The following is a 144,179-nucleotide window of genomic DNA, read 5'->3' as shown; positions in this document are numbered from 1 at the left end:
TCATTACGTGCCAAAATTTCAACTTTGTCTGGCGCTTAATTGAGGTGTAAAATACAAAGTTTTTGTGGCACTGGCGCCTAATTGAAGGTGGCGCTTAACTGAAGACAAATACGGTAATACTGAATCATTGGTCATTTAATTCAGGTAGAATGGGCGTGGCTCTGCTAGCCTTCAGTAAAAGTCATTGAAAAATTGACCAGGTATTTCAAAGATTATGACACGTACCTTCAACTTCATAAATTGCTCATCTTGAAGGTTTTTAGTCACCTAGCCTGGCAAATTGCCAGAATATGAAGTCTGTATACCTAATAATATAATAGAAATACGGTAGCCATTGAAACTAATGTTAATAATAATCATGTGCATATTGTTTTCATGAAGTCGTGTAGCCTCATTTCAAAGTATGGCAAGCTCATTTCTAGAGGCCTATTAGCACACATTAATTCATTCCAGAGTAAACCACATTACTGTAATCAAGAATTAGTAGAAAAGATAGGATAATAAATCTCCCATAATGCCTTGCTTTGTTTATTAGACAAAACTGCATTTGAAATGTTCTAATATGAATGGGGGGGGGGGACATGCAGTGTTGGTGTGAACTGTATTTGCTCTATTAGTAGTGCATATGTAAAATGCAACAGTGTATCTATGGTAGAGTCTTTTAATGACCCAAAAGAAAAATGACTTGTTTCATTTAAGGTGTGCTTCAGATGGAACAAATAGGTAAATGACCCCGTCTTTTTGCTCAACTGAGTAACAACTGTTAATACATACATTGTGTACTTTTAATATTAATTGCATTATTCGGTTATAAAACTATGGGTAGTTTCTAGATGTTTTTCGGTTTCTAGCATGTTAGAACTCGCTACATTGCAACAACTAATGTCGCTCAGAAATGAGCAAGCACTAATGGCCTATTTCAACTTGAGGTAATTACTTGTTAGATTAAAAGTAGATTGCTTGCTATGATAATGGGGTAAATAAAATGGTTTTATGGATCATTGAAATTGTGTCAAGGATGGAATTTATACGACTCGTGTTATTGTACTTGTCACACCACCTTGTTCTAGTTTCAGGAGGCAATTTCTTTGTTTTTCAGCAATAAATTAATGGACTGTACTGCACTTTCTTGACTAAAGAGGGTGCTCTCAAAATTAGTTAAAAACAAGTAATGTGGTTTTAGTTGCATTGCCAAATGTTCAAATCTTTTTTTATGCTCAATCAACAGGACCCTTTCCATGCAAGGCAATTACCAAAGTTCTATGGCAATCTACCAAGGGGTAAGTATTTTTGCTCTTTTTTTCTTGTATTATCCAATATTTCTGGAAATGAACCCTAGTTTTGGAGCAAACAGACCAAATAGACCAAATAAGAGTGAATTTTCAGTTTTTACTCAAAAATGTTTGCTATTTTTGTCCCAATCTTCTGTGAAGTGCAAAGTATAAACATGACTATTTCAAGAGTTTGGTATGGAAAGTGGGAACTTGTAGTGATTTTGATTTCCGGTGTTCAAGACTTTCCAGCAACATGATTTGGATGCAATACTTTACACATTTATTTATCAATTTTTTTTTTCACCAAATGTACGCAATGACAAATGTTTATTTATGAGTTGAAGGTTTCAAAGATGACTCATCTATTGGACACCTGCATTAGAACCTTGCAGGGTATATACTTCTGGTACCACTTGCTGTTAATCAGTTTTGTACTTACAATTTTAAAATGTTCACTCTTACAGAGAGCCATTCATAATGTTATCTGGAGGTATGCCCCGTGCTAGCTATGGTGATCGCAACTGTATCACCGTAATGCAAGGAAAGACACAGGTAGCCTTTGATTTCACATCTCGTGTGCTGGATTTCTTCACCGTTTCCGACACAGACGAAGAGTGCGAGTATGATGATCCACATTCTTTGGTTGTTTTGGTGGAAGAGGAACTAGTGGTCATTGACCTACAGAGTGAAGGGTAGGTACTAGCTAACCTCTAATGTGAAACATGAAAATTTCTCCTTTACTTTACATCATAACAGAATATTGCTCATGAAACTAATGATTCTTTGTTTTCCTATAGATGGCCTACTTTCAATAAGCCCTACCTGGCTTCTTTGCATGCATCTGCTATAACTACCACCACACATTGCAGTAATGTACCCAATGATGTCTGGGAGAAAATACAGAAAGCAGGAGAAACTCAAATGGCGCAAACATTCTCACAGAGGGTAAATATTAGTTACATTTCAATAAATCTTGGATGCCAAAGTTCCTGTTCAGATCGATGTGCCCACTGTTACAAATACCTTCCACAGAACTGTGGATAGCAATAATGCACGAGTATGGAACAGTATTCAAGGGGGGAGTAGTCTTAGTCTGTTGAGCAATCAAATTGCAGACTAAACTTGATTTTGGAGATTCAAATTTCAGATTGTTACAAAATCATTTGTTAGAAAGCACAATGACCCTGATTTAGATATGTATAAGGGAAAGTTTTCGCATTCATAGGTGAATGACTAATTTCTTATTATAGGAATGGCCAATCAATGGTGGTAAGAATTTGTCTGAAGAACCAATGTCTAAAGATCTGCTGTTGACAGGACACGAAGATGGTACTGTTAGATTCTGGGATGCTTCCACTGTTGCCTTGAAATTGATCTACAAATTAAACACCTCCAATGTATTCATGTCTGAATCGGAACATGCTGAAGGTAATGCTGGTGGCGAGGGAGATGACGACTGGCCTAGATTCCGCAAGGTGAGTATTCTGATTGCTGGCAGAAAAAAAAGCTTGAAACAGTGTTGTGCAGTAAATTGTGGTGAAAATGAGTTCACCAATTTTTGTCAATCGTATAACGATAACTTTTATTTTTTTAGGTTGGTAGTTTTGATCCATACAGTGATGATCCTCGTTTAGGAATCCAGAAAATCATCCTCTGTTCAGTGACTGGAAAGTTGGTTGTTGCTGGAACAGCTGGACAGGTTATATGTTTGAACTTGGGTGAAGAAGAAATTGAACAGAGTATTGAGGTAAGTTGAATGTCTTATGGTGATTCAGAACAATACTTGTTCGCTGGAATTGTACTTGCTCATTGATTGCATGCATTTGTGTCATTGATCTAGAGACGTGTAATGTTGAATCTAATTTTGTTCTTGCCTGTAGACACATGCTGTGAATATAGTTAGTGATCGTGATGAGTTTGTATGGAAAGGACATGACCAACTTAATGTGAAGACTGATGATGTGAAGATGGCACCAGGCTTCCAAGCTAATTTTGTAGTTCAGTGTACCCCTCCAGCTGCGATTACAGCTTTGGCCACTTCTGTTGACAAAGGTCTTTTAGCTGTAGGTACCAGTCATGGTTACGCACTGTTTGACGCAAATCAGAAGAAGATGGTGATCACCAAGTGTACCCTGAATCCCAGTGACTTGTCAGCAAGTGGAGAAACTCCCATGTCCCGTCGCAAGTCATTCAAGAAGTCTCTGCGTGAATCATTCCGCCGTCTTCGTAGGCGCCGTTCGCGTAAAGAGAAGGAAGACAAACCACGTGTTGAGGCTGTTCCAACAACAGATCTTGATGCCCCTACACCAGAGAAAGAGGACACCCCAGCAGCTGAAGCCACCGAAGAAAAAGCAGAGGAGCCCAAAGAGGAAGAAGAGAAAGAAGTGAAAGTTGAAGAAACAGAGAAAATGCCTGTTGAAAGAAAAGTTGAAGCTCGTAGTAAAGATGATGCTATGACCAGTATGGTGAGATCACTGTATTTTGCAAGCACATTCATCCGTGATGCTAACACAATGACCACTACATTCTGGGCTGGTACAAATGCTGGAACAATCTACGTTTACACAATATCTGTTCCAGATGATGAAAAACGTGATGAAGTAGATGTCAAAGCTGAACTTGGTGAGTTTAGATCTACTGAAAATATTCTCATCTAGTTTTTGTATGGTGTACCATTTTATGAAAGAATTTCACTGTTTAATTTCTGATGACAGGCAAGGAGATACGTTTGAAGCATCATGCACCAGTGGTAGCCATGTCTGTGATAGACCACGATGGATATCCATTGCCAGATCCTATTGATGTTACTAATGAAAGATGTAAAGCACCAAATATGTCTGGTGGACATTCTATTGTCATCTGTTCTGAAGAACAGTTCAAGGTATGACTTCAATTTCTATAGAGATCAAGATTCTTTTGACTGTAATTATATTTGAAGCTGAAACTAGTTTTATGAAAGTAAATTTGTATGTGACTTGTGTTTTGTCATTTTGTAGGTGTTCTCTCTCCCTAATCTGAAACCTAAACACAAGCATAAGTTGACTGCTCATGATGGATCCCGTGTCCGTAAAGTCTCATTCATCAATTTCAGGAGTAGAAGTGGTAAGTAGTTTGTTAATCACTTTAATTTCTTTACCTGGAGGTGTTTTCTTGTTCAGAAATCTTATGAATTGCATAAGATGCGTGAATTGACTACGAGCTCGAATGCAGTTTTCATCAAATTTGACTTGTCAAATGTCTATAGCATTTTAAACATGGAAATATGCCAAAATACTAGTTTGTTGAATCACGTGTGATTTTTCTCAACACTATGACCTTTCATATATAATGCCTGATCTTGCATTGAATGAGAAATGGCCCATTTCAAAATACAAATTTCTTTAGTTTGAAAATCATGTTATTAAATTGTGAAATGATAACATTTATAGCATCAATAAAATACTGGTTATTTTTCTACCTCTCGCTGTATTAGTTAAAATCACACTGAATGAAAATTTATCTGAGATGCTGAAGAAACCTAGCCACTTCTGTAAAATGTTACTAACAATTTTTGTTCTCTCCATCTCAGATGACAATTATTCAGAGAACTGCGTTACTTGTTTGTCCAATCTGGGAGATTTGCATATCTTTAGCATTCCACATCTGAAATCACAATTAAAAAAATCAGCAATTCGTAAAGAAGATATCACCGGAATCAGTTCATGCATTTTCACGTGTCGTGGGGAAGGATTCTACCTGCTATCGCCATCAGAATTTGAGAGGTAAGCCTCTTATAGACATTATTTTGAATAAGAAAATAGACTAGTCTTGATTCAGTATCTGCAAGGTATCTTTTACATATCCAGTTTATCAGAGCCACTATATTTAGTTTGACACTATATAGTTTAACAACTAATGTCTATTTCAGGTTCTCATTGTCTGCTCGGTACATCAAAGAACCGATGTGTATGCTAGAATTGAAAGAAGGAATGAGGCCAACACCACCTGAGCCTGAACCAGAGCCAGAGCAAACAGAGGAGAAAGAAAAAGATGAGGGAGAAGAAAAGACTGATGCTGAAACTGCAGAGGGGGAGAAAGATAAAGAGGAAGAAGAAACAAAAGATGGTGGTGAAGAGGAAGAAACACCTGCAGCGACTGAACAAAAAACTGATGATCCAGAAGCCACTGCCCAAGAACCAGATGGTAAAACTTTAGCTCAACTCTTGTGATATAAAACAGATCTGATCTGAATTATCAGTTGTGGCTAACCAAATTGTCATAGCCCGGTTAGATCTGTTGGTACTTGAAGAATGTGAATGTCTGAGAATGCTGATTGCCATGGTATCTTGTGTTTAGTATTGTGTGCACTGGACTTGTGAATAATAAATTGAATAGCACTGGGTGATTTTTTTTTAGGTGGTGTTATGGGTAATATTTGCATGGCATGTTACAACACTGACAATTCACAAATGCTGGCACTTCCAAGGCAAAAGCCCCCATGTTGTCATAGCAACAAGGTGGTATGGTTGTATAAGTCAACAATAGTTGATAATGTGGTTTGGTCTAGCACTGTCTATTCCCTTTCATACTGTCTGTTTAGAGCACTGTATTCTCTGTATCACAGTAAAAAAAACATCACTAAGAAACTATGAATTGCACATCTTGTTTCTTTCTAATCTTTATTTGCTCTTTGCCAATTATTTATTTTATTGTGTACTAATTTGAAATTTCCTTTCATTTTATATTTACTTTACTCACCTTTGCTGCTAGAGCGCATACTATTTGAATCCACTCCCTATTCCACCACGTCAATTGCACCGAGACTGAATACCTATCGGTATGTCACGGTAGAAACGACTACAAGTAGTGGACGCATTCAGAGAACACAGGTTGTTGACTCCCAGTTTGATACTTTATTTGAAAAGCAATCACAGCGAAATAGTGGTACCTACCAACACGGCATGACGTGGGATATTGTCCAGTCGGTTCTCCCAGATGAGAACGTTGGAAGTAAGAAACCCCTTGATGCATGATTTGCGTTGCCCAGTATTGTAATGTGCAATGCACTTGTGTGAATCCGGTTTAACATGGTGTAGCAGGTAACAGCTGGGTCACTCATCCTCGCTTCAAATGAGATTCTTCTATGTCATTAATAAGTCCATTGTTTTTGTCCATCAAGACTGCATGAATTCGTACGTCTCCTAGTAATTCATGCCCAAGTCTTCCATTGTCACATGTAGTGGTGTCTTTACTCTGTAGTTTGGTTTGACCATGGGGTCTATGCCTTGGAATGTGTACATGCACACACTTTGATACATGCTAAAACAGCAGCTTGCATTTGGGTGGCTTACTGATAGATAAGATTGTATGGCTCTTTTACAACTTCTGCTCGAGGTGCAGTATTTTGCTTTATTTTATTGGTGTTTTTTTAAGGGAAGACAAATCTGTGTTTGCATTATAGAATTAGTCGAGGAAGTTGATGTGATATTGGCTAAGGCTGGTATCTCTGATGCTAATGATACAGTAGAAGAAGAAACACAACAAGACATCACAGTAGATGAAGTAAAAGATTATCAGAAGTAAGTATGTTTGTGTGCTTGCAGCTTGAACAAGCATTGTCTTAATAGCCATCTACTAGGTTGCTGAAGAACACCAGCTTCATAAATTGTTCAAATATATACCAAACTATTTCCTGGACATGGCTAAACCAACATTCAATACTAAACTTCAAACTGGAGAAATAATTTAATAAAATCCCTGATCAAGCATAGGGTCTCGGGATACACAAGCGTTGACACTACTCAAACTTGATTTCTGTACATTGTTGATTTACCAATCTAAGTTTTATTGATCTAACTGTAATTTCAATTTATTTTTCAACAGTGAAGATGAAGGTGAAACCAAAGCAGGAGAAGGTAAGATGGAAGGCGAAGAAGAGTGATTATTTGATTTCATCCTGGTCAGTTTTCTCGTATTGCCAAATTACATCATTGTATTTCATCTGATTACATTGTTTTGTTGAATGTCATCATTGAACGCTGCATTTTGCATGCTGTGATAGAATTTGACCAGGTGACAGTTTTAACTCGCTGCCTATTGGTTAAAATGTTGTGACATGGCTTAAGCTGATGCTGTGAATAACTGAATATCAGCAGTAAGCAAAAGTTGCACATTTGTCAAGGTTTAGTTCTTAGATTGCTTGTAAAAAAAGCTTAAATGTCACTCAATTTAACAATCATATTTAACCCTTGAACACCAAGTCAATGTCCAGAATAGAAGTGTAATTTTTTTTATACATTTTAAAAACTTGTGATCTATGGACATGGAAATTGTCAATTCATCCAAAATTAACCAAAAAATGAAAGTGCGTAAAATTGTTGGCACTAAAATTGTGGCAAAGATTTGTGGTATTGAAAGGGTTAAAGAATCATCATTTGTACAAGTGTGTGTGTGTAAGATTTGTGGGCATGCTGCATGGTTGCCTTGGCAATGGATAATAACATTCAACTAAGTTGCAAACATTAATATCACTGTTACTTCATATGAAAATATACCTTGCATGATACCATGGCAATCGGTCAACATGTTCTGTTCTATGTATCGATTTCTGGTAAATTGGCGCCGTCAGTAATCTGGTCCGTCTACTGTAATATTTTCCTTAGCATGTTACCATGACAAAGTTTGTCTAGCTGACAGTTATCTCATCATTAGTGTCACTTTTTCAATCTCCCCCCAAAACGTGGCTTTTTTCATCTGCATGTTGGCTTTCCTTTCTTTGTCTGTCTGTCCTACTTACATAACCTTTCTAAGTGATTTACTGCTTGCAATACTTCACTAAACTGCAAGAAATCAAGAATTCGCTAACTGGATGAAATTTACCAGCCATTTTTAGTGGTGTGCACGATGACGAGTTCTTTTCTTTTTTCTCTCTCTGGTTGCGGTTTATGTTTTATTTCCACCAATCTGAACATCCATGTATGCTATGTATAGCAGGCGGCTTATCAAGTGAAGCTGAAAGCGCACAGAACCCAACAACTGAAGAGGTTAGGATTCCTTAGAATATTGCTCCTACGCTAGATCTGTAGTTGGATATCAACTCGGCTGCAAACACTTTTACATATATATGTTTTTTTTGTATAAAATAAAATGTAGCTCTAGATGATAGCATTCAATTTCTGACACTAAAAAAAATTTGCTCTCACACTGTCAACTGAGAAAAACGTGCAAAACCCAGTGAGTACTTGCATGTGCACGTAACAAGGCAGCAAGAACAGTGTAATCAAACTTGATGAATTTCCAGCCAAGTTCTTCCACTAATCACTCCATCCATCTCATCAAACCATATCATTTCACTCCGGCTTAAAACTATACCTTCTTTAGACCTTTCTAAATAATATCAAAGTTTATCGTGATAAAATCTTTTTAAAAGCTTGGGTTAAAAGCTAAATTATATTTCAGTTTACTTTTTTTTTTTCATTCTGAACCTGCTTTGTTTTAGATTCTAAACAAATGTTCCTGGTGCTCATGTCTGACCACATCTGACAGGCTCAAAGTATTGGGCTACTGTCTCCTCATTATCATTTTTTATATCTTTTCCCTTCTCATGCTTGCATATTTATGTTGGATGAAGTAAGTCACTGGTCTACTTGTAGCCTCTCATAAATGTTATCTTTCTGCTGTACTTGCTGTGACTGAGTGCCCCGCCCACTTTAGTTAGCCATGATCCTCCACTGCTTCTGTGGAATTAGTCATGTATTGTAGTGAGTCGCTTGTCTAAGTTTCTCTTTCTGCTCTTGTCATCCAATGCACCCATTCATAGTCTTTTTTTCAAAAATGCTTTGTTATATGGTATAAGTTGTCATCCCATGCGTTTATGTCGTACGTTTGCCGCATCTCATCAGTTCACCTGGCCAGACATCCTTGGTGTTTGGAAATTCAAAGTTGAAGTTCGGTTAGTCATCCCATTGAACACTATTCTAACAAATCCCATTGAGTGTTTATACAAGAATCTACACTGCTTTCTAGTAGACTAGAGAGATGTAATGTTTTATAATCTCTAGCAGTTCTGATTCCATTGTATGGAATTATTAGATAATTAGATGTTCCTATTTTTACCAGATGGTGGTTATTATGTCAATATTTGACGTGTAACTGCCGTTTTAACACTACATCTGGTCAGGTGAGCTGCAGGGCTATTTTCTCCCTCCGTCTCTTTCTTGCAAAGCATGACTTCCATTCAACGTATGTTAAATCAATGTGAAAGATGTAAAGATCTGCTTGTTGGCATGTCAAACTTGATTCATGTAGTTGTCATGGTAACATGTAAAGGAATAATGTTGACAATCAATTCTCTAGAATAATCTGACTTTTCAACTCTATTCAGCATAAGCAACATATTTCAGCTTGCTGAATTAGTAAAATACTGCTGTGATAGATACATGTGTTGACCTTGTTTGTATTGTTGATTTCAGAGTAGTGAACTCAGAGGTGAAGAGCTAGTTGAGCTTCAAATTAAAGAAGATGCAGACTGAAATCGAGGAAAACCTCCGTATTTAGAAAAATTGCTACCAGGATCACTTTTAGTCATTTTGAATCTAGTATTTGATAAACACTGCAAATAATTGTGTGATAGTATATATAGTAAACTCGTTATTGATTGCTATTTGATAATATTTAGAATTCATTCCCAGAGACATTTTTCAGAAATTTTTGGGGCTTAGCACAGATGTACCGTAGTATTGTTAAATTGTGAGAGGCTGACTTGGTAACTACACCGTAGTACAGTGCATTTGGGGAAAAGAGTGTTATATAATTATGCATTATGCAGCTCTCCCATTTGACACCCCTTACCCTTTTAATGTTTTTGAAGGCCAAGTTGGCTTTATTTTGAAAAGTGACATTTTCCCCTCCTTTATACCTTATTGACAAGCAATTCTCGCGGTTCCATGTATATTTGATCTAGGTGTGTGTATATCTTGCGTCAACTCATTCATGTACTCAATATTTCCTTTCTTTAAATAATACCAAGAAGTAATGTTAGAGGTTTTGTCAACTTATTGTAATTATAACTGGTCATTAAATAGTAGTTAATTTCTTTTTTTTTTGGCGCGGCGAGTTGTTTGTTGTTGCTTTGACAATGATCTTTGGCACCTTTTTTGAGTATATATGTTCTGTTGTACTTAAATCTTTGAAAGCCATTGTTTTTGTGGAGGCTAGATATATATTTTGAGGCAGGGTATTGTTATTTGAATGTATTCTGTCACAATTTTACCATCTTGTAGTTAGACCTGTCTCCAAGTAACTTGGCATGTCAGTTGGTTTTGGGTAATTCAATAAATGTAGCTTTTGAAATGTCCCCAGCTCAGAAGTTTTATGATGTTGATATATTTGGTAGTCTTGGCGTATTTGACTGCTTGATTAGTTTAAACACATCGTTATTTTGTAGCAATATTACTGCATTGTACTCTACTATATACTCTGGTTTAGGTAGTTGCACTCGCTTTTGACGATCCATTTTTCACTTGTTTTTCCTGCTTAATGTCCCCTAATCTAGTTAGGTTCTCAGCACCATCTTTATCACTGCCTTCCCCCCATTAGTTTTAATAAATGCTGTACGAAAAAAAATACTTGCTATTGTGGGTGTAATGTGCTGGATCTGCATACAATAAATTTTTATTCCCTTGGAGTTCTGTTGTGTTATTTGTGTATGAGAATGTAGTTTTCTTGTATTTATTTATTCATAGAAGCTGGTTAACCCTTTGACCACTAATTTAAATTTTGTCACGACTAGGGCACCATTCACAAAATAACCCCCCCCCCCCCCAGCCCTTGGTGGCGGAGCTATGTAACAAGACGTTGCTAAGGCGTTTCTACGGGCTCTGCACGTGCTGCTAGAGAAGAGCTGGTGAAAACAGGAACGCTACTTTGAAGTAATCCTGAACTCAGAGGGGTAATCTTGTTACATTGTTCAGGGAGTCAAAATTTCAAAGTACCGTTTTCGGCCTTTGTTTTCAGTGATGGTTGCCATGTTGTGATGTCTGCCCAGAGAATAGGAAATTTTGTTCATAGTCTAAAATTACCCAAAAAGAAATGTTGCACCAAGATCTGTGCAGGAGAAAGTTGAAGGGTTAAATGGCACAAGTGCCAAGTTCAAAAATGAGACTTGTGTCGCAGTTATTTTTGTCTGCCTGGGCTGATTTAGTTCAAATTTGGCGCATGTCCTTTAGTTTTGTACTTCAGACTGGATCTTTTTACTCCAGAGATCATCAGTTTGACATCGCTTAAACTTGCATTAAATATGCACCTACTTTTTTTGTGTGGAGACTCAAATCACTGGTGGCCTTTAGTTTTTACCATGCCCGTACCATCAAAGATGGAAGGGAAAGGTATATTAAGGGAAAATTTTTGTCCGGTGTCGTCGTCAATAATTGTTATTGTGTGCATAATAACTTTACTAATTCTATTCCAAACTTTATCAAACTTGGTCACCTTATTCATCAGTATAAAGTCTTCCCAGAGTTTGAACAACAGATGTCCTGTATGAAAATATGCAAAAATTGAGAAAATCTGATAAAATATTTTAACTGTTTCTACTTGACTGATCACTGGTGACACATCAAAGGTCACTGATCTCAGTGGAAATGTGCATTGTTGTATGTGTTCAATGAAGCAAATGATTCATCTTGTAATAATATCCTTGGTAATGTATCTCAGAATCCCATACTGGGTTTCAAAACCAACTCATGGAGAGATTGCACAGTCTGATACACATTTGCAAACCTACCAATAAAATCTTTACAGAAAACATGTCAGAAAATCAATATAAGCACTCCTATGAACTGGGTGCCTAACTTTGATCAAGATCTGAAGCTAATAGAAAATCTGTTTAGTTCAAAGTTATCAAATCAAAAACAATTAAAAGCAAAACATTTCATCCACATTTTAAAAAGAAAATTATTCTAAAATATATGTATTCTGTATTTGACAAACAGTTCATTCGACAAATGAAAACTCACAGGAATGTTTCAGCTATTAGAACAGAATGATAGAGTATGTTTCAGTTTGTTCTGACATGATCCACAAATGAGAATTGTAATTTAATCTGTGTGCAGCCACATTATTAGACTTGCCAACCACATTTAAACTTCACATGTTTGTCTTGCCTTGAAAAGTTTGTTCTACAAGCCAATTGAAAATGGTGGCCATGTGCTAAAAAAATTAGAATCTAGCGAGGGCGCCATAGACTAGTTATTCCAGGTTGTAAAGACTCCCTACAACATCCTCTAATATAACCCATGGGATGGGTGCCAGGAATTTGAATAAAAGTGAATACATTTGTATTGCATCTGTCGGCTCGCATACTCTTTTTTTTTTAAATTGAAATTAGTCTCAAATTCAAGGCAATTTTGGTACATCACTTTGTTTACGCCATCTTATTAATGTTAAAGCGAGAGAGTCGTCATCTGCGCACGCATGGGAATAGTCCCAAGTGACGATAACGCGCACTAAAAATGCAAAGGTTCATGGGTAGACGCTTGTGAGCTTCTGGCGCAGGTGACTCCCCCCCCCCCTTAAAACTGTATAGTATCAGAAATGTGTTGTACGAAAGAACTACTCGTATTCTAGATACGGCAAATACAAACCAGAAAAAAATCTTTGGGTAAAGTTGTTATTGATATTTCTACAGTATCTCTAATAAAGCAATACAAGACATCTTGCACTTGGCAACACCTTCAGATGTGATAACGAATATTATATCATCTGTCAAATTTTGTTTGTTCATCAATTTATTCCACGATAGATTAGTTGTGTTTTAGTACTTTTTTGCCATTAACATAATTATGTAAATGCATTTGCTCCGTCCCTACTTCAAAGGGTGACTGGTGGTTGCGCTGTGCATGTGCGACATTTGTGTTGATAAACATATTCTCCCACAATCCAATGCACTCTTCTAATTGAAGTATGAGGTTTGACCTGGGCGCGACTTGCACTAATTACTGCCGGTGACTCCTTCGATACCTTCCAATCGCCTAAAAAATACCTAATTAAAGCTTGGTAGCCTCTCAGTTTGTACTCGTTCATCTGCGCAACTACTACCTTTGTTTATACAAGACCCATATTTTGCTTGGTGTGATGACTTCTGCACTTTAAATAGAACCTGGATAATTGTTTCAATTCTGTTGTTATTTAACTGCTTTTATTACAAGCAAGGAATAAGACTCAACACGGTACAGTCCCAGTTTATAAATGCAAGACTATATTTACTTGTGTGAAGTTTGGTCAGAACTGCATTCTTAATGCAAAATGGCCGCCAATCGGCCATTTTGTGCCTGATCCGAAAAACAAATGTATCAAGATCAGATTGTATTCAATGTCATGGGTATGTAATAAGTTCAGAGATCTAACGTGTGGAATGGTGAAAATAGGTAATTTTTTTCTGTGCACTTTTGGCCTTAAAATGTCTGCCATTGAATCTGGTCATGCAGAAAAATGTATGCACACAAGTTTGAAAAAATGTCAATAACATAAGTCCTCGTCATGCCAAATTTAATCTAATGCTATTAAACATACTTTGGTAATAAACTCAGAACTTATTTGTACAAATACAAGTTTATTCTTTCAGCAAGGACAAAATGAATTACAGAAAACTTGGCAGATGTACAAGCATGGAATTTCAACATTGAACTACAACATTAACATGGTTTATGGTTTGATTCAGTCAAAACTATCCTACAATGCACTGAAATTTGAATTGTGATTAGGTAACAAAACTATAACAAGGGAAATTTGTACCCACTGTAAACAAAGACTAGCAGTATGAATCAGTGTAATGAATTCATATTTATTAGCTCCGATGTCGACAAAGTTGACAACTTTACAATTTCAACTTCTTCGAAACCACAATTCAGAATGTTGTCAAATTTTATATTCAAGTACCTTGGATGGTTCTTTTTCAGGTTTGTTCATTTCGTGTCAAAATCTCAAATTCTCTATTTTTGGTGAATGTTTTTGTCATTTTTGGTAAAAATTGATATTTTCGACTTTTTTTAAAAAACGCAAGTCCAATTGCTTTGATATTACATATATAGGTATTACAGGTATATCTCTCTGATTTGTTCATTTGATGATATCTTCAATTATCTAATTTTAAAGATTATTTTTGTTCTCTTTGGTTAAATTTTTAAAGTCTGATTGCTTTAATACCTATTGTTCATTTTCTAATGATATCTTCAGTTCTTTATTTGACAAGTGCCTTGCTTACAGCGGAGCTATCTCAGCTGACAGGCTGCTAGTTATGAACCAACATGACTAATTTACACTGTAAGGTTGACAGAAAATATTTGCAGTTTTTACCAGAAATAGTCAACAATTGTCTTAAAACAGAATGACAGTTCATTAATCTTGATACCTTCTCTATATGACTGTATGCAACATTCTAGAACCAGGCACAACTCTTTAGCTCATCTTTCTGAAACTCATTGAGACTGCTGGCTTTCCCATGGATACGAAATTGAGGTGACCAAACATGATTTGCTGTGACCACTAAATTACCTGATAAGCTGTTAATCAACAACCTTACTACTTTTAGATTGCTTGTACTTGACCATGTGATGAAATGATGAAACTTGGCACATGGATGCTCTGAACTAATGCGCAGATTTGATCAGTTTTAGGTAAAAATCTGTTCATATTAATTACCCAATTTGCATGATAATTAGCTGATTTTTAGCTATTCCATGACTGTTCCACTGATATTTGAAGAACCACTCATTGGATTTTGATAAAACTTGGCACATGGATGCTCTGAACTAATGTGCAGATTTGATTAGTTTTGGGTAAAAATCTGTTTATATTAATTACCTAATTTGCATAATGATTATCGGCTTTTCTACTGATATCTCAAGTACTAATCATAACCTTTCATTAAAACTTGGTACATGGATGTCATATGACACTGCACAGACCTGATAGTTTTTAGGGTAATATCAGTACATATTAATTACCTAATTTGCATAATTAATTAATTTTCAGCTTTTGATATTTCAAGCAGTAATTATCATATTTCAATGAAACCTGGTACATAGTTACTTGAGGACTATGCAGAGACCTAATTAGTTTTTGGGTAAATATTTGTGCATATTAATCACCTTATTAGCATAATTAGTTAATTTTCAGCTTTTCACCTGATATCTCAAGTACTAATCATCACATTTCAATGAGACTTGCAACATAGATCTTCTAGGACTACGCAGAGACCTGATTAATTTTGGGGTAAATAATTAGTTAATTTTTTGCTGTTCCATGGCTGTTGCACTGATGTCTAAAGAACCACTTTTACATTGTGCAGACCTTATTAGTTTTACACTTGAATCTGTTCATATTAGTTACCTTATTTGCATAAGTTTTTTCATCAATATCTCAAGTTCAAGTAATTTTGATACTCTCAGCACATGGGTGTTCTTTCTAAGCTTTCTTTGATTTACAACATTTGACTGACTGACCCAGCGTGTATATGTAAACATCTTTGGCAAAAGCTTTTGGGAATTACAGCTTTTTTAGATAGACGTGTACTGAGTAACTATGTTGATACATCATCATGAAATGTTCCAACACATAATAGAATATGCCCAAAATACTTAGCTCTACAAAATGTATAAATCCAAATAAATACAATATACAAACAAGATAGAAATAAAATCACATTTTTTTACACTTTTCATACAAGACACTCAGTTTGTATGATACATCTGCCTATTGTTACAAAAGGAACGAGGATTGATCTATCCATGCTGTAAATTAAAAATATAGCTTAATTTCATAATATCAAACTACCATTAACTATTAGACCTTGAGTAATATGTTTTGAGGTTGTCTTTATTAGTACTACCTGTGAATAATACATAGATTAAAGATATGTGTATGTCTATTTTAATAAACAAAAAATACTGGTTACATAATAAATGTTACTTCATTTCTAGCAGAATATCAACAGGTCTGTTGCCATAGCTATATATCAATGTCCAATGTTTCTTGTTTGATTTCTCTGATTGTCTTGGAAACTGCATCAGCAAGTGGATTTTTATCATAGTCTCCTGAAAACAGACAATTTATATGAATGTTAATAAGTAGTGTAATAATATTGTACATCTTCAATATGGTAGTTTTAATTACTAGTGTTCACAGAAATGTTATTTTCCTAAATAATATCTCAGTTAAAACACTATAAAATGTTTGAACTAGTGTACAAGAATTTGAACAAACACCTTAAATTGAAATTAACACCTGATTGAACACAGACCTTAAATTACCTGTTTGAATACACATCTGATATTGATAGTAGCTAACACATGTCTAAACACCTATCTGATATTGATAGTAGCTAACACATGTCTAAACACCTATCTGATATTGATAGTAGCTAATACATGTCTAAACACCTATCTGATATTGATAGTAGCTAACACATGTCTAAACACCTATCTGATATTGATAGTAGCTAACACATGTCTAAACACCTATCTGATATTGATAGTAGCTAACACATGTCTAAACACCTATCTGATATTGATAGTAGCTAACACATGTCTAAACACCTATCTGATATTGATAGTAGCTAACACATGTCTAAACACCTATCTGATATTGATAGTAGCTAACACATGTCTAAACACCTATCTGATATTGATAGTAGCTAACACATGTCTAAACACCTATCTGATATTGATAGTAGCTAACACATGTCTAAACACCTATCTGATATTGATAGTAGCTAACACATGTCTAAACACCTATCTGATATTGATAGTAGCTAACACATGTCTAAACACCTATCTGATATTGATAGTAGCTAACACATGTCTAAACACCTATCTGATATTGATAGTAGCTAACACTTACCTGATATAGGTACTAATTGACATCGTTTTTTACATTCCTTCGCAGTATTTAGAATATGCTGCAATGTTTTCAGAAATATACGGACCTGTTGTCGTCTATCATTTGCATTCAATCCCGCCTCAGGGTGCTCAGACATCTTATTCAGTGAATCAATAGGTGTTGCAAACTCCATAATGCAATAATGCAACTGAAATTATACAGACATATTACTAGCATTACATGCAATATACATGACTATGTAATACAAATCACTATATTTCCTGTATTTCTTTAGAACATCCTATCAATCCTTAAATTTACTTTACCAGACTCCTAGAGTCTATGAGAACTTACCACTCCTAGAGTCTATGAGAACTTACCACTCCTAGAGTCTATGAGAACTTACCACTCCTAGAGTCTGTGAGAACTTACCACTCCTAGAGTCTGTGAGAACTTACCACTCCTAGAGTCTGTGAGAACTTACCACTCCTAGAGTCTATGACAACTTACCACTCCTAGAGTCTGTGACAACTTACCACTCCTAGAGTCTGTGAGAACTTACCACTCCTAGAGTCTATGAGAACTTACCACTCCTAGAGTCTATGAGAACTTACCACTCCTAGAGTCTGTAACAACTTACCACTCCTAGAGTGTGTGACAACTTACCACTCCTAGAGTCTATGAGAACTTACCACTCCTAGAGTCTATGAGAACTTACCACTCCTAGAGTCTATGAGAACTTACCACTCCTAGAGTCTGTGACAACTTACCACTCCTAGAGTCTATGAGAACTTACCACTCCTAGAGTCTGTGACAACTTACCACTCCTAGAGTCTGTGAGAACTTACCACTCCTAGAGTCTATGAGAACTTACCACTCCTAGAGTCTGTGACAACTTACCACTCCTAGAGTCTGTAACAACTTACCACTCCTAGAGTCTATGAGAACTTACCACTCCTAGAGTCTATGAGAACTTACCACTCCTAGAGTCTGTAACAACTTACCACTCCTAGAGTCTATGAGAACTTACCACTCCTAGAGTCTATGAGAACTTACCACTCCTAGAGTCTGTAACAACTTACCACTCCTAGAGTCTATGAGAACTTACCACTCCTAGAGTCTGTGAGAACTTACCACTCCTAGAGTCTGTAACAACTTACCACTCCTAGAGTCTATGAGAACTTACCACTCCTAGAGTCTGTGAGAACTTACCACTCCTAGAGTCTATGAGAACTTACCACTCCTAGAGTCTGAGAACTTACCACTCCTAGAGTCTGTGACAACTTACCACTCTTAGCGTGAGAACCTACCACTCCTAGAGTCTGTGACAACTTACCACTCCTAGAGTCTGTGACAACTTACCACTCCTAGAGTCTGTGACAACTTACCACTCCTAGCGTGAGAACCTACCACTCCTAGAGTCTGTGACAACTTACCACTCCTAGAGTCTGTGACAACTTACCACTCCTAGAGTCTGTGACAACTTACCACTCCTAGAGTCTGTGACAACTTACCACTCCTAGAGTCTATGAGAACTTACCACTCCTAGAGTCTGTAACAACTTACCACTCCTAGCGTGAGAACCTACCACTCCTAGAGTCTGTGACAACTTACCACTCCTAGAGTCTGTGACAACTTACCACTCCTAGAGTCTGTGACAACTTACCACTCCTAGAGTCTGTGACAACTTACCACTCCTAGAGTCTGTGACAACTTACCACTCCTAGAGTCTGTGACAACTTACCACTCCTAGAGTCTGTGACAACTTACCACTCCTAGAGTCTATGAGAACTTACCACTCCTAGAGTCTGTGACAACTTACCACTCCTAGAGTCTGTGACAACTTACCACTCCTAGAGTCTGTGACAACTTACCACTCCTAGAGTCTGTAACAACTTACTACTCCTAGCGTATGTGACAACTTACCACTCCTAGAGTCTGTGAGAACTTTCCACTCCTAGAGTGTGTGACAACTTACTACTCCTAGAGTCTGTGAGAGCTTACCACTCCTAGCGTGAGAACTTACCACTCCTAGAGTCTATGAGAACTTACCACTCCTAGAGTCTGTAACAACTTACCACTCCTAGCGTGAGAACCTACCACTCCTAGAGTCTGTGACAACTTACCACTCCTAGAGTCTATGAGAACTTACCACTCCTAGAGTCTGAGAACTTACCACTCCTAGAGTCTGTGACAACTTACCACTCCTAGAGTCTATGAGAACTTACCACTCCTAGAGTCTGTGACAACTTACCACTCCTAGAGTCTGTGAGAACTTACCACTCCTAGAGTCTGTGACAACTTACCACTCCTAGAGTCTATGAGAACTTACCACTCCTAGAGTCTGAGAACTTACCACTCCTAGAGTCTGTGACAACTTACCACTCTTAGCGTGAGAACCTACCACTCCTAGCGTATGTGACAACTTACCACTCCTAGAGTCTGTGACAACTTACCACTCCTAGAGTCTATGAGAACTTACCACTCCTAGAGTGTGTGACAACTTACTACTCCTAGAGTCTGTGAGAACTTACCACTCCTAGAGTGTGTGACAACTTACCACTCCTAGAGTCTGTGAGAACTTACCACTCCTAGAGTCTGTGAGAACTTACCACTCCTAGAGTGTGTGACAACTTACTACTCCTAGAGTCTGTGATAACTTACCACTTCTAGAGTCTGTGAGAACATACCAGACTCCTAGAGTTCGTGACAACTTATCAGTCCCCTAGATTCTGCAAAAAACTTACCAGACTCCTAGTCTTTGACAACTTATTAGACCACTAGAGTCTGTGACAACTTACCAGGCCCCAAGAGTCTGTGACAACTTACCAGACTCCTAGTCTGTGACAACTTACCAGACTCCTAGTCTGTGACAACTTACCAGACTCCTAGTCTGTGACAACTTACCAGACTCCTAGTCTGTGACAACTTACCAGACTCCTAGTCTGTGACAACTTACCAGACTTCTAGAGCATGTGACAACTTACCAGACCCTTAGTCAGTTACAACTTACCAGGCCCCAAGAGACTGTGACAACTTACAAGACCCCTTAGAGGGGTGGCATACCCATAGTATAATCAATGAATGCTTACAATTCCTTTAGAGTCCTCAACTTGGTAAACAGAATTAACATAAGGTCTTCCCTTTACTCCAGCTCTATCAACATACAATGGCGGTAACTGGTTTTCAAACTTCATTCTTCCGTGATCTTCAATTGCTACATTTGCAGGTATGATGCAATTCTCTGGTATGATTATAAATAACTTGGGTAAAAGTTCCCCTGCCTTCATTGAATCATTATATTGGGATTTTGCAATGGTATTTTCTAATTCTGTTGAAAAGAAAATCACATCATTTATTCTTACTGATTCCGTTCTATTCAAATGAAATCAAATCAATGTTAGTTTCTGATTGGTGGCTGCCAGTTGGTCACATGACATTTCCGTGCAAATAATACATTATGGGGCAGGGATCCAGAAGGAGTACCTACACTTTATGCAAATTTTTAAAATTATGCTAATTTATTCATGACGTAGCAGTTTCTGTGCTCATGAATATTCATTAATATGTGGGTCAATACATTTTAAAATGGGCGATATATTATTTTGGGGGGAAGAGTTAGAAAGGGGGATTAGTAATCCTTAGGGGGTCAATACAAAAGAAGGGACCCATTTGGAGAGCAGCCATGCTCCTCGTGTCTGTTGTTGCATGTGACCTACAGCTGTCAACTGTGTTCGTTCTTCGACGACTTCGACTGGCTTCCATGTGGGGTAGTATTCTTGTGTTCTGTTTTTCTGACTTGAGTTTTTGAATCCGATGTTTATGTTTTTAACGTCTTTCATGTCTTTTGTAGGAGTGTCCAATCTGTGATTCGAACTTGCGATCTTTGAGTTCCCAGCGCACTGTCTTGTCCACTGTACCACGAGTGTCTTCACACAAGAGATAGGATTTAAGTCCTATTCATAGGAGCATTGTCTTCACTAGCATTCAAAAATCTAACTAAACATACTGGATTCGAACCAGCGATCACTCACATTGCTGACATAGTACAAATCAACTGAGCTATGTGGGTAGTCATGCAAATTGAATAATTTGTTGTCATATTTAGCTTTATTGCCAAATGGTGTTTGCAAGAAAAAGATGGGCAGGCATGGGAATTGAACCCGGGTCCTCCTGATCACTGTGTAGACAACTGAACCAAAAGACCACAATTGATTGACTGGATGTGTTTGCATTTGATAAAACTATACAGTGTGTATATATATAGAAATACAACATATTTCTATTATTGAGTTACAATTGTCCAAAAAATTGCCAATTTTGTGTTTTTACTTGTGTAAACTATATACTAAGTGCTCAATAATGATACTCTGTTGTGCACTGTCTGCGGGTAAGTTGCAATGATGTCAACTGATTAAACAATTCGCGTTTAAGTAATTTCCACTATTAACAAGCGGTTAAATTGTGACAATAAATGTGTGGACAAATATTTGAGATTAATTTTGGTGTAGACAACTCTCGTTTAATTAATTCCCACAATTACAAGTTGTTAAATTGAGAGAATAAATGTGCGGACAAATATTTTAGACTTATTTTGGTGTAGACAGTTCTCGTTTAATTATTTTACACCATTACAAGTTGTTAAATTGAGAGAATAAATGTGTGGACAAATATTTGAGATTAATTTTGGTGTAGACAACTCTCGTTTAATTAATTCCCACAATTACAAGTTGTTAAATTGAGAGAATAAATGTGCAGACAAATATTTTAGACTTATTTTGGTGTAGACAGCTCTCGTTTAATTATTTTACACCATTACAAGTTGTTAAATTGAGAGAATAAATGTGCGGACAAATATTTTAGACTTATTTTGGTGTAGACAGCTCTCGTTTAATTATTTTACACCATTACAAGTTGTTAAATTGGGAGAATAAATTTGCGGACAAATATTTTAGACTTATTTTGATGTAGACAGCTCTCGTTTAATTATTTTACACCATTACAAGTTGTTAAATTGAGAGAATAAATGTATGGACTAATATTTGAGACTTATTTTGGTGTAAACAACTCGCGTTTGATTAATTCCCACAATTACAAGTTGTTAAATTGAGAGACTAAATGTGTGGACAAATATTTTAGACTTATTTTGGTGTAGACAGTTCTCGTTTAATTATTTTACACCATTACAAGTTGTTAAATTGAGAGAATAAATGTATGGACTAATATTTGAGACTTATTTTGGTGTAAACAACTCGCGTTTAATTAATTCTCACAATTACAAGTTGTTAAATTGAGAGACTAAATGTGTGGACAAATATTTTAGACTTATTTTGGTTTAGAAAAGTCACATTTAATTTACTTCCACAAATTACAAATTGTTAAAGTGGGAGAATAAATGTGTGGACAAGTATTTGAAACTTATTTTGGTGTAGACAACTCTCATTTGATTAATTCCAACAATTACCGGTACAAGTACTTAAATTGGACAAATATTGACCATTATATTTGTGAGTAAATACCTGTTGTTTCATTAATTTCCACCTCTACAAGGTTGTTAAATTGAGAGAATAAATGTGTCGACAAATATTTGATACTTATTTAGGTGTAAGAACTCGTGTTTGACCAACTTCCACCATTGCAAGTTGTTAAAATAATGAAATAAATATACTGGTATCATTGGATTTTTGATTTAATTGTGAAACTTTCTAACAAAATGTTAACTGCTGGCTTCGAACCCTCAATCAACAATTCCGCAGACACAGTATAAATTCCACAACACCACGGAAGATATTCGTCTGTTGCCTGATGTTTTCGTAATATAGGGAACGCCATCAACACTTTAACAAAACTTACCTTGACTTGAGTCTTGTTTATCTCTTGTCACAATCTGGAAACTGTTGAACAAATTGCGCGTCGTCCAGTTTAAGACGTAAGTTATTTTATTATTTATTCTTTCAGTTTTGTATGGTGGAGTTTTGTGAGGTTTATTATTTTTTTTGCGACGTTCTTTGCTTACTTGTTACGGTTTGAGAGATTTCAGTTCATTTGATTTACGTTTTTACGGTAGCTCTGTGCGGGACTCGAACCCACTGTCTTTTCAAGCTAATTTTGTTTTATTTTGATGGCACGCTTGTGTACCACGCCACGACGTTGGTCGTTAAGTGGTATTCATTTTTCTAACTACTCCAGTGTTCCGATGAGTTGAACGGAAAAGCCAAAACGATTGCTGGTTTCTGATTGCTTTGGTTCTGGTGAGTGTGTATCTAGTGTGATTCGAACCCATGTCGTTTGTATTGGGCGTTTTTTTATTTCCCATGTTGGCTACACCGTAATATGCAACCACTTCCCCGTTTTATTGTGATTTTGAAAATGTGTTTAATGATGTCTTCCTCACCTGCCACGTCATGACCCAGTTTCAACAACACAGCCATTTTGGAACAGAGTGCGTGACCCTCGGCGTGACCCGACTGACTATATGAGCGTTCTGTTCAACTGTTAAGCTAGGATTTATTACCGTTATTATCATTATATTGTCACGTGATTTGTTTTACCTTATGTGTAATGTCTTAAGTATCTTTATTGTAATCTGTATATACCAATTCGTATATACCGAGGAAACGAACCCGATTGAAGGTCATGTATTTTGTGACGTCACCAATTCGTGTGTAGGTACGGCTTCTAGATCCGTGCCCATTATGGTTTAATTTTTGCATAACTATTCCCGAGCCAAGTATTGAATATTGCATTATGGGTACTCACCAGGCAGGATAATCTTCAGATATCCAAAGTAATAAGACCAGGCCAACCCATGTGCTACATTCAAGTGATCTTGTTCACTAAACTCACTAATTTCAACTTCAGAGTGTGCCTGAAATGAAAGCAGAAAACACAGAACTTGATAGTGTTATAGTTATTGTGACAAAATCATTAATTAGTACATAATATTAGTGATGTGTTATGATTTGTATTTTGAATTCAGTTGTCACCACTCTACCACAGACATCAGGCATCCCAGGGTCCATGATTTATACCACATAGCACGTAGTGTATATACCATACATCATTCACAATACTAATATGGTACATAGATCAATGTATCAATAATAGTATATATCCCATACATCATATGTCATCAAATATACCAATAGGGTACTGATTCCACATATCAATAGTGGTGTATATCTCATACATCACATTCATCAAATATACCAATAGGGTACTGATTCCACATATCAATAGTAGTGTATATCTCATACATCACATTCATCAAATATACCAATAGGGTACTGATTCCACGTACCAATAGTAGTGTATATCTCATACATCACATTCATCAAATATACCAATAGGGTACTGATTCCACATATCAATAGTAGTGTATATCTCATACATCACATTCATCAAATATACCAATAGGGTACTGATTCCACATATCAATAGTAGTGTATATCTCATACATCACATTCATCAAATATACCAATAGGGTACTGATTCCACATATAAACAGTAGTGTATATCCCATACATCACATTCATCAAATATACCAATAGGGTACTGATTCCACATATCAACAGTAGTGTATATCCCATACATCACACTCATCAAATATACCAATAGGGTACTGATTCCACATATCAATAGTAGTGTATATCCCATACATCACATTCATCAAACATACCAATAGGGTACTGATTCCACATATCAATAGTAGTGTATATCTCATACATCACATTCATCAAATATACCAATAGGGTACTGATTCCACATATCAATAGTAGTGTATATCTCATACATCACATTCATCAAATATACCAATAGGGTACTGATTCCACATATCAATAGTAGTGTATATCTCATACATCACACTCATCAAATATACCAATAGGGTACTGATTCCACATATCAACAGTAGTGTATATCCCATACATCACACTCATCAAATATACCAATAGGGTACTGATTCCACATATCAACAGTAGTGTATATCCCATACATCACACTCATCAAATATACCAATAGGGTACTGATTCCACATATCAATAGTAGTGTATATCTCATACATCACATTCATCAAATATACCAATAGGGTACTGATTCCACATATCAACAGTAGTGTATATCCCATACATCACACTCATCAAATATACCAATAGGGTACTGATTCCACATATCAATAGTAGTGTATATCTCATACATCACATTCATCAAATATACCAATAGGGTACTGATTCCACATATCAACAGTAGTGTATATCCCATACATCACACTCATCAAATATACCAATAGGGTACTGATTCCACATATCAACAGTAGTGTATATCCCATACATCACACTCATCAAATATACCAATAGGGTACTGATTCCACATATCAATAGTAGTGTATATCCCATACATCACATTCATCAAACATACCAATAGGGTACTGATTCCACATATCAATAGTAGTGTATATCTCATACATCACATTCATCAAATATACCAATAGGGTACTGATTCCACATATCAATAGTAGTGTATATCTCATACATCACATTCATCAAATATACCAATAGGGTACTGATTCCACATATCAACAGTAGTGTATATCCCATACATCACACTCATCAAATATACCAATAGGGTACTGATTCCACATATCAATAGTAGTGTATATCTCATACATCACATTCATCAAATATACCAATAGGGTACTGATTCCACATATCAATAGTAGTGTATATCCCATACATCACACTCATCAAATATACCAATAGGGTACTGATTCCACATATCAACAGTAGTGTATATCCCATACATCACATTCATCAAATATACCAATAGGGTACTGATTCCACATATCAACAGTAGTGTATATCCATACATCACACTCATCAAATATACCAATAGGGTACTGATTCCACGTATCAATAGTAGTGTATATCTCATACATCACATTCATCAAATATACCAATAGGGTACTGATTCCACATATCAATAGTAGTGTATATCTCATACATCACATTCATCAAATATACCAATAGGGTACTGATTCCACGTATCAATAGTAGTGTATATCTCATACATCACATTCATCAAATATACCAATAGGGTACTGATTCCACATATAAACAGTAGTGTATATCCATACATCACACTCATCAAATATACCAATAGGGTACTGATTCCACATATAAACAGTAGTGTATATCCATACATCACATTCATCAAATATACCAATAGGGTACTGATTCCACATATCAACAGTAGTGTATATCCATACATCACATTCATCAAATATACCAATAGGGTACTGATTCCACATATCAACAGTAGTGTATATCCCATACATCACATTCATCAAATATACCAATAGGGTACTGATTCCACATATAAACAGTAGTGTATATCCATACATCACACTCATCAAATATACCAATAGGGTACTGATTCCACATATAAACAGTAGTGTATATCCATACATCACACTCATCAAATATACCAATAGGGTACTGATTCCACATATCAACAGTAGTGTATATCCATACATCACATTCATCAAATATACCAATAGGGTACTGATTCCACATATCAATAGTAGTGTATATCCCATACATCACATTCATCAAATATACCAATAGGGTACTGATTCCACATATCAATAGTAGTGTATATCTCATACATCACATTCATCAAATATACCAATAGGGTACTGATTCCACATATCAATAGTAGTGTATATCTCATACATCACATTCATCAAATATACCAATAGGGTACTGATTCCACATATCAACAGTAGTGTATATCCCATACATCACATTCATCAAATATACCAATAGGGTACTGATTCCACATATCAATAGTAGTGTATATCTCATACATCACATTCATCAAATATACCAATAGGGTACTGATTCCACGTATCAATAGTAGTGTATATCCATACATCACACTCATCAAATATACCAATAGGGTACTGATTCCACATATCAATAGTAGTGTATATCCCATACATCACATTCATCAAATATACCAATAGGGTACTGATTCCACATATCAATAGTAGTGTATATCCCATACATCACATTCATCAAATATACCAATAGGGTACTGATTCCACATATCAATAGTAGTGTATATCTCATACATAACATTCATCAAATATACCAATAGGGTACTGATTCCACATATAAACAGTAGTGTATATCCCATACATAACATTCATCAAATATACCAATAGGGTACTGATTCCACATATCAATAGTAGTGTATATCCATACATCACATTCATCAAATATACCAATAGGGTACTGATTCCACATATAAACAGTAGTGTATATCCCATACATAACATTCATCAAATATACCAATAGGGTACTGATTCCACATATCAATAGTAGTGTATATCCATACATCACATTCATCAAATATACCAATAGGGTACTGATTCCACATATCAACAGTAGTGTATATCCCATACATCACATTCATCAAATATACCAATAGGGTACTGATTCCACATATCAATAGTAGTGTATATCCCATACATCACATTCATCAAATATACCAATAGGGTACTGATTCCACATATAAACAGTAGTGTATATCCCATACATCACATTCATCAAATATACCAATAGGGTACTGATTCCACATATCAATAGTAGTGTATATCCCATACATCACATTCATCAAACATACCAATAGGGTACTGATTCCACATATCAATAGTAGTGTATATCCCATACATCACATTCATCAAATATACCAATAGGGTACTGATTCCACATATCAATAGTAGTGTATATCCCATACATCACATTCATCAAATATACCAATAGGGTACTGATTCCACATATCAATAGTAGTGTATATCTCATACATAACATTCATCAAATATACCAATAGGGTACTGATTCCACATATAAACAGTAGTGTATATCCCATACATAACATTCATCAAATATACCAATAGGGTACTGATTCCACATATCAATAGTAGTGTATATCCATACATCATATTCATCAAATATACCAATAGGGTACTGATTCCACATATAAACAGTAGTGTATATCCCATACATAACATTCATCAAATATACCAATAGGGTACTGATTCCACGTATCAATAGTAGTGTATATCCATACATCACATTCATCAAATATACCAATAGGGTACTGATTCCACATATAAACAGTAGTGTATATCCCATACATAACATTCATCAAATATACCAATAGGGTACTGATTCCACGTATCAACAGTAGTGTATATCTCATACATCACATTCATCAAATATACCAATAGGGTACTGATTCCACATATCAACAGTAGTGTATATCCCATACATCACACTCATCAAATATACCAATAGGGTACTGATTCCACATATCAATAGTAGTGTATATCTCATACATCACATTCATCAAATATACCAATAGGGTACTGATTCCACATATCAATAGTAGTGTATATCTCATACATCACATTCATCAAATATACCAATAGGGTACTGATTCTACATATCAATAGTAGTGTATATCTCATACATCACACTCATCAAATATACCAATAGGGTACTGATTCCACATATCAATAGTAGTGTATATCCATACATCACATTCATCAAATATACCAATAGGGTACTGATTCCACATATAAACAGTAGTGTATATCCCATACATAACATTCATCAAATATACCAATAGGGTACTGATTCCACATATCAATAGTAGTGTATATCCCATACATCACATTCATCAAATATACCAATAGGGTACTGATTCCACATATCGACAGTAGTGTATATCTCATACATCACACTCATCAAATATACCAATAGGGTACTGATTCCACGTATCAATAGTAGTGTATATTCCATACATCACATTCATCAAATATACCAATAGGGTACTGATTCCACATATCAATAGTAGTGTATATCTCATACATCACATTCATCAAATATACCAATAGGGTACTGATTCCACGTATCAATAGTAGTGTATATCCCATACATCACATTCATCAAATATACCAATAGGTTACTGATTCCACATATCAATAGTAGTGTATATCTCATACATCACATTCATCAAATATACCAATAGGGTACTGATTCCACATATCAATAGTAGTGTATATCTCATACATCACATTCATCAAATATACCAATAGGGTACTGATTCCACATATCAACAGTAGTGTATATCCCATACATCACATTCATCAAATATACCAATAGGGTACTGATTCCACATATCAATAGTAGTGTATATCTCATACATCACATTCGTCAAATATACCAATAGGGTACTGATTCCACGTATCAATAGTAGTGTATATCCATACATCACACTCATCAAATATACCAATAGGGTACTGATTCCACATATCAATAGTAGTGTATATCCCATACATCACATTCATCAAATATACCAATAGGGTACTGATTCCACATATCAATAGTAGTGTATATCCCATACATCACATTCATCAAATATACCAATAGGGTACTGATTCCACATATCAATAGTAGTGTATATCTCATACATAACATTCATCAAATATACCAATAGGGTACTGATTCCACATATAAACAGTAGTGTATATCCCATACATAACATTCATCAAATATACCAATAGGGTACTGATTCCACATATCAATAGTAGTGTATATCCATACATCACATTCATCAAATATACCAATAGGGTACTGATTCCACATATAAACAGTAGTGTATATCCCATACATAACATTCATCAAATATACCAATAGGGTACTGATTCCACATATCAATAGTAGTGTATATCCATACATCACATTCATCAAATATACCAATAGGGTACTGATTCCACATATCAACAGTAGTGTATATCCCATACATCACATTCATCAAATATACCAATAGGGTACTGATTCCACATATCAATAGTAGTGTATATCCCATACATCACATTCATCAAATATACCAATAGGGTACTGATTCCACATATCAACAGTAGTGTATATCCCATACATCACACTCATCAAATATACCAATAGGGTACTGATTCCACATATCAATAGTAGTGTATATCCCATACATCACATTCATCAAACATACCAATAGGGTACTGATTCCACATATCAATAGTAGTGTATATCCCATACATCACATTCATCAAATATACCAATAGGGTACTGATTCCACATATCAATAGTAGTGTATATCCCATACATCACATTCATCAAATATACCAATAGGGTACTGATTCCACATATCAATAGTAGTGTATATCTCATACATAACATTCATCAAATATACCAATAGGGTACTGATTCCACATATAAACAGTAGTGTATATCCCATACATAACATTCATCAAATATACCAATAGGGTACTGATTCCACATATCAATAGTAGTGTATATCCATACATCATATTCATCAAATATACCAATAGGGTACTGATTCCACATATAAACAGTAGTGTATATCCCATACATAACATTCATCAAATATACCAATAGGGTACTGATTCCACGTATCAATAGTAGTGTATATCCATACATCACATTCATCAAATATACCAATAGGGTACTGATTCCACATATAAACAGTAGTGTATATCCCATACATAACATTCATCAAATATACCAATAGGGTACTGATTCCACGTATCAACAGTAGTGTATATCTCATACATCACATTCATCAAATATACCAATAGGGTACTGATTCCACATATCAACAGTAGTGTATATCCCATACATCACACTCATCAAATATACCAATAGGGTACTGATTCCACATATCAATAGTAGTGTATATCTCATACATCACATTCATCAAATATACCAATAGGGTACTGATTCCACATATCAATAGTAGTGTATATCTCATACATCACATTCATCAAATATACCAATAGGGTACTGATTCTACATATCAATAGTAGTGTATATCTCATACATCACACTCATCAAATATACCAATAGGGTACTGATTCCACATATCAATAGTAGTGTATATCCATACATCACATTCATCAAATATACCAATAGGGTACTGATTCCACATATAAACAGTAGTGTATATCCCATACATAACATTCATCAAATATACCAATAGGGTACTGATTCCACATATCAATAGTAGTGTATATCCCATACATCACATTCATCAAATATACCAATAGGGTACTGATTCCACATATCGACAGTAGTGTATATCTCATACATCACACTCATCAAATATACCAATAGGGTACTGATTCCACGTATCAATAGTAGTGTATATTCCATACATCACATTCATCAAATATACCAATAGGGTACTGATTCCACATATCAATAGTAGTGTATATCTCATACATCACATTCATCAAATATACCAATAGGGTACTGATTCCACGTATCAATAGTAGTGTATATCCCATACATCACATTCATCAAATATACCAATAGGGTACTGATTCCACATATCAATAGTAGTGTATATCCATACATCACATTCATCAAATATACCAATAGGGTACTGATTCCACATATAAACAGTAGTGTATATCCCATACATAACATTCATCAAATATACCAATAGGGTACTGATTCCACATATCAATAGTAGTGTATATCTCATACATCACATTCATCAAATATACCAATAGGGTACTGATTCCACATATAAACAGTAGTGTATATCCCATACATCACATTCATCAAATATACCAATAGGGTACTGATTCCACATATCAATAGTAGTGTATATCCCATACATCACATTCATCAAATATACCAATAGGGTACTGATTCCACATATAAACAGTAGTGTATATCCCATACATCACATTCATCAAATATACCAATAGGGTACTGATTCCACATATAAACAGTAGTGTATATCCCATACAACACATTCATCAAATATACCAATAGGGTACTGATTCCACATATCAATAGTAGTGTATATCTCATACATCACATTCATCAAATATACCAATAGGGTACTGATTCCACATATCAACAGTAGTGTATATCCCATACATCACATTCATCAAATATACCAATAGGGTACTGATTCCACATATCAATAGTAGTGTATATCTCATACATCACATTCATCAAATATACCAATAGGGTACTGATTCCACATATAAACAGTAGTGTATATCCCATACATCACATTCATCAAATATACCAATAGGGTATTGATTCCACATATCAATAGTAGTGTATATCCCATACATCACATTCATCAAATATACCAATAGGGTACTGATTCCACATATAAACAGTAGTGTATATCCCATACATCACATTCATCAAATATACCAATAGGGTACTGATTCCACATATAAACAGTAGTGTATATCCCATACATCACATTCATCAAATATACCAATAGGGTACTGATTCCACATATCAACAGTAGTGTATATCCCATACATCACATTCATCAAATATACCAATAGGGTACTGATTCCACATATCAATAGTAGTGTATATCTCATACATCACATTCATCAAATATACCAATAGGGTACTGATTCCACATATAAACAGTAGTGTATATCTCATACATCACATTCATCAAATATACCAATAGGGTACTGATTCCACGTATCAACAGTAGTGTATATCTCATACATCACATTCATCAAATATACCAATAGGGTACTGATTCCACATATCAACAGTAGTGTATATCCCATACATCACATTCATCAAATATACCAATAGGGTACTGATTCCACATATCAATAGTAGTGTATATCCCATACATCACACTCATCAAATATACCAATAGGGTACTGATTCCACATATCAACAGTAGTGTATATCCCATACATCACATTCATCAAATATACCAATAGGGTACTGATTCCACATATCAACAGTAGTGTATATCTCATACATCACATTCATCAAATATACCAATAGGGTACTGATTCCACGTATCAACAGTAGTGTATATCTCATACATCACATTCATCAAATATACCAATAGGGTACTGATTCCACATATCAACAGTAGTGTATATCTCATACATCACATTCATCAAATATACCAATAGGGTACTGATTCCACATATCAATAGTAGTGTATATCTCATACATCACATTCATCAAATATACCAATAGGGTACTGATTCCACGTATCAATAGTAGTGTATATCTCATACATCACATTCATCAAATATACCAATAGGGTACTGATTCCACATATCAACAGTAGTGTATATCCCATACATCACATTCATCAAATATACCAATAGGGTACTGATTCCACATATCAATAGTAGTGTATATCCCATACATCACATTCATCAAATATACCAATAGGGTACTGATTCCACATATCAACAGTAGTGTATATCCCATACATCACATTCATCAAATATACCAATAGGGTACTGATTCCACATATCAACAGTAGTGTATATCTCATACATCACATTCATCAAATATACCAATAGGGTACTGATTCCACATATCAATAGTAGTGTATATCTCATACATCACATTCATCAAATATACCAATAGGGTACTGATTCCACATATCAATAGTAGTGTATATCCATACATCACATTCATCAAATATACCAATAGAATACTGATTCCACATATCAATAGTAGTGTATATCCCATACATCACATCACATTCATCAAATATACCAATAGGGTACTGATTCCACATATCAATAGTAGTGTATATCCATACATCACATTCATCAAATATACCAATAGGGTACTGATTCCACATATAAACAGTAGTGTATATCCCATACATCACATTCATCAAATATACCAATAGGGTACTGATTCCACATATCAATAGTAGTGTATATCCCATACATCACATTCATCAAATATACCAATAGGGTACTGATTCCACATATAAACAGTAGTGTATATCCCATACATCACATTCATCAAATATACCAATAGGGTACTGATTCCACATATCAATAGTAGTGTATATCCCATACATCACATTCATCAAATATACCAATAGGGTACTGATTCCACATATCAACAGTAGTGTATATCCCATACATCACATTCATCAAATATACCAATAGAATACTGATTCCACATATCAATAGTAGTGTATATCTCATACATCATATGTCATCAAATATACCAATAGGGTACTGATTCCACATATCAACAGTAGTGTATATCTCATACATCACATTCATCAAATATACCAATAGAATACTGATTCCACATATCAATAGTAGTGTATATCCATACATCACATTCATCAAATATACCAATAGGGTACTGATTCCACATATCAACAGTAGTGTATATCTCATACATCACATTCATCAAATATACCAATAGAATACTGATTCCACATATCAATAGTAGTGTATATCTCATACATCATATGTCATCAAATATACCAATAGGGTACTGATTCCACATATCAATAGTAGTGTATATTCCATATATCACATTCACCAAATATACATTTATTAAAACAAAATGGCCGCCATTCGGCCATCTTGAATCAGATCGTGAAACAAATTGATGTGCATATGTATAATATCATGTATGATGTATGTGTTTGATTGTGATTGGTCCAGGCATTTCTAAGATACAGGTCCGGACGCACGCACGCACGGACCGACGAAAGCACGGAGGTCTAAAAATAAGTCCCCGTTTTTAGACTGCATCCGAACAGGGACTAAAAAGTCGTAAAGAAATTACAAGGAAATTACATTTTCCAAACTGTAAAACGACTAGATGACACAATTCACTGCAAAATTAAATATAAAAATAGATACATTTCCCGGGGGGGGGGGTTCTCTGAATATTATCTGGTACGCAAGCTGCAGTAAAAACACCTGAAAAGGGGTGTTATTCAGTTATTTGACACGTATATGCATGTACCGTGTTTAAGGTCGATATATAAAATAAAGTGTGAAAAAAGGAATCCCATGAATTCATGTTACCTCAACCTAGCAACAGTATGATTTTAGTATGTATATAGGGTATCTATTTTACGTTTCTGCACTTGAAAAGGAGTATAATTTCACAAAAATAAGTACGTTTTTAGAAGCTTTTTTGAAAAGCTATACCTCAGCATGGGTACCTGGTCCCTCTGACTTGGAGTATCCCCCCCCCCGATACATTTGCACATGTTCACATTTAATTTTAGCAAAGGGAATTATGTAGTCATTTATGAACATATTTATCTCGTTTCACTCACCTTCAAGCCAACAAGTACATTAGAAAAGATATGTACTGCCATGAACGTCAATACTATATCCCCATACACGTGGAAATAGGATGAAAACAGCGATATCTCTGTCGATATCATTAATATAAAGAATAAACCCATTACTGAGAACAGCACCGCTACGGGCATGAAGTCTTGAACTCTGTACGTGGTTTTAAAGGCTTTCCAGACGCTACCGTCATACCGGTCATTTATGTGGCGTATTTCTTCCACAAACAGACATAGTCTCCTCAGGAATTCTGACCCAACATGGGTGAGGAAAACAACACTGATGACGAAAGCGATTTGATAAATAACGACAAATGTACCAATTGTTTGCTGGGCAGAGCTGGATTTGTCACTTCCATCGGTGAGCAACCCGGATTCTTCCAGTATACACTTTGGCGTTTCAAAAGCTATAGCAATTCCTATGCACACTAGTACAAGCACCACCGATGTTATGTTCACGTAAGCCCGACCACGCTTTCGCGGAATAGGCCCGAAGCCGTTATTTACTTCTTGGCGCATCGTCAAAAACCGTCAACTAACGTTCGGAGCGTGGACGACAGCACTTGTAGGGAAGTGTGTGAAAACAAAGATGACTGTATCGCCTATTTCAACCCTCGGACTGAAAAAACACGCGTAATTAATTCCGAAAATTACGCTGACCGTATCATCAATTCTTACTTCACTTCCGTATTATGCTAATTGTTTTCGTTTCGACGATCATGTCGTGGTGTTCGGGGGATACTCACCACAACATAGTCTGATGTGTCACCAATACCGAGACAGCATAAACCGGGAATCAAAATCTATGCATAATAAACATGAACTTCCAGGCCGAATATTAGAAATAAGACCTTCGTCTTGCAATGCCACGATGTGACCTTAGAATGTCACGTGTACTAATGGGGAAACCCCAGTTGAGTGCGCATTCTGTGACGTCATGGTTACCAGTAAACTACGGTTACCTTGCCTTTTGTTATTATCCCTGAAAGTTTGACATATTTAGTAACTTAATTTTGTAATTTCATTTTTTATAAAAAAAAAAAAAAAGACCAACGCATTTACTAACATGCGACCTGGCGGTCAAAAGTATTCCGTCATATAATAGGAACTTTGTGACAATGTTTGGCCAAATGGGACATAATTTGGCAACAAATCGACATGTGGGTTTTTATTTTGCAAAATATAACAAAAATTGACTTTTGGCGCTCAAAATGTTAATTATGAAGTACTAGTACTAATAATGAATTATCTTCGTGTTACAGCGGGCGCACGATATTTACAAACACCTTACCGGGGAACTATGCAACATTTCCAGACACAAAACACCGGGCGCGGTATGCCTTTGATATGTGGCCACGAGGGCCGGGGTGGAGGCAATGCATAGAACTTGACTAATTGGGACGTGCCTCTGAAATGGGTCTCGTTTTTTGGATTTTAGCTATAAGTATCGGTCTTATTTCTGGTCAAGATAGGTATAAATATCCTTAAGATTTTTCCGATTTCCGAGATCAAAGAGAATAAGAACTGCTGTTTCTCATTTAACAACCTAAATAACCTGAACATAGTGTTAATAATATGCTCCTATGTAAGTAACAGAGATGTTTCTATGGTCAAAATACATATAATAAATCAACATACAATGCAACTGTTGACTTACATGTTCTTCTGTTGGAGATGCTCTTCTAATAGAGCAAATACGGTAACTGTTTTCATTTGGACAGCGATGACAGAAATGATACTTTGGTATAAATATGGGTATAGATTTTGCCACTATCCAGGTATAAAAATGTTCACACTTTGAGCACTCGGCACCTCCCTACCCAGCTATGTATCAACTGCCCCCCCCCCGATGAATATTAACAAGAAATGATAAATTTAAATTCCGTTGGTAGTTTGTTGAGATGTCGTCAATGAGCTTATATTAATAATATTACCCTTGTGAGTGTATCTTTCTACACTTCTCATTATTGGCGGATTTAGATGGGGCCAAGGGGGAAGCGCAGGAAGCGCTGTTCCAGCACAGACGGCTTCGCGCCATCGGCGCTCGCGAACTTGGCCTTAGGCCAACTTATCGCCCCCCCCTATTTCAGAATCCTAGATCTGCCCCTGCTCATTATGATAGGATGTCTCATTGTCAGTTTACCAGAACACTCATCGTCCAGTCATTCTTTCCTGGAACCTTCTACTTTTAGTTTCCCTTCCACACCGTCACCATATAACAGTTTCAAATATCCTCCAGATCTGTCAGAACGTATCCAACCAGTTTAACGGACATGCTACACAATCCCTTGAACACTCGCTAATCCACCTCCTTGGTGATCGTTCGCAAACTATTTCCACATAAAAGGCGAATAATCGTCTTCCGAGTCTCTTCGTCTACTCGTACACACTTTGACATAATGGCAATAATTGTATAGTCAACGATGAGTTCTAAATCAGAAACTACATTCAAAAACTAATTTAGGATATTGCATTTTATTGGTTTTTTAATCAAATAATTGTATCAACGAGGTTTATTAATTTCGTGAAACGTTCAAAATAAAATTTATTAATGATCGAGCATATGCATGCATGATATAATAAAGTGTCCGTTAACAACAATGAATAAAACATTATTTTACTGAATGTCCATCTGAAACCCTGGTCTATAGTGTCGATTAACTGTCAAGTAGGCTGGTTTGTAACGTTATTGCGTCTACAACGGTCACTGGAGTGTTTAGGAAAGTTTCCGGGGATGTTGCAAAGTCCCTCGACAACTGCTTTCCATGTGCGGGTGTTAGGCGTATGTAAATATCTTGCACCCGCTGTGAAGATGCAATGTGTACCAATGTGTTGATATATATTGATTTATTACACAGACGGTAACATATATCCGCTCTACCCAGTGAAGCATTTCAAGGATAATATACAGTTTCTGCCTGAGCTGCTAAGCATACATAAATAAAGATTTTGAGATTTAGAGCACAATTTATCATAGTATTTTTACGCTAGACACTGTACAAGCAAATGTAGGCGCAAGATTTTCGCCTTGCAAAAATAAAAATTAGAACTTTGCTGACTGCTTTTGTTGACCTTTCAGGCATTTTTTTCACTTTCCAAATTACAGATCATAAGTCGCTTTGGAAAGTGGAAAACTTGTCTGAAAAGTTACAAAATCAGTCAGCACAATTGACAAAAAATGTTGCAAGACGAAAAAGTCACAAAAGCAGTCTTACAAGTTTGAGAATCGCCATGAAAGAGTGATGTTGTACGATAAGCCTGTCTGCAGCAAAGTTCAGAAATTCACTTTGAAAGGTAAGAGTGCTGCCTGAATGTTGTCTGCAACGTTAAAAAGTGAGAAACACTACTGTTTGCTAATAATGGATAATTCAGTTATCACGGAAAATATGTATGAACAGCTTGGAGAGTCGCTTTGCAACCTGTAACAATCAGGGAGCCACTTCAGAAGAGAGAGTTACCTTAAATATCACAAAAGCAGTCTGTAACATCTAAAAAAACATTTTGGAAGGCAGAACAGTTGCTTGGAAAATCAGGAGAAGCATTTGTAAAGTTTGAAAAACTGCGTTTGAAAGCGGAAAAATTGCCTGAAAAGTCATTGTTGTGGGAAAGGTTTCGAATGTTGTTTTGGAAATCGCAAAAGCAAAGCAAAGTTCGAAAAATATCTTTGTAAGGCAGAGGAGTTGCCTGAAATGACGAAAGCTGTATTAAAAGTTCAAGAGCTGCATTTGAATAAAGTTGCCTGAAAAGTATTTAAAACCGTCTGCAAAGTTTGGAGAGTTACCTCGGTAGATGGGAAAGTTGCTCGAAAGGCGAAACAGTTGCTTGGAAAGTCCTGGAAACAATTTCAAACTTCGGAAAGATTGCCTCTAAGGTCATTAGAATTGCTTTGAAAGGTGAGAAACGTGTCTAAAAAGTCATAAAAGCTCTGCAAAAAATTCAGGAAAGGCTTTTCAAAAATAATGCCCACAATTTTGCGGGCTTTACACATAACTTCGCCAACATTGCATGTATCGTCACGGACTTTCCCACTCTCCCTTGCAGAGTCTTCGAGCTTATGACCTGGCCTAGGGAGCCATAGAGAGCCGCAACTGGAGTGGACGTTTCCTGGCGACTACCTAGCTTAATGATAAAAGACCCATAGTCTCTGCACTCATTGTCACAGACTTTCCACGCAGCTTTAACAACACTTAACTTTGCAGACTTACCACATAGACTTACCATGTAAATTTACCAACTTTACCTCAAAGTGTGCAGACATTCAAAATAACTCTACCAACTATGCACACAGCATTACAGGTTCGCCACATTGCCTCATCAACAAATTTGCAGACTCACCACATGAACTTTCGATGTGCCTTTAACAATCTAAAGCTTGCATCGTCACAGACCATGTCACTTTTACAACATTGTCCCTCATACTTGCAGGCTTTCCACATACATTTACCAACTTTACACACAACTATACAGGCTTTCTACGTAACCTCATCAACGAAATTTGCAAACTTTCTGGAAAACAGAAATTTCACGTAACTTTAACAACTTTGCACGCATCATCACAGATTTTAAGTGAAGCTTTAACAACATGTCGTGCAAGATTGCAGGCTTTTCGTGTAACTTGACTAACCTTGCTCAGAACTTTAACTTTAACCAACTATGCACATAATTGTGTATGCTTCCCTGTAACTTTAACAATAACTTATACACAATTTTGTAGATTGTTTTTGTAATTTTACCGAATTTGCACACAACTTTTCTACGTAAAAAAATACACTTTCCACGTTATTTTAAAGACATCCTTAGTCAAATACCAAATTTCGTGCACCTGTGCACCATGCAATTTAACCAACTTTGAAAGCAATTTTCAAGTAACATTACTATGTACGAACATTTGCTTCACATCCGTTAGGATCAACAACTTGCATGGTTAAAAGACATTATAAACATGTATTACAGGCATTGCATTAATAGATTGTTTACTAATCTAAATGCTTTAACCGTGATCTTACCAGTGACTGCAGTGATTGGCTGATTGCATGTTTACTCTGCAATGGCTTAGCGCTTTATATTGGAATTCACAAGATTTTGTGAGAAGAGAAGGAGCGAAGTGAACAGCGAGGCGTGAGCTCAGCTGACGATTTGGATGAATAAAGCTAGACTATCTGTAATAAACTATTGTGTATTCATTTGGGTGGGAAACGGTATTTCTAAAATGTAAGTAATTTGCACGCTCGCCGGAGTCCAGCCCACCAACAACTTTGCATGTAACTTTACAGGCTTCACATATCACACGTTATTTTGCTGACTTTTCATGTTTTGTTTAAACTTTTTCATGTAGTTTTAACAACATTACCTCTAATGGTGTTGGCTTCCCACGTAACTTTACCAACTTTGTATGCAACTTTGCAGATTTTCTTCATAACGACACAGATGTCCAACATAACGTCAGCAAATTTGCACGAAACCTTGTAGGCCATGCACATATAGTTACCAACATTTGCAGACTTTTTCATAGCAACCTTAAATGTAACTTTACCTACATTTCCCTGCATCTACGTTGGCTTCCCACATAACTTTAAGAACTTCTCACTTAAAATACATGTCATAATCAATGGTTTGCAATTTGAGAAAGTCAGTCGCAAATTTTCTATGATTTTTTATTAGTTTTATTGAAATAAAAATAAATGATAGTTGAATAATGGTGCAGAGTCTGAAACCAGCATGCAAAGTGTGAAACGAGAGTGCAAAACATTGGAAAAGTGCTGCAAAGTGTGCAACTAGTGTGCAAAATTTTGGAAAAGTGCTACAAAGTGTTAAACGAGTGTGCAATGCAGTGCATTAGAGGTGCAAAGTGTGAAACTATAGTGTAAAGTAGTGGAATAGTGGTGCAAAGTATGAAACTATAGTGTAAAGTAGTGGAATAGTGGTGCAAAGTGTGAAACTATAGTGTAAAGTAGTGGAAAAGTGGTGCAAAATGTGAAACTATAGAGTAAAGTAGTGGAATAGTGGTGCAAAGTGTGAAACTACAGTGTAAAGTAGTGGAATAGTGGTGCAAAATGTGAAACTATAGTGTAAAGTAGTGGAATGGTGGTGCAAAGTGTGAAACTATAGTGTAAAGTAGTGGAACAGTGGTGCAAAGTGTGAAACTATAGTGTAAAGTAGTGGAACAGTGGTGCAAAGTGTGAAACTATAGTGTAAAGTAGTGGAATAGTGGTGCAAAATGTGAAACTATAGTGTAAAGTAGTGGAATAGTGGTGCAAAGTGTGAAACTATAGTGTAAAGTAGTGGAACAGTGGTGCAAAGTGTGAAACTATAGTGTAAAGTAGTGGAACAGTGGTGCAAAGTGTGAAACTATAGTGTAAAGTAGTGGAATAGTGGTGCAAAATGTGAAACTATAGTGTAAAGTAGTGGAATAGTGGTGCAAAGTGTGAAACTATAGTGTAAAGTAGTGGAAAAGTGGTGCAAAATGTGAAACTATAGTGTAAAGTAGTGGAATAGTGGTGCAAAGTGTGAAACTATAGTGTAAAGTAGTGGAATAGTGGTGCAAAATGTGAAACTATAGTGTAAAGTAGTGGAAAAGTGGTGCAAAATGTGAAACTATAGTGTAAAGTAGTGGAATAGTGGTAAAGAGTGAAACTATAGTGTAAAGTAGTGGAATAGTGGTGCAAAATGTAAAACTATAGTGTAAAGTAGTGGAATAGTGGTGCAAAATCTGAAACTATAGTGTAAAGTAGTGGAACAGTGGTGCAAAATGTGAAATTAAAGTGTAAAGTAGTGGAATAGTGGTGCAAAGTGTGAAACCATAGTGTAAAGTAGTGGAATAGTGGTGCAAAGTATGAAACTATAGTGTAAAGTAGTGAAATAGTGGTGCAAAGTGTGAAACTATAGTGTAAAGTAGTGGAATAGTGGTGCAAAGTGTGAAACTATAGTGTAAAGTAGTGGAATAGTGGTGCAAAGTGTGAAACTATAGTGTAAAGTAGTGGAATAGTGGAGGAAAGTATGAAACTAGAGTGTAAAGTAGTGGAATAGTGGAGCAAAGTGTGAAACTATAGTGTAAAGTAGTGGAACAGTGGTGCAAAGTGTGAAACTATAGTGTAAAGTAGTGGAATAGTGGTGCAAAATGTGAAACTATAGTGTAAAGTAGTGGAATAGTGGTGCAAAGTGTGAAACTATAGTGTAAAGTAGTGGAATAGTGGAGCAAAGTGTGAAACTATAGTGTAAAGTAGTGGAACAGTGGTGCAAAGTGTTAAACTATAGTGTAAAGTAGTGGAATAGTGGTGCAAAGTGTGAAACTATAGTGTAAAGTAGTGGAATAGTGGTGCAAAGTATGAAACTATAGGGTAAAGTAGTGGAATAGTGGTGCAAAGTGTGAAACTATAGTGCAAAGTAGTGGAACAGTGGTGCAAAGTGTGAAACTATAGTGTAAAGTAGTGGAATAGTGGTGCAAAGTGTGAAACTATAGTGTAAAGTAGTAGAATAGTGGTGCAAAATGTGAAACTATAGTGTAAAGTAGTGGAATAGTGGTGCAAAGTGTGAAACTATAGTGTAAAGTAGTGGAATAGTGGTGCAAAGTGTGAAACTATAGTGTAAAGTAGTGAAATAGTGGTGCAAAATGTGAAACTATAGTGTAAAGTAGTGGAAAAGTGGTGCAAAATGTGAAACTATAGTGTAAAGTAGTGGAATAGTGGTAAAGTGTGAAACTATAGTGTAAAGTAGTGGAATAGTGGTGCAAAATGTGAAACTATAGTGTAAAGTAGTGGAATAGTGGTGCAAAATGTGAAACTACAGTGTAAAGTAGTGGAACAGTGGTGCAAAATGTGAAACTATAGTGTAAAGTAGTGGAATAGTGGTGCAAAGTGTGAAACTATAGTGTAAAGTAGTGGAAAAGTGGTGCAAAATGTGAAACTATAGTGTAAAGTAGTGGAATAGTGGTGCAAAGTGTGAAACTATAGTGTAAAGTAGTGGAATAGTGGTGCAAAATGTGAAACTATAGTGTAAAGTAGTGGAAAAGTGGTGCAAAATGTGAAACTATAGAGTAAAGTAGTGGAATAGTGGTAAAGTGTGAAACTATAGTGTAAAGTAGTGGAATAGTGGTGCAAAATGTGAAACTATAGTGTAAAGTAGTGGAATAGTGATGCAAAATGTGAAACTATAGTGTAAAGTAGTGGAATAGTGGTGCAAAATGTGAAACTATAGTGTAAAGTAGTGGAAAAGTGGTGCAAAATGTGAAACTATAGTGTAAAGTAGTGGAATAGTGGTAAAGTGTGAAACTATAGTGTAAAGTAGTGGAATAGTGGTGCAAAATGTAAAACTATAGTGTAAAGTAGTGGAATAGTGGTGCAAAATGTGAAACTATAGTGTAAAGTAGTGGAACAGTGGTGCAAAGTGTGAAACTATAGTGTAAAGTAGTGGAACAGTGGTGCAAAGTGTGAAACTATAGTGTAAAGTAGTGGAATAGTGGTAAAGTGTGAAACTATAGTGTAAAGTAGTGGAATAGTGGTGCAAAATGTAAAACTATAGTGTAAAGTAGTGGAATAGTGGTGCAAAATGTGAAACTATAGTGTAAAGTAGTGGAATAGTGGTGCAAAGTATGAAACTATAGTGTAAAGTAGTGAAATAGTGGTGCAAAGTGTGAAACTATAGTGTAAAGTAGTGGAACAGTGGTGCAAAGTGTGAAACTATAGTGTAAAGTAGTGGAATAGTGGTGCAAAATGTGAAACTATAGTGTAAAGTAGTGGAATAGTGGTGCAAAGTATGAAACTATAGTGTAAAGTAGTGAAATAGTGGTGCAAAGTGTGAAACTATAGTGTAAAGTAGTGGAACAGTGGTGCAAAGTGTGAAACTATAGTGTAAAGTAGTGGAATAGTGGTGCAAAATGTGAAACTATAGTGTAAAGTAGTGGAATAGTGGTGCAAAGTGTGAAACTATAGTGTAAAGTAGTGGAATAGTGGAGCAAAGTGTGAAACTATAGTGTAAAGTAGTGGAACAGTGGTGCAAAGTGTTAAACTATAGTGTAAAGTAGTGGAATAGTGGTGCAAAGTGTGAAACTATAGTGTAAAGTAGTGGAATAGTGGTGCAAAATGTGAAACTATAGTGTAAAGTAGTGGAATAGTGGTGCAAAGTGTGAAACTATAGTGTAAAGTAGTGGAATAGTGGTGCAAAATGTGAAACTATAGTGTAAAGTAGTGGAATAGTGGTGCAAAGTGTGAAACTATAGTGTAAAGTAGTGGAATAGTGGTGCAAAATGTGAAACTATAGTGTAAAGTAGTGGAATAGTGGTGCAAAATGTGAAACTATAGTGTAAAGTAGTGGAATAGTGGTGCAAAATGTGAAACTATAGTGTAAAGTAGTGGAATAATGGTGCAAAGTGTGAAACTATAGTGTAAAGTAGTGGAATAGTGGTGCAAAAAGTGAAACTATAGTGTAAAGTAGTGGAATAGTGGTGCAAAGTGTGAAACTATGGTGTAAAGTAGTGGAATAGTGGCACAAAGTGTGAAACTATAGTGTAACGTAGTGGAATAGTGGTGCAAAATGTGAAACTATAGTGTAAAGTAGTGGAATAGTGGTAAAGTGTGAAACTATAGTGTAAAGTAGTGGAATAGTGGTGCAAAGTGTGAAACTATAGTGTAAAGTAGTGGAATAGTGGTGCAAAGTGTGAAACTATAGTGTAAAGTAGTGGAATAGTGGTGCAAAATGTGAAACTATAGTGTAAAGTAGTGGAATAGTGGTGCAAAGTGTGAAACTATAGTGTAAAGTAGTGGAAAAGCGGTGCAAAATGTGAAACTATAGTGTAAAGTAGTGGAATAGTGGTACAAAGTGTGAAACTATAGTGTAAAATAGTGGAATAGTGGTGCAAAATGTGAAACTATAGTGTAAAGTAGTGGAACAGTGGTGCAAAGTGTTAAAATATAGTGTAAAGTAGTGGAATAGTGGTGCAAAGTGTGAAACTATAGTGTAAAGTAGTGGAATAGTGGTGCAAAGTATGAAACTATAGGGTAAAGTAGTGGAATAGTGGTGCAAAGTGTGAAACTATAGTGTAAAGTAGTGGAACAGTGGTGCAAAGTGTGAAACTATAGTGTAAAGTAGTGGAATAGTGGTGCAAAGTGTGAAACTATAGTGTAAAGTAGTAGAATAGTGGTGCAAAATGTGAAACTATAGTGTAAAGTAGTGGAATAGTGGTGCAAAGTGTGAAACTATAGTGTAAAGTAGTGGAATAGTGGTGCAAAGTGTGAAACTATAGTGTAAAGTAGTGGAATAGTGGTGCAAAATGTGAAACTATAGTGTAAAGTAGTGGAAAAGTGGTGCAAAATGTGAAACTATAGTGTAAAGTAGTGGAATAGTGGTAAAGTGTGAAACGATAGTGTAAAGTAGTGGAATAGTGGTGCAAAATGTGAAACTATAGTGTAAAGTAGTGGAATAGTGGTGCAAAATGTGAAACTACAGTGTAAAGTAGTGGAACAGTGGTGCAAAATGTGAAACTATAGTGTAAAGTAGTGGAATAGTGGTGCAAAGTGTGAAACTATAGTGTAAAGTAGTGGAAAAGTGGTGCAAAATGTGAAACTATAGTGTAAAGTAGTGGAATAGTGGTGCAAAGTGTGAAACTATAGTGTAAAGTAGTGGAATAGTGGTGCAAAATGTGAAACTATAGTGTAAAGTAGTGGAATAGTGATGCAAAATGTGAAACTATAGTGTAAAGTAGTGGAATAGTGGTGCAAAATGTGAAACTATAGTGTAAAGTAGTGGAAAAGTGGTGCAAAATGTGAAACTATAGTGTAAAGTAGTGGAATAGTGGTAAAGTGTGAAACTATAGTGTAAAGTAGTGGAATAGTGGTGCAAAATGTAAAACTATAGTGTAAAGTAGTGGAATAGTGGTGCAAAATGTGAAACTATAGTGTAAAGTAGTGGAACAGTGGTGCAAAGTGTGAAACTATAGTGTAAAGTAGCGGAACAGTGGTGCAAAGTGTGAAACTATAGTGTAAAGTAGTGGAACAGTGGTGCAAAGTGTGAAACTATAGTGTAAAGTAGTGGAACAGTGGTGCAAAGTGTGAAACTATAGTGTAAAGTAGTGGAATAGTGGTGCAAAGTGTGAAACTATAGTGTAAAGTAGTGGAACAGTGGTGCAAAGTGTGAAACTATAGTGTAAAGTAGTGGAATAGTGGTGCAAAGTGTGAAACTATAGTGTAAAGTAGTGGAATAGTGGTGCAAAATGTGAAACTATAGTGTAAAGTAGTGGAATAGTGGTGCAAAGTGTGAAACTATAGTGTAAAGTAGTGGAAAAGTGGTGCAAAATGTGAAACTATAGTGTAAAGTAGTGGAATAGTGGTGCAAAGTGTGAAACTATAGTGTAAAGTAGTGGAATAGTGGTGCAAAATGTGAAACTATAGTGTAATGTAGTGGAAAAGTGGTGCAAAATGTGAAACTATAGTGTAAAGTAGTGGAATAGTGGTAAAGTGTGAAACTATAGTGTAAAGTAGTGGAATAGTGGTGCAAAATGTGAAACTATAGTGTAAAGTAGTGGAATAGTGGTGCAAAGTATGAAACTATAGTGTAAAGTAGTGAAATAGTGGTGCAAAATGTGAAACTATAGTGTAAAGTAGTGGAATAGTGGTGCAAAGTGTGAAACTATAGTGTAAAGTAGTGGAATAGTGGTGCAAAATGTGAAACTATAGTGTAAAGTAGTGGAATAGTGGTGCAAAGTATGAAACTATAGTGTAAAGTAGTGAAATAGTGGTGCAAAGTGTGAAACTATAGTGTAAAGTAGTGGAACAGTGGTGCAAAGTGTGAAACTATAGTGTAAAGTAGTGGAATAGTGGTGCAAAATGTGAAACTATAGTGTAAAGTAGTGGAATAGTGGTGCAAAGTATGAAACTATAGTGTAAAGTAGTGAAATAGTGGTGCAAAGTGTGAAACTATAGTGTAAAGTAGTGGAACAGTGGTGCAAAGTGTGAAACTATAGTGTAAAGTAGTGGAATAGTGGTGCAAAATGTGAAACTATAGTGTAAAGTAGTGGAATAGTGGTGCAAAGTGTGAAACTATAGTGTAAAGTAGTGGAATAGTGGAGCAAAGTGTGAAACTATAGTGTAAAGTAGTGGAACAGTGGTGCAAAGTGTTAAACTATAGTGTAAAGTAGTGGAATAGTGGTGCAAAGTGTGAAACTATAGTGTAAAGTAGTGGAACAGTGGTGCAAAGTATGAAACTATAGGGTAAAGTAGTGAAATAGTGGTGCAAAATGTGAAACTATAGTGTAAAGTAGTGGAACAGTGGTGCAAAGTGTGAAACTATAGTGTAAAGTAGTGGAATAGTGGTGCAAAGTGTGAAACTATAGTGTAAAGTAGTGGAATAGTGGTGCAAAGTGTGAAACTATAGTGTAAAGTAGTGGAAAAGTGGTGCAAAATGTGAAACTATAGTGTAAAGTAGTGGAATAGTGGTGCAAAGTGTGAAACTATAGTGTAAAGTAGTGGAATAGTGGTGCAAAATGTGAAACTATAGTGTAAAGTAGTGGAAAAGTGGTGCAAAATGTGAAACTATAGTGTAAAGTAGTGGAATAGTGGAGGAAAGTATGAAACTATAGTGCAAAGTAGTGGAATAGTGGAGCAAAGTGTGAAACTATAGTGTAAAGTAGTGGAATAGTGGTGCAAAGTGTGAAACTATAGTGTAAAGTAGTGGAAAAGTGGTGCAAAATGTGAAACTATAGTGTAAAGTAGTGGAATAGTGGTGCAAAGTGTGAAACTATAGTGTAAAGTAGTGGAATAGTGGTGCAAAATGTGAAACTATAGTGTAAAGTAGTGGAAAAGTGGTGCAAAATGTGAAAGTATAGTGTAAAGTAGTGGAATAGTGGAGGAAAGTATGAAACTATAGTGCAAAGTAGTGGAATAGTGGAGCAAAGTGTGAAACTATAGTGTAAAGTAGTGGAATAGTGGTGCAAAGTGTGAAACTATAGTGTAAAGTAGTGGAATAGTGGTGCAAAATGTGAAACTATAGTGTAAAGTAGTGGAATAGTGGTGCAAAGTGTGAAACTATAGTGTAAAGTAGTGGAATAGTGGAGCAAAGTGTGAAACTATAGTGTAAAGTAGTGGAACAGTGGTGCGAAGTGTGAAACTATAGTGTAAAGTAGTGGAATAGTGGTGCAAAATGTGAAACTATAGTGTAAAGTAGTGGAATAGTGGTGCAAAGTGTGAAACTATAGTGTAAAGTAGTGGAATAGTGGTGCAAAATGTGAAACTATAGTGTAAAGTAGTGGAATAGTGGTGCAAAGTGTGAAACTATAGTGTAAAGTAGTGGAATAGTGGTGCAAAATGTGAAACTATAGTGTAAAGTAGTGGAATAGTGGTGCAAAATGTGAAACTATAGTGTAAAGTAGTGGAAAAGTGGTGCAAAATGTGAAAGTATAGTGTAAAGTAGTGGAATAGTGGAGGAAAGTATGAAACTATAGTGCAAAGTAGTGGAATAGTGGAGCAAAGTGTGAAACTATAGTGTAAAGTAGTGGAATAGTGGTGCAAAGTGTGAAACTATAGTGTAAAGTAGTGGAATAGTGGTGCAAAATGTGAAACTATAGTGTAAAGTAGTGGAATAGTGGTGCAAAGTGTGAAACTATAGTGTAAAGTAGTGGAATAGTGGAGCAAAGTGTGAAACTATAGTGTAAAGTAGTGGAACAGTGGTGCGAAGTGTGAAACTATAGTGTAAAGTAGTGGAATAGTGGTGCAAAATGTGAAACTATAGTGTAAAGTAGTGGAATAGTGGTGCAAAGTGTGAAACTATAGTGTAAAGTAGTGGAATAGTGGTGCAAAATGTGAAACTATAGTGTAAAGTAGTGGAATAGTGGTGCAAAGTGTGAAACTATAGTGTAAAGTAGTGGAATAGTGGTGCAGTGTGAAACCATAGTGTAAAGTAGTGGAATAGTGGTGCAAAATGTGAAACTATAGTGTAAAGTAGTGGAATAGTGGTGCAAAGTATGAAACTATAGTGTAAAGTAGTGAAATAGTGGTGCAAAGTGTGAAACTATAGTGTACAGTAGTGGAATAGTGGTGCAAAGTGTGAAACTATAGTGTAAAGTAGTGGAATAGTGGTGCAAAGTGTGAAACTATTGTGTAAAGTAGTGGAATAGTGGAGGAAAGTATGAAAATAGAGTGTAAAGTAGTGGAATAGTGGAGCAAAGTGTGAAACTATAGTGTAAAGTAGTGGAACAGTGGTGCAAAGTGTGAAACTATAGTGTAAAAGTAGTGGAATAGTGGTGCAAAATGTGAAACTATAGTGTAAAGTAGTGGAATAGTGGTGCAAAGTGTGAAACTATAGTGTAAAGTAGTGGAATAGTGGAGCAAAGTGTGAAACTATAGTGTAAAGTAGTGGAATAGTGGTGCAAAGTGTGAAACTATAGTGTTAAGTAGTAGAATAGTGGTGCAAAATGTGAAACTATAGTGTAAAGTAGTGGAATAGTGGTGCAAAGTGTGAAACTATAGTGTAAAGTAGTGGAATAGTGGTGCAAAGTGTGAAACTATAGTGTAAAGTAGTGGAATAGTGGTGCAAAATGTGAAACTATAGTGTAAAGTAGTGGAAAAGTGGTGCAAAATGTGAAACTATAGTGTAAAGTAGTGGAATAGTGGTGCAAAATGTGAAACTATAGTGTAAAGTAGTGGAATAAAGGTGAAAAGTGTGAAACTATAGTGTAAAGTAGTGGAATAGTGGTGCAAAAAGTGAAACTATAGTGTAAAGTAGTGGAATAGTGGTGCAAAGTGTGAAACTATGGTGTAAAGTAGTGGAATAGTGGCACAAAGTGTGAAACTATAGTGTAACGTAGTGGAATAGTGGTGCAAAATGTGAAACTATAGTGTAAAGTAGTGGAATAGTGGTGCAAAGTGTGAAACTATAGTGTAAAGTAGTGGAATAGTGGTGCAAAATGTGAAACTATAGTGTAAAGTAGTGGAATAGTGGTGCAAAGTATGAAACTATAGTGTAAAGTAGTGAAATAGTGGTGCAAAGTGTGAAACTATAGTGTAAAGTAGTGGAATAGTGGTGCAAAATGTGAAACTATAGTGTAAAGTAGTGGAATAGTGGTGCAAAATGTGAAACTACAGTGTAAAGTAGTGGAACAGTGGTGCAAAATGTGAAACTATAGTGTAAAGTAGTGGAATAGTGGTGCAAAGTGTGAAACTATAGTGTAAAGTAGTGGAAAAGTGGTGCAAAATGTGAAACTATAGTGTAAAGTAGTGGAATAGTGGTGCAAAGTGTGAAACTATAGGGTAAAGTAGTGGAATAGTGGTGCAAAATGTGAAACTATAGTGTAAAGTAGTGGAAAAGTGGTGCAAAATGTGGAACTATAGTGTAAAGTGTGAAATAGTGGTAAAGTGTGAAACTATAGTGTAAAGTAGTGGAATAGTGGTGCAAAATGTGAAACTATAGTGTAAAGTAGTGGAATAGTGGTGCAAAGTGTGAAACTATAGTGTAAAGTAGTGGAATAGTGGAGCAAAGTGTGAAACTATAGTGTAAAGTAGTGGAACAGTGGTGCGAAGTGTGAAACTATAGTGTAAAGTAGTGGAATAGTGGTGCAAAATGTGAAACTATAGTGTAAAGTAGTGGAATAGTGGTGCAAAGTGTGAAACTATAGTGTAAAGTAGTGGAATAGTAGTGCAAAATGTGAAACTATAGTGTAAAGTAGTGGAATAGTGGTGCAAAGTGTGAAACTATAGTGTAAAGTAGTGGAATAGTGGTGCAAAATGTGAAACTATAGTGTAAAGTAGTGGAATAGTGGTGCAAAATGTGAAACTATAGTGTAAAGTAGTGGAATAGTGGTGCAAAGTGTGAAACTATAGTGTAAAGTAGTGGAATAGTGGTGCAAAATGTGAAACTATAGTGTAAAGTAGTGGAATAGTGGTGCAAAGTGTGAAACTATAGTGTAAAGTAGTGGAATAGTGGTGCAAAATGTGAAACTATAGTGTAAAGTAGTGGAAAAGTGGTGCAAAATGTGAAACTATAGTGTAAAGTAGTGGAATAGTGGTGCAAAGTGTGAAACTATAGTGTAAAGTAGTGGAATAGTGGTGCAAAATGTGAAACTATAGTGTAAAGTAGTGGAAAAGTGGTGCAAAATGTGAAACTATAGTGCAAAGTAGTGGAATAGTGGTAAAGAGTGAAACTATAGTGTAAAGTAGTGGAATAGTGGTGCAAAATGTAAAACTATAGTGTAAAGTAGTGGAATAGTGGTGCAAAATGTGAAACTATAGTGTAAAGTAGTGGAACAGTGGTGCAAAATGTGAAATTAAAGTGTAAAGTAGTGGAATAGTGGTGCAAAGTGTGAAACCATAGTGTAAAGTAGTGGAATAGTGGTGCAAAATGTGAAACTATAGTGTAAAGTAGTGGAATAGTGGTGCAAAGTATGAAACTATAGTGTAAAGTAGTGAAATAGTGGTGCAAAGTGTGAAACTATAGTGTACAGTAGTGGAATAGTGGTGCAAAGTGTGAAACTATAGTGTAAAGTAGTGGAATAGTGGTGCAAAGTGTGAAACTATTGTGTAAAGTAGTGGAATAGTGGAGGAAAGTATGAAAATAGAGTGTAAAGTAGTGGAATAGTGGAGCAAAGTGTGAAACTATAGTGTAAAGTAGTGGAACAGTGGTGCAAAGTGTGAAACTATAGTGTAAAAGTAGTGGAATAGTGGTGCAAAATGTGAAACTATAGTGTAAAGTAGTGGAATAGTGGTGCAAAGTGTGAAACTATAGTGTAAAGTAGTGGAATAGTGGAGCAAAGTGTGAAACTATAGTGTAAAGTAGTGGAATAGTGGTGCAAAGTGTGAAACTATAGTGTTAAGTAGTAGAATAGTGGTGCAAAATGTGAAACTATAGTGTAAAGTAGTGGAATAGTGGTGCAAAGTGTGAAACTATAGTGTAAAGTAGTGGAATAGTGGTGCAAAGTGTGAAACTATAGTGTAAAGTAGTGGAATAGTGGTGCAAAATGTGAAACTATAGTGTAAAGTAGTGGAAAAGTGGTGCAAAATGTGAAACTATAGTGTAAAGTAGTGGAATAGTGGTAAAGTGTGAAACTATAGTGTAAAGTAGTGGAATAGTGGTGCAAAATGTGAAACTATAGTGTAAAGTAGTGGAATAGTGGTGCAAAATGTGAAACTACAGTGTAAAGTAGTGGAACAGTGGTGCAAAATGTGAAACTATAGTGTAAAGTAGTGGAATAGTGGTGCAAAGTGTGAAACTATAGTGTAAGTAGTGGAAAAGTGGTGCAAAATGTGAAACTATAGTGTAAAGTAGTGGAATAGTGGTGCAAAGTGTGAAACTATAGTGTAAAGTAGTGGAATAGTGGTGCAAAATGTGAAACTATAGTGTAAAGTAGTGAAAAGTGGTGCAAAATGTGGAACTATAGTGTAAAGTGTGAAATAGTGGTAAAGTGTGAAACTATAGTGTAAAGTAGTGGAATAGTGGTGCAAAATGTGAAACTATAGTGTAAAGTAGTGGAATAGTGATGCAAAATGTGAAACTATAGTGTAAAGTAGTGGAATAGTGGTGCAAAATGTGAAACTATAGTGTAAAGTAGTGGAAAAGTGGTGCAAAATGTGAAACTATAGTGTAAAGTAGTGGAATAGTGGTAAAGTGTGAAACTATAGTGTAAAGTAGTGGAATAGTGGTGCAAAATGTAAAACTATAGTGTAAAGTAGTGGAATAGTGGTGCAAAATGTGAAACTATAGTGTAAAGTAGTGGAACAGTGGTGCAAAGTGTGAAACTATAGTGTAAAGTAGTGGAACAGTGGTGCAAAGTGTGAAACTATAGTGTAAAGTAGTGGAACAGTGGTGCAAAGTGTGAAACTATAGTGTAAAGTAGTGGAACAGTGGTGCAAAGTGTGAAACTATAGTGTAAAGTAGTGGAACAGTGGTGCAAAGTGTGAAACATATTGAAAGTAGTGGAATAGTGGTGCAAAGTGTGAAACTATAGTGTAAAGTAGTGGAACAGTGGTGCAAAGAGTGACACTATAGTGTAAAGTAGTGGAATAGTGGTGCAAAGTGTGAAACTATAGTGTAAAGTAGTGGAATAGTGGTGCAAAATGTGAAACTATAGGTGTAAAGTAGTGGAATAGTGGTGCAAAGTGTGAAACTATAGTGAAAAGTAGTGGAAAAGTGGTGCAAAATGTGAAACTATAGTGTAAAGTAGTGGAATAGTGGTGCAAAGTGTGAAACTATAGTGTAAAGTAGTGGAATAGTGGTGCAAAATGTGAAACTATAGTGTAATGTAGTGGAAAAGTGGTGCAAAATGTGAAACTATAGTGTAAAGTAGTGGAATAGTGGTAAAGTGTGAAACTATAGTGTAAAGTAGTGGAATAGTGGTGCAAAATGTGAAACTATAGTGTAAAGTAGTGGAATAGTGGTGCAAAATGTGAAACTATAGTGTAAAGTAGTGGAATAGTGGTGCAAAGTATGAAACTATAGTGTAAAGTAGTGAAATAGTGGTGCAAAGTGTGAAACTATAGTGTAAAGTAGTGGAACAGTGGTGCAAAATGTGAAACTATAGAGTAAAGTAGTGGAATAGTGGTGCAAAATGTGAAACTATAGTGTAAAGTAGTGGAATAGTGGTGCAAAGTGTGAAACTATAGTGTTAAGTAGTGGAAAAGTGGTGCAAAATGTGAAACTATAGTGTAAAGTAGTGGAATAGTGGTGCAAAGTGTGAAACTATAGTGTAAAGTAGTGGAATAGTGGTGCAAAATGTGAAACTATAGTGTAAAGTAGTGGAAAAGTGGTGCAAAATGTGAAACTATAGTGTAAAGTAGTGGAATAATGGTAAAGAGTGAAACTATAGTGTAAAGTAGTGGAATAGTGGTGCAAAATGTGAAACTATAGTGTAAAGTAGTGGAATAGTCGTGCAAAGTGTGAAACTATAGTGTAAAGTAGTGGAATAGTGGTGCAAAGTGTGAAACTATAGTGTAAAGTAGTGGAATAGTGGAGGAAAGTATGAAACTATAGTGTAAAGTAGTGGAATAGTGGAGCAAAGTGTGAAACTATAGTGTAAAGTAGTGGAACAGTGGTGCAAAGTGTGAAACTATAGTGTAAAGTAGTGGAATAGTGGTGCAAAATGTGAAACTATAGTGTAAAGTAGTGGAATAGTGGTGCAAAGTGTGAAACTATAGTGTAAAGTAGTGGAATAGTGGAGCAAAGTGTGAAACTATAGTGTAAAGTAGTGGAATAGTGGTAAAGTGTGAAACTATAGTGTAAAGTAGTGGAATAGTGGTGCAAAATGTGAAACTATGGTGTAAAGTAGTGGAATAGTGATGCAAAATGTGAAACTATAGTGTAAAGTAGTGGAATAGTGGTGCAAAATGTGAAACTATAGTGTAAAGTAGTGGAAAAGTGGTGCAAAATGTGAAACTATAGTGTAAAGTAGTGGAACAGTGGTAAAGTGTGAAACTATAGTGTAAAGTAGTGGAATAGTGGTGCAAAATGTAAAACTATAGTGTAAAGTAGTGGAATAGTGGTGCAAAATGTGAAACTATAGTGTAAAGTAGTGGAACAGTGGTGCAAAGTGTGAAACTATAGTGTAAAGTAGTGGAACAGTGGTGCAAAGTGTGAAACTATAGTGTAAAGTAGTGGAACAGTGGTGCAAAGTGTGAAACTATAGTGTAAAGTAGTGGAACAGTGGTGCAAAGTGTGAAACTATAGTGTAAAGTAGTGGAATAGTGGTGCAAAGTGTGAAACTATAGTGTAAAGTAGTGGAACAGTGGTGCAAAGTGTGAAACTATAGTGTAAAGTAGTGGAATAGTGGTGCAAAGTGTGAAACTATAGTGTAAAGTAGTGGAATAGTGGTGCAAAATGTGAAACTATAGTGTAAAGTAGTGGAATAGTGGTGCAAAGTGTGAAACTATAGTGTAAAGTAGTGGAAAAGTGGTGCAAAATGTGAAACTATAGTGTAAAGTAATGGAATAGTGGTGCAAAGTGTGAAACTATAGTGTAAAGTAGTGGAATAGTGGTGCAAAATGTGAAACTATAGTGTAATGTAGTGGAAAAGTGGTGCAAAATGTGAAACTATAGTGTAAAGTAGTGGAATAGTGGTAAAGTGTGAAACTATAGTGTAAAGTAGTGGAATAGTGGTGCAAAAAGTGAAACTATAGTGTAAAGTAGTGGAATAGTGGTGCAAAGTGTGAAACTATGGTGTAAAGTAGTGGAATAGTGGCACAAAGTGTGAAACAATAGTGTAACGTAGTGGAATAGTGGTGCAAAATGTGAAACTATAGTGTAAAGTAGTGGAATAGTGGTGCAAAGTGTGAAACTATAGTGTAAAGTAGTGGAACAGTGGTGCAAAGTGTGAAACTATAGTGTAAAGTAGTGGAACAGTGGTGCAAAGTGTGAAACTATAGTGTAAAGTAGTGGAATAGTGGTGCAAAGTGTGAAACTATAGTGTAAAGTAGTGGAACAGTGGTGCAAAGTGTGAAACTATAGTATAAAGTAGTGGAATAGTGGTGCAAAGTGTGAAACTATAGTGTAAAGTAGTGGAATAGTGGTGCAAAATGTGAAACTATAGTGTAAAGTAGTGGAATAGTGGTGCAAAGTGTGAAACTATAGTGTAAAGTAGTGGAAAAGTGGTGCAAAATGTGAAACTATAGTGTAAAGTAGTGGAATAGTGGTGCAAAGTGTGAAACTATAGTGTAAAGTAGTGGAATAGTGGTGCAAAATGTGAAACTATAGTGTAATGTAGTGGAAAAGTGGTGCAAAATGTGAAACTATAGTGTAAAGTAGTGGAATAGTGGTAAAGTGTGAAACTATAGTGTAAAGTAGTGGAATAGTGGTGCAAAAAGTGAAACTATAGTGTAAAGTAGTGGAATAGTGGTGCAAAGTGTGAAACTATGGTGTAAAGTAGTGGAATAGTGGCACAAAGTGTGAAACAATAGTGTAACGTAGTGGAATAGTGGTGCAAAATGTGAAACTATAGTGTAAAGTAGTGGAATAGTGGTGCAAAGTGTGAAACTATAGTGTAAAGTAGTGGAACAGTGGTGCAAAGTGTGAAACTATAGTGTAAAGTAGTGGAACAGTGGTGCAAAGTGTGAAACTATAGTGTAAAGTAGTGGAACAGTGGTGCAAAGTGTGAAACTATAGTGTAAAGTAGTGGAATAGTGGTGCAAAGTGTCAAACTATAGTGTAAAGTAGTGGAACAGTGGTGCAAAGTGTGAAACTATAGTGTAAAGTAGTGGAATAGTGGTGCAAAGTGTGAAACTATAGTGTAAAGTAGTGGAACAGTGGTGCAAAGTGTGAAACTATAGTGTAAAGTAGTGGAACAGTGGTGCAAAGTGTGAAACTATAGTGTAAAGTAGTGGAATAGTGGTGCAAAGTGTGAAACTATAGTGTAAAGTAGTGGAATAGTGGTGCAAAATGTGAAACTATAGTGTAATGTAGTGGAAAAGTGGTGCAAAATGTGAAACTATAGTGTAAAGTAGTGGAATAGTGGTAAAGTGTGAAACTATAGTGTAAAGTAGTGGAATAGTGGTGCAAAAAGTGAAACTATAGTGTAAAGTAGTGGAATAGTGGTGCAAAGTGTGAAACTATGGTGTAAAGTAGTGGAATAGTGGCACAAAGTGTGAAACTATAGTGTAATGTAGTGGAAAAGTGGTGCAAAATGTGAAACTATAGTGTAAAGTAGTGGAATAGTGGTAAAGTGTGAAACTATAGTGTAAAGTAGTGGAATAGTGGTGCAAAAAGTGAAACTATAGTGTAAAGTAGTGGAATAGTGGTGCAAAGTGTGAAACTATGGTGTAAAGTAGTGGAAAAGTGGTGCAAAATGTGAAACTATAGTGTAAAGTAGTGGAATAGTGGTAAAGAGTGAAACTATAGTGTAAAGTAGTGGAATAGTGGTGCAAAATGTAAAACTATAGTGTAAAGTAGTGGAATAGTGGTGCAAAATGTGAAACTATAGTGTAAAGTAGTGGAACAGTGGTGCAAAATGTGAAATTAAAGTGTAAAGTAGTGGAATAGTGGTGCAAAGTGTGAAACCATAGTGTAAAGTAGTGGAATAGTGGTGCAAATTGTGAAACTATAGTGTAAAGTAGTGGAATAGTGGTGCAAAGTATGAAACTATAGTGTAAAGTAGTGAAATAGTGGTGCAAAGTGTGAAACTATAGTGTACAGTAGTGGAATAGTGGTGCAAAGTGTGAAACTATAGTGTAAAGTAGTGGAATAGTGGTGCAAAGTGTGAAACTATAGTGTAAAGTAGTGGAATAGTGGAGGAAAGTATGAAAATAGAGTGTAAAGTAGTGGAATAGTGGAGCAAAGTGTGAAACTATAGTGTAAAGTAGTGGAACAGTGGTGCAAAGTGTGAAACTATAGTGTAAAGTAGTGGAATAGTGGTGCAAAATGTGAAACTATAGTGTAAAGTAGTGGAATAGTGGTGCAAAGTGTGAAACTATAGTGTAAAGTAGTGGAATAGTGGAGCAAAGTGTGAAACTATAGTGTAAAGTAGTGGAATAGTGGAGCAAAGTGTGAAACTATAGTGTAAAGTAGTGGAACAGTGGTGCAAAGTGTTAAACTATAGTGTAAAGTAGTGGAACAGTGGTGCAAAGTGTGAAACTATAGTGTAAAGTAGTGGAATAGTGGTGCAAAGTGTGAAACTATAGTGTTAAGTAGTAGAATAGTGGTGCAAATTGTGAAACTATAGTGTAAAGTAGTGGAATAGTGGTGCAAAGTGTGAAACTATAGTGTAAAGTAGTGGAATAGTGGTGCAAAGTGTGAAACTATAGTGTAAAGTAGTGGAATAGTGGTGCAAAATGTGAAACTATAGTGTAAAGTAGTGGAAAAGTGGTGCAAAATGTGAAACTATAGTGTAAAGTAGTGGAATAGTGGTAAAGTGTGAAACTATAGTGTAAAGTAGTGGAATAGTGGTGCAAAATGTGAAACTATAGTGTAAAGTAGTGGAATAGTGGTGCAAAATGTGAAACTACAGTGTAAAGTAGTGGAACAGTGGTGCAAAATGTGAAACTATAGTGTAAAGTAGTGGAATAGTGGTGCAAAGTGTGAAACTATAGTGTAAAGTAGTGGAAAAGTGGTGCAAAATGTGAAACTATAGTGTAAAGTAGTGGAATAGTGGTGCAAAGTGTGAAACTATAGTGTAAAGTAGTGGAATAGTGGTGCAAAATGTGAAACTATAGTGTAAAGTAGTGGAAAAGTGGTGCAAAATGTGAAACTATAGTGTAAAGTAGTGGAATAGTGGTAAAGTGTGAAACTATAGTGTAAAGTAGTGGAATAGTGGTGCAAAATGTGAAACTATAGTGTAAAGTAGTGGAATAGTGATGCAAAATGTGAAACTATAGTGTAAAGTAGTGGAATAGTGGTGCAAAATGTGAAACTATAGTGTAAAGTAGTGGAAAAGTGGTGCAAAATGTGAAACTATAGTGTAAAGTAGTGGAATAGTGGTAAAGTGTGAAACTATAGTGTAAAGTAGTGGAATAGTGGTGCAAAATGTAAAACTATAGTGTAAAGTAGTGGAATAGTGGTGCAAAATGTGAAACTATAGTGTAAAGTAGTGGAACAGTGGTGCAAAGTGTGAAACTATAGTGTAAAGTAGTGGAACAGTGGTGCAAAGTGTGAAACTATAGTGTAAAATAGTGGAACAGTGGTGCAAAGTGTGAAACTATAGTGTAAAGTAGTGGAACAGTGGTGCAAAGTGTGAAACTATAGTGTAAAGTAGTGGAACAGTGGTGCAAAGTGTGAAACTATAGTGTAAAGTAGTGGAATAGTGGTGCAAAGTGTGAAACTATAGTGTAAAGTAGTGGAACAGTGGTGCAAAGTGTGAAACTATAGTGTAAAGTAGTGGAATAGTGGTGCAAAGTGTGAAACTATAGTGTAAAGTAGTGGAATAGTGGTGCAAAATGTGAAACTATAGTGTAAAGTAGTGGAATAGTGGTGCAAAGTGTGAAACTATAGTGTAAAGTAGTGGAAAAGTGGTGCAAAATGTGAAACTATAGTGTAAAGTAGTGGAATAGTGGTGCAAAGTGTGAAACTATAGTGTAAAGTAGTGGAATAGTGGTGCAAAATGTGAAACTATAGTGTAATGTAGTGGAAAAGTGGTGCAAAATGTGAAACTATAGTGTAAAGTAGTGGAATAGTGGTAAAGTGTGAAACTATAGTGTAAAGTAGTGGAATAGTGGTGCAAAATGTGAAACTATAGTGTAAAGTAGTGGAATAGTGGTGCAAAATGTGAAACTATAGTGTAAAGTAGTGGAATAGTGGTGCAAAGTATGAAACTATAGTGTAAAGTAGTGAAATAGTGGTGCAAAGTGTGAAACTATAGTGTAAAGTAGTGGAACAGTGGTGCAAAGTGTGAAACTATAGTGTAAAGTAGTGGAATAGTGGTGCAAAATGTGAAACTATAGTGTAAAGTAGTGGAATAGTGGTGCAAAGTGTGAAACTATAGTGTTAAGTAGTGGAAAAGTGGTGCAAAATGTGAAACTATAGTGTAAAGTAGTGGAATAGTGGTGCAAAGTGTGAAACTATAGTGTAAAGTAGTGGAATAGTGGTGCAAAATGTGAAACTATAGTGTAAAGTAGTGGAAAAGTGGTGCAAAATGTGAAACTATAGTGTAAAGTAGTGGAATAATGGTAAAGAGTGAAACTATAGTGTAAAGTAGTGGAATAGTGGTGCAAAATGTGAAACTATAGTGTAAAGTAGTGGAATAGTCGTGCAAAGTGTGAAACTATAGTGTAAAGTAGTGGAATAGTGGTGCAAAGTGTGAAACTATAGTGTAAAGTAGTGGAATAGTGGAGGAAAGTATGAAACTATAGTGTAAAGTAGTGGAATAGTGGAGCAAAGTGTGAAACTATAGTGTAAAGTAGTGGAACAGTGGTGCAAAGTGTGAAACTATAGTGTAAAGTAGTGGAATAGTGGTGCAAAATGTGAAACTATAGTGTAAAGTAGTGGAATAGTGGTGCAAAGTGTGAAACTATAGTGTAAAGTAGTGGAATAGTGGAGCAAAGTGTGAAACTATAGTGTAAAGTAGTGGAATAGTGGTAAAGTGTGAAACTATAGTGTAAAGTAGTGGAATAGTGGTGCAAAATGTGAAACTATAGTGTAAAGTAGTGGAATAGTGATGCAAAATGTGAAACTATAGTGTAAAGTAGTGGAATAGTGGTGCAAAATGTGAAACTATAGTGTAAAGTAGTGGAAAAGTGGTGCAAAATGTGAAACTATAGTGTAAAGTAGTGGAATAGTGGTAAAGTGTGAAACTATAGTGTAAAGTAGTGGAATAGTGGTGCAAAATGTAAAACTATAGTGTAAAGTAGTGGAATAGTGGTGCAAAATGTGAAACTATAGTGTAAAGTAGTGGAACAGTGGTGCAAAGTGTGAAACTATAGTGTAAAGTAGTGGAACAGTGGTGCAAAGTGTGAAACTATAGTGTAAAGTAGTGGAACAGTGGTGCAAAGTGTGAAACTATAGTGTAAAGTAGTGGAACAGTGGTGCAAAGTGTGAAACTATAGTGTAAAGTAGTGGAATAGTGGTGCAAAGTGTGAAACTATAGTGTAAAGTAGTGGAACAGTGGTGCAAAGTGTGAAACTATAGTGTAAAGTAGTGGAATAGTGGTGCAAAGTGTGAAACTATAGTGTAAAGTAGTGGAATAGTGGTGCAAAGTGTGAAACTATAGTGTAAAGTAGTGGAATAGTGGTGCAAAATGTGAAACTATAGTGTAAAGTAGTGGAAAAGTGGTGCAAAATGTGAAACTATAGTGTAAAGTAGTGGAATAATGGTAAAGAGTGAAACTATAGTGTAAAGTAGTGGAATAGTGGTGCAAAATGTGAAACTATAGTGTAAAGTAGTGGAATAGTCGTGCAAAGTGTGAAACTATAGTGTAAAGTAGTGGAATAGTGGTGCAAAGTGTGAAACTATAGTGTAAAGTAGTGGAATAGTGGAGGAAAGTATGAAACTATAGTGTAAAGTAGTGGAATAGTGGAGCAAAGTGTGAAACTATAGTGTAAAGTAGTGGAACAGTGGTGCAAAGTGTGAAACTATAGTGTAAAGTAGTGGAATAGTGGTGCAAAATGTGAAACTATAGTGTAAAGTAGTGGAATAGTGGTGCAAAGTGTGAAACTATAGTGTAAAGTAGTGGAATAGTGGAGCAAAGTGTGAAACTATAGTGTAAAGTAGTGGAACAGTGGTGCAAAGTGTTAAACTATAGTGTAAAGTAGTGGAATAGTGGTGCAAAGTGTGAAACTATAGTGTAAAGTAGTGGAATAGTGGTGCAAAGTATGAAACTATAGGGTAAAGTAGTGGAATAGTGGTGCAAAGTGTGAAACTATAGTGTAAAGTAGTGGAATAGTGGTGCAAAGTGTGAAACTATAGTGTAAAGTAGTGGAATAGTGGTGCAAAGTGTGAAACTATAGTGTAAAATAGTGGAATAGTGGAGGAAAGTATGAAACTATAGTGTAAAGTAGTGGAATAGTGGAGCAAAGTGTGAAACTATAGTGTAAAGTAGTGGAATAGTGGTGCAAAGTGTGAAACTATAGTGTAAAGTAGTGGAATAGTGGTGCAAAATGTGAAACTATAGTGTAAAGTAGTGGAATAGTGGTGCAAAGTGTGAAACTATAGTGTAAAGTAGTGGAATAGTGGAGCAAAGTGTGAAACTATAGTGTAAAGTAGTGGAACAGTGGTGCGAAGTGTAAAACTATAGTGTAAAGTAGTGGAATAGTGGTGCAAAGTGTGAAACTATAGTGTAAAGTAGTGGAATAGTAGTGCAAAATGTGAAACTATAGTGTAAAGTAGTGGAATAATGGTGCAAAGTGTGAAACTATAGTGTAAAGTAGTGGAATAGTGGTGCAAAATGTGAAACTATAGTGTAAAGTAGTGGAATAGTGGTGCAAAGTGTGAAACTATAGTGTAAAGTAGTGGAAAAGTGGTGCAAAATGTGAAACTATAGTGTAAAGTAGTGGAATAGTGGTACAAAGTGTGAAACTATAGTGTAAAATAGTGGAATAGTGGTGCAAAATGTGAAACTATAGTGTAAAGTAGTGGAATAGTGGTGCAAAATGTGAAACTATAGTGTAAAGTAGTGGAATAGTGGTGCAAAGTGTGAAACTATAGTGTAAAGTAGTGGAATAGTGGTGCAAAATGTGAAACTATAGTGTAAAGTAGTGGAATAGTGGTGCAAAGTGTGAAACTATAGTGTAAAGTAGTGGAATAGTGGTGCAAAATGTGAAACTATAGTGTAAAGTAGTGGAATAGTGGTGCAAAATGTGAAACTATAGTGTATAGTAGTGGAATAGTGGTGCAAAATGTGAAACTATAGTGTAAAGTAGTGGAATAATGGTGCAAAGTGTGAAACTATAGTGTAAAGTAGTGGAATAGTGGTGCAAAAAGTGAAACTATAGTGTAAAGTAGTGGAATAGTGGTGCAAAGTGTGAAACTATGGTGTAAAGTAGTGGAATAGTGGCACAAAGTGTGAAACTATAGTGTAACGTAGTGGAATAGTGGTGCAAAATGTGAAACTATAGTGTAAAGTAGTGGAATAGTGGTGCAAAGTGTGAAACTATAGTGTAAAGTAGTGGAATAGTGGTGCAAAATGTGAAACTATAGTGTAAAGTAGTGGAATAGTGGTGCAAAATGTGAAACTATAGTGTAAAGTAGTGGAATAGTGGTGCAAAGTGTGAAACTATAGTGTAAAGTAGTGGAATAGTGGTGCAAAATGTGAAACTATAGTGTAAAGTAGTGGAATAGTGGTGCAAAGTGTGAAACTATAGTGTAAAGTAGTGGAATAGTGGTGCAAAATGTGAAACTATAGTGTAAAGTAGTGGAATAGTGGTGTAAATTGTGAAACTATAGTGTAAAGTTGTGGAATAGTGGTGTAAAATGTGAAACAATGCAGCAAAATTAATTAAAAGTTTCACTGTTTTTACGAAAACCAACAATATACTATTAAAAACAAAATAAGGAAATCTTACCTAACATTTCTGTGTTCATGTAAATGTAGTTCAAGTTTCAGTGCGCGGAGGACGATGTGCAGTAACTGTGCGCACAAGTTACAGAGGTCCCTGTTGGCTGGGACTGATGGTAGAGAATGGTACGTTCGCTGATATCGATGGTCCGCTTCGAAAGCCTGGACAATTTAGCTTCAGTTCAGAAGAAGAACTTGACACACTAGTAGAAAATAAAGATGTACTAGAAGTACGCAAGTCGGACCAGATTTTAGCACACCTTGGGTGCGAACTGATTGATTTCACATATCGCCACGTACATGACAATTGCTTGGTTATTTTCGTATTTGCTAACGCTGGAGTTTTCCTTCGAAACAAGTGCTTCGTGGAGATCAGATACTGTAATATTTAGTTTCAGTTCGCGCAATTCTAACGTATTTTCATTTGACAGTGAGATTTCGTAATCACAGGACGATGATCATAAAACCAACAAACTGTTTATGACCCGGGGGGGGGGGGGGGGGGGGGCGCTACTTACACATTAAGTGGGTAAGGGTGTGTAGGCCACCTCTCATAAACCTTACTCACTTCTAAACCATTCTTTTCTATTTATATACCCACTTCTAAACACAAGTGTTTTCAGCAAAAAAAAAAAACGCCCAGCTCACAACTTTCGCAGCCAGTGAGCGCATCCGGGCAATGCATTTTATTCAGCCTTTTCCGGTATTTGGCTTTGAATATAAGGTCCTGTGAAAAAGTAAATAACTGCTACACACTTCTAAACCAAACCATTGATAAATGGCTACCCACTTCTAAACAAAATAACGTGAAATGACATCCCAGTCGGGCGGCACATACCCGTATTGCACTTCTATGCAAGTAGCCCCCCCCCCGGGTTTATGACGAATTATGATTATTTAAAACTACATGTACAAACCTTTAGTTTGAATTATTGTACAAGAAAAAGGTAAACATGTAAACTGTGATAAAACATTTATTTATGACGAGTTTGTCTGTATTTTTCAATAAAATTGCTAAAACCTCTGAATGACGTTCAATGCAACTTTGCAGTTTTTCCACGTAAATTTACGTTTTTTTTTAATGACATTAAAGTCAATGTCACCTATTTCTAGTCTCAGGGGTACAGCAGACATTTATTGTCTGCCAGGCAGTTACCCATCATGCTTTCTTTAACCTGTAATGTGGCAAATTCATTCACCAAACTTTGAAATCACTCCTATATCTCGCCTCAGTGCTTTTAGGAGACGTATATTTTTCACTGTTCATTTTCAAAAGACAAGGCCTGAGGATGTTTTGTTTACATTCTGTACAATAAGAAGTTGTTATTGACACCAAGCTCGTTGATATATCTTAAGGCAAAATATAAGGTCACCAATGCTTGGAACATGTGCCATTCAAAAATAAAGTGTAGGACATCTGATATACAGTACGTTCCCCACTCTAGGGGCAGCTGTCAATGGGTTATGGAGGGGGGTCATAAAAATGTTTCTCTTCTTTCCACTATGGGACCTTCCTGGATGTTCAAGAAATTAACCACTTTCATAGGAATGTGAAGATGATGTACTACATAGGTCTATGCTGCATCTTAGAAGGGCACGACTTCAACTTTAGATTGGATTGCAGATTCTTTGAAATCCCAGATGTGGAATATGCCCAAGAGGATTTAAGATTTAAGATATTTGGCATGTCAATTATGAAATAGTGGGTAACACAGAGTTAGTTAGGGATAAGGAGAAAAGATGAACTAATCAAAGAATACATGGCTCTCTTAGATGCACATGCCATGGATTCCCATGGTCTTGTCAAGCTCTTTAAGAAAAAACAAGAGCTGCAAGAATGGATGAAAATAGGATTTGATCTAGTTTTAGAACAATAACTACCAGCTTCCCCTGTAGGACTGTTGTCATGATTTCATGAGAATACTGAATGTACACTCAAAGTATTGTATAGTGTGGATACTGTATTCCTAAGTCTTTCCATGCTCTGAATACTTCAACAAAATAGTCCTTGTTGATAAACACAGTGTATACTTTATTTTTCTTTCATATACAATCATGATTATTTATAGAACATAATTTAGATATTAGTTGAAGCATGATTTGATGACAATTCCTGTCTAAATGTTTACAAGAAAGTACATTTTAAACAGCCTTGCAAGTCTTCAAAAAGACTGTCACTCACAGGTTAATTAAAATACTAATCCAGACTATTGTGTGTGTAAGATGCAAGCACATAAATATTCCCATTTCCCATGATGCATTGGTGTAATCCTGGGGATTTTATAATAACACTTGAATGTGCAAAACCATACTGTGTTGCCCCAGTTGAACATTGGGTGTGTGCACCCACTAAAACCATACTGTGTTGCCCCAGTTGAAGATTGGGTGGGTGCACTCACTAAAACCATCATTACTCATACACATATCCCATAATGCAATGTGATCATGACATACATCTCCAAAAGAGGCAAATAAACAAATGTTTGCTTTCAGACTACGTAACAAATATAATCAATATATATAAAAAATTCATAAAAGATAAAAATTAATCTAAAATCAGGACAATACAAAATACTAAAGGGTATGTTCAACATGACAGTAACAGATCGATCAATTTCATTAAATAATATCAAACAAGTCATTGAAAATGACACAGTCTCAGTTAAATTTTTTAAAGTTCTTTTTGTGCTTGTCATATTAAAGTGGAGCGAGCATGTCCTTGAAACTTGAGTCCAAAATGGCTTATACAACAGATTGTTTATTTACATCAAATTCGAACATGTCTTGCGAGACGACCCCTCTGGTTAAAGACATAGCATAGAAAAACATAGATCTCAAGTGAAAGCATGTCCAAGTTATCACATTTTAAACAAACAAGATGGCCACCAGTCGGCCATATTTCATCAAATTGAATTGACATGTACATGTATCCATTTAGGACATGCTAAATATCAATGAAAATGATACATGGGTGACAGAGATATAGTAATATGGCCAAAAATAAAAACAGCCGTTATTTGGGCATCTTTGATCTGATTATGAAACAAAGTGACATGTATGATGTATGTGCCAAATACTAATGAAAATGGTATATAAATCTTGGAATTATAGTAGTAAGGCCAAAAATTCAGATGGTTGTCAATCAGCCATCCTTGATCCGATTTTGAAACAAATTGTCATGAACATGTATCCTAACATGTATAAAGTATGTGCCAACTTTGAATGAAAACTGAAAAAAGCATGTCCAAAATACCACATTTAAAAAAACAAACAAGATGCCTGCCAGTCAGCCATCTTTGATCCAATTGCGAAAGAAATTGACGGACAGACGCACTCAGAGACTATAAGAATTATAAGTCTAATAAAACAGATTAGATACATTATAAGTCTAATAAAACAGATTAGATAAATTATAAGTCTAATAAAACAGATTAGATAAATTTGTATAAAGAACATGATAAATAATTAAAACAAATTATAAAATTGTTTTCGAAGATAGAAAACATCATGACTGTGTCAGATTTGACATTCCCACATTGCATAATTTCACCGTGATGTCAGGTGGTCTCAAAATTACAGCCCAAGTATAATTGTACTTCTAACCATTTCACCACCAATTCCCTCCTTTCATCACAAATTTACAAAATAGTCCTGTTTATAATAAATAACCGAATTTTTTGAGTAAAAACTGACTAAAATTGTGTTCATTGGCTCTAAAATTAAATTTCATTTCCAGAAATATTGAAGAATATAAAAAAAAAGTGCAGACAAATTTGGGTCAGAAAGTCTGGAAAGGTTAATTCATTTATCTGTGATGTTTGCTGAGTGAAGCACAGCTGTATATTAAAGTCAATCGACTTAAATTCCAATATGATAGTGATAGAATTTCTGATAAGCTGAATATTGACTGTCTGCCATATGCATAAACTTGACCCGAGAACAAGTAACATCTGCTTATACAGTATTGTAATGAAATAATGAAAAAAAAATGTTTGCATCAATTACTATATTATTAGTACCTATAATGCATATACATATGTAAATTTAATACAGAGCTATTTCTATGGTCGAAATATTTTTGTGATTCAGTATACCCCCTATATTCAATTTTTGATTCACGTGTAACATTTGAGAAGCACTCCTAATAGAGCAAATATGATATTTGTAAAATACGCTGTCAGGCAATGTATTTCACACATTTTGTATACATTGCATGGGACCCATCTTGAACACAGCACTTTGGAATGAACATGACTCTTTACAGCAAGTCTTAGAAGTATTGAGGCAGCCAATTTGCAAACTCAACTGACTTTGACTGAACGGTTGGCTTCCGAATATCGCTGGTGCCGTTCTGTGGTGACGCAGACTGAGTGAATCTATATACCGGGGTAACAGTAGGGGGTCATCATACATTAGTTAGATGGCGATTTCGTTTTCAAATACACAAGGGAAATTGTTCTATTTTCTTCGTGTAATGAGGTGTTCGTATACAGGGATTGTCCACGCAAAAATGATGAATGTAGTCGAATTTTATTAGCGGTTGGTTTAATGTTACCCCAACGAATCATTTGGATATGAACATTTATTTTCTCCCTGATTAATAGGAAACTTTCTCAACTTGTCTCTTTATTTAGTTTCAATCAGTGTTCAAGATGGCTACCCCCATATAGTAAATATCAGTGGATTAATCGCATTTATCATATTATCTTTTGTACACCAGCTGACTGTGGCCATTCTCAGGCTGACCAGGAAAACTACTTTCACATTATCACGCCTCGCAATGCAAATCATTCATGTACTACTGAGACTACGTAAAAGCATTCTATGTTCCCTAATGCAATATAGACTCACCCAGAGTGGACACGACCATGAGTCGGTGCCAGTGAGATTCAAGAGCTAACTGTTGAGTCAAAACCCAAGCAGTTAGCTAATTTGCTAGCGAGTTTGCAAATTGGCTGCCCCAATACTTCTGAGACTTGCTGTAAGTACACTAAAATGACACTAGAATTTGATGTAAAGTGTACTTCAAAAGAACGAATACATTATGTCACAACTGATATAATCTCTGATGGTTCTACACAGCTGTGACTGATCACTATACATTTGATGCCAGTAATGCTGCCGAGACTAGTCCACTGATGGCAATTTCAATGTCATAAAACATCTTCCTAATGTACACCCTTCACCATTCATCATCACAATATACAATGATTTTAACGGCAATGCGTCCAGCACATCTTTCACTCTTTCATCTAACCTCTTCAATGTATCCTACAACAAAAACATGTATCAGGGTTTATATTAAAAAGTACAAAATATTTCTACCACACAACAAACACGTATACTGGTATATACCACACAACAAACACGTATACTGGTATATACCATTACAACAAACACGTATACTGGTATATACCACACAACAAACACGTATACTGGTATATACCACACAACAAACACGTATACTGGTATATACCACACAACAAACACGTATACTGGTATATACCACACAAGAAACACGTATACTGGTATATACCACACAACAAACACGTATACTGGTATATACCACACAAGAAACACGTATACTGGTATATACCACACAACAAACACATATACTGGTATATACCACACAACAAACACGTATACTGGTATATACCACACAAGAAACACGTATACTGGTATATACCACACAACAAACACGTATACTGGTATATACCACACAAGAAACACGTATACTGGTATATAACACACAACAAACATGTATACTGGTATATACCACACAACAAACATGTATACTGGTATATACCACACAACAAACACGTATACTGGTATATACCACACAACAAACACGTATACTGGTATATACCCCACAATAAACACGTATACTGGTATATACCACACAACAAACACGTATACTGGTATATACCACACAACAAACACGTATACTGGTATATACCATTACAACAAACAGGTATACTGGTATATACCACACAACAAACACGTATACTGGTATATACCACACAACAAACACGTATACTGGTATATACCCCACAACAAACACGTATACTGGTATATACCACACAACAAACACGTATACTGGTATATACCACACAACAAACACGTATACTGGTATATACCATTACAACAAACAGGTATACTGGTATATACCACACAACAAACATGTATACCGGTATATACCATTACAACAAACACGTATACTGGTATATACCATACAACAAACACGTATACTGGTATATACCATACAACAAACACGTATACTGGTATATACCACACAACAAACACGTATACTGGTATATACCATTACAACAAACACGTATACTGGTATATACCACACAACAAACACGTATACTGGTATATACCACACAACAAACAGGTATACTGGTATATACCACACAACAAACACATATACTGGTATATACCACACAACAAACATGTATACTGGTATATACCACACAACAAACACGTATACTGGTATATACCACACAACAAACACGTATACTAGTATATACCATTACAACAAACACATATACTGGTATATACCACACAACAAACATGTATACTGGTATATACCACACAACAAACAGGTATACTGGTATATACCACACAACAAACACGTATACTGGTATATACCACACAACAAACACGTATACTGGTATATACCCCACAACAAACACGTATACTGATATATACCATTGCAACAAACACGTATACTGGTATATACCATTACAACAAACACGTATACTGGTATATACCATTACAACAAACACGTATACTGGTATATACCACACAACAAACACGTATACTGATATATACCACACAACAAACACGTATACTGGTATATACCACACAACAAACACATATACTGGTATATACCACACAACAAACACGTATACTGGTATATACCATTACAACAAACAGGTATACTGGTATATACCACACAACAAACACGTATAATGATATATACCACACAACAAACACGTATACTGGTATATATCACACAACAAACACATATACTGGTATATACCACACAACAAACACGTATACTGGTATATACCATTACAACAAACATGTATACTGGTATATACCACACAACAAACACGTATACTGGTATATACCACACAACAAACACATATACTGGTATATACCACACAACAAACACGTATACTGGTATATACCATTACAACAAACACGTATACTGGTATATACCACACAACAAACATGTATACTGGTATATACCACACAACAAACACGTATACTGGTATATACCATTACAACAAACATGTATACTGGTATATACCACACAACAAACATGTATACTGGTATATACCATTACAACAAACACATATACTGGTATATACCACACAACAAACACATATACTGGTATATACCACACAACAAACACGTATACTGGTATATACCACACAACAAACACGTATACTGGTATATACCACACAACAAACACGTTGGATTTGAAATCAATACAAGCTAGGATGCAGTTTCTGTATATATACAGAATCCTTGATTTGTATAGTACATGCAGTTTTTCAACTGTGATAAAAACATCAAATACTGCTTTAAAGCAAACTAACAATTTCTATAAAATACTTTATTATAGCTGCGATTAATTTTTGCTAAAAAAAGAACTTTTTTGGTGTTTTGTATCAAATTTATTTTCACTGATTTTTGACGAGTTCAATGTAAAATATAAGAAAAAAAAAGTATATTCGCTAGATTTTATTTTCAGCAAAAATAGTGAAAATTAATTCCAAGCAAAATTATTTACAGTACTTAGTTTCCATGTAAACAAATCAGCAACTTCAAATAGCATTTGTTTCAGTTCTAGTACAATATGTGAAACAGTTGAATAAAAAATATTAAATCAGCGATATTTTCATGAAGAGAGCACTATCAGTTCAATTAAGCAAGCATATTATAGTTTAAAAAGTACCTAAATAATATGCAAATTATCTCTGATTATGCAGGCGTTCAATTACATAAGCAGCTGACATGTACAAAGTTTCAATTAAATCTAACAAACTTGTGATACAAAACAAAATATGCTGAAAATAGCTCATTTGTATGCAAAACAATTAAACAATACAGCTTAATTTCATTGTATGCTAAATAGGTAATTTATATTCACAAATGAGTTTCAAACCAAACATAATCCTGTGTATTCAAAATTAACAATGTGGTGATATTACTCACAGATATTGTGTTATCATCCAGTGTGACTCCTTGTAAGACAGTATTCAGTGAATGCAACTGAAGCCAAGTAAATTTCCCCAAATGTAAAGCTCCTGGTAGTTTACGTAACGCCTGCAGGAATGACAACAGACATACATTCCATTGAGTAAAACTGAACACCACACTTACACATTCAAATACTAATTTTTTGTCAGAATACCTCCCAAAAATTCGTTGGGAGAATTGAAAATTAACACATACATGTAGCAGTGTCAAATAAATAGCGATTTTGTCGTGTATTTCTTGTGCAAGCATGTTATAATGCGGTTATAAATACCAATTACCATTACTTGCCATTAAATAAAATAATCCTAAGAAAAGTTGTAAATAAATGTGCGAATAAAAATAAATAATTACATAGTGAATTATAGTTTTCTTCCTGTTGAATCTCTTACATATTATGTATAATGGTATACAAATTTTGTATAGTTTCTGATTGGCTTAACCTGCTCCTTCCAGAAATAGATACAAGTTGCATCACTGGTAGGAAATCACGCTGGTGCTAGGAGGCGGCATGAAAAGTCATCTATTTTCAGGGCATGTTTCTTTTTAATTTCTACATTGTTATTTTCAAAAAAGACAATAAGAATTGTATAGAAGTCTATGTTAGTACATTTCACTGACTGACTCACCTCTTTATCGTTACAACATGGTATAGTACTCACAGGATCACTTTTAAATTGTCTGACATTACTTATATTGTCTAACATACTACCATCAACATCTTCTCTGTAAATTGTGCGAAAAAAACTAGAAAAAAAAAGAGAAATCATAGCGAAATAGTTGAAACCCTGCCCATGATACTGCACCATACTGAATATGAAACATTGGATCATAAAATATCATTTCCTCTGCTTACACTTTTCAAGATATTCATGGAATGTTCTTAAATACACTGAATTTCATGATAGCATGAATGTTTTTATTATGAAATATTTACGAAATATTCACACCGGAGACCCTGGTGTTTTATTCATCTCTATTTTCAATTGGCAACACCCATTATCTGTGTGTCTGCTGGCTTCCCTTCAATCATTCGTAGATTTACTGTAATACATCCGTTAACGCCTTGTGATTGGTCAAGTTGTTTTCAGCCGCCATTTGAAATTTATTTTGAACATTTATAAATTTTTTATATAAAAAACATTTATTGTATTACCGGTACAATTCATTTCAAAAATTTACAATGAAATCACAACGAAATGTTCACTGCTACAAATGTTTTCACTTATCAAAATCAGAAGATATGCAGTATAATAACAAATGACAATCAAAATAAAACTGACTATGTGATTACAATGAAAGACATTCATAACATGTCTATAGTTGTATGTACATTTCATCACATGTGAACTTACCTTTCAACTTGTCTTCGGGTCATGTCATGATATGATTGCAATGACGGCCCCTTTTCAATTTTCAGCTGAACAAGTTTCATGGCCGCATTAGCATCTTCTATAGAGTCGTGTCCATCAATTCCTCCCTGTATTGACTTCCTGTCATGAAAATATGTTATGAAGACATTTAAGCATTGACATAATTAATGACAAGAGAACACATGTTAGTCCACCATGCAACGGATACACTAAGCATTAAACTCCCACAGTATGTTGGTACAGTCAAAACCATCTTTATACAAAAACTATTTTCTACACTTTTTTATTGAATTCTTCAATAAACTTCCTGAAATGAACCCTAATTTTGGAGCCAACAGACAAAATTTGAGTAAATTTTCATTTTTTACTAAAAAAATTTGGCTATTTTTTGTCCCAATCTTCTGAAGGAAAGTGCAGACTATAAACAGGACTATTTTGTGAATTTGTAATGAAAGGAGGGTGGAGAAAAGGTTAACACTGAAATGGTCAAATTACCTTTCATTGAAAAACTAAAATAACAGATATAAGATCAATAGCTGATATTTTTAACACATCACTTCCTGGTACCACTATACACCATTCACTTTATCTAACCATTGAGAGTTTGAGCAGGTGATGTTTTGAAGCACAGTGATCATCATGCATCATATACAACATATGTGAATTACATTGTTTGTTTAACACAAAAATTTGAATGTGTGTTGTTTGGTGACCACAACCCTTGAAAAATCATAGGCAATCACTATACGCAGTATGTTGGGAACACATAAAAGGGATACAAGATCCACCAGCTATACCCATAATGAATAACAATTGACGTAATGCAGCATGTCGTTAACTTACTTGAGGTACACTGCTGAAAGGTTTCGCAGACTAAGTTTATGTTGATTTCGTCCAATAAATAGAACACTGGTATCAATTACATTAGGATGGTACATCTATAAAACATAAGTAAAATTGTTATAACTGTAATAATTTATGTAATTCAATTTATGTAGATTACTAAGAAACAAAATTTAATGTTAATAGCATTCGTTTTCATATAATATGGCTAAGCATTATGACTTATTTATGAGAATGTTCGATTTAGACAAGCTTTAAGGTAGCAACAGGGGAAATCTGGTCAAATTTTCATATTTTTTTTAATAATCGGTATATTACTTTCTTTCAGTGTATTCTTTTAGTACAACTAACAACAAAAATAATACTAATGTTATTTTAGATGTAAATTGGAGAGAAAACTGAGCACAGCAAGCTGACTTCCATTTGTCATTCAAAATGCAAACAACCACTTAATTCTTAGTTCAAGCAGTAAACTTTTATTTGGATTCACAACAAATTACTGAAACATCAGAGCAAAGTAACACAGTTGAAAATGTTTTTATCATTTACAAATGATGACCTTATTCGATTTCCTTCATGTGCTGCACAGTTATCTAGGATTACGTCAGTTCTATTTTTAGTAAGACCTCATAATCAAGACATGCTACATGTTGTGGCATGTTCAAATAAGCATGATGCATATCAACCATACGTGTGATATTATTTTTCATGGACTGGATACCGCTCTTGCGGCCTGAGGTCGTGCGGCAGAAGCAATCGAGCTTGCGAGGGCGAATGAGATGTACGACCGAGGGCAGCAAAATCCATATCCAGGTATTAAAGGTATTATTATATACCTTATAGGTTAATTAAAATTTTATCACACTGTGACGTAATTTAGAATTTTGTTTTGATTAATAAAAGCAGGGTGCGCTGGGGCAGGCGTGATAAGGGAAATTATTGCTTTGAAGTGAGGATGCACTTAAGTTACGAAGCCAGGCAATACAGGGTATGTGGTAATTAGTGTTGATATGACATCACTTGTATCAACCAATATTCATCTAAAAAAAGTGTACAGATCTTGACAAAAAGGTATCTCGTCCTCAATTTGCAATTATTTTGATAATTACTATATTTACCTTTATTGCCTGCAGATCACTTTCCAGAGAATGTCCAACAAGTATTGCATCTGGTGGTAACAGACTTATTAACTTCTGTTGTACATCTTTAAGTCTTGTTTCAATTGGGTCTAACATTTCTTTAGTAACACCACTGTATCTACATGTGATACAAATGTATAAACATATTTTTTTTTATAAACTGCAAATTCTGTGTTTAATGACAAATGTCTGTATCATTATATACCATCCAATCTGTATCAGTTACCAGTACATTTAATCCACAATAAAGCTGGTCCAAGTCACAATTAATTAAAACATTAAAATGAAGAGTGTTACATTGTTATCACCAGAAATATTGATATTTGTAATTTGACAATATTTGTAAATATAAACTATCACTATCTATGAAAACTATCAAAGGTGCATTTCTAGTAGTGAAGCATTATCATTTGTGGTTAGGCATTTCAAATAATAATTACAAAACAACTTACTGTGTTAAATAGTCTATGATTGGACGTTTTGGTTTGACTAGCGTATCGTATAAAACATTATATTTTTCATCCACTAATGATATTCTAGTGAGTTCATGACCTTTCTTGGTCTGACACTGAAACAAGAAAATTTACATATATACATTTATATTATTATAGGTTCAATGGTACAACATACATAAAGTCTATCAGAGAATTACTGTAAAATCTGTATTAGAAACCACAGCTTCTATTAAAATAGTACAATACAACAGGTGATGCGGCTTCTATTAGAGCATCTACACATATGAGAAACGATGAATTTTTGGTTCTCAATTGTTCAAAAAGAATGGGTGCGATTTCTAGTAGGGATGCCTCTTCTAATACAGATTTTACTAACACACACTTTTGACAATTTAGCTATACGGTTATTCTCAATTTTGGGTTGTTTTGGTTGGATTTCTGAAATTGTGTTTCAAATTATGAAACTAAATTGTATGTATTTTTAATTCAAAATGGCTGCCGTTGAACTGCTCATCGCTACAAGAAAATTACAAATTCAATGTTTTCATGAAAGCTGGCAGTTCAGGTACATGTACCCCAATTTTTGATTTGAAATTATTTAGAATTTCTGGTGCTTTTAAAATTTCCACATTTTTACTAGCCATCCTTAACATGTGATGTAATTTGTCTAGATGGTACAAATGTACAAGTAAGTGGTGTGCATACAAGTTATACATTATATATACCATTTCACAATCTAATCCAAACATGGGACTGTCTTTGGATAAGGTTTCGCTGTAATTTGTGGATTTAAAATTTTTCTCATTTTCTGTTGGAAATCCATTCATCATCATCATTTCCTGCGTTAATACATATCCTCTTCTGTCTGGTAAACGTACATCATCAAAATCACTCTCATCACCATTGTCTGAGTGCAACAAAATGAATGATCAGTCAGCTTTTAGGCAACAAAGAAAAGATTTGGGTCCAGGCAGCGTGCATAATTTCAAAATTGGCTAATAATATTTTCCTGGTTTCTACCAATATATTGAAAAATGATCAACAAATGCATCTTTTTGTTCAAGCCTAAATTTGGTATGGTGAAATTTCAAGTACAGTAAATATATAGTAAATAAATTTCAAGAAAATGTCAACTAATCCTAATAACTGAATGAACCTTAACTTAACCAGTCGAAAACCATTCAATCAACGGAAATCTGACAATCAAAACTTTTTACTCAATTCAAGAAGCCCTAACCCTACAGAATACATGTACTTACTAAACTCATTCATAATTCCACCATTCTGTTTATCTGCAAAAAACCATTAACATTTATGATATTTTATACCCAAAATAATAAGTTGTGGATGTTATAAATACTACAGCTACAAGCCACTTTAATGTTAAATTTAGGATAGGACAGTCCTGTACATCTGTAATTTCACTGTATCAAATGGGTAAATCTAGCTTAAATCTAATTGTCTGTTATAAATTATTTATATTATTATTTAATAATGACAGGAGAAAATAAAGTAGGTCTCACCTTTCTCATCACTATTCATTAATTTTTTTATTTTCGTCTTTGACAAGGGTACATATAAAAAGTCGTAAATGAAAGAATTTTTAGAAGGAATGACTGGAACACTCTGTAGAATAAATAAATGAGAAATTAGAAATGCAAAGAAATGTTACAGTATAAAGAAATAATCACTGATGAAAGTCATGCTACACTGTCATTTGTTTTGATTTGATATATACATGTACTTACCATATCAAAAATAGCTCTAGTATTTGTAAAGCATTCTGGGTATTTTTCAAAGTGTTCCTGAGATACACTGTTTAACACCACCATTACAACTGAACTTATTTTAGTCCATCTTAAAATTTTACACCACCTAAGAGAGAAGTACAAATGTATGTATGTTTTCAATTAATCTAAGCAGGTTTAGTTGTTGACAGGTGAGTGTCTAAATATACATCCGGTGTGAGTGTTCACTTTCTTTGGAAGTCATGATGTCTTGTTACTTTGCAGCTTTCACCAAGATAGTAATTTATCATCAAGTATTTTACTGGTCACTGGTAGCATAGTGGTTGTCATGATCAGTAGGGTAGACCCAAGTTTAAATCTTATCATCAAAATGGGTTGATCACTACACTTGATGAGTTTGCCACAGACTCAATGAAAAGCCAATTTCACTGGCCGAGATTCATTCACTTACGAATACAACTTTTGGGGAACCTTGGATAAGGTCCGCAGGTACTTGTGTTCGACCGAGCCTGGTTGATGCCATGATAGCGCATAAATTGACATTTGACAGAGAGATGGCCACACAACCGGTCATGGGTGGTTGAACATCAGGTCACTAGGATCGATGTTCCCCCCCCCCCCCCATCACCCTACGACATGTCTCTGAGGGGCTGCCCGAGGTAGCACCCGCCGTGATGGCCGGGCAAGTCCCCTCTGGGAGCGTCTGCGAGTCCCCAAAGAAGGAGTGACTCGTAGTGGAGGCGGAACTCAATTCCTTGTCATTGGGTCATTGTCACTAGCCAAGGCAAGGGGCAACTGCAGTGGAGGCAACCTGCATTTGGTCTACCTGACCTGCAAGGTACGCAATTTGTCCTCAACCAAAGCCTGAGTCCTGTAGGCAAACCTGGTGCCGTGCGAGGACGGGTCCACAGAGGGACCCGCAATTGGTCCCATTGGAGTAAAAACCTTCAGGGGCACAGCCTCGTTATTATCGGTATGATCGGGCAAACCGTCGCCTGCAGAAGCAGACTGCGAGGAAGCCCTCTGATCAGCGGGTGGGAGTGGGGGGGCTCCACTGTCAGGCATCTCACTCGTCACCGCAGTATACGAGGCACCTGTAGTGGGAGGACTTTCTGCTCATACTCCACTCATTCACGCTTCCATTACTGTACGCTCAACTGCTGCAACTAGTAGTGAAACGCTCAGTCTCGATGTTTTGCACCCTAGCCCCGCACACAGTCGAAACACAATGCTATGTGGGTTATAAGCTGGTAATTCCTGGTGGCAACTACCATATGAAAAAAAAAGGGAGGTGAAGAGGAATGAATTACAGTTAAAAGCTGACACAAAGAGATCACCCAAGTTTGTTTGTTTTTTTGTAAGGCAATGCACACAAAAAGGCGACACAGGGGTAAATAATAAGAAAGACTTATTCTACCAGCCAGCATCGGCAGGTGACAGCTAGTCTGGATAAAATCTGGATGACTGATCGCATCGTTTTTATTGCGCCAACCACTCGAGGCGAAGAAAAAAACAGAATGATTGAGAGGACAGGATGGCTGCGCCTCATTGCCTCGTCACGTGGTTCATGATGTAAGGGAAAATTTTGAAGTCATGGGGCTTTCCCTGACCTAGAATTCTCTCTCGTCTTCGGCTGAATCAGATTAATGCCTACAGTTCAAAATAGTCATTTTGACTGACTGGAGTCTATGGTGGGTAATTGAACAAGAGTGAATTACACTTTTTACATGCATATTTTAATAAATGCCATCGACGCACGGTAAAAACATCCTGGGCCTATACTTGGGGATGCCCTCAACTTGTTAAATCTCTAAAAACAGAGGGTTGGAGGCTTATACTCGGGGAGGGGCTAATGATCGAGAAGTAAGGTATATATATTTGTCAGCAAGTATCTGGGACAAGTACAATGCATAGCATATGACTGACAGTTATCAACAACCCTGTCTGACATTTTTGTTGAAAATAGATTGGGTGGCAATGGAATTTTTTAACAACTAACATTGACAATTGATTTAAAAAAAATAATACTAGAAGCTAAATATGAGTGTACCCTCCTCACATTAAGCCAATAATCCCCCCAACACTTGGGAACACAGTAGTAATACTATAGTCAAAGCACAATACCACACTCTGAGCAAAACCTACCTTGGAATAACGCTGGCATTCATTCCAATCAGAGAGTATAAAACTAAATCCTGAATATTTTTGATATCCAAAGGTGGAATGATTGCATCTTCCTTTTCAATGGCTCTGCCGTAAATTTCTTGTAAAGTTAAGAATATCTTTGGAAGTTGCTGGATCAGAAAAAGAAACAATGAAAGAGTAACCTAGGTGTAGATGTAAATCAATCTCTCCCAATTATCATCCCTGTTTTGCTTGTAGCCAAAAATGAATACAGAAGACTGTAGCCGGGTATATGTTTGTGTTCTAAACCCTTTAAATATCATAATTTCTTCTGCCAAAATTTTGGGCGCATTTTTATCTATTTTTCTACAATATAATTGTTAATTTCATTTCATTTCAAATGCATATAATTTCCCGATGTATATATCTTTGTGTTTATTTTTTTGAAACACAACAAAAGTGACTTTGGTGTTCCAGATGTTAACGTGTTATGTGATGAAGAATCCACACAAACATAGTCTTCTTTTAATTTTCTTTCTTTGAGCTGGTGTAAGTTCTCTGATAATAACCTTGCAAAAATTTGATAGATTACTTGAGAATAACTGGTCACAGGGTATTGACAATCATTCACCTTATACACAGATGTGAGTTAGTGATACAAGACAAAACATCAATACTGCAAATGTGTTTGTGTTCTTGTGCCTGATAATAGGACTATGAAGGGATAGTATGTTGTTTTAATTAATATGCAGATTAGTAAAATATATTTCAGACAGTGGGCAAAGTGTTAAAGCAGTAGACGTCTCTCCTATTTGAGTCAAAGAGTGAAGAAAAGTAAGAGATGGAGAGAAGGGTCTTACCATTAACTTGTTTACTTTTTTTTTCTTTTCTAATTTTAGGAGCAGTTTATCTTCCGTTGTTAAATCAGAACTTGTCGACTCCATTTCACTGGTGTCAATTTTAGATTTCTTTTGTGGACTGGAATCCTCATCTTCCTGATGGTTTGAAACAAAGAGCAATATAATATTCTATGTTAATTGTTAATTCATTAGAATAGATATTTTTTTTTAAATATTACCCTGAATATTGTACATGTAATATTATATCAGATCACATTATTACAGAGCCACAGTCGTCTCACAGCGCATATTTAACTTTCGTGTGAATAAACTTTGAGACCCATACTGAACAGCACAGAATGATTTATGTGACCATTCGTCATGAAGCACATAATTGAGTTTTGTATTTATATGCACTGTGGATATCATATGGGACCTATTTCAAACACAATGCATTTCAATGGTGTTCAATGATGATTTAGTTATAAGTTGAAAACACGAATACTTAAAGATGAGAAATGACATTTTTAAGATTGTTATTGTTAGTACTCTATTTTGACAAATATGTATATACCTATAGTGGAGCACAGAACTTTAATTTGTTCAATGATAAATGAAACACACTAATATGTGCATTGATCACAAAATCTATTACTGAATAATTTTACAAATTGTATAATAGTTGCTAAATAGTACAAAGGAAATCTTGGGTAGAAAAATATTTACCAATTTTTTTGGAGGAAAAAGTACATTTGTATTCTACATGATACTGCATTTTCTGATTGACAGATCTCAGATAGAAATTAGTGTAATCATAAGAAGGAGACAATTTTAATTAAGTGACATTTTCACCAGTATTTTATACATATATACATACGAGACATGCCAAAATAAAGCATGGCTGAGACACAACTGGTTAATTAATAATATATCCAAGTTTTAAAATGGTTATATTTTAACCCCAAAAAATAAAGTTTAAGTAAAAATATGTCATGTTTTTATTTATGTTGTCTATTTAAAATTGGAATGATTGAAAAAAGAAGTAATGACTGAAGATGTCCTTCTAGAATGGCAATATTCCCTACAGTACTTTAGCCAATGGCACATCTCAACAAACTTTTTGACAAAATTGTTCTATTTCTTTGATAAATTTGATATAAAAAATTGACTTACTCTAATTTTTCTTTTTTTCTTTTTCTTTTGATGTCCATCATTGATGAGATCTGCTGCATATTTCTCTGCCTTCTGCAAGAGACAAAGTAAAAGTTGCCCACGAAATGAATATATGTTTTAGTTTATGTTAGAACTTTTACGATAACGTTATTGTTACATTCAGCTACAATGTTAGAACATTCAACCAATCGCATGGTTTACCGCTCAATTGTTGTTATTGTTACAATCTGTCACTTTGCTGTTGCTCCACCATCTTGTTATCTCTTGGTGTCCAAAATATTAAACTATCGAATGATTATATAATTCTCATGACTGAGTGATATTCCTGAATCGACCGTAGATGTTCCTAAATAGATTATGGCTATCCCAACAATATAGTTTGGCAAAAGTATATATTGCAAAGTCAATAATTATTAGAAAGTTTTTTTTTTAAATATGGTTAGTTGCACGTCTGTTTCAGGCTCTGTCCACACTGCTCACAGGATAACATGTGTCAAACTCTTCCTATTAAAATTAGTGAAATTAATAAAAAAAAATGTATATATCTACTCTTGAACCACAAATTAATCCATTTTATGCCATAAATTTTCCTGCTCATTTTTTGGTACATAATTTTTCTATAATTTATTTTGTTAATTTTGGACTAAATTGGTGATTCTGAGTCTGTCTTTCGATCACTACTGTATTATATTGTAAATAGTAAATTTACTTATTTCACCATTTCAATATCATTATGAATGTCTTGGACCAAGGAGGTTGTTCAGCGGAACTAGTCAAGTCCCTGGCCCCATTGAGTTACAGCAAGTCTCAGAAGTATTGAGGCAGTCAATTTGCAAACTCGCTAGTGAATTGGCTAACTGCTTGGGTTTTGACTAAACAGTTGGCTTTCGAATCTCACTGGCGCCGACTCGTGTCCGTGTCCACCCTGGGCGAGTCTAAGTTGCATTAGGGGACATAGAATGCTTTTACGTAGCCTGGTAGGTACATGTCTAGATTCCCCTGAATGATTTACTTTGTTACGAGGCGTGATAATGTAAAAGTAGTTTCTCTGGTAAGCCTGAATATGGCAACAGTCAGCTGGCGTAAAGCTACAATATGATAAATGCGATTAATCCGCTGATATTTACTATATGCGGGTAGCCATCTTGAACACTGCTTGAAACTAAATAAAGAGACACGTTGATAAACAGTTTCCTACAAATCAGGAATAAAATGACAAACTTTCACATCTAAATGATCCGTCGAGGTAACATTAGACAACCGCTAAAAAAAATCGACCTCATTACACATAGAACACTTTCCCTGGTATATTTGAAAGCAAAATCGTCAACCAACTGTGTGGCTGATTAGCTCCTAAAAGTATGACGACCGTCCCCCGCTGTTATATAGATTCGCCCAAAGTGGGCGTGACCACAAGACAACGCCAACGAGATTCGAAAGCCAACTGTTTAGTCAAAACCCAAGCAGTTAGCTAATTCGCTAGCGAGTTTGCAAATTGGCTGCCCCAATACTTCTGAGACTTGCTGTAACATGAACAATAATTAAACTTACGTCAAAAAAAAAATTTCCCATCAAAATTTGGTGTATTATTTTGCACAATGATTCAGAATAAGAAATGTTTTTGCACCTCAGTACACACACTGGAATAACAAACTGAAGATATTGTCAGCGTTAATTTGTAATGGCCATTGCTGAAATGTGGATGCTGAAAGCATGAATATAAGCATAGCATATATACTATGTATATACAAACATTGTGAATTAAAACACATGCAAGTAAAAAAAGATGGCAACAGGATTACGTTTATGTCTCTAGAGGGCACCCTTTATTGAAATCCATTTTTTTGGGATTACAGTACAAGACAAAATGACAACTTACCTAGGGCCCTGGGTGAAATGTAAAATATATGTCAGCATCTTGAGAGGCTAAGCCTCGCTCTGACGACTTCTCACTGATGATTTTTTGTGTCATTTCTCATAATAGTGTTGATCATTTTCTTGGCTCAATCACATGACAAATTTCTATGAAATATTGACTACTTAACCCTCAGTTTTCACATAGCATTCTATATGACATTAGTCTTGTGTAGGGTCACTTGGTTCATGCAGTTGTGTCTAAAACAATATTTCAGTATGATTTGCTCATTTTATGTGGTTTTATTTAAACGAAAAAATGTTTAAAATATCCGCAGCTATATCCGAATTAATGATATACATAAATTCGTAACAATTTGTAAATGTCCATGCACAGTTTTCCTTCAAATTCAAAGTACTGTGATTGACCCAAACACTCAAAATATCACACCCTATTAACAAAATTTATACCTAAAAATTTTCTATCCTTTTGTTACATTCAAATAACTAGTATTTTCATTGTCTGGAGAAGACCTTTAGCAGAACCCATTTAATTCACCCATTATACCTTGGCAGGTATCAAATTGTACAAATAGTATTGTTACCACAGTTTTGCACATAATATTTGAATAATTTTCACAGCTTTTTGAAATGTACAAATGAAGTGAACACACAAACTTAGTAAAATTATATGAACTTGAAATATGACAAAATATTTGTACCTTTCTTTCTTTTTTAAGCTTTCTTCTCATTTTTCTTTCTGCCCTCGTTTCCTTTCCCTGTTGATCATCTGGTACCTCTTGTTGAGTTGATGCTGGCATTTCCTGTTCAGCGAGTAAAAAAAAGAAATTTTAAAATATTCTATATCCCACCAAAATTAAGTTATTCGTATAATAAATCCTGTCAAATAAACTATAGGCAACAATATCGCTTTAAGGTAGCAACAGGGAAAAAATTAGTTGAAAATTGATCTGTAATTCAGACATTCTAAAAAAAGTTATTGCATGCTACTACCGCAATCTGATTAAACTCTGATGTAGTGTACGGCGTCAATATAATTTCTATTTATAAATGTTATTTTATTTTTACTATATAATTTTATTATTTTGTAATTGTTTTTATTATTACGTATATCATACATACTTGTGAGCTTCAGCAAATAAATAATAAGTTTATAAAAATAAACTAAAATAAAGTGTATAATAAAAATAAATACATAGATGGATAGATAGATAACAGCTTTATTACAACCGTGTAGAAAATTTTACATTTCTAATTTGGTGTTTAAAATATAAGTAAGCAAAAGTTGAGTAAATAAAAAGTTAAATAAGTGTGATTGAGTGTATTCTTTTGTTTGTTCATGTAAATAAAAACATTTAAACATTTAAAAAAATATATATATATAAATAACTAAGCTTTAAGAAGATATATAGGTTGTTAAAGTAGCACATACTTTTAGCTTTCAAAGAAAGTATTTACAGATCAACTATTATCTTCTTTTTCTATGTTGCTATCTTAATAATTTAAACACTGCAACGAGTCCTTGATTTTGCAGATTAGTGTCACCTATACACAAATTGGGAGCCCCAACACGTAACCGTTTTATCGGTACTCTACCTGATCATTATTCGTCTCATTATCACAGTCACTCTGTTCTATGTCTTCACTTTTGAAATCCACATCACCAACTTCAATCATGTCACCACGGTCGTCGGTCGGAGTTGGTGTTGTTGATGTTGAATCAAACACCTCTCCTTCTTCGCACTCGGAATGTTCGCCACGATCTAAAGCATCGCGTTCGGAGGACTCTGGCTGTCCACTCTTTTTGTCCGTCATAATAATGTAATACCTTCTTTATGCACAGGCTCGTTGTCTGCTTCTGTTGACGAGCGCCATGCTTTTACCTTTCACCTCTGACCTTTACATGTAAATACCCGGATGCGACTGGTGAGGCCGCTACAATTTAAAATAAGCATTGTCGATTCCAGGCTACTATGTTCTGCTTTCTGTCGCGTTATGTGTGACACTGTAATATGGTGATTCTGGTAAATGCCAGGGTGGACATCCAGTGGACGACTGTGCGTAGGTTTGACCATCAGTGTTACTTTACTGCAAACGTCTTGAAGAATGAAGTCGACAAAGGAACTCGCCAGGTTAGTCATTGCTTTTGTTGTTTGTGTTGTTACGTAATGCGAAACTGTAGTACCGGTCACAGTCCCTGAGGGTACAGAAGCTAAAATAAGCAGTATGCTTAGTAGTAGTGTTACTGTGAATCCAAAAAAAAATATTAATGAAAAATAAACAGTCTATGATTTATATGTAAATTAATTCACAATTATTGTAAATTTCAGGCAGCTTGGTATTTTACGCAAGCGTACTACTGGTTCTCAAGTTGACAAAGCTATCAAAAGAGCCAAGAATACTAGTAAGTTTTATGACTAACATCATACTAACATGGTTTGAACTTAGGTAGTCTATGGATGGACGTTCATGAGTATTCTAGCCGTACCAATTTAAAATTCTGAAGGGTTTGTTCTGGCAATAAACGTCTTTAGGATTCACAACTTATTAAAGTAATACAATTGCACTTTAAAATGTCTTCATCGTCATGATATCATAGCCCCTCCTACTTTTACGAACACGCACTGTGACAATGGAACTTGAAGCCTTCCCTAACCAGGTGTGGAAGGACTGTGAATTACGTTGCCACGGTGATAACCACGATGCATGTGTGCTTAGGATGCTATCAAGCTTGCTACGGTCAACAATAAAAAAAAATATTCACTGCACGGCGATCACACATGTACTCGCATAAATGCTGCTATTGATACGTAAATAGTAAAGATAAAAAATTTGAGATGATGCATCACTGCATGCGAAAACCTGATGACTGACCACAGCCAATTGTAACACCAAATTAAACTGCTACCGGTATATATCAACTAGTGTACATTTCCTAATGTGTACAAAAGGCCGGTTAGACAAGAAAAGTCGGAACTTGTATTAACTAAAATAAATGATTTTAGTCATTTGTTCTCATACTGTTAGCATGACTGTAAAGGCCAGATTTAGTAGTCACGTTGAAAAATTTAGTTTTATAGAAAACAAAAATTGGCACGATTTAGCTATGGGCGCATGGGCAACCAGATATGGCATGAATTTACCATTTTCTTAAACAACTGTAAAAAAAAGTCCTAAAGAAGCCAGTAAATTAATTCGTACTGAGTCACATGCAACATTATTCATCCATCATCGGCAACTCTCGAGAGTCTGGTTCAAGGAGTTTCTTTCCTGTTCCATCTATCGTACCTACACACGAATTGGTGACGTCACAAAATACATGACCTTCAATCGGCGGCATTTCCTCGGTATATACGAATTGGTATATACAAATTACAATAAAGATACTTAAGACATTACACATAAGGTAAAACAATTCACGTGACAATATAATGATAATAACGGTAATAAATCCTAGCTTAACAGTTGAACAGAACGCTCATATAGTCAGTCGGGTGACGCCGAGGTCACGCACTGTGTTGCAAAATGGCCGTGTGGTTGAAACTGGGTCATGGCGTGACGGGTGAGGAAGACATCATTAAACACTCTAAAAATCACAATAAAACGGGGAAGTGGTTGCATATTACGGCGTAGCCAACATGGGAAATAAAAAAACACACAATACAAACGACATGGGTTCGAATCACACTAGATACACACTCACCAGAACCAAAGCAATTAGAAACCAGCAATCGTTAGAAAAATGAACACCACTTAACGACCAACGCCGTGGCGTGGTACACAAGCGTGCCATCAAAATAAAACAAAATTAGCTTGAAAAGACAGTGGGTTCGAGTCCCACTCAGAGCTACCGTAAAAACGTAAATCAAATAAACTGAAATCTCTCAAACCGTAAACAAGTAAACAAAGAACGTCGCGAAAAAATAATAAACCTCACAAAACTCCACCATACAAAACTGAATGAATAAATAATAAAATAACTTGCGTCTTAAACTGGTCGACGCGCAATTTTTTCAACAGTTTCCAGATTGTGACAACAGATAAACAAGACCCAAGTCAAGGTAAGTTTTGTTAAAGTGTCGATGACGTTCCCTATATTACGAAAACAATTCAGGCAACAGACGAATATCTTCTGTGGTGTTGTGGAATTTATACTGTGTCTGCGGAATTGTTGATTGAGGGTTCGAAGCCAGCAGTTAACATTTTGTTAGAAAGTTTCACAATTAAATCAAATATCCAATGATACCAGTATATTTATTTCATTATTTTAACAACTTTCAATGGTGGAAGTTGGTCAAACACGAGTTCTTACACTTAAATAAGTATCAAATATTTGTCGACACATTCATTCTCTCAATTTAACAACCTTGTAGAGGTGAAAATTAATTAAACAACAGGTATTTTCTCACAAATATAATGGTCAATATTTGTCCATACATTCATTCTGTCAATTTAAGAACTTGTAATTGTTGGAATTAATCAAATGAGAGTTGTCTACACCAAAATAAGTTTCAAATACTTGTCCATTCATTTATTCTCTCAATTTAACAACTTGTAATGGTGTAAAATTATTAAATGAGAGTTGTCTACACCAAAATAAGTCTCAAATATTTGTCCACACATTTATTCTCTCAATTTAACAATTTGTAATTTGTGGAAGTAAATTAAATGTGACCTTTCTACACCAAAATTAGTCTAAAATATTTGTCCACACATTTATTCTCTCAATTTAACAACTTGTAATGGTGTAAAATAATTAAACGAGAGCTGTCTACACCAAAATAAGTCTAAAATATTTGTCTGCACATTTATTCTCTCAATTTAACAACTTGTAATTGTGGGAATTAATCAAACGAGAGCTGTCTACACCAAAATATATCTAAAATATTTGTCCGCACACTTATTCTCTCAATTTAACAACTCGTAATGGTGTAAAATAATTAAACGAGAGTTGTCTACACCAAAATTAATCCCAAATATTTGTCCACACATTTATTGTCACAATTTAACCACTTGTTAATAGTGGAAATTACTTAAACGCGACTTGTTTAATCAGTTGACATCAATGCAACTTACCCGCAGACAGTGCACAACAGAGTATCATTATTGAGCAAATATAAACAGGAACGTGTCTTGGCATTAGGTTTAGGGTCGGGTCAGGTATGGGCAACGGAATTATTAACAGGAACGTGTCTTGGCATTAGGGTTAGGGTCGGGTCAGGTATGGACAACGCAAATGGCAAACACCCAATTGGCAAAATGTACACTAACGGGTTATGCCATGTATATAGTTTACACAAGTAAAAACACAAAATTGCCAATTTTTTGGACAATTGTAACTCAATAATAGAAATATGTTATATTTCTATATATATACACACTATATAGTTTTATCAAATGCAAACACATCCAGTCAATCCATTGTGGTCTTGTGGGTCAGTTGTCTACACAGTGATCAGGAGGACCCGGGTTCAATTCCCATGCCTGCTAGTCTTTTTTCGCAAACACTAATTTGCAATAAAGCTAAATATGAAAACAAATCATTCATTTGCATGACTATCCATATGGTTCAGTGGATATGTACAATGTAGGCAATGTGAGAGATTGCTGGTTCGAATCCAGTACGGTTAGTACGATTTTTAAATGCTAGTGAAAACATTGATCCTATAAGTAGGACTTAAATCCTATCATTTGTGTGAAGACACTCGTGGTACAGTGGACAATACAGTGTGCTGGGAACTCAAAGATTGCAAGTTCGAATCACGGACAGGACACTCCTACAAGACAAGATATGAAAGAAAAAACCCATAAACAGCAACTTCTGTATATCAGAAAAACAAAACACAAGAAACTACCTCACATGGAAGCCAGTCGATGTACGAACACAGTTGACAGCTGCAGGTCACGTGCAACAACAGACACTAGGATCAATGCTGCTCTCCAAATGGGTCCCTTCTTTTGTATTGACCCCCTAAGGATTGCTAACCCCCTTTCTAACTCTTCCCCCAAAAATAATATATCGCCCCTTTTAGAATGTATTGACCCACAAACTAATGAATATTCATGAGCACGGAAACTGCTACGTCATGAATAAATTAGCATAATTAAAAAAAAATTGCATAAAGTGTAGGTACTCCTTCTGTAGTCCTGTCGTAAAAAATACTAAACACTGTATTCATTTTATTAAAACATGACTAGGGAAGTTTCTGGCTCATAGTCATACTCTCTGGCGTTTTTCATTTCTTCGTTGAATCCGCTATGTGTTAGTGATAATGAAAAAAAACATTAGGAACTGTGTAAATGTTTTTGGAGATTAGATAACGCAACCTGTTTAAGTGGCCCAACGTCACGTTAGATTGATTGACAGTAGTTAATTATTCAAGCTTAGTAATGCATCCCTTTTTGACTCCCGTGTGCGAAGCACAAAAAGGGAGTCTTTGCAGTTAGTGTGTCTGTCTGTCTGTGTGTGTGTCTGTCTGTCTGTGTGTGTGTCTGTTCCATCGATATCTCAAGAACCAATGTTCGGATTTCAATGAAACTTGGTATATAGCTTGTCTGGGGCAATGCGCAGATTTGATTAGTTTTTGGTTGACATCCATGCATATTAATGAGCTCATCTGCATAATAATGTGTGAATTTTAAGCTATTTCAGTTATATCTCAAGAAGCATTAAAACGATTTTTATGTAACTTGGTAAGAATGTTACTAATGATTGGCTGCTGCAATTCATTGTTGTATTTTACATTTTAATTAAAATTTAGTATTTTTTATGTATTTTTTTATTATTTTTTTTAAAAGTTTTTTATGCCCAATTGCATGAATACAACTAATAGGAATCGGTGAGTAGACTAATTTGCATAATGATGCGCATGCGTATTCTATTTCTTATGACCAGCAATTTATGATGGTGTCAGTCATTTTGTTATTTTCAGTGTGTTGTACAAAAACGAAGCAAGCGCTCGGGAGATGAAATGTATCAGTTTACATTATGAAAAGGTCTAAGAAATTACATTATGATTTTTTATTATCGTATACATAAATAAATAAGTAATTGAACAAATGTATAACCTCAATGACTGTGAAACGAATTACTGTGCAAGCTAGTTTACATTCACGTGTGGTGTACAATTACACTCAAGCCACGGAACATTGAACCCTGTTTGAGCCCAGTCAAGAAAATAATGAATTTGAGATTCATCATCGCCAAAACCATGGCAGTGTTGAAGATATGAAAATGGTTGGTAGGTTCGATTTCATGGTAAAATGTTGTGTAAATTCGTTGTACTTGTGAATCCTGATTTATCATCGTATTATTGAACGTGAGAACAAATATGGTGACCTCCAGCATCAATGTAGTTGTATCAAGTCGCTGCCGTAAGGAGATATTTCCTTTGTATCGCTTACCAACATTGTATTGTACTTCTTTCCTTTATTTTCCTTTACACATTTGGAAACTTGCATGGTGCACTTTCACCCCCACCTTCCCCAAATTACGAAGCTATCAAGTCGATTAGTAGGTATAGGATGTCTATGTGTGTTGATGACTACTACGTTGTGTATGGGCTTCTCGTACGTAAAATGGGGCACATTCCCAGTAAAAAAATATCTATTTACACAGAGCTGACAAAATTCGCCTACATGTGTAAATATATGTTGGGATTTGGAGAAAAAAATTCGTAAAACATGCCAAATTTACCATGACAGGAGTGATCAATTTTGGTGCCGATTGTTGGTGGGCTGATCAGCATGTCGGATTATTTCTGAGAAAGTTCTTCGTGTGGGAAATCACAAAATCATTAGCACTAAGTAAGCTGGTTTACCTTATTTTTGTGTCAGAGTACCCTGCACAAATGACATGAATCGACATGCGATGATTACCAAAACAATTTGACAATCGGTGTCTCATTTGTTTACCGCCCCCTCAACACGGTGATTTGTTATGACGGTGATTTGTTATGAGGGGTATTTTTTCCCGGCCCTTTTCGTCGGAAATTACGAATTCATTGGCTCTAATATATCCTAGTTTACTTCAGTTGTTTCATCCGATTATTCTGTACATTGATTTTACCTAGCAAAGGAAACAATCGGTGTCTGGCTTTGTTATATTTACACTATTGCAACACCTTATGTGGGCCCCCAGCGTGAGCTTCGTGTTTCACTATTCTTTTCATTGAATATATTACACGGCACGATATCCCTCAAATCGGAAGGCACATTTATTGCTCGAGTTACTGTTCCTATTAAGTTAAGCCATGGAGCAAAAAAGAAAATATGGTTAAGCTGAATACCATGCTTCATGTGGAATGTATAGACCGTGATGTCGGCGTTAACTACTGGATGCATAGTGGAAACCACTGGGGCAATGCCACGCTGACCGGCGTCTCCTGCCTGGTAAAAAAAAAACATGCGGGCTGCAGGGTTTTAAGCCATCGTAGATGTTTTCGAAACGAAAATTAGCGAATAGGTTTTGTTTTGAGCCACTTAAAATGTCCTGTGTGTATTTTTGGTTGATACTCATCGCGTGCGACGTGCCCCAGATAGTGTCAATTTATACGCAGTATCAAATGAGACGCGTTGGGGATTACTTTGAATTTTATGTACCGAGAAGTACGTTTGCCGTAAATTATTATTATTTGTTATGGTTCTGAGCTGTACGATGGTTGTAATTTTACCATGTCGATTTTTGGGATATATGAACCAATCCAAAAGATTGTGATGCCTTCCTTATTAATATACGTAACTGAAAATAAATAAATATAATATTTATTGAAACACATATTGATATTAAGATAGTGGTTTGAATTTTAGATATTTAGATTGTTTGTCAGAAATTTACATAGTTGTTTTTGCTACTTTACGTTTTCTGTGTTAACTAAATTTCTAAAATATGTTTAAATGCCCTACAAGTTATTTTGGGCATTTATTTGTTTACTATTTTCGTTGCATTTCATTTTCCCCAATGTTTTATGAATTATTTCAGTTTTCTTTTTAATGTTTTGTATAGACTTTTTATGCATATTTTTAAGTAGGCTTATTGTAGGTATACAATGTCTATTTGTGTAGATGACTACTGGTGCCTCCTTATTTAATAGATTATTCATAATTTGTTTATCATTTTCAAATATTCCCGAATATTAGATCATGATCCCTATTCCCTCAGCACACGGGAGTTCTTTCTAAGCTTTCTTTGATTCCAGTTTGTGTTTTTGACGTTTATCCGACAAAATCCCAACTCGTAAACTATTTACATGTACCGGTATTGTCATAAATGCTACATAAATATTCATAGTCGAGAATTTCGAGAAAACGCGTCATTATCGGAGCTTGTCTGAAGCTGTTTACTTCAGCGTGACTTTCAAGGAAATAATAAGCGTACTTATAGTATACCTGGGCCTTTAAATCCAACATTAAGGAGCTCTTACTGGAACAGTAATGCCCTTAACACTAATGCTCATGTCATAATTGCTCCATATTTTGCGATATTTTTTTATTTTCCGCACAAGTGCAAAAATTTGTCAAATGAAAAGATTTTTAAGTGACAAAGTTGTGATTCGCATACATCAATGTAGTCACATTATTCATTTTTGAACCCACCATACACTATATCCGAACAGTTCGATACCCGTGAATGACGTATTTGCAGTGCCCTCGCATGGCAGTATGGAACATTTGAGGGAACTCATTAAACCTGCCATTGCACAGCGCCCTCTGTTGGCAAATTGATTAAAACTGCAAATTTGTTCATCAAATATTTTAGCTAAAAAAAAAATAAACAATTAAAAACAATTTGAAAAAAAAAAAATATTCTTTTTTTTTCAAGGCTATTATCATCAAAAATTTCACCTGCTGACCAATTTAGCAGGGAAATCCCTACAGGCTTTGGTAGGCTGCAAGGGTTATGGTATGTCCGTGTCATTCTACAAGAAAATCCTGTGAGGTGTCAATTCAGTACATTCATCCATGTAAAACTGCATACAGTGATTTCACATTTACTATATTTTCTCTATTTGTAGCGCATTCACATACATGTACATAAATGACAGTGGAGTGTCAATGGTAAAAATAAATCTTATTTTAATAAGCTTGCCACCATACAATAAATGCAATTTTTGGTTCTGTATGATTCTGTCAGAGCTTCTAATACTAATTTGGAAAACATTTTATATATTCAATTAGTTCAAGACTCTTATATATTTTTTTCTGTGATAATAACAAATTATTTTTTGAAAATATACCACAAATTTGTGCAATACAAAATTTAATATTTGGCTGACATATTTTACCCCACTTATTGATGTTTGATAATTAAAATACATGTTTTTGTTACTTATTTTGTGTAGATCAGATATTTTCCTATTTAATTGTGATTGACTTTGAGTCTACATGCTGGCGTGATAGAAAAACAACCATGCAAGAAGTTAGTAAGTATAATATTTTTACAATATCCATCATTGTTTTAATTGTGTTTTCAAGTAAATCATGAATACTGTGTCAATTGTTAGTCTGATTATTATCGTCTATTTGACTTGTTTTACATCAGTAATCTAAAGGACATGTAGCTGGAACTCAACACCTCATAGCCTAAATATATGTACATATGATAACACTCTACACTGGTAGCCTAGCAGGCTTACTTTGTATAAACTTTTGGAACAATAGAAACTCTGCATGATTTTCTGTTAGAGAATTACAGTGTTGTGCAGCATGAGGCCGATAGAACATAGAGTAATACTCTGTTAAATGCCAAATACGGAAAGTGATTTGTTATATAGAGTTTTATTGCATCAACTTATTAATTGCTTTGATGTAACATATTTAATTTTGCATGTACCGTTTAAAAGATGTTATTCGTAAATGGCCAAGGGGGTTTCTAGCGGGTGAGAGCCGTCATTGTGTCCAATGTTCAGCTGACATATGTAACCATGGTAATATAAACATTTGACGTGATAACGAAAGAGAATGGAACACTATGTGATGGACAAAAACAATCACCAGACAAAATTGTTTTCTATACTTTGCATGCAATCTACCAAAAATTAGCAAAAGTAATACACCAACATACAGTTTTCAGTGAAAATATTCTACAATACACATAAAAAAAATGACATAATATTCCTGTTTTCATTCATTTAGTTGAGTTTCCTGCTGTCTTATTGAATACTAAGACTGGTGATATAGAATCTGAGTTTCATCATTATGTACAACCACAAGAATGTCCAAGACTAAGTGAATTCTGTACAGAGTTAACCGGTATATCACAGGTACATGTAATGCAGTCATTCTGAACAGGAGATATCAGAACAGAATAGTACATAACATTTAAGGCAGATTTTCTTTTTTACCATGTATGGTTTTATTTTATGCTCTTGCTTACGAAATCAAGTAATGACTATGTGGTCTCCTAAATGAATTTGACACACTAAAAGGGAGATTTTTAAGCCATTACTGGTACTGGTAATCAATGCGAGTACCAGTAGTGTAATTAAAGTGTAAGGTGCTGTTAGTTTTACTCTTAACCTTCATTTCAAATAACGTTCTATTTCTTTTGGCATCCATTTCTGAGTCATGTGGATAGGGAAAACTTTAAAAAGACGCTATTTTTATAAACTTGTCTTGATTAAAGTTTGTGTGAATGAACTTCATTTCACAAGATGCAGTTGCATAATGGTATGGTATGGTATATACACTTTATATGACAAACAATTCCTCAAATTGATTCTTGATAATTCATGTTTCTCAGCTGCAATTACCGGTACATAGTTTTCTAGCTTCCCACACTCATGTTTCTCAGCTGCAATTACATAGTTTTCTAGCTTCCCACACTCGTGTTTCTCAGCTGTAATTACATAGTTTTCTAGCTTCCCACACTCATGTTTCTCAGCTGCAATTACATAGTTTTCTAGCTTCCCACACTCATGTTTTTCAGCTGTAATTACATAGTTTTCTAGCTTCCCACACTCATGTTTCTCAGCTGTAATTACATAGTTTTCTAGCTTCCCACACTCATGTTTCTCAGCTGTAATTACATAGTTTTCTAGCTTCCCACACTCATGTTTCTCAGCTGTAATTACATAGTTTTCTAGCTTCCCACACTCATGTTTCTCAGCTGCAATTACAGTTTTCTAGCTTCCCACACTCGTGTTTCTCAGCTGTAATTACATAGTTTTCTAGCTTCCCATACTCATGTTTTTCAGCTGCAATTACATAGTTTTCTAGCTTCCCACACTCGTGTTTCTCAGCTGCAATTACATAGTTTTCTAGCTTCCCACACTCATGTTTTTCAGCTGCAATTACATAGTTTTCTAGCTTCCCACACTCGTGTTTCTCAGCTGTAATTACATAGTTTTCTAGCTTCCCACACTCGTGTTTCTCAGCTGTAATTACATAGTTTTCTAGCTTCCCACACTCATGTTTCTCAGCTGTAATTACATAGTTTTCTAGCTTCCCACACTCATGTTTCTCAGCTGTAATTGCATAGTTTTCTAGCTTCCCACACTCATGTTTTTCAGCTGTAATTACATAGTTTTCTAGCTTCCCACACTCATGTTTCTCAGCTGTAATTACATAGTTTTCTAGCTTCCCACACTCATGTTTCTCAGCTGCAATTACATAGTTTTCTAGCTTCCCACACTCATGTTTTTCAGCTGTAATTACATAGTTTTCTAGCTTCCCACACTCATGTTTCTCAGCTGTAATTACATAGTTTTCTAGCTTCCCACACTCATGTTTCTCAGCTGCAATTACATAGTTTTCTAGCTTCCCACACTCATGTTTCTCAGCTGTAATTACATAGTTTTCTAGCTTCCCACACTCATGTTTCTCAGCTGCAATTACAGTTTTCTAGCTTCCCACACTCGTGTTTCTCAGCTGTAATTACATAGTTTTCTAGCTTCCCACACTCATGTTTCTCAGCTGTAATTACATAGTTTTCTAGCTTCCCACACTCATGTTTCTCAGCTGTAATTGCATAGTTTTCTAGCTTCCCACACTCATGTTTCTCAGCTGTAATTACATAGTTTTCTAGCTTCCCACACTCGTGTTTCTCAGCTGCAATTACATAGTTTTCTAGCTTCCCACACTCATGTTTCTCAGCTGCAATTACATAGTTTTCTAGCTTCCCACACTCATGTTTTTCAGCTGTAATTACATAGTTTTCTAGCTTCCCACACTCATGTTTCTCAGCTGTAATTACATAGTTTTCTAGCTTCCCACACTCATGTTTCTCAGCTGCAATTACATAGTTTTCTAGCTTCCCACACTCATGTTTTTCAGCTGTAATTACATAGTTTTCTAGCTTCCCACACTCGTGTTTCTCAGCTGTAATTACATAGTTTTCTAGCTTCCCACACTCGTGTTTCTCAGCTGCAATTACATAGTTTTCTAGCTTCCCACACTCATGTTTTTCAGCTGCAATTACATAGTTTTCTAGCTTCCCACACTCGTGTTTCTCAGCTGTAATTACATAGTTTTCTAGCTTCCCACACTCGTGTTTCTCAGCTGTAATTACATAGTTTTCTAGCTTCCCACACTCATGTTTCTCAGCTGTAATTACATAGTTTTCTAGCTTCCCACACTCATGTTTCTCAGCTGTAATTACATAGTTTTCTAGCTTCCCACACTCATGTTTCTCAGCTGTAATTACATAGTTTTCTAGCTTCCCACACTCATGTTTCTCAGCTGTAATTACATAGTTTTCTAGCTTCCCACACTCTTGTTTCTCAGCTGTAATTACATAGTTTTCTAGCTTCCCACACTCATGTTTCTCAGCTGTAATTACATAGTTTTCTAGCTTCCCATACTCGTGTTTCTCAGCTGCAATTACATAGTTTTCTAGCTTCCCACACTCATGTTTCTCAGCTGTAATTACATAGTTTTCTAGCTTCCCACACTCGTGTTTCTCAGCTGCAATTACATAGTTTTCTAGCTTCCCACACTCATTTCGCTATCTTTTAAAACCTGATTCATATATGCCGCAGACTTCTTCCGGGTTGCATGTCTTTGTTCTTTTGACTTTTTATATTTCTGTCCTATCCTCGCCAGTTGCTGTAAAGGTTAGGCATGTGCAATTAGAATTACATAGCATCTGTTTGTAGTTTTGGGAATTACATTCACCTGTTAATACATACTATCTTACTTACAGGAACAAGTAGATGATGGTATACCACTACATGTATGTTTGAGTCAGTTTATGAGATGGCTCCGAAAACTAACAGATGAGAGGAATATTGCATATCACCATGGAGACAATAGCAAAAGTCTGTGTACATTTGTTACCTGGTCAGGTATGTATGAATACAATCCATTTACTGAAAAATACTTTATTTTAACTTTCGCTGAAAGGCGTTTTAGAAGGTTTTGCATGGAATTTATTTTCACTGATTTTTGATTAGTTGAATGTAATGGATTTTATTTTCAATGAATCATTTCGTCAGCGAAAATAGTGAAAATTAATTCCAAGCGAAAATAAGGTATTTTACAGTAGTGTTATATTATGTTAAATCATGATGACCTATCGGTAAGTCTTTCCCAGTTCACCTGAAAGGATTCTCTAAGAGACCCCTGTGAGGGCGCCTGACTTATGAATAGGGTCTGTATTCACTGAGATAATAATATTGAAACTTTAGTTAAATTTGTAGAATTATTAGCGAAAAATTATCTGGCAATAACAGTACACAACCTTAGTAGGGGGGGGGGGTACCTGGTACAGATTACAGAAAATAAAAAAGGCACTTTACGTGCCATTTTCAGTAAAAAATAGGTTTTTACTCTTTACAGATAAAGCAAATTCCTAATTACCTTTTACATTTTTATACTATATTTTGTAATTTGTATTTAAGAATCAAAATTGGAAATTGCGTATGAATTACGACATTTAATGTGAAACATATTTTGTATGCTTACAAAAAATAAGATCTTTGTACAAATTACGAACAAATAAAATAGCTGATTACATTTTACACCTTGCCCCATCTATGATTTTATGTTTTTTTATTTATTTAAATTACATTATTATGCAAAATAAAAAAAAATGGATTACAGCTTACGAAAATACCCCTTGCCCAACCCTCTTAGTACAACTTAAGAATTGTACATTCCAAGTTTGTTGCTAAATGAGTAGTATACTGTGTATGCTTTAACACTTATCTTGTTCAGCCCTCATGTACTTTACATTGACTGACCAGGTAACGGTTTAAGATTTAATCTTGATTAAAAAAAAAATACAGTGACCCCTCGCTAAGTCGTGCCTCGGTAAGTCACGCTTCGGCTAAGTCGTGGGTACTTGGATGGCTCCCAAAATTTCTATTTCGTCTTGACGGCAACTTTTGAAGTACAACGACTAATGTTTTGTTGCATAAAGAGACAACTTAACACCTACTGTCCGTCAATGACGGCGACCTTACTCAAGGTGTCAAAAGGGGTGTCGATAAAGAACGGTCTGCCGGAACTCCACTCTCTGGTCCCATCACCCAAAGCACGGATCGTCGTCGAACAAGTTTATAATTGCGATGAAACTGGTTTATTTTGGAAGCTGTTACCGTCAAAGTCGCAAGCAACAGCAAACGACCCACATAATATCAGACACATACAAACTAAACAATGCATCACTGCAATGTTTACAGCAAACATAATCATGATCGATTCTTATTTGAATACTGCTTGACACATGTGATGATACGACATACAATTTGTAAATATGTTTCTAACCTTTCAATTAACTTGTGTATTAATAATCATGTTGTGTTTTAATAAAGAAGACACACTATAAATACACCCATGGGTTTATACATGTTTTCAATGCACGACCCCCCTCTTTCACGAAGACCCTCAGTAAATCGCGACCCTCGATAGATCGTGGTTTTTGCTTGGATCCCGACACCCGGGACTTAGCAAGGTGCCACTGTAATTTTCATTTTATTGATCTCCCAAAACTAAGGGTACAATACAAAACTAGTAATACTACTTTTTAGCTCATCTTTATTGGTCTACTATTGTGTTTTCGTTAAGCAGCCTTTGCTATCATTTCCTGTGTGGCTGTGTGTATGTATGGTCACTCTCATGGTCACTGAATGAGATAAGTAGGTAATTTCTGGTTGAAAGCATGAATCAGGTGTGATTACATAACACACGTACACTGTGACAACACAAACTCGTGATGAGGCTGCAGAAAAACTACCTAAAACTCATATTACTCTCAGACTGTTAAAAGTAGCAACTTGGATGCAATACTTCATTGTATGTTTGGGTCTCAGCTCTAGTAAACATCCTCAGCCCTACAAGCCTGACACATTTACCAGAACCCATACAGGCTATAATTAACATCTTCATCGCTATTGCCATTCTATAACTATCAGTATTCAAACACTGTCAATTACAAATAAATAGTGATGAGTTTTGATCAATCTGCAGATTGGGATCTTGGTGTGTGCCTTCAGTATGAGACAAAAAGAAAACAGTTACGAAAACCTCACGAACTGAACAGTTGGATTGATCTCAGAGCTACTTATAGAGTAAGTATCGTACTTTAAATATGAGAAGTTAAATATGTTTTCAACATGTTTTCAAAAAAGGGTAAAAAAAAGTTCAAGCGCTTTGTCTATTTCAATAAGTGGCAAAGCTATAAATAAAATATCTAGTTGACTGTTTACAGTAGCAATGCCTGAAATATTTGGTTTTGCGCTAATTGTTTAAATGAACTCTACTTGGAAAACTGTGACACTTTGCTGTAAGGAAACTGATTCATATACTCAGAGCTAACCATGTGTGGAAGTAGGTGCAACAAGAAAGAGACATTATACATGTATAATGTGTAACAGTTACCTGTATTTGTATTTTTTAATATCTTTGATTATCTGTGTATCTTACAATTATGATACATTAAGCATCTTTTCTGACTACCGTATTACCCCGGGCACGCGCCCAGGGGCCTAAACATACAAAATCGGGAAAAATTGGGGGTGGGCGCTTACCCGAGGACCCTCCCCCCAAAAAGATTTTAAAAAGTTGCTTTTGTGATCGTATGATAAGGTCAAATAAAGGAATGCTTTCGTACACTTTGTACACGTACTTATTTCTTGATTTATGTGAGGTTTCAATAAACGAGAGCACTCGTGAGAACTGTGGGAACACTAAAACACAGGGTCGAATTTCAAGAATAAAACTTGTTTTATGTCAGCGAATGAAGTTGTATTACTCACTGAAATTGGCTTCAAAGTATGGTAGGTATTGTAATCACTGCACGGTTACTTTCTTAGTAACCGTGATCAGTGCAAGTCGAAACGGCCGGGAAAAACTACCACTTGTAATCCAAGATGGCGATGACCTCATTAGCATAATGCCAAAAAGCCCCGCGTCCATCGCCTGGCGATGCTCTTTCGTTATGGATTCACAGTCAGCGAAGTGCTACGTTTTGAAACCAAAGCTAAGTGTTTCAAACCACTCACCAAGGTATGGATCGTTGCAATATTGGATTCATCGTGAAGGAAGAGAAAGCGGAACGTGTGCGCCAACATGCTGCGTGGTTCATCTTACGTCGTTAAGTTCCAATGAGTTTTTACGTAAAAACACAAACAAAACGGCCCTTTCAGGGCCACCACACATTCCAAAAAGAGAACTACCGTAACAAACACACTATATCCTTTTTGACAAGTAAAACTTTATTGTTGACCCCATTCTTGGCTAAAAATCACTCTGGGCGTTTAACCGAGGATGTCCCCAACATGTAACTTTTGTGAAAACAGGGGGGTGGGCGCTTGCCCAGGGAGGGGCGTGTGCCCGGGGTAATACGGTATATAATGAACCTAGAACAAAGACGATCATATACCTAATCAGCATAGTCAACACTTCTGATAGGAACCTACATATCTCACTGTTTTTGTCAGCAATGTACAACTCTGAATATCGCAGCATTGAATGTATGCCAAATTTATAATGGTTACTTGCACAAGTATCAAGATTTTCTTAAAAATATCTGCAAATTCAAGCACAGACAACTGAAAAAAAACTCCTGCCAATTACGATTTAGTCTTAGAAAATAAGTATTTTCGCTCTCAATTTATTTTCACCATTTTCACTGAAGTGATGGTTGAGTAAAAAAAAAATCCAGTGATTATAACTTTATATAAATACAAATTGAACTCAGTAGCATCCTGAATTAGTATAGCCACCCCTTTATAATTCTCAGTATCTATGTCACTTTGTGAAGGTCTTTAACATATCAACTGCTGCTTTTGATAAGTAGAATGTAATATGTTGGTACAGGTATATCAATGGATTTTATTTTCACTAAATCAATCTTTCAGCGAAAAATAAATTCTAAGTGTAAAATAAAGTATTTTACGGTAATATGTTTGTATTATATTTCAGTCATTTTACAGTAAAAAACCCAATGGTTTAAATGGTGCGTTGCAAGACCTTGGAATTCACTTTGCTGGAAGACAGCACTCTGGTGAGAATACAAATCTAAAAGAAATTCTACAGAAATTGTTGACAAATGATAGATTTACATATTGAATTCTTATTAGGTCTTTTCTCACTTTACTGTTATCCCAATATCGCTGCAATCTATTGAAAGTAAGCCTCCAAGACTGCAACAATTTTATTGGGATTTTTAGGCAAGAGGTTGTAAAGATTTGAAATAGGAAACATTTCTGGTTAGGGAAATGTATCTACATTAATAATAAGTAATTGTATGTTATAGGTTTGGATGATGCCCGGAACACTGCCAAACTAGCTTGGAGGATGATTACAGATGGATGTAATATGAAAATAACCAAATCATTGCCTAATCCTATGGTCAGTACATACGCTGTCATGAAATAACATGTCAAAGCAAGCATGACCCATTACCTTCCTTAGTTGTCATAGTGATGTTATTTTCTAATTGACTGCACATATTTTTAATATTGTATTTATTATGTATTTATAAAAAAAAAGTATCTTTATGTATTCAAATCAATTTTTATAATTGTTATTGTAATTTGTTAATGAATTAATGATTAAACTTCTAAAAAAAACTATATTGTGATATTAATGCATCTACAAATAACATTTGATAAGTGATGTCCAGATATTTAAATATATTATGAGTTCAAGAGAAGACGCAATAAGACAAGTTGGTGAATACAAAATATTTGAAATCAAAAATAACAATAACACTGACATTTTACATGTATTGTACTTAATTACTAACATTTTATTGCTGTCAACCAATGGAAACTATTTCTAAGCATGCAATAAACTAATTATTATTTGATATATTTTTTGTTTTTCAGCATCAGAAACCGAAGAATATTGGGAAAGCGCCCTCAATTCAATCCAGTAAAGTAACTAATAGTCATGTGACTATGGCTCCTCATGTCTGTTTGAATAGTAAAGTGTATTCCATGTCAGCTGGTATCAGAAAATCACTGACAAAGATTAAAATATGCCCAAATTCTGAGAATTACAAACCAGTTTTAGGTTTGGAAGAAATATCCAGCTCCTATGTGGATAACAGAAATGGAGTTGAGTGTGTAGAGCCTAGTGTGACTGTTCAGACCAGGAAAGGAATGCCCACAAATAATGACAGGACTTTAGTGCCGCTGAAAACTACATTGGGACCCAACAATTCAGTTCCACAAACATTGTTTTCAAAGTGTAATGGTAAACTAGATAATCCTACTGTGTCGACAAAGAACGCTGTGAACGCCTGCGAATTGCTGTCTGAGGTGGTCACCACTTCGCAGATGCTACGACGAGATCAAGTTGAATATTCCAACTGTCTCCCAGCAATGGATGGTAAGGTAAAAACTGGAATAGCCTGGTCATCGAGGAGAACAAATTCTAATCACAGCAACAATGTTGTTCCTTCAAAAGATCGTTTCAAGACCCCGACTGTACCATCTAGATTTAAGGTCGAATTAAAAACGCCATTTTCTCGGTTTAGTACACCCGATATGTTAATTGGCAGAATTACACCACCGCTATGTCGCTGTGGACGGCGAGCTAAACGAAGAACTGTCATCAATCCAGGACCTAATCAGGGTAGAGGATTCTTTTCTTGCCATTCTGGACGGACTAATAATGGCAAAGCATGTGCTTTCTTCAAATGGGAAGTTAGTATGTCGCCTTCACTTGTCAGAAAGTCAAAAATGATGACTTAAACCATTTAGTGATTGTACTTTGTAAACTTCGTCTATGATGCCCATTGCTGCATTTTATCAGTGGAGAATGCCATTACAGGCTCTGACAAGTCACAATAATGCTTTTATTTATGCAATGTTCAAAAAGATGTCTAACACACACTCAATGATGAACTTTTCTTTCTGTCTTTGAAATGTACAAAACATGATACACAAAATATGTGACAGTGAAAAAAAAAAAACTTTTATTTAATCCTTGCAATCATACAAGTTTGAAAGAGAAATGAAATGAATGTTTCAAGATTTAAGGTCAACACATCGCTGCCATGGATTGAAATTCTCAGGTGTGTTGTTGCCATAGCAGCCAATGATATATACATAGTTATATAGTACAAATGCAATACAAGATTAATTGGTCCATTTCTTTTTTTGCAATAAAGCGTTCACAAAGCTGAGAATTTGATGCCAATAAATGTTGGTTTTCTGAAAGTTTTTCATACATAATTTGGAAAACATGGCCAATAAATATCACTGTTGTAAAAATGACCCCTGATGTGTTGGTGTTCTTAGTATGGTGGATGGGTATGAACACTCACAAATCTGTTTAATTTGTACACTGCCATTGGTGTAGTACAGAAGTGAGATATGGCATGGTACATTCAATGCACTGCCAGTGGGTACCTTGTATCTGTGGTTGGTGGTACACTCAATGCACTGCCATTGGGTGCCTTCCATCAGTGTGGTGCGTGGTACACTCAATGTACTGCCATTGGGTGCTTTGTATCAGTGTGGTTGGTGGTACACAATGTACTGCCACTGGGTACCTTTGTATCAGTGTGGTTGGTGGTACACAATGTGATTGATGGTACACAATGTACTGCCACTGGGTACCTTGTATCAGTGTGGTTGGTGGTACACAATGTACTGCCACTGGGTGCCTTGTATCAGTGTGGTTGGTGGTACACAATGTACTGCCACTGGGTGCCTTGTATCAGTGTGGTTTATGGTACACAATGTACTGCCACTGGGTGCTTTGTATCAGTGTGGTTGGTGGTACACAATGTACTGCCACTGGGTGCCTTGTATCAGTGTGGTTGGTGGTACACTCAAAGCACTGCCATTGGGTGCCTTGTATCAGTGTGGTTGATGGTACACAATGTACTGCCACTGGGTACCTTGTATCAGTGTGGTTGGTGGTACACAATGTGGTTGGTGGTACACATTGTACTGCCACTGGGTACCTTGTATCAGTGTGGTTGGTGGTACACAATGTACTGCCACTGGGTGCTGTGTATCAGTGTGGTTTGTGGTACACAATGTACTGCCATTGGGTGCCTTGTATCAGTGTGGTTGATGGTACACAATGTACTGCCACTGGGTGCCTTGTATCAGTGTGGTTGGTGGTACACTCAAAGCACTGCCATTGGGTGCCTTGTATCAGTGTGGTTGGTGGTACACAATGTGGTTGATGGTACACAATGTACTGCCACTGGGTACCTTGTATCAGTGTGGCTTATGGTACACAATGTACTGCCAGTGGGTACCTTGTATCAGTGTGGTTGGTGGTACACAATGTACTGCCACTGGGTACCTTGTATCAGTGTGATTGATGGTACACAATGTACTGCCACTGGGTACCTTGTATTAGTGTGGTTGGTGGTACACAATGTACTGCCACTGGGTGCCGTGTATCAGTGTGGTTTGTGGTACACAATGTACTGCCATTGGGTGCCTTGTATCAGTGTGGTTGGTGGTACACAATGTACTGCCACTGGGTGCCTTGTATCAGTGTGGTTGGTGGTACACAATGTACTGCCACTGGGTGCCTTGTATCAGTGTGATTGATGGTACACAATGTACTGCCACTGGGTGCCTTGTATCAGTGTGGTTGGTGGTACACAATGTACTGCCACTGGGTGCCTTGTATCAGTGTGGTTGGTGGTACACTCAAAGCACTGCCATTGGGTGCCTTGTATCAGTGTGGTTGTGGTACACAATGTACTGCCACTGGGTGCCTTGTATCAGTGTGGTTGGTGGTACACTCAAAGCACTGCCATTGGGTGCCTTGTATCAGTGTGGTTGTGGTACACAATGTACTGCCACTGGGTGCCTTGTATCAGTGTGGTTGGTGGTACACAATGTACTGCCATTGGGTGCCTTGTATCAGTGTGGTTCGTGGTATACTCAAAGCACTGCCATTGGGTGCCTTGTATCAGTGTGGTTGTGGTACACAATGTACTGCCACTGGGTACCTTGTATCAGTGTGGTTGATGGTACACAATGTACTGCCAGTGGGTACCTTGTATCAGTGTGTTGGTGGTACACAATGTACTGCCACTGGGTGCCTTGTATCAGTGTGGTTGATGGTACACAATATACTGCCAGTGGGTACCTTGTATCAGTGTTGTTGGTGGTACACAATGTACTGCCACTGGGTGCCTTGTATCAGTGTGGTTGGTGGTACACTCAAAGCACTGCCATTGGGTGCCTTGTATCAGTGTGGTTGGTCATACACTCAATGTACTGCCACTGGGTGCTTTGTATCAGTGTGGTTGGTGGTACACAATGTGATTGATGGTACACAATGTACTGCCACTGGGTACCTTGTATCAGTGTGGTTGGTGGTACACAATGTACTGCCACTGGGTGCCTTGTATCAGTGTGGTTGGTGGTACACAATGTACTGCCACTGGGTGCCTTGTATCAGTGTGATTGATGGTACACAATGTACTGCCACTGGGTGCCTTGTATCAGTGTGGTTGGTGGTACACAATGTACTGCCACTGGGTGCCTTGTATCAGTGTGGTTGGTGGTACACTCAAAGCACTGCCATTGGGTGCCTTGTATCAGTGTGGTTGTGGTACACAATGTACTGCCACTGGGTGCCTTGTATCAGTGTGGTTGGTGGTACACTCAAAGCACTGCCATTGGGTGCCTTGTATCAGTGTGGTTGTGGTACACAATGTACTGCCACTGGGTGCCTTGTATCAGTGTGGTTGGTGGTACACAATGTACTGCCATTGGGTGCCTTGTATCAGTGTGGTTCGTGGTATACTCAAAGCACTGCCATTGGGTGCCTTGTATCAGTGTGGTTGTGGTACACAATGTACTGCCACTGGGTACCTTGTATCAGTGTGGTTGATGGTACACAATGTACTGCCAGTGGGTACCTTGTATCAGTGTGTTGGTGGTACACAATGTACTGCCACTGGGTGCCTTGTATCAGTGTGGTTGATGGTACACAATATACTGCCAGTGGGTACCTTGTATCAGTGTTGTTGGTGGTACACAATGTACTGCCACTGGGTGCCTTGTATCAGTGTGGTTGGTGGTACACTCAAAGCACTGCCATTGGGTGCCTTGTATCAGTGTGGTTGGTCATACACTCAATGTACTGCCACTGGGTGCTTTGTATCAGTGTGGTTGGTGGTACACAATGTACTGCCACTGGGTGCCTTGTATCAGTGTGGTTTGTGGTACACAATGTACTGCCACTGGGTGCTTTGTATCAGTGTGGTTGGTGGTACACAATGTACTGCCACTGGGTGCCTTGTATCAGTGTGGTTGATGGTACACAATGTACTGCCACTGGGTGCCTTGTATCAGTGTGGTTGGTGGTACACTCAAAGCACTGCCATTGGGTGCCTTGTATCAGTGTGGTTGGTGGTACACAATGTGGTTGATGGTACACAATGTACTGCCACTGGGTACCTTGTATCAGTGTGGCTTATGGTACACAATGTACTGCCAGTGGGTACCTTGTATCAGTGTGGTTGGTGGTACACAATGTACTGCCACTGGGTACCTTGTATCAGTGTGATTGATGGTACACAATGTACTGCCACTGGGTACCTTGTATTAGTGTGGTTGGTGGTACACAATGTACTGCCACTGGGTGCCGTGTATCAGTGTGGTTTGTGGTACACAATGTACTGCCATTGGGTGCCTTGTATCAGTGTGGTTGGTGGTACACAATGTACTGCCACTGGGTGCCTTGTATCAGTGTGGTTGGTGGTACACAATGTACTGCCACTGGGTGCCTTGTATCAGTGTGATTGATGGTACACAATGTACTGCCACTGGGTGCCTTGTATCAGTGTGGTTGGTGGTACACAATGTACTGCCACTGGGTGCCTTGTATCAGTGTGGTTGGTGGTACACTCAAAGCACTGCCATTGGGTGCCTTGTATCAGTGTGGTTGTGGTACACAATGTACTGCCACTGGGTGCCTTGTATCAGTGTGGTTGGTGGTACACTCAAAGCACTGCCATTGGGTGCCTTGTATCAGTGTGGTTGTGGTACACAATGTACTGCCACTGGGTGCCTTGTATCAGTGTGGTTGGTGGTACACAATGTACTGCCATTGGGTGCCTTGTATCAGTGTGGTTCGTGGTATACTCAAAGCACTGCCATTGGGTGCCTTGTATCAGTGTGGTTGTGGTACACAATGTACTGCCACTGGGTACCTTGTATCAGTGTGGTTGATGGTACACAATGTACTGCCAGTGGGTACCTTGTATCAGTGTGTTGGTGGTACACAATGTACTGCCACTGGGTGCCTTGTATCAGTGTGGTTGATGGTACACAATATACTGCCAGTGGGTACCTTGTATCAGTGTTGTTGGTGGTACACAATGTACTGCCACTGGGTGCCTTGTATCAGTGTGGTTGGTGGTACACTCAAAGCACTGCCATTGGGTGCCTTGTATCAGTGTGGTTGGTCATACACTCAATGTACTGCCACTGGGTGCTTTGTATCAGTGTGGTTGTGGTACACAATGTACTGCCACTGGGTGCTTTGTATCAGTGTGGTTGGTGGTACACAATGTACTGCCATTGGGTGCATTGTATCAGTGTGGTTGGTGGTACACTCAAAGCACTGCCATTGGGTGCATTGTATCAGTGTGGTTGTGGTACACAATGTACTGCCACTGGGTGCCTTGTATCAGTGTGGTTGGTGGTACACAATGTACTGCCACTGGGTGCCTTGTATCAGTGTGGTTGGTGGTACACAATGTACTGCCACTGGGTGCCTTGTATCAGTGTGGTTGGTGGTACACAATGTACTGCCACTGGGTGCCTTGTATCAGTGTGGTTGGTGGTACACAATGTACTGCCATTGGGTGGTACACAATGTACTGCCACTGGGTGCTTTGTATCAGTGTGGTTTGTGGTACACTCAATGCATTGGCATAGTACCCAAGTGATACCATTGCATGGTTGGTGCCTTGTATCAGTGTGGTTGGTGGTACACAATGTACTGCCTTCTGGTACAGACTGGCATCCTATATTGAGTGACACACAACTATTCTGGTGATGAACTAATAATTTTGTGTGCAGACTGAATTGTCACAAAATACCAATCACTAATGTTTGCATAGAAAAACACAATCTCGCACATTTCATATCAGAGTCAGAAGTTACAGTGTAGGATCAAACCCTGAGGACGTAGACATAATAATGGAAGTAGTAATAAAAGTATTATAGTAAGAAGACTCAGAGAAAAGTAGAAGGAAGGAATAATAATAAATCACTACTAAGATCAACCATGTTGCATTATAAAATCCTAGAACAAACACTGGTTTGTTATATCAGAAATCAAAAAATTAAAGTTTCATGTAGGAAATCGCATACAAGATTTAAATATCAACTTCTGTATTAACATTGATATGGAAGTAGATATTGACTCGCTGCGGTTCTACAGGGATTTACACTGGGTTCATGCCAGACTGACATTCATAGCGAAAACATTAAAGGACACGTTTTCTGGTTGTCCCCAGTTTCCGATTCTAAGTCGCATTTCATGAAGGAAGTGAAATCAAAGCAGACAGAAATTCCACATCTCTACCCCTCTATTACTTATTTCACAAACAGCAGATAACAGTTGCTACAATTGGCTTTTTGATATCATAGAGAAAAATAGAAAACATACTTAAGATTAAAATGTTGTGTAATATAGATATTGTAAAACATTATGCTCATTTGCATAGTCAATAAGAATAATTTACAACTATTTTTTTTTATCTTTATCTAGTGCTCCTGAATCAATATTAAAGCAACACAGTCATGACACTGACATGTTTGATATAGAGTAAATGACAATTATTTTTATGAGTAAAATAAGTCCTGTGTTTATGATTCAGCGTACAGTAAATATAAATGGTAGTTTATGTGTGCATATAGTATTTGTTCTATTATGCACTGGCATAAATTAGACGCATTTCTATGGTCAAATTAAGTAATATTTTTATGATTTAGTATACAACAAATGTGATTTTTGTTTTATATATTGGAAATGTACTTCTAATATAGCAAATATGGTAGATTCCATGCAACATATGTAAAATACTTTTACATTGTATTATGATTTGTCATGACTAAAACTGTTTTGTAGCACACATCTAAACGTTCATTTGATAAAATTCTCTAATATACATATACACTGGTTTTAGTACTTAACCTTTATATTCTTCAATATTTCTGGAAATGAACCTTAATTTTGAGGCCAGCAGAGAAAATTTGAGTAAATTTTCACTCAAAAACATTTGTCTATTTTTGTCCGAATCTTCTGAAGGAAAGTGCAGACTATAAATCAGACTATTTTGTGATGAAAAGAGGTAACTGGTGATGAAAAGAGGTAACTGGTGATGAAAAGAGGGAACTGGTGATGAAAAGAGGGAACTGGTGATGAAAAGAGGGAACTGGTGATGAAAAGAGGGAACTGGTGATGAAAAGAGGGAACTGGTGATGAAAAAGTTCAAATACTCACTACATGTACATATTATTATTTTGATGATTACTGTTTTGTGTCCTGCAAACATCATTTTTAGTCTACAGTATGGTGTATCAAACAGCAATATTGAAAAATATATGTTCTTTATGCAACTTTAAACACTTGACAACTGGGGCTTTAAAAATCATACCCTACAGAGATATGTTTATTGCAAAGTCTGGAGTAACATGTGATATGTGTAGGAATATCACTTAAATGTTTAAATTTGTGGGAGCTTAGAAAGTCTACACCAATGACTTGTACCAAATTTGACCATATTCAATTATTGAGCCAATGTAACTTAATGCTCATGAATTGTTTTTCAGATTCAAAAAGTTTTGCAACCATCAGTGATTTAGACTGACTACCAACATTTTTCATACATGCTTGATATTATTAATAGTATGACTTTGACATGGCTTGCAAAAGTACACATCTCCCTATAATTAACCTGACATGATTCATTAATTATGCAAATTAACTGATTAAAATGGACAATTCTCATTTCATTTACCTTTTGTCGCCATTCATTTTCAGAATTTTTCTACAATTGTGATTAAGACTTTGCTGCCAATTAGAAATTACGTCCACTTTGACCAAAATTATCAAATAAACAACTTGAATTTAGAATTTTGTAGCAGTGAATATTTTACTGGGATCTATAGAACAAGGAGTCACAAAATTTGTGATGTACATTGTTCACTATAGCATGCAAATTAAATTTAATCCACATTGTAATTCTTTTGAAACATCTATTCAGCCTATGAAGGCTGATTTTTTTTTAAATATGGATGTAGTAGCAAATGGGTAATTTTGTCCATTTGATTTAAAATTAACATTAGAGAAATGCACACATATGATGGCCTTGAAATTACAAGTAGCATTATTATGCTCAAATTTGAAACTTAAAACAATCTGATCTTGTCCACAGTGTCAGTACCAATTGATACCCACAAGTCAGTCACAAATGGTGGAACATGATTGATGTGTACAAACAAACAGACAGACAGACAGACGGACATGACCTCCCAATGTTGTGCTCAGCACAAGAGGAGCTTAAAGTCAGTGACAATTTAACATAAAGAGAAGTTGATTATGTTTTTTAAATTTTCTAAAATTATTTTCTATTGCTTATATGTTAATTGAAAATGGTGCAGAAATTCATTATGGGAATTAGCTGGTGTACAAGTAGCAAATACTACATTCAAAATTACAGTATATTGAGTAATTCAAATATACAATAAATTAACCTAGTAGACTGGAACAAATTAAGACACTATATTTCACAAACAGCAAATTCCCTATATTAAACACAAATTTGTGGAGCTGAACCATCAATTTAATAATAAAATTGGTTAACATGTCACCTGATGAAAGCCTCCATGAATTTACCCCCAAAATGGGAAAAAAATAATGTAAACGGACGATATGTCAATGCTTGAGCACTAATTATTTGTGTGGGGTAAATATAAACCTTATCTTCAACTAGCAATAGTATAATACTGAATATACCATCCAGGATAAAATGACTATTAACTAATTACTTGGTAAAACAAATTCATTAACTATCAGTTAAACTACCTGTCTGGTGATGTCCCAAATGAGTGTTCCTTTTTGAGAACATCTAGTAAAATCCAAGTTTTGACACAATATAAAATATTACATTTATCCTAGTCCATTCTGCAGACGTGCTCAGATCTGACAGAATATAATATTCATGTCATATTTATATATATATATTAATACATTATTTCTCTTTGCTTGTTGGTCCTCCTCATGCACTGCCGTGAAGATCTTTGAAAACAACATACATTGTTCAAAAGTGTGTCGTATGTGTATCAAGTACCATAATGCTATTAATCCTCAATCGTTTTTTGTATAGTCGATAAGGAATACTACAGTTATGTAATTGGTGGAATTAAACAGATGCAGCCACACAAACCGGGTTATGTCGATGATGTTTTTTGTTTTTACGACACCGAAAACTGCCGTTGTGGTTAGTGCACATACTGTGTACTGCAACAAATGTCAGCAGTGGTATACACATTGTTAGGAACACAATACCATAAATGGCAACTGAAGACAAGCCAATAGGCTCACTGCCGTTTAGCAAAGTTGCGTTAATCTCTTTAATAAGCATTTGAATGCCCAAGTAATAGTCTTGATTTGTGAAATGGTTCTGGTTATTTTCATGTATCTTCTGTATTTTCGGAACAGTCAGTATTTCTGCTGTCATTTCTCCTGCGACAGTGGCAATCTGAAAGAAAGTAACATTTCAATGACATTGTATCATTCATGAAATAGAAAAGATCATAATAATTTATTAGGTCAATAGGTCACACATCCAATTAAGGTCATGTGTAAAAAAAACAATAATGTACAAGGCCGACATGTCACATACACCCCCCCCCCCCGGTATTAAGGTCACGCATCTCAATAATTTACATAGCCAAAGGTCACACATCATGGTAATTTACAAAGCCAAAGGTCACACATCATGGTAATTTACATAGCCAAAGGTCACACATCATGGTAATTTACATAGCCAAAGGTCACACATCATGGTAATTTACATAGCCAAAGGTCACACATCATGGTAATTTACATAGCCAAAGGTCACACATCATGGTAATTTACATAGCCAAAGGTCACACATCATGGTAATTTACATAGCCAAAGGTCACACATCATGGTAATTTACATAGCCAAAGGTCACACATCATGGTAATTTACATAGCCAAAGGTCACACATCATGGTAATTTACATAGCCAAAGGTCACACATCATGGTAATTTACATAGCCAAAGGTCACACATCATGGTAATTTACATAGCCAAAGGTCACACATCATGGTAATTTACATAGCCAAAGGTCACACATCATGGTAATTTACATAGCCAAAGGTCACACATCATGGTAATTTACATAGCCAAAGGTCACACATCATGGTAATTTACAAAGCCAATTGTTGATCATCCTGGTAGTTTATAGGACAATCAAGATACAATTCGTCCATAATTCATTACATGCTTTAAGCACAGAGTACCAAGAATGCAATGCATTTCCCATGATCCTTTGAGGTGGGTGTTGGGATCACATATGGGTATGTTATGGGGGGGGGCTTAATAAAGGGATCAACAGTATCACTTTTGTCCATTCTATTTATGATCATAAATTACCACAGTGAAGACATGTCCCTCAAAGAGAGGGTAAGGACTGACACTTGCATGAGATAATTTAGACTTTTAAAATTTTGTATCAATGAAAATATTACTAGTGTGAGGTTTACAAAGGTTTACAGTATAAACATTACATTGATGACAATTAAATTGATTGAAAAGTTATTCTCTTCATCTGGTGGAGTTTTGTCAGTCAAGTGATGTCTGAGAAGTTAAAAATAAGACTTCCTAAAGCATGCATCACTAATTTATGATTGAGACATTAACACAGTGAGTTATTTGGCTTCACTGGTACTGAAATAAAGTAGTCAACGGATATTGGATTTCAATAGACCATTATGTATCATGTCCGGGCAAATTGGATGCCCGGGAATACAACTGTATTGTGACTCCATGTACTAAAATTGAAAATCAAATAAGTATGATAAGTTAAGTAGTTCATACATGACTGCCATTTTTGAATTATTAACACTGAAATGAAGAAACACAAGGAAGAATTGAGGCATACTGAATACGAGCATGAACAATTCAACTGTAGATCTCAATTATGAACAACATACATGTACAAGCTAAATAAAAAACAAAATAAATAACACCACAATAAATCATTTCTCACAGTAAGTCATCTATTTTCACCTTGCCAGTAATGTGAATAAATAAAATGGTATAAACATGTTTTATCATTTTTGTCTTCGTCATCAACTTTTTTTTTCTTGAGGTTACAATAGCACACGCCTTGTCGAGGCGTTGCACGTTTGATGTCGAAAACACAAGCAATTCTGAGGAATTACACACCATATATAAGGGGGTGTTGAGACACCGAGGTTGGGGGGGATGAAGAAATAAAATGGCGAGACATGGCAATCATTTTCACCTGGGCGCCGAGCGTGGCGTGGGTACAGAGAGGAATGTGGTGATCCTGAGTCATTCGTCCAGGCACTGCCGTGACCGCAGTTCCCCCCAGAAAATTTTTTTTTATCTGACTGGTTTACAAATTTGATGTTTGTTACCTATAAATTGTGTTATCTTTTGCTTCACTAGTTTTCTTTTATTAACTGAGCTCTATTCTCTGGGTATAAATACTCACTTTGTTATCCTCTTTGGAAATGAAAACCACAGCATCATTGCCACAATTCCCTAGTTTCCATGAATCGTGTAATAAATATTCAGCCCATTGCTGAGCTTCTGCTGTCAAATCTTCGTCAGTTTGTTCGTCTCTGTAAAATAGCAATAGATGCATGATTTGATTGGATAATAGCAATAGATGCATGATTTGATTGGATAATATGGCAATCGTTTACTACTTTGGGCACTCTTTGAATAATATCCAATAAAAGATTAGATTACATCATCGAAGCAGCTAGTCCAAAGAATGATTTTATAAACGCCACAGATGGTAATGATTTATTTAGATGATTGAATGGTGAATAGAACAACAATTTGTGTATGTAAACAAATTCAAATAAATGTCATGGGTTTTCAAATATTACAAAAAAAAATTTGCTAATTACTATGGAAATGTTATGTTAATTATTATATGGGTTATCCTAAATCGCCCATTTGCCTTATTTCATTGAAATATATTATGTAGTTTGTCAAATGAGTTCAGAAATTTAATTCTAAAATTGGCTAATTATTATGCAAATTAGAGAAATTCACAACAATGCACAAATATCCTATTTCAGCTACTGTGGAGAAGAAAAATGAAGAAATGGTAATTGAGACTGTTTTGTTTGAATGTTTTATAACTCACACATCAATACATTGTACAATTGTCAGACATCAGAATGGTATTAAAGTTTAATATGCACAAATTCAATGAAAAAACTAATCAGGTCATGGGATTATCACAGATCACCTTTTGTACCAAATTTCATTGAATATTAGTGGTTCATGCGATATCAGTGCAACACATGCAGACAGGAAAACTTGAGATTCAACATATATAAGCATAGTATCAATTGCATACATTGTCAATTCTTTGCTTGATGAGTCAAACGTTGATTTACGACTGAATCATGCCTGAAATACTTAACCCACATATGATGACCTGGGGATAAATTCACAGTATCTCAAATTAAATATAAATAAAAGAAAGCAATATGTCATTATTCTGTGACCTGCATAGCATATTTTGAAATCTAACTTCACTAACGTAACACTCAAAAAGTTAAAGCGCAAAGGTAAGATCTCCCTAGGGTAGCATTACATTGCTGGGACAGCATTATAGAGTAGTATGTGTAAGAGGTTTAAAGGAGATTTATTCATGTATACTTAACTGGACTAACCGATTAGGAGCCGAACAGAGAATTCTATTTCCTGTTGTATCATTCAACTAAGATAGTTTCCGATATTGTAGTTACATAGACATAAACGCTAGTATCAACAAGCCATGCATGGCACAGTCCCCGTTAGTTATCAAATTTGAGATATATAGTTATGTTTATAGTAATATAGCTGGAATATAACCATGTCAGGAATATGATTTTTTTAACATTAAAATGATTGACATTTGTATCTGATCCTCAAACAAGTACTTGTCCATATTGAGAGATATTGCTCTGGAACAGCATTCAAAATCAGCCATTTTGAATACATGTATATATATATATATATAACATGATGTATAACGAATATATAAAATTTGAATATAATCAGTCAAAGTATTTAAGAGATATGGCTCTAGAAGCCCAATCATTAAAACAAAATGACCACCAGTCAGCTATTTTGAATTCAATCTGAAAATAAAATGACATGCATCAGGAACCTGTAATGTCTAACGTGTGTTATAAGTTTGAACAAAATCCATCCATAAATGCAAGAAATGCTTGATATTCAAGGATTTTTTTAGCACAAAAATAGCACACTTTGAAAAAGATCATCAAACCAATACATGTATATCCGTATATCTGTGACATGATGTATAATGAATATTAAAAATTTGAACATAATCAGACAAAACAAGTCAGACATATGGGTATGGAAACCCATTCATTAAAACAAAATGGCCACCAGACAGCCATTTTGAATCTGATCTGAAAAATAAAATGACGTGCATCAGGAACCCGTAATGTCTAATGTATGTACCAAGTTTGAACGAAATCCATCCATAAATGCCAGAAATGCTTGATATTTGATGATTTTTTAGTACAAAAATGACAACCATTCGGCCATTTTGAATAGAATCGTCAAACTAATATATCTATGACATGATGTATAATGAATATTTAAAATTTGAACATAATCAGTCAAAACAATATATTGGAGATATGGCACGAGAACCACATTGATTAATACAAAATGGCCGCCAGTCGGCCATTTTGAATGTTATCTGAAAAACAAAATTATTTGCATCAAGGTCCCATAATGTCTAATGTATATACCAAGTTTGAGCAAAATCCATCTGTAAACAGCCGAGAAATGGTTGCTTTTTATGATTTTTTAGCACAAAAATGGCCGCCATTCAGCCATCTTGAATCAGATCGTAAAACAAAATGATGTGCATCAAGGTCCTATAATGTCCAACGTATATACAAGGTTTGAACAAAATCCATCTGTAAACAACCGGGAAATGCTCGATTTTGATGATTTTTAACACAAAAATGGCCGCCATTCGGCCATCTTGAATCAGATCATGAAACAAATTGACGTGCATATGTATGATATCATGTATGATGTATGTGTGAAGTTTGATTGTGATTGGTCCAGGCATTTCTAAGATACAGGTCCGGACGCACGCACAAACGCACGGAGGTCAAAACATAAGTCCCCGTTTTCGGACAGCGTCCGAACGGGGACTAATTACACTTTGTTTTGAACATCATTACTTTAAGTATAAATTTGCAATTTAATTGTCACTCATTGATGTACATATACTTGTATTCTCATGGTGAATGCATGCTGGCGCATATTCACTTGGTTTTCCTTTAATGACTTTCGCTTATTAGCAGAAAAAGTGAAACTAAAACACAATGAGTAATTCCATCAGTCGTTTCGCTGAATCCAACATCCATGGCCTTCCCTATGAACCCGTGAGTGATTGTGTTAAGAAAAGCTGTATTCAACCTCTGTTTAATTGAATGATTTGATTGGGCGCACCAAGGAGCTGGATTCATCAAGCAGCATTCTAGTAAGAACTCGCATCAGTTCCAAATTTAAACCAAAAAAATTTGCATTTGATTTCTCATGGTAACATTCCATGGTGCTTGAAATGTACCAGAGTATGTGCCGTTGTGTTTGATTGCATTTATAGTGAAAGTTCTGCCAAGGTATGATGCTGCATGAGATGACTGCCGAATAAATGAACCATGGCTGCATGGCAAAGATGGAATATATATTTCTCAGTCGTATCTTGCAACATATGTTATTAAGAAGAGTAACAAGGATACAGTTTGACAGAAAATAAACCTGCCATTTAAACAAAGTCATTTATCTTTACAGTGCAAACCATGGATGGTGATTGGCTATTTTAAATTCTGAAGAAAAAATTAACTAGTTTTGGTTTACATTTTGTCTTTCAATCATCAAAATATCTAAATATAATAGTGCTTTTAAACTTTCTATATTCTTTACTTATTATGTTTAAAAGGAATAATAACATAATTGAAATACTGTATTTTTTCTATTAAAAGTACATACATTAAAAGCACGCCCTTAACATCAGCCTCACTCTGGAGTTACATTAAAGTATTTTAAAGAAACGACCGATAACAACACCAGCATTTTATACACGTATGAACACAGGACCAATTAAACAATTGTTTACCAAGTTAGTCGGCTCTGTGGCACACGTGTCAACATGGTATTAAAGACATGTTCTTTTTAAGACACAACTAGAATGATGGTAGACAAAATTTATTAACAATAATAAAATAAATAAATTGACAATTGCACTTCTAGTAGTGGGAGCAATATACTCAGCGTGGTAGTACCGTAGGAGTGCCACATTTTCTACCATTACACACTCCGGATAAAGATCTTTCCATTTCAAACTGCACAAATTCAAATACAAGTCCAAGCGAAATTGAAACAACTTTCCCAAACAAGGTGGCAGGAAACAGACAAGGAATCAAGTGAAATTATGCAAATAATGAGCTACAATATTATGCAAATAAGTGTCCATGTCCCTAAACATGGCTCGACCGTGTATACGCATCAGGCCCAACTATTGGGCCGAAATCATGCCCTCAATCGTCTTCTTCAAGTAACCAGACATTTGAATTATCAAGTCAACATCAATTGTAATTTCACATAATTTCTGGCTTTACAAAGAGGTATGTACCCGAATATCTATTTGGCAGAGTAAAGAAATACTGTGGTAGAATGATAGCTAAACGGGAAACAGAAAAATGGCGTTCAAAATTATGCGGCAAATATTGAAGGGACCAATCACTGATCAGATCCATTGGAAAGAAACTTTTTTAAAGACACCAAAGACAAAAATCGTAGAAGCAGTCACTGTACGGCGACATGTTCCTACTAGGTTTAGTTTGACAACTGTTACAAATTTTTAAACAATTACAAGATGATAATTTTGCATGACAAAAACTTAAGCGAATAGGCTGTAACACATTTAGTGTATGCCGTGTATCCTGTTTAATCAAGATACCTAAATCATAACATCAGTGCATTGTCTCAAACTCATGACTGTTTCTTTTTTCTCTTGATGTTCACAAGCACGACACCAAAATCTTTTTCAGCTATGTTGTTTTCATAATAAGTATTTGAGGGCACTGTTCCTTTCAGCTCTGATCGAACTGAACAGATCTCAGCTCTTGTTCAGTTCTTGACTGTGTAAATGCATTGGAGATAATCTCTCGTTAATCGGTGGGAGGAGCAGTAGTTCGGCTGCAATAGAATGCTGCCGTGTAAACATAGCAATTAAATACTGTCTAATGCAAGCATTAAACAAATATTAATAGAGTAAATACAGTACACACAATTACCAAAAATCAACAATTACTAAATTTCACTTATTTTTGTACATTACATAAAAAAATGTTAATCATTATATTGCCCTTTTTTTTCAATAACATTTATAATTATTGAAATTTCATATAAATTGGGTTAGTGATATAAAAATCCACTTAAAAAGATGTCATTGTTTACTTTGTGTCTGCTGTTCAAATTAATAGAATAAACAAACAAAGAATCTGTTCATTTTTAGTGAGTATTTCAACCTAAATGATGATTACTTTGAGAAATATTTTCGTGGGTGACATATATTTAGGCTAATATAATAAAACGTTCTGAAAGGTCATCTTACACAATGTGTAAAAAGCGTCAGTACAGTGATGTAAATTGATATGAATCCCTCAAGAGAAAATGATTGATAAAACATAACAAACCAAATTGATGATTCTTCTTTATGTTGCTATGATACCATAAATATAAAAAAATTAGTATCACCAGAAAATTATTGTTGTTTCTAAAAAACATTTAATTTAGCGAGTTTCTAGTTTGATAATAGTTTTCGCGGTATATACAATGATAAGTGCTATCCCATATAAACATGCTCAATAGCGAAAATTTTTAATTCTGCTTGAAATGGCTTAATAATCTGAACCCTTTGTGGAAGACTATAATGGAATACTTAATGATCTAAGCATTGAGCCGCACTTAATGCATCTTATAAGCTCTAGCTGTACATTTGTATTTAATTTGAATATTTCACGATATTGATCTTCCAAAATCATTTGTAAATTTTAATTTCCATGAAAACAAACTAGAAATATTGCTCATTTCATATTTTCGTTCATATGACACAACCTAAATTACTGTACAAGTTGGCTAGTTATACATTAAATTGAATGGTTAATATTATTTATTCATTATTTTAGTGTACAATATTAATGATATACAAATATAACTGCTTTGCAAAATGAGTTTCTAATATCATTCTTCACTGTAGAGAGTACCATAGTTAAGCTACGAAAACACTAAATGTAGCAGTGACATCATCAAAAAGAGCAGGTGTTCTTGTAATTCTGCTACACATCGTTATAAGACATCTCGTTATCTCATTAAATAGATACAGTGTCGCAGCAACATGTTTTATCTTAGCCATCTACCAACCTAAATGGATTTTACTAATTTTTAAGGTCATGTGTTTATATTATCCTTTCACTAATGCTACATTCACTTCCAACGATTAGTGTCCGTATTTAACGCAGGGAACAACAACGACAATGATATTCATTGATCGCATTTGCATGCGTATACAGCAGTTTAGAATACATGCTTGCCATACTGTATACCTCATAAAGTTTAGAATACTCGTACAAACTACGTATAAAATATTTAGATTCCCTAAGCTTACTATACGTTAGCATTCCAAACATGTATTGCTCAATAGACCTACATGTATCTCCCAGGGGACCAAGTCAAGTCATGGCGTACTTGCTCTAGTAGTAGCGTGGTCAAAATAAGTTGTATATTCGCTTGATGGGTGATATCCCCGAAAATGTTTTTTCTGTGTTCATGACATCTACCGTTCCAGCCAAGATGAGACGAACCAAGACGAATAATGGTAATAGCGATATCAAAACATTGTGAATTTTAGGGTATTTTCATGCTTACATATTTGATGGTGGTCAATTTTCAATGAAGTAATGATAACTCAACACCATGTTCCTCTCAATCTGACTAAAATTTTAAGTATTGTACAGCATGAATTTTATTTCATATATTTTGTTTTACTTTTACTAATATTTCTATTATTTTGGAATTGTTTTTTATTATTATTATTACATTTACTGTAAAATATTTTATTTTCGCTTGGAATTAATTTTCGCTGTCTTCGCTGAATAAAATCAAGCGAATATACTTTTTTTCCTATATTTTACATTCAACTTGTGAAAATAAAATCCACACAAAACACCCAAAAAGTTTTTTCAGCGAAAATTAATTCCACCTAAAATATTTCACAGTATTTTATTTTGTATTACATGTATTACTCAACCAACGCATATATAACAAGATTTCAACAAGATCCCTTCTGTTTGGATTAGTCAACCAATCCACCCTTTTATAGCACACCTGATGATGAAAGAAGTCACAAACACACTCAAATATCACTGTTGAATGCAACGAAAATCATCTATGATTTTTATGATTATATTGTAGCTTAAATGGTTCCAGTTTAGGGTATTATTTTTCGTGGTTATTCCGAAAGTGACGATTTTTTTCCACCGGTTTGACCAAACACTGGTAACTTTTTGTGTTTGTGGTGATGTTTTGTTGAAGTTCAATATGATATACAATAACTCTTTATCAAAGCTGATTTGGGCTACTATAAAATATTTCTTCGTATTTAGAACAAATCGCAATTGATCAGGAAATGCTGTGGAATCTCTTTTGTAAATAAAAAATGTAATTTCTATTAATTTAATTAGTTAATTTATTAAGTTGTACATGAATTGTTGAGCAAAATATATTGTACAGAAAGACTGCCCATATAGTGTAGTTACTCTGATAGCTACTTGATATTATCCTAGCCAATAACTATTTATTTGATGTACAGAAAGACTGCCCATATAGTGTAGCTACTCTGATAGCTACTTGATATTATCCTAGCCAATAACTATTTATTTGATGTACAGAAAGACTGCCCATATAGTGTAGCTACTCTGATAGCTACTTGATATTATCCTAGCCAATAACTATTTATTTGATGTACAGAAAGACTGCCCATATAGTGTAGTTACTCTGATAGCTACTTGATATTATCCTAGCCAATAACTATTTATTTGATGTACAGAAAGACTGCCCATATAGTGTAGCTACTCTGATAGCTACTTGATATTATCCTAGCCAATAACTATTTATTTGATGTACAGAAAGACTGCCCATATAGTGTAGCTACTCTGATAGCTACTTGATATTATCCTAGCCAATAACTATTTATTTGATGTACAGAAAGACTGCCCATATAGTGTAGTTACTCTGATAGCTACTTGATATTATCCTAGCCAATAACTATTTATTTGATGTACAGAAAGACTGCCCATATAGTGTAGTTACTCTGATAGCTACTTGATATTATCCTAGCCAATAACTATTTATTTGATGTACAGAAAGACTGCCCATATAGTGTAGCTACTCTGATAGCTACTTGATATTATCCTAGCCAATAACTATTTATTTGATGTACAGAAAGACTGCCCATATAGTGTAGCTACTCTGATAGCTACTTGATATTATCCTAGCCAATAACTATTTATTTGATGTACAGAAAGACTGCCCATATAGTGTAGTTACTCTGATAGCTACTTGATATTATCCTAGCCAATAACTATTTATTTGATGTACAGAAAGACTGCCCATATAGTGTAGTTACTCTGATAGCTACTTGATATTATCCTAGCCAATAACTATTTATTTGATGTACAGAAAGACTGCCCATATAGTGTAGCTACTCTGATAGCTACTTGATATTATCCTAGCCAATAACTATTTATTTGATGTACAGAAAGACTGCCCATATAGTGTAGTTACTCTGATAGCTACTTGATATTATCCTAGCCAATAACTATTTATTTGATGTACAGAAAGACTGCCCATATAGTGTAGTTACTCTGATAGCTACTTGATATTATCCTAGCCAATAACTATTTATTTGATGTACAGAAAGACTGCCCATATAGTGTAGTTACTCTGATAGCTACTTGATATTATCCTAGCCAATAACTATTTATTTGATGTACAGAAAGACTGCCCATATAGTGTAGTTACTCTGATAGCTACTTGATATTATCCTAGCCAATAACTATTTATTTGATGTGGTGGTGGTGGCATATAATTTTGAAATAAAACAGTCTAATGACAAAAATCCAAATTCCCATTAATACATTTTGAATATTAGCAAAACATTGGCTCAAGCGTAGCATCCCCCCCCCCCTCATTTTTCGCCAAACAATTCCTGCAAGATGGAACATGTCTGGCAGTGTTTTGTGCAACTTTCAAGAAAATATGGTCAAGAACACATCAAAAAAAAGAAAAATTAATTAATTTGCCCGTTGCTGTCGACGACAGAACATGAATTTTAGCCTTCAAAGGCAATTGAAAAAATTACCCGAGTATCTAATGACCATTTCCGGGCATTTTCCCTGACACACGCAACACAATATTTTTTCTTGTACATTGTAATTGTTTGTTAATTATTTTCTCAAATGAGCCCAAACTGCATATTATTTTATTTAGATTGTGTTCCTCTCTGAAAGATAGTTATTTCGACATTGAACTATAAACAAGCAGCCTGTGGGCTGAGATAGCTCTGCTGTTAGCAATGCACATTTCAATTAAAGAACAGAAGATATCATTAGAAAATAAACAATATGTACATGTATAGTATCAAAGCAACGGGACTTGCTGTTTTCAACAAGAATTCAAAAATATCAGTTTTCACCAAAAATGACAAAAATAATCATCAAAATTAAGTAATTAAAGATATCACCACGAAATTAACAAATCTGAAAGAGGTCCACATGTAGTACCTATATATGTAATATCAAAGCAATTGGACTTGCAGTTTTTAACAAGAAGTTGAAAATATCACTTTTTACCAAAAATGACAAAAATATTCACCAAAATTAGAGAATTGAAGATATCATTATGAAATGAACAAATCTGAGAGAGGTCCACATGTAGTACCTATATATGTAATATCAAAGCAATTGGACTTGCCGTTTTTAACAAGAAGTCAAAAATATCACTTTTTACAAAAAATGACAAAAATATTCACCAAAATTAGAGAATTGAAGATATCATTATGAAATGAACAAATCTGAGAGAGGTCCACATGTAGTACCTATATATGTAATATCAAAGCAATTGGACTTGCCATTTTTAACTAGAAGTCAAAAATATCACTTTTTACAAAAAATGACAAAAATATTCACCAAAATTAGAGAATTGAAGATATCATTATGAAATGAACAAATCTGAGAGAGGTCCACATGTAGTACCTATATATGTAATATCAAAGCAATTGGACTTGCCGTTTTTAACTAGAAGTCAAAAATATCACTTTTTACAAAAAATGACAAAAATATTCACCAAAATTAGAGAATTGAAGATATCATTATGAAATGAACAAATCTGAGAGAGGTCCACATGTAGTACCTATATATGTAATATCAAAGCAATTGGACTTGTGGTTTTTAACAAGAAGTCAAAAATATCACTTTTTACAAAAAATGACAAAAATATTCACCAAAATTAGAGAATTAAAGATATCATTACAAAATGAACAAATCTGAGAGAGGTCCACATGTAGTACCTATATATGTAATATCAAAGCAATTGGACTTGCGGTTTTTAACAAGAAGTCAAAATATCACTTTTTACAAAAAATGACAAAAATATTCACCAAAATTAGAGAATTAAAGATATCATTACAAAATGAACAAATCTGAGAGAGGTCCACATGTAGTACCTATATATGTAATAACAAAGCAATTGGACTTGCGGTTTTCAACAAGAAGTTGAAAATATCACTTTTTACCAAAAATGACAAAAATATTCACCAAAATTAGAGAATTAAAGATATCACTACAAAATGAACAAATCTGAGAGAGGTCCACATGTAGTACCTATGTATGCAATATCAAAGCAATTGGACTTGCGATTTTTAACAAGAAGTTGAAAATATCACTTTTTACCAAAAATGACAAAAATATTCACCAAAATTAGAGAATTTAAGATATCATCACAAAATGAACAAATCTGAAAGAGGTCCACTTGTGGTACCCATGTATGTAATATCAAAGCAATTGGACTTGTGGTTTTTAACAAGAAGAGAATTGAAGATATCATCATGAAATGAACAAATCTAAGAGAGGTCTACCCAAGGTACATATACAACAAGTATCAAAGCATTCAGGCTTGTAGTTTTCAAGAAGAAGTCGAAAAAGTAAAACATTGACACGGACGACAGACGACGACGGACAATAACTCATATGATAAGCTTCGCTCAACAAAGTCGACAGCGGAGCTAAAAATAGGAATTCAAGTTCAAAATCAAATGATTTTATTTTTGCGTCAAATGTTTGGTCAACGCCTTAATTTTTTGCATTACATGAGATCTTTTGGTATTATAGAATTACAATTTACTAAAATATCAAACAGGTATTAATATTTACAATAAAATATGCTTTTATTATTTGTTATTGCGCTACATACCAAATACACTTGTTATGCATTATACGTAAGATCAATTCCTAATCTTATCTTTTAGAAATGCATCGAATAATTAACGACAGCCCTCACTCTCGCTTCATCGAATTTAAAAAAATACAAGGAATAAATTACCATACTTTTAACTATGTTTTAGGTATATTTCTTTTAAATTTGTTTCCAATGCATACTTTATTTTCTTACTGGTATTCCAAAAATGAATTTTGTAATAATGATAGTCAAAATATATTAAAATTACCTACATGTATTTAGGATTATAACGCAGTTGTACTATAAATACTAATGGGATTAATGGTATTAAGAATGGTTGCTTGGAAAGTTTAATTATTTACAATATGACGTGATCGGGAAGGTGGTTAGCTGTGTACTAAACATCGCTTCAGTTGAAATAATTTCAGTACAGAGTTGGTTAATTCACAAACTCGTCGTTCTGGGAATATATTTTGCATTAGAGAATATACCATCAAAAGGCACCCAAGCACATTATCTTGATTCACCAAGTTCACTGAAATCAAAAAGTATTCTACTTCACTTGAATGTTTCCCCAATGAGTATGTAAATCTGATCACAGGTTTACCTTGCATATTGTAAAGTCATCAACATCATCACTCACTCACTCTAGTTTCATTGTTGGCATAAATTTCCCACCCAAAGCTACAGGGTAGTAAATCCAAAATATTGTAGACATCAAAATCATCACTCACCCTGGCTTCATTGTTGGCATAATTTTTGCAACCAAAGCTACACCAATAGTAAATCCATAATATTCCTCGTCTCCCAGTATGATTTCATCTGAACTGCATGCCCGACACGTACATGCTGTTAACCGACGTATTTCATCCAGGTCCATTTCTATGCTATCAGCTATGTGGAAAAAATACAAAAAAAACATTAGCACATCAAGGAAACAGAGATCTGAATGGAACATTAAATAAAGCATGCACTACTAATAGATTAAATAATTTGTTCATAGTTAAATTAATAAGTGGATTATGGTATTTCTTGAATCCTGATTATCAAAAATTCAACAATCTGGAAGCCCAAACATTATTTTAATCAATCGCTTTGCAATACAAATCAATGTGTGATTATTTATCTGGATTATCAGTTATCCAAATTAATCCAGCTCAGCTCAAGATTTATGATTAATGAGACAGAGAAATTACTCAAGTCTTTTTGAGTATCTGGCAATAATATCTAACGGGGGAATGCTTTTTGCCTCAGTGACTATCGTACTGGGACTATGTTTCAGCCACAATTACACTATCATAGCAGAACTATGTTTCAGCCACAATTACACTATTGTAGCAGGACTATGTTTCAGCCACAGTTACACTATCATAGCAGGACTATGTTTCAGCCACAATTACACTATTGTAGCAGGACTATGTTTCAGCCACAGTTACACTATCATAGCAGGACTATGTTTCAGCCACAGTTACACTATCATAGCAGGACTATGTTTCAGCCACAGTTACACTATCATAGCAGGACTATGTTTCAGCCACAATTACACTATTGTAGCAGGACTATGTTTCAGCCACAGTTACACTATTGTAGCAGGACTATGTTTCAGCCACAATTAAACTATTTTTATCTTTCCTTTTTTCTGGGCACAGTGTCTAATGTGGTGGTACTATCAACACCACAAACCCATTCTCTTAAGTTTTATAAATATTTAAAACCACATATTGCTACAGGCAGTGTAACCAGTGTACTGTAAAACATGTTGAAAAAGCGGCATGCAATTTTAGCGAATTGTGGTAAAATGACGTAATAGCGAAATGGTGATTTAGCGAATCAACGTTTGGTGGCCATTTTGAATTGATAATAAAGTCATTAGCAACATCTTGAATTAGCGAATCAGTTCTCTCACTAAATTCGCGAAAAAGACATATTTTACAGTATATATCATGTTTAACAAATACATCATTGTCATATCAACATTATTTAGCATTTAACTCCAGTATTTATTCCATTCATCAGTCTATGACGTCATCATTACGTACATGGATATCACACAAACTTTACATCTCAGTGGTACCATTTCTACCTCCATGGTGGTACCTAGCATTTCTACTATAAAACCATCGAATGATTGGTTGACTTTAAAATGTTACAACTACTATGCATGTATACGGTGGCTGCTACGTTAAAATATTAATTTTATAATGTAGTGTGAATGTATTGTAACACCTTGACGTATTTACTGATTTGGAGATGAAACCCCCAAAACCCAGTGTAAAACACTAGTTTTATGGATTCTCTTCAGCTGTTACGTAGCATGCAGCTTGTTATGTCTATTATTAATAAGGGTCAATACTAAGACAATGCACATAAAATGTGTTTTAAATTATGACACTGACCTTGTTCTGCTGTTAAAATCCCATTCGGGTCGCATATCCAGGAGATATTTCCTCTGCGACCACATTCCATGGACCCATCGAACGTCTGTGGATTAGGGTACATTTGTTTGATCCACCACTCGCGGTGCAGTACGCTATTATCTTGTCCGACCAATGCATTGGACGCAGAATAGAACGGATTCTGTTCGGTGTCGTTCAGTCTGGAATACACACTTGCCGCGTAAACGACAATAATAATAATACACGGCGACACTACAGACTGCATGAAACAGGTATACTTCATGGCTCCGCTTTCACCTCAATACGTTGCCACTTTACTCTACGTTGTTCTATCTAACGTCAGCGATTCCTGTCCGAACTGACCTGTGGTAATAGTCGCCGACCACGATCCATCAGTACACGCATAGAAACAATTCTCAGTATGACATCCACGACTAAAACAGCGACGATGTGATGAGTGTTGTATAAAACCGGTTAGCACGTGACCACATAATCTACATAAAGCAGACGGCCCCACGCAGGGCGTTCTTGAATCGGAAAATGAACATACTAGTAAACGTCACTACAATAACTATAGGGATTCGTTAATTGATTGCCTGGTAACACCTGGTATAAAATTGTGATTTTAAACAAATCATATTATGGATAAAAATATATATTTAGATTACTGAGACTGAGAACTTGATACTTGATCGTACTGCTACTTAAACTTTCGGAGGTCACTGGATTCACTGGATACATTTTAATGAAAATTTCAGTCTGAAACAGCTATTGGAATACAACTATTTGTTCTTCATATCTAGTATATTATCATCGGGACATTATCCTGTGACGTTGTCAAAGCGCGCAATTCATGCTCATTTGGTTGCCATGGAAACCACGCAACATGAAATAACCATATTAATAACAAAGCATTTGACCCTTTGGGAATATAATGCATTTTATCTTCATGCACGCATGGGATGTGTGTACTCTGAGGTAAACAGGTTGACATTGCTTGATAATTATAGAGTTGACCATTAGAAACTTTGGGACCGCAGGCAGACGGAATTGGAAGTAAAATGCATAGCAAAAATCATGGAAAACAAAACCCAGGGTTCAAAAGAGAAAAATATTCCACAGAGTGTTAACAAATACAGCAAATTAATCATGAAAACAACATAAATTAGCACAAAACTAAGTGAAGAGGGAAATGCGCAGTGTTTCTGCCATCGATCCGCTAAGAGTTTCTAATGGTCTTCTCCTTAATTTATTAAAGTAGTACCTGTACCGTGACATTTGAATATATCTGCACGTGAGTTCATTTTGAAAGATTTGGAAATAAAACTAAACGTGCTTCTCACAACGGATTGGTGAATGGGTTATATCCAAATATAGAACAAATATCACAATTAAAATATTCGTTGTTAATATGATGAGGGCGGTAGTCGTCCGATGAAACAGCATAAACGCTTCCGTACAGACACGTGCCATCCATCATATTTGACTTATTTAGCTATTTCTCCGCTAGTTTACCAATTTGACGAAGAGAACGACGAAGTTTGACCAACAATTATTTCAGTTTACATATTGCTTGAATATCTTTTACAACTGCATACCAAACATACTGAATTGTTAACATTCTGGGTAAATTGAAATGATATCCCGAAAGTGATTTAACCATTTCCCAGTCTCTATGGCATAAAAGCAGTTCCTATGTGGCATACTCAGAGTCCAGTCGATAATTAATTATGCTCGTGTAAAGCAATATAACAAACACACATATAGTATTTACTTTAATTCTGTTTGTATGAACAAGCCAAACACATGATATATCTAGGCTATACTAATCTTTAAGCTGTCAGGCACATTTCGCGTTTTAGTATGCTAAACGTGCGCGCACGACCACATTGTACCGTGACATTTCCATAGAGTGATTTATTTTTAAAATATTGAGCAAAAGTCATGTTACGTGATAGTATTTTGCATATTTCGCATTATGACATGTTTGACTTTCGAATATATATTGATAATCTTTACCAAACCTTTCTCTGAAAATGTCTGTTTTTTCATTTTTTATGATTTTGACAGAATTAAAAACCCAATTTCTTATCGGACATACCCCATAGGCGCACTCAAACCTTCCATGGATACATTCTCAACCTCACTACTTACAACAAGACGTTACCCTGGATGTAAATGCCACATTTGGGATCACGCAACCATTAAATAATAATTTGATATTTCATCGAGATAAAAACAATATAGGATGATTTATTGTAAAATAAAAACGTACTTTTGGCAGCAAACATGTCAGTATTCGTTCGATAATATAATTTATCATATATCTTGCATTACCCAGTCTCGTAATGCTATGAGAAACCTGCTGAGGAAGTCTTTTTAAAACATCGTTTATATTAGCCGTATAAACACTGAACAAGTAACATGGGACCCGCTTGTGAAATCAGCAAGACATATATTTGCTGTTACATTGATGATCACCGAGCTCATTTCCACTTGTTTGATGAATTTCAGTTAGTACAGCCAACATGACATAATTTGCACCCAGGAATTTGCATAATTACTAGTAAGTAAACAAATGACACAATTGTTTTAATTACATGATATTCGTTAGATGAAAGGTATGTAATCTGAAATAAAATCACAGAATCTATGACGTCATCATTACGTACATTGATATCACTATATTCAGGCCCAACGTTTTAGAAATCAGAATACAGCTTGCACCTCAATGTAGAACTGAAAACAGATTTAAAATTGAGATATGTGCATATTATTATTAGCACAAATCACATGTGCATAATTATCATGTGTGTGGGTGCAATCAATAATATTAGCACAATAGTGTATAAGCTTATGAAGGTAAATTATGACCCGTGTGCAATGCTTGTTAAAAGTTAGCAATATCGATAATGTTCGTTATCAAATTCAGAACGAGAAAAAAAAACAATGTTGCCATTCTTCTGTGACCCCTCATGACCCTATGAAGTCCAAGATGGCGTCCAAGATAGCCGTATAATCTATACATTCCCATATATCTGCCAACCCCTTGATATAATATAGATTAAAGCATCAAATATGAGTTATTAAGATCAAAGATTATATAAATATACAATTCAGTTTGCATAATGATATTTGGCATAAATACAAACTATATACTGTGTACAACTAACTACACAGTGTATGTATTTGCCCGTGAGCTACATCATGTAGCCACTCATTCGTAAATCCCGGCAATCTAGTATTTTTTAGGTCTCATATGATGTACTCTAATTGGAAAATGTTATTGAAAATCTGGGAATAGCTCACACTCATTAATTTGGGTATTGAGGCAAATTAAACCAATAACGCAATTGTCAAATTGTGATCAATAATGAAAAATAATGATCAATGTTACGATTTTGTCCACACAATACTACTGTTCCTCATTTCTTTGATTTTGGTATTTTCAGGTCCGCCATAATGTTTTCAAGGGAAGAAGTATGAAAAAATCAACAAGCCCACCACTAATTTGTACATTTACCCTAAAATGAGTAAGGGGTATTTTCGTAAGCTGTTTTTATTTTCATAATAATTCAAATGTCGTGAACAATTCCGACCAAAAATGAACAAGAACAATGAGGTCATTATAATAACATTGTTTAATATTCAAGTTTCTCGAACAATATTTTATATCAGTAAAAATTCAAAAAAATGTTTCCTTCCAAAAAATCGCCCAAGTAATTTTCGCGTAATTATTTCGCGGATTTTCGTAATGCATTGGCTACTAAAATTGTGATCAATCGCAGAAAATTTGGATTTCCTACGTAAAGCAACGGCTTAACAATAATTCAGAACAAACAGTGTTAGGGACAACATTACTCGCAAACCATATACGTAACTAAACATAATTAATAATTTCCACCAGCATTGCATAATATTCAGTCATAACTATGGTTTGGTTAAAATTTCATCGCGAGTAAATTTGTTGACGGTGAAAATACTGACCAACTTTTTAACGTGAAGAGTATATGTAAATTACATTTCGGCGGGAAAAGTACTTGTCATTTCATTTCTTTATAAACATGATGGAATCTTGGCCTTAATAATAAACGAACTTAACTGATACAAGTAAATCAAAGAAAATATATAAAATGACACACACAGGGTAATAATGAGAGTAAAAATGAGCAAGAACAATGAGATCATCTGTAATAATATATAATCATATTCATGATATTTCTCAATTATTACCACTGTTTAACTACAGGGTAAAAACAAAATATAAATAGTAAAGCAATATGTGACGTAGCACGCAGTAACTAGTAGTGTGATAACAACCATGTCTTAATTTTATTAAAATTATCGTGGCATGTAATGGCACGCAGTTTGTTGCGATCAAAAGTACTTCAGATTGCATGCATTTACACTTGTCAACGTTTGGTTTATGCTTGGCTGTCGCAGCACGACCTTTATCATCAGTTCCACTGATCGAGAGCGCAGAAGATGAAATCACCTTGAAGCCTTTCACAGCCATGAAACCGACTGACATCCGTCCTGTAAACTTCTTGCACGAGTTTATCATCACCTCCGTTATAACAACTGACAAACATCATAGTGATCATCACTTTAGTGTCAATTATTTTTATTATATTCTTTGTGATCCCGATTTAAAGCTGTGTATTTCCTCTTCGCTATCCTCCTCCCGTAGCTGGATCCGCCTCGGTTTAGATTTGGGGGAATAACACATAACGACGACCAAGAGGAAGACCATAAACGGAATGAAGACAGAAAAGAACACAATAGCATAGAGTTGTAAATCAGTGAATGGCATATGATGCGCACCGTTCCCTGTTACTAACGTGCGATTATATGCCTCCAGTATGTACAGCAATCCATCGTAGTAATCCTCCGATTTGAAGTACTTCTCGGAAGATGACCTGATATGGAGTATATGTGATTCAAATAACACTTCTGACGTCTTTTTCCCAGTTGACGTAGAAATCTGCAAAGTTAATGAATATTAGTTGATTGACACCAATCTACGTAGGAGTTACTATCAATTTTCACAATGCTATAAAAACAAAAGCCCGCAAACCGATGATCATTGGCGGCGCACTTCTAACCAAACTTAGTTACTAGTACATGTACATGTATTTCTTACCACAGCATCTTCTCGGGATACGAATATTACGATGTCATTCCCACAACTTCCTAATTTCCAACTTTCCAATAGATAGTCTGCCCATTGTTCAGCTTCTTGCAATCTCTCCTTTTCTGTTGGACAGGATCTACAAATACCAATCATTTTTCACTTAGAGGTACGTGACAAAGTGGGAAGTGATAGTGAAGGGTGGTAGTCGTCGCGCCACGCATGCGCGAGGTGTATGTGTCTCATATAAACAAGGATGGCGACTTTGACTGTTGCGCAGATCAACGAGTACAAACTGGGACGTTACCAAGCTTTAATTGGGTATTTTTAGGTGATTGGAAAGTATCGAAGAAGTCACCGGCGGTATTCAGTGCAAGTCGCGCCCAGGACAAACCTCGTGATTTCAATTAGAAGAGCGCATTGGATTTCGGGAAAATTGGTGAAGCCAATAACTGTCACGGTATATTAACCTTAATAAAACTTAATCCCTCTCCAAGATTGTATTAGAAATTCTTCAATGCTTTCCTTCCAAGTCTCTGCGTTCTGCATGCCATTTCCCGTGAATAGGACACAATTTTTCAGTTGCACTATGCCGGCCCTTGTACCGACGACTACAATAGTATCCTTAATTATCACGGATTTTGATTCGTTAGGTTTCTGTAAACAGTTTCTTTTTTCCTAAAATGTTAAAACCGTTCAATTTTTTTATTATTATTATTTTTAATTATGTATTTTATTATCTTACAGTTTTGTAGCTGTATTTTTGCTTGAAATTCGTGAACAAATCAAATCAAATATGCATCCAACTGCCCCGGTGAGGTTTTGGTCGACGAACAGCGGTCGTGAAAGCCTCTCTTGAAAACAAACGCGCTATGAATGATGCGTATTCAATATGATCTTTGTAACACAGTGCTTGGTTACAAGCACATTGACAGACATGTACTTGTAGTTATTCAAACAGGAACATTATAATGTCACTGACGATTCCATTCAATTATATATTTTCATTATTCAAGTACAATGTAATTTGAAAAAAAACTGATCTCTGATGATTAGTGGACGTTTGCAGACGATTTATACAAGTAGAAACACGCAGTATATGAGTGTGTCTTGTATGCGGCAGATTCAAATGAGAACGACAATTCTCTAACTCAAACCTGAATCACGGATTGTCCCTTGCCCGGGTTTAATAATTTTACCAAATGTTCTAGGTATTCATAGTTTTGTTAACGAAAATGATATGAATGGAAATACAAAATGTATACGGAAAAAAACACGTCCATTCATTTCGATGATATTTTGACCGCAACAGATAAATGTTACTGACTAGATTGGTCAGTTGCGCACTGGCATGTGAGTTCCCATGGTAATGTACTGAAGTCATACAGACAGCCAATCAGTGACGATACATAATTATGTGCCGAATACATAGCGATTTACCAGGCCATTCTGGATTCCAGTGTTATTAATGTTTTTAGCGAGGTACTGTGACTGTGACTGGGTATTCTTGGAAACTGCATTACAATGAAGTCAATATTAAGAAAGTCTGCTTCCCTGTGTGTATTGTGAAAAGTTCATACTTACTGATCTGTGTATTCTCCGTCCATTTTGTTAACGATTGCTATGGCAACTACGTATCCAGGCCGTGGCATTGTGTGATTGGTGTTACATTGAGGGCAGACACACGGTGTCAATTCACGAATCGCATCGAGAAATTCATCAAGTGAATCAGCTGGATAGAAACATAAAAAATAAATTAGAAATCGATTTGAACAAAAACTTCTCAAATTGACAATTTGAACCATTTATTCACTAAATTATAAGAGGGCAACTATTTCTCTAGTACACATTTATTTCAAATATACACATGCTTCGATCCACGACTGATCTATGTGTCCCATGTTAGTGAACGTTCCTTGATGATAATATTTGAACGCTGATGCGACCCGGATACGACTGAACTGCTTCTCGCTCAATGGTATTCATCCATTTGACTGCTTCATGGTCTACGATAATTCGTTGTTTCCAGTCGAACAACCATTTTCAATTGACTTAGTTAGAATAGAAAGCAATAAGATGCAATAGCAACCAATTTCATTTTGTTCCTCATTGAGTGTAGCTTGCACATAACGGCATACATGCACGACGTAATTTTATAAACATAAACTTTTCAGGTGGCCTATAAATGAAAATTTCTAATAATTCCCTCAAATATTTGAGATTAGCATTCAGCAAGGATCACGCACTTTCGTCCACAATTTGCCATATTCTCGTTACTTGCGGGCATATATACATATAACATGGTCGTGTTTGATGAACATACTGTGGAAAAGCGTTATATAATAATTAACACTTTCACGAAAGGATGACTCAGCTGCCACTCTGGTTTTTCAAATCTTAAAATTCATAGAATCTTGTTACGCAATTATTTCAATGTTGATAATTACCCAATTAAACGAAGGTAAATGATACGATTTGTCTAGCAATGCTACATGTACATGTAGTAGACAATAGTGGTCCATGGCGCTGATATTAACATGAGTTTCTAGCACCCGGACCGCGTATAATCTATCAACCTAATTTGTATGCATAAATATACAAGTGATTCATTTCAGAATTTTCGAGAAACCTGCAAATAATTTGCTAGTAATTGTATGTGAGTGCCACTCAATATGAATATTATTAAATTAGTATTTCCGGGACTTGTGTCGAGTCAAGTATGTAGCAAATTACGCGTTGTTAGTGTATGATACACGTCGTCGATTCAATAATAATCGCGACATCCAACTAGTGTGGTGTTTCCTGTGGCTTAGAACACATAATACGATACTTTCAAAATACATTATAATCCATGAATATTTTAGTCATGCAGACATTCATCCAATTTGAAAAGGAATTAAAATAGTTTTAATTATAGTGAAGAGACAACTATGCGACCTCCACGACGAGTCACAAGGCTATTAAAATGACCTAGAAGCCCCGAAGGAATAATAATTACGTACGATGATTAGTCTTGTCTTAGTACATCATAACATTTTACTGGCAGAATAGACCTACAGTGGTCGCATACATATAGAGACCTCGCCTCTAATTTATAATATACCAACCGATATTTGAATATAAATTAAAACCTCAATGAAACAACACTCGGTTTCTTTGTTCAGATTAAAAAACAAATGTTTCAGTGCGCGTTACTGTATTTAGTGCTGGTGTGTAATGTTGATCTGGACTGTTTACTAAATCACGTGACACAGACGAAACGTTTCACTATATATTGCGGTATTTATGCTTTGTCTCTTTGAATCCTAGTTGTCGGGTCGTCGTACTGGCAAGTTGAATGCTATTTTTGTTAATAGTCACCTATATTTCCATATCGTGAAGGTGAACAATATCACAGCGTTTAACAGCGTTTAATTGTTGTTATAAGTATGATCATAATCACCGTCTATTCGTGCAATTGCCAAATTACTGTTGTCTACCGGGACGACCAAGTACAATTGTTCTACGAATAATGTTATACGCCTTCCGAGATAGTTACCATTCAATCTGGAATTTACACACCATATGTGCTCTTGTATTGAAAATTGTAGAGGTCAATTGTTGAGTCTCTAAATTAAAGAAGAGTGCGAAAGTCAAACAACCCACAGTCACTCTATCCTTCTATCTGATAAAGGGACTGTGAACAAACTTTGCCAGTCGCTGACTTGAGTGACTTTCCTTTAATAAGTATACACATACCAAACATTACAAAATATCCACGTCATGCTCAGACATTCTGACCCTATGCATGCATCAGATATAAATATAAAAACAACTATATACCTTGTTGCTTATCTAAAACACCATTTGGGTCACAAATCAACGATGTATTGCGTGTTGTTGACAATCTTCCACATTGTAAGGATCCAATACGTGTCTGAGGGTTTGGATAATCTACTCGCAGCCAATCATGATTCTGTTGCATCGCATCTGTGTCGTCAACTACTAGTGTCATAGGGTTCGCCTTACTCACGAGTGATATTATTGATACCATTATCATCGCAGTGATGCTCGCCATTTTGAACAGACCAGCAGGCTTCCAGGTACTGACGCAGCGGCGGCTGTTGTTATTTATCGTATACATACGGGCACAAGCACTATAAATCAAGTTTGCATACAGCCGGATTGATTGACAGCCATAATAGCTGGCGCCCTCGGTATTGTACTATTCCCCTATTATCACATTCATGATCGGATATCATTTGCATATTATTTAAAATAGTAATGTGATAACATTCATTTACGCAAAAATCGCGATCTATTTACGCTGCGTGAAATTCAACAAACCAGAAGTGAAATCTAGCCACGTACTGTAATTTGCACACTAATATCATTATGTCACATTTCACGATATCATGCAGTGAGCAGTGTTGATGACACGTAAGTCAAAAAAACTTAATCCTTTGAAATATTGAAATGATTTCTATTAAACTATAGTAATAACAATGGTATATATAATGATAAATCGATTTATTTATTTATTAACAAATGCATTGTTTGCTTAGCGAACGCATGTTATACGTAATTCTTGGAAAGGATTAAAAGTAAATACGCTTTATTTTATCAATCTGCATATTTTTATCACGTGACACGTGAGTGTTTGTGACAAAACAACTGAAGGAAGCTGGGATTCGAGATTATTGATATGAATATAAATGGCAAACTCTCCTTGATAATAATTTCATCTACCAGTCGAAAATGTAATATTATTAGTTTATATTATATTTTCAACCATTACCTTTACTAAGGATTACCGATCCGATATGAAACCGTTCGCGGTCCGATCTCAATCGACTTAGGAGTGTGACCAGTGTAGGATTGGTCTCAATACTTATAATATAGTAACCACGCGCATCACTTACGTCACTAATAATAATTAATATATAATTTCAGTTTAGGGTAAATGGTTATATCACAAGAAAGAACATGTCTTTTGAGGTCTATGTCGTAACCAGGTCATTGTGTTAGCCTCACATGGTCGCGTGAGTTGCGCCCTCCGCGATGCTCCAAACTCGACACAGTTGGGTGTGATGCCGTTCGGCCGGCCAAGTTGCCACTCACGCCTACATGTGAGGCTAAGTTTATGTGAAATGTGTGGAATTTCAAATGTATCGGTTTGTCGTCATGCTTAGTGCTTGTCACGTAACCAATTGTACAATGCAGTGGTATTTTCGTAAATGTATTGGCAATGAGTTATGTTTTTTCCCCCACTTTACGAGTTGGCATTCCTAAAATGTGACAAACCATATCACCGTCAGACATAGAGATAGAATGCTGCCACCAACGTCTCCTGCCATTGATACACACAATGTCACCGTGCTAGCGGACGATTACGCCACGCATGGTCATTTCACACGAATTTGTGTGTATCATTATTATCATATATGTAAATCCACTGTTCAACTTAATCACGTGACAGTGACAGCATACAGCGTAGGCTTTTAACAATGCATAATTATTTATTTGACCCCGAAGCAAAAAACAAAAACATCATATTCTCGAAAAACGTGTGAAATATTTAAATACACCGGTTCGCAAAATAGGACGATTTTTATAAACTGCTAGTGCTTTGTGGTATTCGCAATATTTATTGTAACTGACTTATAGTACTAATATAAGCAATGAGGTGACATCAATGTTTATGAACTGAGGCACCATACCAAATTGTTACGCTCGTTTAATAAAAAAACAAACATTTTTTTCAACATCATCTTTCCCACGAGGAACGCCCCCTAGCGGTGAAGCGCTGCATTTAGTGAGCGAAATGTTATTTTTTTTGTAATACAAATAAATAACTAAAACATTCGTCCGTCTAATCGGCATTTTTACTACCTACTTAATAATATACTATTCTATAAATGCCAATGACTTAAGTACTCATTACTCGTTTGGTTAACTACTCCAATCGTGCGAACATCGCACAAATATGGTTGTTGGCGACCATGCCTTCCTTGGTATCTGTTTAGTTACTGCATTTAATTATTCGGACTTCACCGATTTCGTAAAAGGAGATTGTTACACAGATTTGAATTTTACTTCCCTATTTACTAGGTTAAACCTCAGATTCATTTTCAACTGGTGAAGGCTCTGTAAGGTGTATACACATATAACCAAGTTTATTTGGTTCTGTGGGGGAAGTTTAATCTCTACTATAACTAACTAGAAAGTAGTGTTCTCAGACGAGTATGGCAGATAAGTGTTATTTGTGATTAATATGGAAAGATTCTGCCTTTAAGTTAGGCCAATAAATTTCCCAGTATCTTTACTGTTAAAGTTACCTATGGTAAACCCCCGATGCTTTCAAAAATCGTGATACATCAACACTGACAACTGTTAGTATCGGTCGCGGTTCCATTGATATTTCCATTGATGGTTCATCCGCCAACCAATATCAAGAAAAAAAAATCGTCAGAAAGTATGATTTTGTGTGAGGGTAATCCTGATTTGCGATGATCTTCTAGGATGCGTAGGAGGAAAGTCTTATTCCATTTAATAACGCTGTCCAAGCTGTTTGTCTGGTGGCGGCTGGCACGTTTCTCACTGGCAAAGGTAAGCCGCAACTAATGACATTAATTCTGTGTTGATGACGGCAATCACAGAGTTACATAATAGCATCAATCTCAACCCCAAAGATAATATGAAATTTGTTCTATTTGCATTTTCTCACTGTGGATTTCTTTCTTTATTACTAAAGTTTTATGTATTTATCTAATCAGTGCCAATAGTTGGTGTCTATCCATTGTTTTCGACATGTGAATAAATTTGTCTTTGTTTTTAAATTGTTAAATGCACCATTCCGGGAAAATACGGCATATTATAGTGTCTGTCTTTCCTGTATTATAACATCAAGTTTACATTCTGTAGTAAAAAGTATCGCATCCTCAATGTGTTCGGTTTGAGTCGTAAGAACAAATAATTAACAATATTAAATGAACCATGTATTTATTATACTTTCAGCGCAACAAAGGCATTTTCTTTATAAATATTTATAAATTTCAATGGCATTGAATCCATGCCAGCTTACAAGCGCAGTGCGAAAAGGCATTCACTCATCGACCAATAGAAACCCTCGTTTCATGATTTTGGATAGTGAACTTCAATTTATAAAATAAAGAGAATGTCTTTGTTACGCATTATATAAACACAATTTTGAGAGATTTATAAGACAAGGGCATGCAAGTTGCATGCGCACGTCAATAGAACATGTTCTGAGCACTTACATCACAGAACGCAATAGACGGATGCATCATGGGAAGAATTCGCAATGTAAACAGAAATAAACAACGCATGTTTTAAATTGACATCTACAAAATGACTGTAAAGTAGGTTTAGTCAAATCAAAATGTTATGGTCACTCTATGTCATTTCAATGCGAAGACAGTGATGTGTCATTTCAATGCGAAGACAGTCATGTATGTGTTAGCACTCACACCCAGTAGCGTTTGTGAACGTAGTAAACAATGGAAGGGTAATTCAGATTATGTTTTTTATGCCGAACGAGTCACTGCAAACCGTGGGGTCAGGAAGCTACACTTTGAACCTGGGACAAAGAGACCTAGAGATGTAGAATATCTACTTATGATCACATGAACAATTTTTCAGGTTTTGTGCGAACAATGTTACCTTTGGGAAGTATGTTGCTTCGTGTCCAAGGCTTTTTTTTACCATACCGTAATTACGCTAATTCAAGATTTGTCTGTTTTTGTTTAAATAAAGCATATTCTCACAATGAAAGCTGTATATAATAATGGTTTAAAATTTCAAAAAGTTGAATTTTGCTCAAATAAAAACGTTAACTTTGTTGTGGTCACTCTGTTTTGAATTTTTTAGAGGGTGGGTCATTGGATAATTTTTTTTTTTAAATCACAAAAGGGTCATCTAATTTTTGCAATGGAAAAAAATGATTTTCAGTGATCCTCCTCTGGCTGAAGTGAATAACTTTTTCCGAATTTACTAATTATTCGTATTGCATTTATATCATCTAATTGTTCAAGTATGATTCTTGTTTAATTTCCTTTTTGATTCCTCTCTTATTCCACTTATCTTAACAGTAAAGTGTTTGTAGTTTTTATTAAATGTGCATTTTGAGAAGATCCTCACTTAATGGTTATCATTCCACATAACTAATTGTTCTTCAAAGAGTTGTGAAGCTCCATTGGACCTCACATGTCGAGCGAGTGATTGGCGTGAACACTAGGGTGAAACAAGCTGTGGCGTGAAAAAACATGATCAGTGTTAACCTTATCAGTGTTGGCAAAGTGTGAAAAAATGCAAAGCATGACGGGATAGCGTCATCGAGGTCAGGTCATTTTAGTCGAACAGCTGATCTACGCGACTGTACTATTAGAGACTCGACTCTGTCGGTCATTTCAGCGCCACTCGAAGCTATATAAGAGCGCTGTGCACGCCAGCACGTACTATTGCCAATGAAAGGTGCATATGTCTAGAGAACGCGTTACATTTAAACTGAGATCACGGCCAACCGACGATTGTTTTGTGGTATGAACTTGAAAGTGACTGAAGTATCGCTACCAGATCTTTACATTTTTTTCACTGTGCCGACGCAATCAAGAAACCATGTCCAATTTCGACGCTGTTCTCGCTACAATCATCTGGAATGTCTCTCTCGTTTTAGGAACTTTGGCGATTATATGGAGAGGTTTTAAATATTTTTATCCTGATTTAACTCTGCATCCAAGGCAGCTGTTCTCTAGAAACCGGAAAAAGAAACTCCAGTGACCAACAGTATTTGCGATGTGACCGACCATACATCACACCATGGAGTTATTGGTATTTATTGTATGAACCGATTACATGAGACTGGCTGTTTACATCGTGTTATACTATACAATGAAACGAAACGCGCCGTCACCAAAGTCACAATGTCGTCGATATTTTTAAAGGCACATTTGAAAAAAAACTAATACTTTTTAAATTATTTTTATTAATTTATTGTGTTTTATTAGCTGACTGATGATTTTATAAAACCGACCTTTACTAAATCATCACGTTTGCTTTAAAAATACACAAATAACATCATGTTTTTAATAAGGTGCTGGAAGATGAATGTCAAATCATGTATCTTTTTTAGCCTTGGGGAAGTGCGCCCTCAATGGATTATTCTCAATTTTACCCTATGTAACAGTGATCACGAGGCAGTGAGTTTTGCCTGGAGCAATGTACCGGTATATAATTAGGTTTAAATTGTTACCTTTCCGGTATCTTAGATGAAAGGAAAATGTCTGTGGTACGACTCTAGCGTAAACGTCTTTCTTGTAATTACAATACATTGTATGCTGACTGTGTATATAATTATACAACAGTTTGATGCATGGTAATTATATAATCATAATGTTGTTACATTGTACTTGAATTTATGCTGTGAACATTTTGCAGTATCATGAAGAAGTAAACAAAATGCAATACTTAAAACCAAATCTTCATGTCTTATATTGGTAAAAATATCCCATAAAATTGTCTTCTTTTGTAGTAACAACTAATTTTTATCTAATCATCTTCAAATCTTAATAATCATCCAAGAAGATATGGTGAATCTTTGACTAAATTAAACTTTTGTTCATAGAAGTAAGTACAGTGAATGGATACAAAATACCGGTAATGCTAATCATGAGAATAAGATTTTAGTAATATTCTTTTTCCAAGAACTTTTATGTAGATAGTGCTGTAACCCAATGTGTGATTTTCATTAATTAGGTCCCCACTATTAGGTAATTATTTGTCCTGCCCACAGTCCCTATAGAGGGACTGTGTCCTGCCTAATTTTGGCCCTGTAATTTTAGCTCATATTACTGATTGTCCGTCGTCGGCGTCAACTTTACAATTTCAACTTCTTCTATGCAAGTCAGAATGTTTTCAAATTTGATATGCAAGTACCTTGGATGGTTCTTTCTCAGATTTGTTCATTTCATGTCAAAATCTCAAATTATCTATTTTTGGTGAATATTTTTGTCATTTTTGGTAAAAAGTGATATTTTCGACTTCTTGTAAAAAACCTCAAGTCCGATTACTTTGGTATTACATATATAGGTACTATATGTGGATCTCTCTCAGATTTGTTCATTTGGACGTTATCTTTAATTATCTAATTTTGGTGAATATTTTTGGCACTTTTGGTAAAAAGCGATATTTTCAATTTCTTGTTAAAAACTGCAAGTCCAATTGCTTTGATATAATACAAATATGTACTACATGTGGACCTCTCAGATTTGTTAATTCCGTGGTGATATCTTCAATTATCTAATTTTGATGATTTTTGGTGAAAAGTGATATTTTTGAATTCTTGTTGAAAACAGCAAGTCCGATTGCTTAGATACTATACATAGCAATGTGCATTGCTAACAGCGGAGCTATCTCAGCCGATTGGCTGCTTGTTCTATATGAGACTTGAAGATTAATACAGTACATATAATATTCCAAAAGGATTAAATTAATTTTTGCCTTGCCTGTAATTATATAGAGGTTGGTTAATTTTTATCAAATCTGTCTCAGACTTTGTTATATTATAAATCAATGTATTACACTTGGTTTAGTTCAGTGATAGTATGTCTGGCACATGTATGGCTATAGATAATCATTAATGTGAATTGGGTTAAAGTGACAATAGCTGTAGCTATCTTTTTTCTTTGATTTTTAGTATTTATAAAACATTTCTTGTATCATTATTGTCAATTTGTAACGGCCAATGCCAAAATGTGAACATTGAAAGCATAGCATATTATATACAGAGTTCATTAAATCACTTACAAGTGAAAGAAGATTTGTCGAGCAGACCTCAGGAATTACAGTACAAGATGACTTACAGGTGACCTGATGATTTTTAAATATATATATGTATATAAATGTATGTATGATTTCCCATGTGTGTGGGTCGTTATACCATGTATCACATGACCAATTTCAACAAAATGGTGACTAGTCTGCACTCAGTTTTTACATCGCATTTTATGTTACATTAGTCTTCTGTACCCATGCAATTGTGTCTAAAACAATATTTTGGGAAGATTTGGTTTTCTTCATGTGGTTATATTTAAACGAAAAAATGTTTAAACTTTTTTTGCTTTGAGGTATAATCTTATTTTAGTTCAATGATAGTGCATCTTACACGTGTATTTCTGAAACTAATGCTGAAAATGTGTCTTCAAATATGCATTTGTTTTTTTGTGAAATTTCCCCAGTGAATTTGGACCATTTGAGAAATACCAACTCTAGTTTATGTTTGTTTGTTTTATTATTTTAATTTGTAAACATGTTTAATAAATCATTGTTCCTGCCAAATTTGTTCAATATTACGGTATATGTTG

General features: G+C 35.5%; 6 protein-coding genes across 24 annotated transcripts in view; 2 read left to right on the top strand and 4 right to left on the bottom strand.

The window, feature by feature from the left end:
• LOC100378221 (lethal(2) giant larvae protein homolog 1-like) overlaps nucleotides 1-10,292 on the top strand; it is a 26,176-nt gene extending 15,884 nt beyond the window's left edge. For 2 of the 19 annotated variants that reach the window (XM_085502542.1, XM_085502541.1), the window contains exons 9-23: nucleotides 1,229-1,280; nucleotides 1,739-1,966; nucleotides 2,072-2,219; nucleotides 2,525-2,749; nucleotides 2,869-3,021; nucleotides 3,155-3,896; nucleotides 3,989-4,155; nucleotides 4,271-4,376; nucleotides 4,843-5,035; nucleotides 5,182-5,456; nucleotides 6,024-6,263; nucleotides 6,715-6,832; nucleotides 7,137-7,168; nucleotides 8,244-8,296; nucleotides 8,752-8,901. In XM_085502542.1, coding sequence (XP_085358668.1) covers nucleotides 1,229-1,280; nucleotides 1,739-1,966; nucleotides 2,072-2,219; nucleotides 2,525-2,749; nucleotides 2,869-3,021; nucleotides 3,155-3,896; nucleotides 3,989-4,155; nucleotides 4,271-4,376; nucleotides 4,843-5,035; nucleotides 5,182-5,456; nucleotides 6,024-6,263; nucleotides 6,715-6,832; nucleotides 7,137-7,168; nucleotides 8,244-8,296; nucleotides 8,752-8,886 — 2,867 coding nt within the window. In that variant the 3' untranslated portion in view covers nucleotides 8,887-8,901. Of the gene's footprint in view, nucleotides 1-1,228; nucleotides 1,281-1,738; nucleotides 1,967-2,071; nucleotides 2,220-2,524; nucleotides 2,750-2,868; nucleotides 3,022-3,154; nucleotides 3,897-3,988; nucleotides 4,156-4,270; nucleotides 4,377-4,842; nucleotides 5,036-5,181; nucleotides 5,457-6,023; nucleotides 6,264-6,714; nucleotides 6,833-7,136; nucleotides 7,213-8,243; nucleotides 8,297-8,751; nucleotides 8,902-9,724 lie in introns of those variants that run through there. The other 17 variants (XR_014930116.1, XR_014930113.1, XR_014930115.1 and 14 more) reach the window with 17 other exon arrangements.
• Nucleotides 10,293-13,843: 3,551 nt separating this feature from the next.
• Nucleotides 13,844-36,200, bottom strand: LOC144352784 (stimulator of interferon genes protein-like). Its single transcript, XM_085502540.1, has 5 exons — nucleotides 35,316-36,200; nucleotides 23,889-23,997; nucleotides 20,222-20,460; nucleotides 17,151-17,337; nucleotides 13,844-16,345 (listed from the first exon to the last, which is right to left on the bottom strand). Exons 1-5 carry the CDS (start codon nucleotides 35,850-35,852, stop codon nucleotides 16,260-16,262), a joined length of 1,158 nt encoding a protein of 385 aa, XP_085358666.1. The 5' UTR covers nucleotides 35,853-36,200; the 3' UTR covers nucleotides 13,844-16,259.
• Nucleotides 36,201-65,224: 29,024 nt separating this feature from the next.
• Nucleotides 65,225-84,984, bottom strand: LOC100378656 (uncharacterized). Its single transcript, XM_085502539.1, has 16 exons — nucleotides 84,653-84,984; nucleotides 83,758-83,859; nucleotides 81,182-81,253; nucleotides 80,030-80,164; nucleotides 79,191-79,339; nucleotides 77,046-77,172; nucleotides 76,821-76,923; nucleotides 76,557-76,589; nucleotides 76,023-76,204; nucleotides 75,295-75,410; nucleotides 74,822-74,960; nucleotides 73,704-73,798; nucleotides 72,843-72,980; nucleotides 72,117-72,234; nucleotides 71,446-71,556; nucleotides 65,225-68,487 (listed from the first exon to the last, which is right to left on the bottom strand). The coding sequence occupies exons 1-16, from the start codon at nucleotides 84,869-84,871 to the stop codon at nucleotides 68,344-68,346; spliced, it is 1,983 nt and encodes a 660-aa protein (XP_085358665.1). The 5' UTR covers nucleotides 84,872-84,984; the 3' UTR covers nucleotides 65,225-68,343.
• Nucleotides 84,985-85,080: 96 nt separating this feature from the next.
• On the top strand, nucleotides 85,081-103,722 carry LOC102802043 (ERI1 exoribonuclease 2-like). Its single transcript, XM_006813341.3, has 9 exons — nucleotides 85,081-85,188; nucleotides 85,387-85,460; nucleotides 93,397-93,477; nucleotides 94,190-94,317; nucleotides 97,197-97,338; nucleotides 99,464-99,564; nucleotides 101,420-101,501; nucleotides 101,754-101,848; nucleotides 102,328-103,722. The coding sequence occupies exons 1-9, from the start codon at nucleotides 85,163-85,165 to the stop codon at nucleotides 103,195-103,197; spliced, it is 1,599 nt and encodes a 532-aa protein (XP_006813404.1). The 5' UTR covers nucleotides 85,081-85,162; the 3' UTR covers nucleotides 103,198-103,722.
• Nucleotides 103,723-111,041: 7,319 nt separating this feature from the next.
• Nucleotides 111,042-128,171, bottom strand: LOC102802177 (uncharacterized). The gene is made up of 4 exons (XM_085503008.1): nucleotides 127,689-128,171; nucleotides 126,027-126,186; nucleotides 114,215-114,344; nucleotides 111,042-112,205 (listed from the first exon to the last, which is right to left on the bottom strand). Exons 1-4 carry the CDS (start codon nucleotides 127,969-127,971, stop codon nucleotides 111,867-111,869), a joined length of 912 nt encoding a protein of 303 aa, XP_085359134.1. The 5' UTR covers nucleotides 127,972-128,171; the 3' UTR covers nucleotides 111,042-111,866.
• A 3,027-nt stretch (nucleotides 128,172-131,198) lies between these two features.
• On the bottom strand, nucleotides 131,199-136,876 carry LOC144346238 (uncharacterized). The gene is made up of 4 exons (XM_078007098.2): nucleotides 136,642-136,876; nucleotides 134,404-134,551; nucleotides 132,832-132,958; nucleotides 131,199-132,672 (listed from the first exon to the last, which is right to left on the bottom strand). The coding sequence occupies exons 1-4, from the start codon at nucleotides 136,874-136,876 to the stop codon at nucleotides 132,316-132,318; spliced, it is 867 nt and encodes a 288-aa protein (XP_077863224.1). The 3' UTR covers nucleotides 131,199-132,315.
• Between the last annotated feature and the right edge of the window lie 7,303 nt (nucleotides 136,877-144,179).

This window comes from Saccoglossus kowalevskii, chromosome 8 (genome assembly GCF_978046115.1).
Source record: "Saccoglossus kowalevskii chromosome 8, keSacKowa6.1, whole genome shotgun sequence".
Taxonomy (NCBI): Eukaryota; Metazoa; Hemichordata; class Enteropneusta; family Harrimaniidae; genus Saccoglossus; species Saccoglossus kowalevskii.
This window is presented reverse-complemented; position numbering and strand designations above follow the sequence as displayed.

Bases quoted from the DNA above. Each gene is read 5' to 3' on its own strand.
- LOC102802177 (XM_085503008.1), bottom strand. From the start codon at position 127,971: ATGAAGTATACCTGTTTCATGCAGTCTGTAGTGTCGCCGTGTATTATT. The intron at 126,187-127,688 runs GTCAGTGTCATA...TTTTCCACATAG, and splicing joins GATTTTAACAGCAGAACAAG to CTGATAGCATAGAAATGGAC. The intron at 112,206-114,214 runs GTGAGTATTTAT...ACTTTCTTTCAG, and splicing joins TTTCCAAAGAGGATAACAAA to ATTGCCACTGTCGCAGGAGA.
- LOC144352784 (XM_085502540.1), bottom strand. From the start codon at position 35,852: ATGCGCCAAGAAGTAAATAACGGCTTCGGGCCTATTCCGCGAAAGCGT. The intron at 17,338-20,221 runs GTAAGCATTCAT...GTATAATTTCAG, and splicing joins TTGAGGACTCTAAAGGAATT to TTGCATTATTGCATTATGGA. The intron at 16,346-17,150 runs GTAAGTGTTAGC...GTCTGTTTTCAG, and splicing joins TCAATTAGTACCTATATCAG to GAGACTATGATAAAAATCCA.
- LOC144346238 (XM_078007098.2), bottom strand. From the start codon at position 136,876: ATGGCGAGCATCACTGCGATGATAATGGTATCAATAATATCACTCGTG. The intron at 134,552-136,641 runs GTATATAGTTGT...GTTTCTATCCAG, and splicing joins TGTTTTAGATAAGCAACAAG to CTGATTCACTTGATGAATTT. The intron at 132,673-132,831 runs GTAAGAAATACA...TTAACTTTGCAG, and splicing joins TATCCCGAGAAGATGCTGTG to ATTTCTACGTCAACTGGGAA.
- LOC102802043 (XM_006813341.3), top strand. From the start codon at position 85,163: ATGAAGTCGACAAAGGAACTCGCCAG. The intron at 85,189-85,386 runs GTTAGTCATTGC...TGTAAATTTCAG, and splicing joins TCGACAAAGGAACTCGCCAG to GCAGCTTGGTATTTTACGCA. The intron at 94,318-97,196 runs GTACATGTAATG...TCTTACTTACAG, and splicing joins AGTTAACCGGTATATCACAG to GAACAAGTAGATGATGGTAT.
- LOC100378656 (XM_085502539.1), bottom strand. From the start codon at position 84,871: ATGACGGACAAAAAGAGTGGACAGCCAGAGTCCTCCGAACGCGATGCT. The intron at 73,799-74,821 runs GTAAATATAGTA...TATGTTTTATAG, and splicing joins GTGATCTGCAGGCAATAAAG to ATGTACCATCCTAATGTAAT. The intron at 72,235-72,842 runs GTAAGTTCACAT...TTTTTTTTCTAG, and splicing joins ACCCGAAGACAAGTTGAAAG to TTTTTTTCGCACAATTTACA.